Source organism: Drosophila montana, unplaced genomic scaffold (assembly GCF_035044405.1).
Source record: "Drosophila montana isolate Dmon_TW-CO22-7 unplaced genomic scaffold, ASM3504440v1 contig_2081_1, whole genome shotgun sequence".
Lineage (NCBI taxonomy): Eukaryota > Metazoa > Arthropoda > Insecta > Diptera > Drosophilidae > Drosophila > Drosophila montana.
This window is the reverse complement of record NW_026996991.1, coordinates 1,374,053-1,516,970: the sequence shown is the minus strand read 5'-3', so window position 1 is coordinate 1,516,970 and position 142,918 is coordinate 1,374,053. Positions and strand designations below refer to the sequence as shown.

Sequence of the window (142,918 nt, the reverse complement as noted above, 5' to 3'; positions counted from 1 at the left end):
CAAAGCACGCGACAGAAGCGAGCGAAGGGGATGCCAAGAGAATGGATGGAGGAATCCCCTACTAAAAAGATGCTGCAATCGAGAGACACGCACCCAAAGCCTATAAAAAATCCTATTAAAAAGACGCACACACATAAATACGAAAACACGGAAATACAAACAACCAACAGGCGGATCGATGGCGCGGCACAAGCGCATTAAAAAGGAGATTTACCTATATAAAAAGGTAGACAGCGGCAGCGGCAGATGAGATGAGACAGGAGCTGGCCAAAAATGATAGGGAAAGCAACGGCGGCGACAACAGGATGACAGCAGGAGCATAGCCTGCGTCTGCCTGGCACGAGAGCGTCGAGAGCTGAGAGCCGAGAGCTGAGGAGCTAAGGAAGCTGCATCTTTTTTTATAGGGAGCATAAAAAACCGAGGGTAGCTGCAGCACGCGACTAGGATCCCGGCTCCTTGAAACGGAGGCTGCGACTCATTTGCTTGCATACCTGGAGACTGCACTTTGAGCGCGCGCCGGGCTCGATTTTGTTTTTTGCTTTGGTTTGGTTTGGTTTTCCATATTTTTTTTTAAGACGCAGCTGCCACTGGATGAGGGGAGAGGCGTTGGTAGGCGACATTTTGAAGTGTTCATTAGTCGCACATTTACATATCCAAATTGTCAGCGTTCCGGGGGAGGGAGGGAGTGTACAGAGGGACACGACGCGTGTCTTGCGGCTTTTAATTGCTGTCAGTTTGTGGGGGCCCACATGGGAGTGGGGTTGGGGAATTAATGTGTTGCACACTTCGTTTGACATTCGAGTGGCTGCAACAGAGTCGTTTTCCCTCCCCCCCACACACACACACTCAATCGCAGCTCCCCTTGCGCTCTTGTTTTCATTGTCAACTTTTTTGTGTGTGTGCGCGCCTTTTGTTTGATTTGTCATTTGATCGCCAACACAGTTGGCGCGATTAAAAAATTAAGTTTCTATCCCCCACAGCAAGAAAATAGAAAAATAAGAAAAGTATCGGCATTGTTTTTCCTAGAGTTCGCTGACTTCTTGTCCAGGCTGCAGCCTGGCGGTTTGATGACTGCAACCACGTGCCAGTGGGAGTAGGGGCACATTTGGTGGTTGGAGGGGACGCAGTGGTGTTGATGTTGAGTAATGTTGGCATTTTGGGGCTGGGCTTTGCACACTAACTTGGTTGTTCGTAACTCAAAATGGTCTTGTTGCGACTAGAGATTGTCTTAAAGCCATATGCGTAACTAGATTGGATTGTGAGTCATTTTGGTAGGATTAATTTTGCTTTGTTATGTTGCCTTTACATTATTAAATATTTATATATCAAATATATGTCTGTGCCTTGGTCTTAGAGTTGCCTAAATGTCTGTAATTATCTGGCTTAACAAGATGTTGGCTCGTTCGAATCCTTTGCTTGTGTTTTAATGCCTTTAAAGCCGGGCCTCAAAAACAAAAATAATATTTTTAAGTTATGCTATAAGCTTTTAGCTATAGTCTAAAATTTATAATAATTATAAAAATGAAAAATTCTATTTATAATAAATAAAAAGCTTCCTTATGGGGTTGAACCATTTAACCATTCGACATATCCAAGTTTTGTATAATCAAGCCCAACCTAACCCAATAGTAATGCTCACGGGGAGTTCTCAACTACTTTTTTTCCTTACTTTCACTTTTACTATTCTTCCTTTTATTTTTGCCGTGGAAAAGCAACTCGTAACAACTTTTCAGTCGACTTCGATGACGAATTGTGCCAACACACGCTAGCAGAGCCCTCATCATATGGTATTCGAAATCGTAGTGGCATTCCTATGGCTTTATATGACAGGAGCCTCCGGTGGTAGGGGTAGGGGTAGCTACTGGGCCCATGGGGTGTTCGGTATTTTCTATAGTTTTTACACAAAAAGTCGATGCGAGCGCACGATGCGAGAGCGCGCTGAACACAAAAACACATTTTTAAAACATTTTTGTTGCCATTGTTGCGTCAGCGAGAGGTCCTTTGTGTATTATCCTTTGTGTCAGTTGGTCTCACTCTCTCTCTCTCTGTGTGAGTGTGTGTGTGTGTGCGGACGGGGCCAAAGGTTATCTAGGCGACACATAACGGCAAGAGGAAGCCACAGCCACAGCTGCCGCTCTGGCGTGTCCTGACTGGCGCGTTATATCCTTGAGCTAGGGCTCCAATAGGCTCATTTTCTTGCTAAAAAGGAAAACCTGCAGCGTAATCTGTTGGCCCCCCAAAATAAAAAAAAAGCAAAAATCATGCAATTTTTGTTTGTTCCGCTATGAAATTTGCCTGCCGCTGGCTCATTAAAACTGTCAGTTGGGTGCGTCCATCAAATGCGAGTCCTTAGCATCCTTTTTGCCCGAACGTTTCGCCCAATATTGCTGCTGTTCACTTTTGGCGGCATTTGTAGGTCACTCGCTGACCTACTACACTGGCCAGCTGGCCAGCTGTCCAGTGCCATTTCGGGGGTTGGCTGTCTCAAAGGATACGCTGGTCATGCGAATTGAAGGTAGCTGGGACTGACCGCACCGTTCTCCGTTGCGTGTCCTTTTCAGCAATGCGCTGGCAACATTATCGAGTCATCTAATTGCGCCTGCTGGTCAAGGGGTTGCTCTGGCTCTGTCCTATGTAAAAGGCTACATTATATATATACACATAGACTATATACACGTAATGGGCTTATGTAACAACCACCCGCTCATCAACTTCATCATCGTCATGATCATCATCATCATCATCATGGTTATCCTGCTGCCCTGCGTCATTGGGCCTAGCAGCACCCGCAAGTTCTCCAGCTCAAAAATTAACGCATTTTCATTTGGCAAATCACCGAAATTTTCAATGAAATGTATTTATTTTTTTGCTGCTTTGTGTCCTATTTTTTGCGCTCACAAATCCTTTCGCTGCGCGCGTGCCCAGTTATCCTGGCACAGCCTCAACCCTACAATCAGCCACGCACGAGCTGGCAGCCCCCTCCCCGCGCCCCTTTTGTGCGCCTGTCGTTGCCTTGTTGTTCTCTCTGTTTTTTTTTTTTGTATCAATTTGCAATTTTTTTTTACCCATTTTCAAGTTGATTCCCGCAACTCGTCCTTGTGCTGTTGGTGGTGCACGTTGATTAAGCCCCGTGCTTTAATGAAGGGGCGCGGTCGGGCGGCTCAGCTGTGATTTGAACTACTTTACCAAGCGTGACATGAAATGCGATTTTTTTTAAGGTTTTTTTTACGTTTTTCGTTGCGAATTTGTTGGATTTTTTAACGATTTTTTGTTTGCTGTTTTGGTTTCATCTGCCAAAGGATAAGCGAAAGGGTGCGCGTGTCCTTTATGTGTCACACTTGATTATTGGGCCACCCCTAACGTAACGAGTTTAAAGTGTGAAAGGTGTTCCAAACGGTTTTATAGTTTTTAATGGGGTTGTTTTTCACGAAAAACCAAATTGGATATCTTCAGCTGTGTTTTTGAGAATCAAAATTGTGTACCGAGACTTTTTATCGAAAACAGATTCTTATAATTGAGGCCATTTTGAAGAAGGTTTGTTGGATTAATTCTAAAACTAAAATTTTTATTTTACAAAAAGATTTGTTAAGAATTTTTTTTTGCATTTACATATTATATTACATATTACATACATACACAGACATAACCAGTTACCATTGAACTTAGCTAAATGCTATCACATCACATTTAGCAAAAGTTTCTATGCCCTTCTTTTATCCTATTCCATGAATGGGGAAGAACTGATTCGTAAATCTGAAGCTAAAGAATGAGTTTTTTTAATGAACATAACCTTAAAGAATTCTTTCTTTGAAACTAATTAATTTACATATTCTTTCAGTATCATGTTTTCTGTTTACTTATAGTTAGTTTTAGGTAATATGATTTTAATTGTATTTAATTGGTTAATATATAAACAAATAAATATTATACCTTCGCGCCAACATTAAGCACAGGAGTTCGATCTCTCAATTTCGATCAGTGTGCAGCCCAATTCTCCACTCAATTGCGTGGCTTTTCCTAGCCTTGTTTGGTGTGTGGAAAATTGTGCTTCAACTTGCGACCTGAAGATTTTATTTTTAATCGACTGCGGATATTATTTAAGCCGAGCAAAAGCCCCAAAGGGCCATTTGTCGGGGCTTTCTCTGTAGCGTCGACCATTAGGCTTAAGAAAAATTGTCAACGAGAGCCGACGGACAACAATGCGATGCGAGCCGAAGGATGCGCAGCGAGGCGAAATAAAATTAATTTCCAAGCGCGGAGAAAAAAATTAACAAAAATATAAGCAACAGCAACAGAAAGCAAAACACTTTTTCATTTACCCGGCCAAGGCGAAAGCCGTGCCCCCCATCTTGCCTCCCACTTGAGCAGTTTACTGGGCCGCCAACTGCTGGACTACCCCTAACCCGAGCGACCCTCAAAATCTGCGTGCTAGCCGGTTGCCCCCTTTGTGAAAAATTAGATTCATTTGTGCGCGCTTGCTTTATTATTTAAATTCTTGCGTTATTTTTCTAAATTTTCGTCCTGCGGCTCGTTGTCCTGCGCGCTGTTGTTGTTGCTCTACGAGTGCCGGAATTTTAATGGAAAATGCCGCCAAAGTAGAAAAAAATGTTTAAGCAAACAAAGACTTGAAACCGGGAGGCTGTTTAAGCTGCTTTCAACTCGAAGGACACACGCTGAAAGGATGTGCTGGACGCAGCCGCGTAAATTGAAAGCCACGGCGCCTGGCCGCGCCTGTCCGCTATCTGCCCGGCCGGTGTCGTTGACGTGGACGTGGGTTGGAAGGGGATTGGTGGGGGCACATGACATGAATGCCCGGCGGCTCATTTCAAGTGAAAAATGAGCAAAAAATGAAATGAAACAATGGATGAGCGAGTGGGAGCACAGGACAGATAGCCGACCGGACCGACACGTAGCAGATCCAGCGAGAATGAAAATCGTGGCCAATTTTAATTTTTCTTTCTCGCTGCTTACATTTCTAATGGGCATTTTTCGGTGGGTTAATGTGCTGTTAGGGTAAAAGTAAAAAACGAAAGAACGATAGCACGAAAGAAACCCCAGCCCGTGTCGGGCATGAAAATGGCATTACACTGCCTAGCATTTGCACGGCAGCTAAAAGTTTAGTTGCCCAGGCACCGCCCCACCCCGGGCAACTGATGAATAATGACAACGCGCAAAAAGTGAACTTTCATTCTGGCCGAGCATTCGGTGTGGGCGTACTTAAAAATGGGCAAATACGATGCCTTTGCTTACACTGTGTCCAAGATTTACATAGCAGATTAATGTTTCGTACGCTGGCTGTACCAGAGTGAGAGGACGGGATCAGAGGTGCTACTGAACTGATATGAGGCTTACAATGTCCAGACAGATCAGTTAAAGACCACAGCTGACAATTAAAACAGTTGAATTTGAGAAAATCCTATAAAAAATCATAATTACTTTGACTAAATATCGATTAAGTGCAATGTTAAGTTTCATAATCGATTATTTTAGAGAAATTTCGAATATGTTTCCCAAAGTAGGAGACACTTTTAATTGAACATTGTTTAACTTGCACTATCGATTATTATCGATAAATATCGAGCACATATCTGAAATTAGGAGAAACATCCAATACAATTTTCTTTAATTTACATTTTCGATTTTTATCGAAAAATATCGAGTATATATATCTGAAAGAAGAAGAAACTTTCAATACAATTTTCTTTAATTTACATTTTTGATGAATATCGAGTAGATATCTGACAGTAGAAGAAACTATCAATACAACTTTGTTTAAGTTCTATAATCAATTATTATCGATAAATATCGTGCACATATCTGAAAGTAAAAGAGACTTTCAATGCAATTTTGTTTAAGTTTCATTATCGATTATTACCGATAAATATCTGAAAGTAGTAGAAACTTTCGGTACAACTTTGTTTAAGTTTCATCATCGAGTATAATCGATTAATATCGAGCACATATCTAAAAATAGAATAAACATTCAATACAATTTAATTTAATTTACATGATCGGTTATTATCGATAAATATCGAACACATCTGAAAGTAGAACCTTTGAAAACAATTTTGTTTAATTTACATTATCGTCTATTATTGAATAATATCGAGTATATTCAAGTTTGAAAGTAGAAGAATATCGAGTATTTGAAAGTAGAAGAAACTTAATTAACTTTTACATTGACTTCATTTGTCCATTAGATAAAAAATGTTTACAAAATCAAAATTGATCGATAACATTTGCATTTGTTAGTCCCAACGTGGGCCTTCAAAATCTTAACAGTCCGCACACGCAGCTCATATTTGTCAAAGTTGGTGCTGCCATCCTTTACTCTGTCCTCCGACCCCTTGAACTTACCCGCTCTTCGCCTGGCGGCAGCTGCTAATGAAAAAGCTTTCGAGAGTATACGCACTCAAAAATTAAATTAAATAAAGGCTTTTGTGCGCAGGCAGCGAGGCGCACTTGACGCTCAGCCACGCCCGCGATTTCAGCCCAGCTGCCTGCCTACCCGTCTTAACCTACGAATTGTGCACGAGTTTTGGCAAAAGTTTGTTTTGCATTTGCCTTAGAAACAAAAAGAAGAAAACAAGGAAAGGGAAGCAGGACGCAGGAGGTCCTTATCGCGGCCTGCGTTGGCAGCTACAACAAAGCCAGTTGCCAAGGACAATAGAAAAGCGCGACAGGCAGGACAACTGGTCGCAAGTAGCTGCTGCCCCTCCCCCCCGCCTGCTCAATGGCTGGTGGCAAATATTTCTTTTTATTTTTGTGCATATTTCGCTTTTAATTTCCAAAGCGCAAATTACGCTCGTGTGCCTTAAATATTAAAAGAGGCTTCCAGGGAAAGCAAAAAAAAAAATACAGAAAGAAGAAGAGGGGCTGCTGCCGTTTGCTTTTGAGTTTTAGTTATCCTTTTGGCCATTTTGCATGGCCAATGACGTGCCAGGACATTATCTGGCGCTTCGTGTCCTTTCATTTTGGCGCGGCCATTATCGCACTGCCTTCTGCTCCTGCTTCTTCTTGTTTATTCAGCAGCATTCGCTTGGCTACGTTTTTAATTAGCCGCCATTTTCTAATACACTTGCAAAGGGTATGTTTCTTTTGGGATTCAATTTGAAGCTGCAAGAGAAAATATATTGGATGGGATTCTGCACCTATTTAGGCAAGTAAATCTGTCAAGTTTATTTCTTATTGGATTTAGTTTATTAGATAAACTTAACTATCAGATCTGTCCCAGCAAAGAGCCACAAGCATTTTAAACTCAAGCCCTGCCATAGGGTCGAGCTCAGTGTTCCCTACATAATGCCTCTAGTCTCTAGGAAACCTTAAGGTGTATCCGTCATCATAATGGATCAATCTTAGTCTATGTGAGTCCACGGCAGGCTGCCTAACCGAAAATATTCTTAAGAGTATTTAATATTCGCATATTGACTGTTCTTGCCTTTTTATTTTATCTATATCTATTGCGTATTTCAGTATACATTCTTTATATTGTATTGCGCTAGTGAGAATGATGATGGGAAATTTCGTTGGCGCAACTCGCCATTGTCCTGTCATTTGCATAGCAAATGTCGTTCGTCCTGCTGCTTGGTGCTGTCATCGTTTGTCTTAGTTTTTAATTATCACACGCCGCTGGCGCAGGAAATGCCAGCGATGAGAAATTTTCACATGAGTTCACTTGAGCGCAGCGTCTTCAAACAGGTGTGAGTGAGGACTCCAACTGGCCTGCTGTTGTTAACAGCTTTGCAACACTGGTGCGATATAACACATTTAACAGCACTTTTCGAAAAACCTCTTGAAACCACTTTCATTGCACCCATTATGAGCGCGTGTTTAACAAATTAGCCAGCAATTAGCGGTGTCATCAGCGGCCACAGCAACCCTTTGCACCCTTGCCGTGGACGGCTGCAACCCTTTCGCGTTCACCCCTTTTGCCTTGATGCGTTTAATAAGCCATTAAATGTTGCGCCGGCGCATAGCTAAAGGGTTTACGTCTGGGGGTAACCCTTTGTGAAGGGGTTGACTCTGTTCACTGACAACTTCATCAACACCAAAACAACTCGGAAAGTTAAGTGGCATGTCCACAAAAAGGGTTTAGTTACACTTTCGAGGGGTATTTCGCACGGGTTTGTTGTGACATTTTCTTTTGGGTAAGAGCCTATTGGCAATGGTTACGCCCACGCGGTCCATTATAATTCCAGCAAATTGCGCAACATATTACCTTGAAAAAAATGGAAAACACAATGAGTAAAGAAGAAGCAACAAGGAGCACATAAAGAACAACAATTTCCTGGAATCCTTTTGGACAGCCAGCACTTAAAAAAAAGAACGAAAACTGCAGCGAACAATGGAAAAACAGTCGAACAAAGGAGGCACAATACAGCAAATCCTTTAATTTGTTGTTATCCTTTTGAAGAAATGTGAGTCGTTAATGTCTTGCCCAGTCCCCTTGCAGGTCAGCTAAGGTTGCCGTTTTGTGCGCTCACCCTCGAAAGTACAGTCGCTGTCGCAGTCGCAGTCGCTCATCTAAATTTATGTAACTCTCACACCCAACTGACATTATCTCGCGGCTCTTCAGCTACTGAGCCTCATTTGGCTATATGGGAAAGGCGTTATCGTCGTCGTAAATTCCAATTTTGAGCAGGCTCGAGTTGGCTCCTACGAGCTCTTGCGGAAGTACGCAGGTGTGTGGCTTTATCGCGCGAACCAGATCTGAGTAGAGAATAAGGAAAACAAAACGCAGTCAGCCCCTGGCGCTTACTTAACCCTTGGGGTTTTGTTGCTGCTTGGTCAACTTTTCACATTTTAATTGGTTAATTGCCTGTTTCGATCGCGCTCACATATTTTGTTTAACTAGAAATGTTAATGAAGCAGTAGTCAAGGGTCCGATGCTAGATTGTAGAGCTACGTACGGTGCTTTGAAGTAGGTCAGTTTTGTATGTCACCCTGGCAGTATACTCAGCTAAAGATCTCGATTTCTTGTACTTGGTCTTAAGACATGCTCTGAACATTTAAAATTCCTAGGAGAGGGGTATTTTCTTTCATTCCTTTGCTTTTAAGAGTTTGTTCAAGAACGGATTCTTGAGTTTTCGCAGGTTTGGAGGTTCACAGTCTCTAAGCTGAAGAGCTGTTGGAACATTAAATTTTTTTTTTTTGTTAATTTATTAATTTAGAAAAGAGTTATTAGAGAGTAAAGAAATTTATACTAGCATATACAGTAATATGTAGATAGGATAAAGAGTTAGTGATGGGAAATCAGCGACCCGGTGGGGGGAATTTATAGCCTGTTCGGCAAGTTATGCCCCTACTAATAGCTGGGAATGGTCAGTGAGCGCCAGAAGGTATCCTGAAAGCACGATTTTATTAGGGGGAGAGAAAGTTTGGTGGATAAATCGTTATACAAACTATTGTAATTTTGGGATAGTTAACGAAAAGAGTTGGGCATAGCGTAATCTGTTGTGCACGTAGGTAGGAATAAGGGGCGATAATTTCTGGTGGGTTTGGACGGGGCAAAGAATTGAAGACGCCTTTCAAGCTTCCAATTTTTATACTTCCTTGGGGATTATATCCTTATCTATATTTTAAAAGGTTGAAAGGAAGAAATATATAAGTTTCTTGGACTCTGCACAAAGTTTACTGTTGGAAATTTAATTTAAAGTTATATTTAGTAAGAAGGGGGTTCAGTCTTCAATAGTAGAGTAAGGATTGGTAACGACTTTATTGTTACTTTCTTATTTATCCGCCATTTTATATGGGGTCTAAATCTTCAGCTCTAGTTTTCGTAAACGTTTTTTCCAGCCAACTCTTAAATCCATTATAGTTCAAGTATTTCTCCAACTGATTGCGGCAGCTCTGAAATGTGTTGTTGTCATCATCGCTGTGGGCGCAAATTGAAAAACCGAGGTATGCCCCCTAGTTCGTGCCACCAAGCCCCCCTGTCCCTTCTAGTGTCCTATTTTCAACTGACAACAACAAAGCAAATGGTAAAAGGGAAGCGGAAAAGGCGAAAAGTTTTTGCTTATTTTTCGTTTAGAAATCTATTTGGGCGGGTGGCAAAAAAAGCGGCCCGGGCTTATCCCACGAACCAAAATGGGCCTACGCCCAGGACATCCTGTGGGCTGCTCTGTGTCCTTTAACAGTAAACAAACACAGCAAAGCTGCAAATATTAAAAAAAAATAAAAAGGAAATGCTACGCAAAAGGTTCATCAATGTGCTCAAAGATTGGCAGCGAGAGGAGTTGGAGGCAGGATCTGCTCGGTAAAAAGCAGCCTAAAAATGAAAAATAAATAAAGCAACTTGAAAGTTGACAGGCAACCAGGCCAAAACGCCCACGTCCAGTCCTTGGAAAGAGTCCATTTGTCGTTGTTGTTGTTGTTGCTGTTGTCTGCTTTTGACAAACAAATCCTTGGGCTGCGAATCCTTCGTTGTGCGTGGTTACGCTCGCCAGGACAACAGCCCCATGGGCCGCCACTCGCGTCGTAGTTTCCGCCTAGTTCTCTCCCGCCTGTCCACTGGCCTAGAAAATTGAAATGTTTTGCTTAGATGGCGACGCCGTTGGCCAAAAAAGATGCAAAAGCAAAGGCAGATTTCATGAACACCACACACACTCGCGCACACACACACATACACGCCGAGGCACACACGTGCGTCCTGTAGGTGTTGCCCCCGCATGTCAAGCGGGCGTCGAAGGAGGCTCCGTGTGCATCGGGCAGAGGCAGAGGCAGCTGCCAGCGATTTTCTTCAGTGTAAACCAATTTTCGTATCAATAAAAGCGAATGTTTTTATTGTGCATCGGTTTTCTCAATTCAATTCAATTCAGCTCAGTTTTCCGTTTTCCCTTTTTCCTTTTCAAGGACGCGCCAAGACGAGCCAGCGGGGGCGTGTCAAAGGCCACTAATTGTGCCCCGCTGCAGACGAAAGCGAAAGCCGCTCTTACGGTCTAAGCCGGAAGAATGTAATGAGAGGCCGGGCACGGGCCGTCGTTGATGCGAGTGGGGGGCGGCAGTTTAAGATATGGGGCGTGACACGTGTGCTGCAAGATAGAATGAGTCCAAAAAGTATTTGTGAATGCATTTCATTAGAATGAGAGCAAAGAGAGGCAGCTAAGGAAAAATCCAAGAGTTCAAATATGTCGGTTTTTTGTACACGGATCTACAAGAATTTCATTTCAAATGTGATGCATATTTTGAAGTAAAAAGTTGTAAGTTAAGTTCAAAGATCTAATTCTAAATTATAAGGAGAGGGAGAGAGAGAGAGAGAGAGAGAGAAAGAGAAAGAGAAAGAGATATCAATACCAAATTTTCCCTTAGTTTACATTCTCTTCGAAGTTTTGAGATAATGAAGTCTGCTTGCTTTTCGTAACTTGAAGAATGTAGCCAAAGTTTTCGCTCCTTTCATTTCGAAGTACTTTGTAGAAAGATAATAGCCTGATTCTCCCTTTGCATAACCTTAAAGAAACTCCCTCAGGAGTTTGAGCCCGTGTCATATTAGTGGTAATTAAGAACTTATGATCGATTATGAACTTAGAAGTCGACGCACCTTGCTACCTGCCCGTGCCAACTGCAGCTGCTTCGATCTAAGCCGAACTAATCTTATCAAAAGGCACTCGTCAGTCATTCGCAACGTGCCCTCTGCGCGTTCAGTGGAGCCTTTACGAAATGCCGACGATCAATGGCAGGTGTAGGACCAAGACGAGCAATAACAACATTTCATTCCATTTGTTACAATTACCCAAAACATTTTGCGGCGCGCGCGCAAACTGGTAAAAATATTTTCCAGGAACTCGACTTTTGCCAACTGATAAGATAAATAGCAAAACGGGTCATCCACATGCCGTGCTCGACTGATGTCCATCTCCTGTCCATGTTACAGCTCAGTGCCTGTCGTGCATCACCCGCTGCGCAGAGCAGAGCAGAACCTGAGCTCAACCTGAGTTTTCGTGTCCTATCGAGCGGCTCAACAATTTGTTACAATTGTAATTTCTTGCAAACTGACCATTTGTGATGTGCGTTTGATTAATTGTGACCGAAAGAGTTTCGATCTTCGAGTAGTCTTTGCAGTTGTAGTTGCAGTTGTAGCTGCCCCCGGTTACCAGCGCTCCAGGGTGCTGCGCTTTGTTTGGGTGTGGCACATTTGTACCAAGACGTGGGCTTTGTTTTGAGCTCATCTAATTGAAATACAAAGCGAAATGATTAATGCAGAGCACTGACAACGGACAGATCAGCGGTGCGGAACTCAAAGGAGTTAGGCGGAATTGGTTAATGGTTGCCCCTACTTGTGTCTACAGAGATATATGTGATCAAAGTGGAGAGAAATATAGAAAAAGTTGGCTGGAAAACAGATACGATGTTTATACCACATTGTTACTTAGTCTACTGAATAAAATTAGCAACAGGACCTTTATAGTATATTATCAGAAAGTTAGGCAAGAAACTTTAATCTGACTAGCTAAGGCCCTTAATTTTAAATTGTTTTCACTTCGAATTGAGCCTAAAGGCAAAACAATTTTAACCAAACAGTTGCTTAGTTAACCAAGTCAACTTCGGAAGGATTCTTCAGTCTTTTCGACTGTCAAAAGTCAGTTGCAAGCAACCGTTCGGCTAAGGTTTAGTTTATCTTGTTTCTTACAATATTTCCCTCTGTCTTTTCCCCAACATGAAACTTATTATAGAGTCTGGTCTAGCCGGCTTTTCCAACGGCAATTCTCTGTCTGCGCATAATTCATCCATCAGTTAACCGAGATCTTATCATTTTCATCGATCTGTCAACAACTTACTTCACTTGCTGCTCTCTTCCTCTTTGATTTTTGTTCCTAAACCCCTTGATGCCCTCTCTAAGCTATGTGCCTCGAATCTTATTATAAAATGTCTGTTGGGCTAAAATTGAGATGCCTGCTTATCGGGCAATCGATAAAGGAAGCCAAAGGAAAAAAGAAAAGGGTACATGAGAAATGTCAACAATGGCGCCTAAAATGTTTGACAGCAAGTAGAAACCGTTAGCTGCTCGTCCTTATGCTATATCTGTCTTTGTCTGGCATTCAATGGGAAGTCTTGGCAATTTTACGTTTCAATGGAATTTCGATTATGGGCCTGAGCCAATTTACAAAAGCCACGATTGAGACATTTGTGACAGGACGCAGGACAAAACGGTTATTACCAATCCCGAACGCAATCCTTCGCATCCCATTTATACCCCACACGCACACACACATACACGTCTCATTCTCTGGGCGGTCAAGACGTCGCCATCAAGATGCAACGTCAGCGATAAGGGGTAAAGGGAAACTGGGGCAAGGGATAGACATACACATATATACATATATATATAACAAGGCGTTCTAACGAGTTGAGCTAACCACAAATAGTGGCACACGGTGGCACACATATAAAAATCATTGTTAACAAAGCGCTTTGGTGGCCATAAAAATAACTCGGCCAAACTGAACTCAAATCGAACCCCATGGTCCTTGTCCGCTTACTCCTTCTCTCCCTCTCTCTCTCCATATTCCTTTGTCGCAGCCACTTTCACCTGTTCGCACACACGCTGGACCTGGAATGCGCGTTCGATTTTTATCTTTGAACCTGCTGCTCCCGATTATAGCACATAAATTTGATAGGAAATTGTTCCAATTATTTCGACCTCGAGCTGTCCCTCTCTCTTTTTGTCTCTCTCTCTCGGTATATTGCTCACCTTTCTTTTATGGGCTTTGTGTGGTCGTGTCCCGCGTCTCGTTTAAGAGCAGATTAAAGAACCAAGCCGATCCCAGCTTGCAACGACCTTGTTATTAAAAAACTGAAATTATTGCGTCCCTTTGTGTGCTGTGTCTTATTTATGAAACAGGCTGCAGCTGAAAATGTCTATGTAAAATTTGAAATTATGATCGGGACACTTGAGTCAACGTATTAAAATTGCGTGAGTCTGCCTACAAGGGTACGAAGGTATACGAGTCAAATTGAGGTAATGTAACCACAAGAGCTGGTGGGCATTTAATTGCTCTAGAAAACTCCATTTTGTGGTTACCTAACGTTACTTTGAGTTCTAGTTATCCATTAAGGTTAAATTTAGTTAGGTTTTCTTTATAAGCATCTGAAAAGGAGCTGGAAATAGTTAAGAAATTAATCGTCACGAGTCTTATTAGACTTTTGGGGTCCTATCGCAAAAATAGATGAATTGAAAAAATTAAGAACATTCGGAGTTACATTAATGATTTATATTAATATGTTGTACACTAAAGGAACGTATATTTGCATTAATATAGAGGAAATAATGCCTTTGAAATTCAACTAAGTGGTTTGTGTGGCTGTAAAGCTGTTGCTTATCTATCTGCCAGTTAACAATGTATATTATATTAAAATTAATTTTCTATATAAAAGATATAATATATTTAAACCCTTATAAGCACTTCAACAGTCTGGAAAAAAGAACAATATACTATCTTATATTATTATTATACCCTTGCAGAGGGTATTCTAAATTTGTCTCGAAATGTGTTACGCATAGAAGAAGACATCTCCGACACCATAAAGTATATATATTCTTGAACAGTATCAACAGTCGAGTCGATATAACCATGCTCGTCTGTTCGTCTGTCTGTTTCTATGCGAACAAGTCTATCAGCTTTAAAGCTATCGTCATGAAACTTTGCAGAAGTCCCTCTTTCTGTTGCACGCAGTACATAGGTTGGAACCGATTGGATCGGATCACTGTAGCTGTAATAGGAACGATCGGAAAAGTAGGTTCTTGTATGAAAAAATTGTTGTTTATCAAGATATCTTGACCAAACTCGGCATTTAATAGTTTTAATATGCTTCCATATATTTGCAAAATAACTATCAACATCGGACCACTATATCGTATAGCTGCCATCGGAACGATCGGTCGAAATAAAGTTCTTGTATGGCAACATATTCTGTTTATCAAGATATATCTGCAAAACCGTAAGGCAAATGTCTGCAAGGGTATTAAATCTTCGGCGTACCAAAGATAACCTTACTTTCTCGTTTTATTCTTTAACATTGAAATACATTTTCTATTTAAAAGAAAATATATATGTATAAAAACTTATAAGTTTTATAACTGTTTGGAAGAAAATCTATACCAAGACCTCTTCTTTTATTTTCCTTTTTTCCCAATTTAAAAGTTCGTACTCCCAATACTTAATGCTGTAAACATGATTTAAAAAAACATACTATCTTATTTTCTATGAAAATATATTGACAGTTTCTTAGAGCGTGTGCCCCGCTCAAAAAAATGAATCACCCGCCCATAAGGCGGCCATTTTAAAGCCATTAAAGGCTTAACATGCGTTCGCAACGTGGCGCCACATTAAGGCGTATTTCTTGCCAGAGATTTTTACAGCCACAAAAGGCACCATACACACACACACATGCACATGACCATACCTTAATATATATATATATATATATATATATATGTATGCTTATATGCTTTTGGCTTTTATTTGGCACACATATGTCGCCAGCAGCTGAAATGCCAAAAATATTGTAGGAAAATTAAAATTTTTACAACTTTTGTTGTTCGTGTGGGTCGCAAAAAGTATTACGTGAAAATGACGTGTGGACTAAGCAAGGGGCGTGGGCGCGGGAGTGTGTGTGTATTGAGAGGGGGCACTGTACACCGACTGCAGACAAAAAGTATTAATTTTTGATAGTCGCTGCAGCCTGTTCGGTCCATTCAAAGGACTCGCAACCAACCACCCACGCATCCAGACATTAAACGCGAGAGTGCGGATCAGAGGCAGCAAGGGTTTGTGGCAGCAACAGCAGCAGCAGCGGCAGCAGAAGAACAAGAAAATAACTATAAAGTCATTTATTAAATTCGCTTTGCTGTGCGGCACGTCATGTGGCACGCACGAGGCGCCTGAATGTGTGGGTGTAGGGCGCGGGGGGCAGCTGGCGGCTGGTCAAAGCAAACAATTCGAATAAAACTTTCGCCATGTGAAAACTCAATTTACCCCTTATGTGGCTGTCAAACACATACATCACGAGGCTGTACGCCCCACTCGCGCAGCCCCCTTCCCGCGCCCGGCGCAGCATCTACAGTGCCTGCCATCAAGCATCAACATCAGCAAGAAGTAAACGTGGCTCGTCTCGTGCGCCATTTATAAAAGCCTTGATGTCTCATATTTCCGGTTATCCAACAACGCACACATAAATGCATACACACACACTTACACACACGCACATAATGGCCCCTTTATGTACACACATGCTGCGCCTATGGGACAGTACATAAGCCACATAAAACTTCAAGACGCAATAAAAAGGGTGAAAGCCAAAGCCTGTGTGTGTGTATGTGACAGCTTTTTATGTATATGTGGCACACACATGTGACAAAAGTCCCAGAGCGAACCCTTCGCAGAACTCGTTTATGTACATACATTATATGGTATATATATATATGTATATCTTCATATATATATTATAGCATAGCCCGTTTCTGAGGTCCGTTTACCCTTCGCATGTCTTATAAAAAGTTTTTATTTTTATATGTGAAACCCACCCCGCACAGGACATGTGTAGCGCGTGTCCTTGCTGTTTGCTTGAACTTGAACGGACACGAAGCAAACCGGTCTCGGTCTCGATTCTGGTCCTGGTCCTGCTCCTAGTGCTAGTCCTCCCTGTTCCTCCCCGGACCACATGTCGTCTCTGCCGCAGTGCGAGCGCAAAAAAAAAGGGAAAAAGCAACGAAAAAAAAGCAGAAAATCAAATGGGTTGGCAGCATAGGGTTGTTGGTTTTACTTGGGCCCATCATAAGGGTTACTCGCGGGCAAGGACGAGGGGGAGGCTGTTGCGAATGGCATGTCATCAAGCAAATTCAGTCGCCGCCATCCGCTGGCTGTGTGTTGCCAAAAACAAAACGACCTATCGATTTCTATTGCCAATGCTGAGATCCTTTTCGTATGTGTGTGCATGAGTGTGCTTGTCAGTGTGTGTGTGTATGTGAGTGTGCTTTAGTGTCCTGGCTACGATTTGCAGCTTGCTTTGATAAATTCGCGCCATGGGTTTTTGGCGCTTGTGTGTGCGAGGCGTTTGCCTAATATACAAAAATGTGGAGCGATCAGATTAAGATTCAAGATATTTTTAGAGAATTATTTAATGCTATAATTATATGTATTTTTATTACTAGAATCCATAGCAAAGATATTTAAATAGATTTATTTAATTTATTTAATCATTTAGCCCTATTTAATATGAGAAACAAAAATTTCTAAAACACCATCTTAAATTGTAGGCTGTTCTTTCTACTATTCTACATTCTAATTTGACTCATTTAGAAGATAAAGATTTTTTCTTAATGAAATACATGCAGCAGTGTAGGGTATTAAATATACAAAAGATATCTGCTTAGATGAGTTCTATATCTCAATCAATATACAGATTTATAAGTCACAAATTTGACCATAGTTAGGGTATCTACGTTGGCCACTGACTCAATAGCTTCTTAGTTTTCAGCAGACATCACAAGCTAGCCAAGTTTTTATCAAATTTTTAGCAAAGTTTAGCAGCTTTCGTAAAATAATTTTTCATCAATGCATATTTAAAAGTGGCTTGAAAAAAGCATCAATTTTATACGAAATATAAAACGTATTCCTACGGATATCGCAGCATTTAATAATTTTAAGTAAAATTTTAAATTGTAATATTAAACCTAAGCGAATTCTCATCCAACGTTGGCGAATGCCATTTGCTGTGTGGCCAGGCAATAAAATTAATTAAAATTCTCTTTGTGTAAATCAGCTGAAGCAAACATCCTTTACAAAGAGACAGTCGCAGTCGCAGGAGGAGTCCTTGGAGCAACTTGTAAACGTAATCTTAATGCCAAAGCAATGAAAACGAAACGTCATAAGGCTCCAGGACTCAGGACTCAGGACTCACAGCTCAAAACCCAAGGCTCAGGGCGTTGGGTGTCGGGTATCCGAGGAGCTGGGGTAGGGGTTGGGGTTGGGGTTGGGCTGATGGTTACGCATTGCGTGGACGCTCGTTGTCCGTCTTTAATTGCAAATTACGTTTTGAAAAATTACGCGGCAAAGGCAGTCGAAAGATTAGGCGCGGCAACTGCGGGCAGTCTTTGGTTGGAACTGGACGGAGGGCTGGGACCCCAATGCGTTGGGCTACGCCTAAGTAGAAAACAATTAGTGCGCTTTTGATCCTTTGTTTACCCCAACAACAACAACAGCAGCAGCAGCAGCAAGGACAACCACTTCAAGGATAAGGGGCCGCGTAGTTAGCACCCAGCCAACCGCGTTTCCTTCTTCCTTTTTTTGAAGAATTTTTTAATTTTCACTAACGCCAAATTCTGAGTCATGAGCGCGAAGCCCCACTTGTACTCTCTCTACCGCTTAAAGCTGGCCGTCGTCCTGGTGTCCTGGCCAAGTTCCTTGCATTTGCTTGTTTCTCATATCCGTTTCATAAAATGCCCGCAAGTGCCGACTCCACAACTCGTTGTTGTTGTTGTCGTGCGTAAATATTTCACAGGCGTTGTGCCGCTAGGTGGATGGGGGCGTGGCTAGCGACGCTCGACGTCGGCTTTCCAGGAAAACCATGTCAAAGTTCGCATTTGAAATAAAATTTCAATTAATTTTGTGCTCATTGCCTTGTCGCTCGCTCTCGCTCTTGCTTTGCCTCATCTCATTAGCCCTCGCTCTGTCTCTAGCTTTGCCGCTAAGTGGCAAATGGTCCAAGCTTATTCACGTTTACCCACAATTGATGTTCGCTTAAGAATCTGGAACGCATTTAAAAAAACCTGCAGGCTTCTCAGAGATTTTCCTATTCATGAGTATATTCCCGCTTGATCCCGGTGTTGAACCCGGAATTCCCAGCTTTGTTTTCAATTAACAGAACCTTAATGCGAACCGAAACAAGGTGAGGAAGCAAGGTTTGAACTTATGTTAAACCAGGTTCTTTCCTTAAACTGAAATTTCCTGTATTTTCTTTTTTAAGTTAAGTTTCCAACTTTAAAATATATAAACTTTGCGGAATTCCATTGTCAGCCGCAAGCAATCGAAATAACTTGATGGATTAATAATTTGTGCAAAAGCCAAACCCGTGCCCAGGCATCAAAATCCTCGGGATTCGAGTTAAGGGCAGGGCGCGTTTTAAGGGTTGTTTCGGGTTTTTTAACAACAAAAAAAGAGACAATAATTGTAAACAATAGATAAACCAGAACTTTATCATCAAATCAGCAACATCATCAATGAGGCTGAGGATGGGCATAAGAACCAGCAGGATGAGGGCCGAGCTGACAGAGGGAGCCGGGCAAACGCAAGAGCACTCAATCAGCGCAAGCCTTTGCTCAAAAGATAAAAATTTATGTGGCGGCAAAATATTTTGCGGCAACAAAGAGTTAAAGGGACTACGTCCCTATATATGTATAGGGGTTGCCTCCAGCCTCTATTTGCTGGCTTTTTATGTGTGCGTAGTACATATAATAATTATTACCTTGTGGCCACACTAAAAATATCAACAGGATGTCCTTCTCAAAAGGATAAAAGGCGGCAATAATAACAGCAAATTAATTTGCGCCTTCTCATGTGTTGTTGAGTGATTTTTTTATTGCAAATTTAGCAGCGGGCGACAAATTGTTTATGCTGCTTGATTTACTTGGAGAGGGGGCGGGTTCGGTTGGGGGAGCCTGCCGTGGGGCGTCCTAGAGTACACGCTGTGACATATCCTTAATGACTTTTTGATTAAAAACTATAGAGTTTCTGTTTGCCAGCTTTTTAGTGGCCATAATTGCGGCCCATTAATTAAGTTAATGGAAATTTTTATTTAGTGGCCGTTTAGTAACGCCAACTGGAAGCAAGGCGATTACTTTTAGGACCCACTGTTCATATGCGATATTTTGTGCTTATGAAATTTAATAGTTAATGCAGCCCTAAAAAGAACTGGGACACTTTCGCAATTAGGCAGCTTTTGACGGTAACGGAGGGTGGGGTGAAAAGTGCTAAATAAAAAATAAGCGGAAACTACATGAGAAAATTTTGGCTGGTTTAGTTATAAAGTGGTATAGAGGGTTGATAAAAACATGAAACACATTAAAATAGGAATTCCGTAAATTTTGGATTTAAATAAATACGACAATTTTGTTTAGTTTTGGTGAGTTCTTAATGTTCTCGTTTAATTACCACCAATCTAAAATGATAAATAAAATATTTCGATTTTAAGGGAGATGATTTTTATAGAAAATGAAAACATACAAATTTCAATTGATTCCTTTAGTAGATCGAGTCATTTGCATTCCCTTCCTACCCTATCCAAAGCCTTACAGGGTTTCTCTTTGAAATATATAACCATTTCCAACCCTTTTTTAACAATGCTATTTTTTTAACGCTTTTGCCCAAGCGTTGTCATTGGTTACTATTCTACTGGGTATATAAGTGAAACAGAAAGTTGCCCCTACTATACGTTTAACCCTTTGCAACCCCTTTTAACCCAACCAAAACAATGCAACCCTTTACACCACACTAGGGTTGCGCGGTTGCCCGTGGCTACAAAATGGCCGAACCAACGAAAAAAGCCAAAAAGCACATAATCACCATCATAATTATATGCATGCTAGGGGACTAACTAGAGCAGAAGCGTTTAACCCGGCATGTCAAGCTTTTGGCTTTTAATTAAACGCTGCTGTCAGCTGAGTGGGTTGCCACCCCATCTCAGACACGCACTTGCCTGCCGGGGCTATGAATAATGATTGCGCATTTAATGGGCTGGCATGGTAGGCACGGCAGGGTTGTCGAGCACACAAAAGAAACCTGTGCGTGCTTCGGCCGACGCGACAACCCAGCGCCAAAAAGGGGTTAATTGCCGCAGAACAGCTAACAAAACCAGCGGCAATAAAACCAAACAAATGCCAAAGACTTGGGAAGTTTGGACTTGGACACGCCTTTCAATTTAAATGCGACGATAAGGACACACTAGTGTGTGTGTACGTGTAAGTGCGTGAGTGTGTGTCTGCCTGTGTATATTTCCTGGCAGTGTAATTAACACAAAACGCGAAAGGACATTTAAGTAAATACAACGGCACACGCGAGGTCGTCAGAGGACAACCTCAGTGCTTCAGAGCGGGAACCAAAGTCAAAGAACGGGTGAATTTGAGACACCCAACAAAGAAATGGTGGATGGCCTGCTGACCAGTGGGTGGATGGATGTGCTGGTTCCCTAGGTGAAGGAGGAGAGGGGTGACAAATGAAACGGCTAAACAGTTGCGACACCAGAAACCCAACAACCAACCCTCGCCATGCAGAAACTCAAATTCGAAATTGGTTGAAAATAGACGAATTTTTGTATCCAATTTCGAAATGCGCAGACACGCTCGACTAAATTTACGCACACACAAAAACAAGAGACCCCTCAAGATGTGAGCTAACGATGAGCGTATACTCTATGCTATGCTCTATACTATTGATTGATTGACTGACTGACTGATACAGCACAGCATAAGCCGTTAAAGCTAGAAAGCTGAATTTTTCTTAGATGGTATATTTTGGGCTGTTAATGAACACCGATCCTTACTTTCGAACAATTCCCCATGCAAAGGTGGAAAATTGGTGGAAATAGTTGTATTTCTTTATTTGGTTGATTTAAACCCATTTTAAAAATTAAGAGTCGTTTTTTTATGAGATATGATTTGTTTTGTTTTTGTTAAGTTTGGATAAGTTTTAAGTTTAGACATTCTTAATCCAGAATTTCATATGCTCCACCTAAGAAAGAGTATCTCAAGTGTAATAAAAGCTGGTGGTTTGAGCTCTACGTACAGCTGGTAAATGTTCAACAACAAGCTTAAATTACATAAGACTAAGGAACAGAGTGTGAGAAAGAGAAGGTGATGGGGAAGGAGAGAGAGAGAAGGAGACAGGCAGTGGCGGGCCCTGCATTTAGGGTTAAGGTCCAAGCAACAACATTGTTGATGGCGACGCGTCGTTGACGAAGCGAACGACTTGGGAAATGGCGCAACCCTCGTTTAAACTAAATTCCTAATGTCATTTCGCTGGTTGTTGTTGTTGTAGTTGTTGTTGTTGTAACTGTTATTACTCTTAACGGTTTTGGTCAGGGTGTTCAGTGGAGAAGGGACACTGGCCAACGAGACATATGCGAGTTCCCTGGGGTTCAAGTGAAATTATTTTTATAAATTTTTAAAACAAATTCTGTGGCCATATAATTTATTTACTGCCGCCCTCTAGCAAAAAATAAAATAACGAAAAACCTTAAAAATTATAAGAAAAACCTAAGAAGAAGCAGTAAAAATTTCGCAAGGCAGCTGTAAATCATTTGCATGCAGATGGGCGCAGCTGGCCGCATTTCAATTATCCTTTTTGGCTCGGGTCGAGGCAGATCGAGCTGTAAAGGTTTAGGCCATAAGGAAATTGGGCTTAGATGCGGAGCACAAGCAATGCATATGAATGTCCAAGGATACACACGTATGCGGCACATATCCTGCCGCATATTTGCACAACAGAGTCCGCCTGGCTCAGGCAAAGGTCATTCGCTCAACGTCGACTTTTGTGCAGAAAATGTATAACAAAAAAAACAAAAAATAAGAAGCAGAGCACAATAAACATTTCTTATAGCCAAAATCCTTTACGTACGCAGCCTTTTTCAAAAGGGGGATTTAAGTCGAGCCAAGGACAGGCACAAGGACACGGTACGTGTGCGTCCGCACATTCTTGCATAAAATAACAATTTGCATTAAAATTTTAATACTTCTAATATTTTCTTACAATTTTTACATATTTTCCCTTTTTGCTTTTGCTTTTCCTCTTTTCATTTTTTGCTTCTGCACGCTTAAACATGAAAAGAATTTTAAATGGCCAGCAAAAAGGGACCAGCCAAAGGAGTTGCTTTATCCCTCAACTGAAATGTTACGAGCATCTTTTTCCGCTCTGGCTTTGTTTTGTCAAAAGTTTGGACATCATTTTCTTTTTTTTTTCGTTTTTCCTTTTTTTGTTCTTCCTGCTTACAAACTTTTCGTGCATTTCAAATGAGCCTGATGTCCTGCTGGCCACAAGGAACTGCGCATTGGCTACCTTCGAAAATCCTTTGGCAGCCATTTCGCATCAGGTGTTTTGGGCCTAAGTGCGTTCTCTCATTATGCTCCTTAGCTTAGCATTGGGGGTAATGCGAAATTCCTATCAAATCTGACATGAATATGGTAGAGGATTTTAAAGCACTTATTTTTGCAGAAAAAGTCTGTAAATTATTCGACTCGTTCTTAAGCCTCCAACTAGGGGTACTCAAGAGGTTACCTTGAAGAATAGTTCCTTGAGAGCATTTTCTGCCCATACTCATCATACTTGTTTTCAGGGTTCTAAGGAGTTAAAGTTTATTGAATATACTAATAATATCTGTTTTCATCTTTCGAAAATGTAGGCAGAGGCCCTTGAGAACAGAAAATTTACTTTTAGAAATGGTTTAGGACTTCCGTTGGGGGCAATTCCCAGCCGCTGGGCCCCTAATTGGAATGCTTTGTTTACATTGTGTTTGTAATTTGAATTAGCATTTTTTTTAAGGGGCCGCCGTGTCGGGCATAAAAGCAAAGTTTTCAGCTTGTACTTTAATTGAAATACACGAAAGACGCAACCCCACCGATCAGAACGTTGCCCTTCTCATCTCTTTAATGAGCCAGCTTTTTTGAGATAAGTAATAAAAAGCATTGCAGAGACTGGCGTCGACAATGAGAGGGGCTGTGCCCAGGGAGCAGCTGATGCGACTTATATCAGTGTCCTGTGCGTAACTAAGTAACCTGCTGTTGCTCAGCGGCCATTATCCTTTCGCCTTAACCAAGCAATAAACATGAAAGCAACTGCGGCAGCCGAATTAAATAGACAGGCGAGGCGAAGTGAGGAGAGGTGAGGAGAGGCGAGATGGCTAGCAGGAGGACCAAGGAGTAAATGCCAAATAGGAGCAGCGATAATCATCAAAAGGATATTGTTATGGCATTTCGATATTGTCTTGAGGATTATTAACGAAATTGCGTACACTTTGATTTAAGGGTTGGACAATGGCCGCTCGGCACGCCAACAATGGGCGACTGCTGCTGGGGAGGTCTTGGCTTGGTCTTGGCTCTAGCTGCTGTTTGGGGACATGCACACCAAAATGAAATCATCTCATAAACACACACACACGCACACACACACAAACACATACATGGAAGTTTTTACTACTTGTTGTAGTTGCTGCGTGAGGTTTTTGCTGTGTGATTTGATGACGTGGCGCGTCCCATTGACGACTCTTATTGGGATTCGAAGCCGAAGCCAACTCTCTGCTTGATGATGATGATGTGTTGCCATTTGCTTTGGTGTATCCTTAAGCTCAATCGCAAATCCTTTGCAGCGCGCGTATATTTCGAGGCTTTTGTCTTTGAGCTTCCTATTATCAGCTAGCCCAGCCAGGGACTTGATTGCTTTTCGCTCAACTCATGTGCTTCCTTTGCCACACTTTTTTCACCAACTGACGTTTTCCTTTTTCTTTTTTTCTTCCACATTTTATGACGCATTTAGAAAACGTGGCAACCCCTTAAGATCGTCATGCCACCGCCGGGCATTGCCCACATGCTCAGCAATTAGATGCGCTGCACTAAACATTAACCCGCTGCTTAGAAAGTGGTGGTTATCCTGGCAAGAAGCAGCAGCAGCAGGAGCAGAAATACGAAAATGAAAGTAAACATCACACTCATGACCTCGGCACGGGTCTGCTTTGCAGCATAATCGTTTCATCAAGCAAACCGTTTTGAGTCATCATCGATCGTCATAACTGAGCTGCTGCAGGCTCAACTCTGACCCTAGCATATACTTTCACCTTCACATCAAACACATGCTACATTTCGTTTATAATTTCTCTTAACGTGTGGTCCTTCGATTGCCGTGTGCCGCCTGTTAGTGCGCGATACGCCCCGCACTTGCTGGCAGCTCTCCATATGATAGAAAAACCCTTCGCCACTTTCTTTGGCAACAGCTGTGGATGACGCCCAACTTTCACTCTTACTTTTAATTAGTGAATTTCGCTGGAAACAAATCGAAAGTGTGTTTATGACTTACTAAATGAGCAGAGGAAACTGAAGCCAGAGAGAGGAAGGGATTGAGAAGGGATTTGTAGTAGCTAGCGTTAAATAATTCTTAATAATGGATCAATGCTAATTTGATCGGTGAAGAATAATCATGTATATATATTGTACAATGAGTTTTGGAAGTTAGGAAATCTCTCAAAGTATTAACTGCATTCTATATAGGGATATAGAAAGAGAACGCGATCTCTCTCACACATTGTCAAAGTCCGCACGGCAACATTTGCATTTGGGTCAAAGTCAGTTGTCAATGGAAGTGATTGCTTCTTTGGTTTACATCTCCTTAGATAAGGCTCCTTGTGACTGGGCGATCATTCGCTTAGAATTTTCCCAGAAACAATAGGACGCAAACATGAACTTAACACTGCTTCCCGGAAAACCCCTAAAAACAATTTGCACAAACCCCCCGCCCAGTCGCTCGGTCGTTCCAATTGCTTATCAAGGCAAGCGTCACCTGTGTTGGGCGCACACATAGACATCCTGTGATCCTAGGGCGAACAAAAGGGCCTGCTCCGACTTCGGCTCCACTGATTGAAGCTTATCTCTGATTGAACCGCGCAGCGCTTATCGCAAATTACACAAGCAGCGGAGAGCGAGGCGTCCTAAACAAATCATAATTTGGTTTTGGTTTTGGATTTTTTTATTTTATTTTATCAAGAGCTCTTGGGCAATTAGCGCAAACATCCTTTTTGTGCGCGCGTCTCTCGTTATCCTTGTGCAAATATTGACGCCTGCGCGTGTGCGCACTTGAGCCGCTAAACTGGGAATCCTTTCGCTGCACCGCCGCCGCCGACGCCGTCGTCTCTTTCATCTTCCGTTGCTGTTTGCTTGCGATTTGGGTCAGTCAATAGCCGCATTGTGGCTGCTCCGCTATGCTCGATCTCGCCATGCCGCAAATATTGACGCACTCGTAATTAGCGGTCGAAGCGTTCGTCTCAGCTCTGCTCCTGCGCCCCTCCCCCTGTCAGAGATCGCAGCTAGACGATTTGATGATCGCCTTTGGTCAGTTCGTGTGCCGTCTCGGCTAACCGCAGCCCGCATGTGAAAACTGCGGTACTTGTTGTTTACGTGTGAGAATTGTATGTTGAGGGACAGCGAGAGAGGGAGAGTTAGTGAGAGTTGTGTGAGATCTGAGCTAAAGCTGATGCTCGCATGATCTGTGAGAACCGAAGCGCATTTAATGATCGGAGCTTGACCTGCATCTTAATCGAGGTTCAAGCACTCTGCATTAAGATATCATAGCTAAGGGCTGGCTGTAATCATTCGTTCAGCTAATCACTTACACATACGTGAAGCTGTATCTTTGAGAGTCCCAAAATTCTTTCAATAAATAATTAAAGGCAAATTGAATTCTGAAGCAATACACAGCAGATTTTCATTTAACTAGAATCGTGCCGAAAACAGAAGCTTAATCTGAGTATAATATTATAGGCCGACCTTCATTGTTATTCCATCTACGTTTCACATTTCTTACTTTTCCCTTTTACCTATCCGATCTACCGTAGCACTCGCCTGCCCTCGAACGTATTTGGCATAACTCATGCATTATAGCTAAATCAATTCCAGGCGCGATCACTTTTCATATACAAAAACTTAATGAATTCCATCTGCGCTCACTTTCAATCACAGGCTCACTCCATCACGGAGTACTCATTGCACCTCGGTGACCTGATCAATTCCTCATGCGCAACACATTTAAGAGTCTGGCTGATCGCGTTGCACGATCATTGATCTTAACTAAGCCACTAAATCAGCTGCCTGTCAGAAGTGCTACCCCCAGGCTAAACACTCTTTTTAAATGATTAATTTGACACGTGAGCGACATGGCCAAACGCCAAGTAGAATCCAGAAACACTTGAGCTCTGCAGCACCCAACCCTGGGCGGTCCCCCACATCAACTCTTTCCAGCGCGGTGGGGGCGACACATTAGACACATTAAAATGCCACAAGGCAGCCGCAAGATAATTCAATTCGAACTCCATTCGAGGAGGAAGTCACGTGAGCCAAGTGGCAGGGCAGGGGGTAAAAGGGATATGTGAGCTCATTAGCAAGCCGCTTAGAGATCGCGACCCTCTGATGCTATCAAGATCAAAGGGTCGCCCTGGCACCCTTTGCTGTTGCTCTGCCCTTTTCTTCTTCGGTTTCCTTGTTTTTTAAAGACGCCTTTTGATAATCGTCTTGTTTGTTGCGGCGGCTGAGCTCTCCTAACCCTTAATTTAGTGATCATCTTACGTGCTGGCGCCCCTCTTGCTAACGATCTGTTGCCTGTTTATGACTCTTGCATCACATTCTCTCAACTCTCGATGTCTTCATTGTTGGCCTCCCTCCCCACAGAAAGGGTTGGAGTTCGCTTCAGGCACGCGTTGCCTCTCCCTAAAATCAGAGCATACGCAGCGTATGCTTCAGATTTGTGTTTATTTGTTTTCCTATGTTTCGGCTTATTTTGTTTTTGTTTTGTATTTTATTATTTGATACCCTGTTATCGGTGGGAAGGGGCATATGTTTGTAGCAGGCAGAACAAAGTATCTCAGATCTTTTGAAACAGCAGCAAGAGCCGAGTTAATATCGTTTTACATCTTTGGCTAAGCATTGCTCGAATATAACGAAAGCTTGATGGAAGATCAGGGAAAAGAAAAGGAAGCACAGTGTTGCACAGTTGTGAGTATATACAGGGCATCCATTAGTCGCTCAGTCCCGACTTGACCACTTTTACTTGTTTTTGCTTTTCGTTTTGTTTCCACTTAGTCGCGTTTGGCCATATGGCGCTCATCGCTTTTGGGAACCTGACGTGTGTCAGTCTCGGGGCCGCCCGGCCTGAAAAGTTTCGTGTTGATTTCTTTTGGGGTTAATTTGTTTTGCGACTCTATTAATTGGCTTTGGCTTTGGCCTGCTTGATCGCTTGGCTGCCTCACGTGGGCGTTCAATTCTATTTAAAAGTCTAAAATTTCAATGGAAAAACTAAAAACCAATTTGCTTGGCTACCTCTTGGACTGCCCCTGCCTCACATAAATAAGACTTCGGACTTCCTGTTCTCGAGTTTGGCCAATCAACTGGTGCCTTGTTTGATCGCACATTAATATCAATAGATACACCCCGGCCCCGCCGCCGATCCCAACCCTGGACGTTCGCATAGTGTTAACTAGTTGCATGTGTCGCTCGTTAGTTTCAATGGGCCATGGCATGTCTTGGGTTGAGGGTCTCTTAACTACACATATAACTATTACCCATATTACAAGGCCCTGGGAATGGATGTCGTGTACATGGGCTGTGAGCATTACAAATATATTATGTGTTCATTTAAAGAGTGCTGCGTTGAGAGTCTTGTAAAAAAAGATGAAGTATGCAGCGCGAATGAAAGTTAAGGAAAATTCAATAACTGATAGCTTAGAAAGTTTGATCAAAGTAGGTTTATTTTATAAGTAAGTTAGATTAAGACTTTTGACAATTTATAAATAACAATAAAGGAAACATGATATGAAACTTCATCTTCTTCGACTGAGTATTAAATATATATTTTCGAAATCCAGTTTCACCAGCGGAAAATGGTAAATTTTATGAAACTTCCTTCTATAATATGAATTTGAAAAGTAAATATAATATACAATATGGAATATTACTTGAATGAAATGGATACACAGTTTGGTCATTTGTATCCTTCTTCTTATAAAAACCTAGTCTTTTTTTGATTCTATTCAAATCAAAAGCTCTAGCTTGTACTAAGTTTATCATCCAGTACAAGCCGTTTATTAAGTCGCAACACTTGAAAATCAAGAACGATCATCGCACAAATACTCAAGTATTCTCCCGCACACACACTTTCTGCTCTTAACAATAGCAGTAAAGTTCTTCATTTTCAAGATAATCACAGCCCACATATCAACAGCCCAATCGAATAAAATATCATGTGCAATACCTTCTGCTGTCGCCACTTAAGAGCCCCACACAAAAGGCGCCAAATGCCGAAACGGTTGCAAATACCGGATGGTTGCCCAAAAATACGGCGTACACTCGCCAACATAAATGATTCTTTTGTGTGCGAATTGAAAAGTGTTTTTTTCTCGCTTCATGTTCTTGTTGTTTTTTTTTTTTTGAATATGCCACGATAAAAGCGACTGATACGAGGCAACGGATTATGCTTGAGATTTCGTTAAACATTTCCTGTCCAATTTGATGAGAAAGTGGTTCAATTCAAGCCGCCCGGCGGCATTGTTGTACCCACTTGAGGAGAATAGAGAAATAAACTTGGACACGCAAACGCGCCCCCTTTTTGATGTGCGCTCATCAGAAGCTGCGGATTCAATTAACGCCCCCGATTTGTTAGGGTTGCCAAAGCCGCATTTAATTATGGTATGTTGAGAATTTAAATAAATCGAGTATATATTGAGTTATGTGTGGGAATGTGCTTTACAACTTAATTACGCATAATTGGAATTTATGCTGGGAACTAGCTCGAGTAAAAAAAAATTCGAAAATTAAAATATAATTCATTTAATATTACAAAAATTGGCATTTAAGCCCATATTTATTACTGTGTCTGTGGATATATGTGAGTCCTTTTGGCTAAAATCATTTGCTTGTAAAGCTGCCAGAACGCAAGACTGTGAGCTGGCAGCTTGAGCGATTGTCCAAAAAGTTGGCCAGTCGTAGGCAAAGTTTGCCACGGATATTTGTGGACTCATTAATTACGTAGGAAGCAGGCCTCCACATTATTTGGGTGTTAATTTCAAACTTTCATCGATTGGCACACACACACTAATACACACACACATGCACATTCGTAAATCATTTGTGCCACAACTCCTTGTGTAATTGAAAACCAAAGGCAATAACAACAATGGCCAACTATATGGCCGCTATATGGGTTAGTGTATGTTGTATGTGCGTTGTCCTGCCAGCTAATGCTATTTGCGGCCGCAGGATATTAGTTATTAATGAACACGTTATGGGATTGGGTTTGGCATTGGGTTTACGATTGATGCCGGGCTTACATGAGTGTGTGCGTCTCCCCAGTTGCTCTCATCAATTTTTGCGCTATTAAGGGTTGCCAGCTCTTTCATCATAACAACTTTTGCATTTACTTTGGCACTTGACGACTCGTCCTGGCTCTTTAAATTTCCCTCAGTATGTTCGTACAGGATGAGACCCTGAAGATGATGTATCTGTTTTTCGTCTCGAAATGCATTTTCTTTACATATGTTTGTCTGTTATATAATTTGGCTTAGACATTTGCCAAGATTTCAATGGCGGTCATTCATCAAAATGCTGTCCCAAATTGAGCTGTAAAGCAGGGTGGGGGAGGGGTTAGAGCGGTGTGGGGCTTAAGTGTAAACATACATATGTGTATCTATAACTGCGTGTTGATTAGATTTCGGTGTTTTTTGTATGGTCAAATGTACATATTTATATATTTAAGTACTTTGTTTGTAGGCATTGACTAGATTTTGACAAGGTTTTTACTTGATTTTAGGACAAAAATTATAATTCCTACATTTTTCTTTAAGTGTAATGTAAATATATATTAATCACTATCATACATACCTTAATTTATTATTTATTCCTTATTGCTGTCCACACATTAATCTTACTCTTTAAATTGCTTCAAGTTTTCATAAACGTTTGTCAGTTCCCTTGGGTCTTAAAGAGTTGCGACGCCATTTCATGAATAATATCGATCAAACTCCGCCTACCACTTACTCACGCAAACACACTCACACACACACACACAAACTCAACAAAGCGCCACACACACAGATACGCACTCGCCCAAACGAGGGACAGCAAATGACAGGCGCTGTCAAAATAGAATTAATGCGCGGCCACTGAAAAGAGTTAAAGCGAAAGCGACGAATCGAAATGAAAGAGTTGCTCTCAATTATTCGCCGCACTCACTCTCGCGCGCCTCTCGCACACAGCAAATCGATAAAAATAAACTGCGCTCTCACCCCTTTTCGCTCGCACACAAATCCTTTCACTTTTCAAAGCACCCATAAAAAGCGAGTGAGTGTGTGCGAGAGCAGAAAAAAAAACTCACTCAATGCTTGCACATGTGTGTGAAGGGGTAGGCGAACAAAAGGCTTGCTTTCCCCTTTATGGACGCGCACGCAAAGAGCACGGCGAAGAGTAATGTGAGCAGAGCGAATTGAGTAGCCAGTTAAGAGAGCGGGTCCCCAATGGGAGACTGCTGGCTCGTGTGTGTGTGGGTGTCGTGTGAGGCGGCAAGTCAATGGCCGGCCGTATGTGTTGGGTGTCTATCCTTCTGTGTGTGTGTGTGCAGACGACAACGCAGACGGAGACGGCATTAAAAGGGTTAAAATTGCCGCCATGTGCGTTCGAAAGAGAGCGAAAGTGTTAAAGTGGAGCACATGCGTTCTCGCCATTGTTATGACTGCGTGTGTGTGAGTTTGTGAGTGGGCGGCCATATTTGTTGTAGTACTTGTGTGTGAGGCGCCAACTTAACGGTTTGTTGTGGTCGGCAAAGCTTTCAGCAAAATTGTGTTGTGTCTGAAAGGAGTAATAAATGGGTGAATGGGTGGAAACTATGCTGCATGGGATAGCTTAAGCTTTGTGTGTGTACGCCCCACTCCTCAGTTTACTTACTGTTTTATTTACGTGCTCTGTTTGCTAGTGGCCATTTGGCCAGACTGTTGTGTTGTCCTTTGCTGCGTCTCATTAAATTGATGAGCGTACATTTGAGGATTCCCCCTATTTTTTGTGTGTACAATGGGGCCGTAGAACGGGTTATGGCCAAATGACTCATAATGACAGCACATTGCATACAAAGGAGGATTCGCGCGAAGGATTAAATAGCAAACAGTTCTCACGGCATGCAATCTTGCGGGGGCAGCCACACAATTCCATGAAATAAAGAAGGATAAGCATAAGCCGAAAAGTTGACAAAGCCAAAAGGAAGTAAAAGGTTAACAACAACAAGACAGGAGACACAAATAAAATGTGAAGGTGTTGCCCATAGGGTTGACTGAGCCTGTCACGATGATTAGTTCAGAAAGGAGAAAAAAGAAAAATGGAAAGAATAAAAATAGAAAAAGGATACAAAGTCGCTGCACTTGCCAGCGAAAGGGTAGCTAAGGGTGATTCCTAAAGAACTGTGTCTAGGGGCAATGATTGAAATCGTAAGCGCAACAAATTGATCTATGAGAGGGCGAGCTGCCCAGGGCTACAGAGAGGGCAGCATTGATGCCAGCACAGCGATAAGATATTGTGTTAGGGTTAAGAGTTAAATGAGTGCGAAGACGAAGAAGAAACAGTAGAACAAACTACTTGTTTGGAGAAATAATAAATGATTTTTAAAATATATGTGTTTTCCAGCGAATTTTCTTCTATCTTTGTTTTATTTTATTATTTTTGCGAGACATTTCCGCAGCATTTATTTTGGGTATATGTGATATTGATTTCTTTAATAAAAACAAAAAAAATATATATTTATCTTTAAGGATGCAATCTGCTCTGTGTGGCAATACGATCGCAGTGTCCGGTTTTTTGTTTGCTCCAGCGAAACTAGGACACTAGGACACGTTGCTGCTGATGATGATGATGATTGCACAGGCGTATCCTGCATGTGTGTACGCGTTGCGGTTTCGATTTTCATTGTGAAAGTGAAAATGCAAACGGATGCACTTCACTTTGCTTTGAATTCGGGTTTGAGTTGTGTTTTCATCATCAATGAAAGCAACCTCAGCCACGTCCTCTATTTGCGGTCTGTGCGCATCTTTGTTTTGGCTCAAGTGGTTTCATATTCTCTCTACGCTCTCGTTATTTGCTCTTCGAATTTTGGTTCATGCAATTTTTGCGCATCTTTTGCGCTTTGTTGAACATTCTCACAGGTGTTTCTTTGGCTGCCCGGCACAGGTTTTGTTTGCTGTCCACTGGCACAGATTTCCTTTGACCAAATGAGGTAATTCCTGTGGGTCAGTTGATCAGACAGCGGCTCCTTGTGTCCATCGGTAAAATGTTCCCATGGCTGTAAACCAGCCAGAACTCTACTGATTTTCATGCTTAAGGACATTTTGGGCAATCATTTTTTGGCATTTTAATTTGTTTTCACTTTGATATAGGAAAATTGACGAATTAATTTAAATATTCTTCTTGAGTTCAACAAAAATTGAATTAATTTCCTAAGGAATATAATTCTGCTTATGGTTTGTTCCCTTGTTAGAGAACTTTTTATAAATAGTTTTAGAGTCCAACTCAATTATATTTGCGACATTGAGTAAAACGCGTTGATTGGAATAGATTGTTGGTCTTTAAAATAGCCAAACATATGATGTGCATTCCCACTTTTCAAGTATTTTTTCTTATTATAAATGAACTAAGTGAAAAGTTGTCGGCCTAATGCGAGTTGGCGTGACTGCATTTGGAATCCCCCAGTCCTGCTCGTATTCCAGCCATTTCCAGCTGCCAGGCACGCACTCAAGGTCAAGCAAAGGTGAAAAATGTGCAGCGCAGATGAAGACGTTGCGTTGGGAGCTCACAGTCAAGACTCTCTCTCTCCCCTCTAGCTCAACCGGGGAAAAATATCATCATTTATTTAAAATTCTCCAAGTGGCGCGCATATGCGACGGGCCCCACCCCTCCCCTAGCACTCACTCTCACTCTGTCTGCCGCTGCCCCTGCCACTTGCTGTTGCACAGACAATTGCTGCAGTTGTTGCAGCGTTGCAAAGGAAATGAGACATTTGCTGGGGTTTTGTTAAAAAATATTTGAACTTTTTAACATTTGAAATGCAGCAGGCGGCGACCGACCGAGCGACTGAGTGAGGCACGCTTCCCGGATCGCAGATCGAGGGGGAAGTCAACCAATTGCAACGCCTAAGCGAACAAAATGAATGAATTGCTGACAAAAATAGCGCCCTTCGTGCGGCCCAAGACATTTATATTATTTACTTAGTTCACGTTTTACAGAGGGCGACCGCCAGGTGCCAGTTGGAGATACTCGAAACATCCAATCAGCTGAGCTAACTGAAAACAGTTCTGGTTGAGATCTCATTCTATGATAAATATTGGGATATCTCTAAAAACTTTTTTCGTGCAAGTTCTAGCTTGCCTTGAACTTTTATATCTTTTAAAATAAACTTTGTGAGGTTTGAATGGAAAGGGACATCTCCGTTTCCATTAAGTATATATATTTGTGATCAGCATTAACAACCAAGTCTTGAAAGAAACTTGGCCTAAATTCGAATCGAACGTATCTGATCACTATATCAAATATCTGCCGTATGAACTTATAGTTATTTTGATGAAGCTTGACTACAATTTTGCTCTTAATATTTGGGAAGAATCCTATTAAAATAGGGCTACTGTATTATCATATATCATTTATCAAATAAGTTTATTCCATACTTGACTTTAATTTTTCACAAATCAATATGCATCTCTAAGCTTACATGAACTTTACAAGATTTTAAGAAGTCAACGCAGAAAATATCTATAAAACTGCGAGCGATACGAAACAAGGAAACCCACTTAGATTATAGTATCCTTTTCGGAATGCGTCGCATAACTGAAACTGAAACTGGGCGTCGCTAAAACATAAACCTAAAACAATAGCAAAATTCCAAATGATGCTAGAAGAGAACTAAGACTCGTATGTGATGGCCTGTGGGTCACTTAATGTCGCGTTTAACGTCCGCAAGGATGCGTAAAGCGTTCAGCATAAAAAAGTAGTTCAGCGAGGTGGACGAAGAAGAAGAAGAATCCGGCGACTAATTTGCGGCAAAGTGTCGAATGTGTGGCCATAAAAGCGCCACGCCAGGATATATTATGGCCGGGCAGTATGGACAAGGACAACACTTACGAGTATTGCGCGTGTAAGCGAAAAAAATCGTTGCTTCGAATGTCTGCAGTTGATTGCATTTGTGTCCTTTTTACGATTCGATGACACTTAGCGCCTAATATCCTTTTTAGGGCCAGGCCTAGTGGACGATTTTATTTGCTTAGTCTAAGCATTTCCGCAACTACTTCGACTTGTGCATAATTTAAGGCTCGATCTACTGCCCCCCACTCGCTCTCCTCCAATTGTTTGTTGTGAGCCAAGCGATTTATCAAATGAAAATAAAGAAAACCCGTCGCAGTTGACACTTGTCAGCTGCATGTCAATCCTTTGCAGGTTGCGCACAGGATGCGTGTTGTAATGTGAGAGATTGTGAGTGCGCGCAAGTGAAAGTGTTTGCTTTCCCACACACACACACACACACATGAGCACACAGGTAAAAGGATGCAACATGCCACAGTACGGCAACACTTACCACAGTTTGGGAATGCGTCATGGGAAAGTGAGTGCGCATCCTTGCTGTGTGAGGGTTGCCTGTGTGGTGGCCGCATAAAGGATTTTCATTACGCTGCAAAAAAAGGAGTCTTGCAATATGTCATATTAACAAATATTACCCGGCTTTGCCCGAGCAAAACATTGATGTAGATCTTTAAAAGTGAATAAGTCGCTGATCGGAAATCATCAAAAGTCTTATCTATAACATATTTTTCAAAACCTCGTCTGATAATTCATTACCTGTAGTAAATGCTTTGAGATGCTTTCCGCTTCGTAAATCTTCTTCTTCGTACTGTGCATTGATCATCAGTCAGTCAATCAGCTGGTCAATCAAAATATAGATAGCTGCCACGTCTAAAATGAAGCTTCGCCTTGCTCAAGTTCGATCTTCAGTCACTCAGCTCAAACAACAATTAGCTGATGCTGCTGGAATAGTATCTCACAGATACAAAAAAAGTATCTGCTAATTAATCTTAGCTGTTCGCTTGATCTACTGCACGAATTAGGCGCAGTGGGCGTGGCATTTGTAAAAGTGCTGAGCTGGTCAAGCGTAGATTATGCAAGTTCCTCGAGAGCCTGTACAACATGTGGGAGCAGAGATCCTTAAAGATCGCCCGCTGCGCGCTGCATTTCATAGAAAACTCATGAAATGCTCGTTACGAGGGCAGCAAAAAATAAGGAAAAAAAACAATGGTCAGCAAAAGGAACAAAAGGGATCACGCAGCTGAGCTGAGTGAGGCTCTGATCATTAATAATGTGAAACATGTTGCGAAATTTTAGAGCACTCTTTAAACCTTTTTTGCGTACACTGCGGACAATATGGCCAACAGACAAAAGCAATCGAGGGCGGCCTTAAAGAACATCCCGATGCGCTAGACAAAGGATTCCGAATTTTCTTTCTAGTAGATTTTTGGCCAGTCCAGTGTCCGGCACAAAATGGCTTCGTATTACTTGCCGTTGCGGTTGCGAGTTCAGGGATGCGGCAACATTGCTGCTGCTGCAGTGGCAGCAGCTGCCAGCGATTGAGTTGCCACATTGCCAATGTCAACTGGGCTGCGTTTCCTTGAGAGCATCAAACAATGGAGCCACTGTCAACCACTAAACTGGCAGGTTGACGGCAGCTTATCTGCATCTCTCATGTGAGAAGTTCGTCCGGGTGTGTGGGAATCCTTGGAGTTGTGCCATCTGATACTTTGCCTACTCTGAACGCTAGATTGAACAGGTCCGATCGCTGTTCATTTGTTGTCTTTTGTGGGGCGCTAAAATGTCAAATGATTCTTGTCTTGATTGAGCTGCTGACTGAGTCGCTGATCAGTATCGAGGATCAGGTGCGTCTGTCTCTGTCCGATCGTTCCACAGTAGCTGAAACTCTTGGCATCTTGTGTTACAGTTCGCCAATTATCTGCATCTGAATTGTCTTAATTGCTAGCTAAATTCCTAGTAATCCAGTTTTTCATTCACTCCATTTTTTTGGGAGCTGCTTCTCACGTAGCTCAAGTAATTTGCGCTTAATCAATCTGCTCCGAAAGGGCGTCTAATGAAAGAAAGGATCTTTCGACTTGGAAATTGAGAAGTTAAACAAGTTACAAAGTGCAGCCGGAGTGCAGAAAGATAGCCATTAGGTGGATTTGAATGTAATTGAGATTTATAAAATATATGCGCTTAGGTGGGAGGAATCTGAAATCTAGTATATGACAAACTGATGGAAGGCACGGGAAGATTATAAAGTGTAGATTGTTTGAAGAAGCACGATTTATTTAGGATTAAAGATAAATAACTAATTGAATTAAACTAATATCGATTTGATTTATATTTTGAAAGGCCTCCTCATGTTAGTTGGTCGGAGAAGTTGCTGGTTCGAATCCCGTTTGTATATGATATGCTACAGATAGGAAAGAAACTATGGGTACCTATTTATACAAGTCAGAGTTCCTTAACTTTAATAATGTATATTATAAAATAAAAATAAACCCTATTTCTCTATACACCCTTTATAATGAGTAAACAATCCATTAAGATAATGCAAAAAGTATTAAGAACTCGAACCCGAACCACGTCAACAGCAATCGGCACAGAAGCCACATTACAAATACTAAGTGAATTACAATCGTGCAAATAAATTTCGTTGAGTCCGACGGGTCATTCGGCAAACAGAGCCCGAGAGACACAACCTGTGATAACCCCGGGGAATATGTCTGAGCGTCGGTGAAAGCAAATGCATTTCCGGCCCTGTTTACTCAATTGCAACTCATGACTCTCGCCGATAAGTTGAAAAGAAATTTGTTTGGGGGGGCGGCAAATGCATTTTGAGATAATTCCTGGCTTGAGCAAAATATAGAATAGAAATTAAAATGTTGCTGAACTTGGCCTCTTTGTGTGTGGGTGCCGAGAAAGGCAATGATGATGATGATGACGAGGTCTATGACGATTATTGGGTTGTCTTATCATGCAAAGTGGCTTTGGTCATTTGGTCAGGTCAAATATTTTCGTATTAGTTGTCTAAATTTACTCTGTGGCGCCAAGTGGGTGCTTTGAACCCGCCTGGGAAGGTGAACAGCTTGGGGTACTGGGTTTATTTGCCTCTACTATGCCACAGAGGGCGCTTTAGAGCCCTTCAAGTGTTTGGCTTGAGCTCATTAGAGCCAGCTCATTGTCGAGTTTCCGGCGATAATCCCTTCTTCTTTTTTTTTTGCTACCCGGAACAAATCTCCGCATAGCCGACCCAAATCATGAGGCGTATAATGCGCTCTCACAGCCGAGTTCCAGTATCCAAAAACCCACGCATAAGATGTGCAATCTTGCGCAAAAGGATAACAAACAAATAACCATATGGACGCACTGAAGGACTGACCTGCTGACCGACTTGGGCATGAGTAGTGAGAAATAAGGAAACCCTCAGTTGAATCAAGCATGCAAAATGCGTGTCCAGCCCCTGCTCGTTGGCGTGGCCCAACAACAAGTTCAATCGCCAGAAAGAAACAAGCCTGCACTAAATGAGAGTGATCGACTAGGAGACACCCTGTAAGAAGTTAAATATAACAGACTTTGGGCAAGCGATAGTTACACTTGAGATCTATTAAATATAAATCCCTGAATAACTTTTGTGTTTAAAGTCTAATCATTATCCAATATTCAGAGCTTATATATGGCATGCTATTAAGGGTATACCACAAATATGAAGTAATAATATCCTTTCCTTGGGATAGTGCCCAAAAAGGAGACTTAATTCACCTTTGTGTTAGGCAACATATATATTATGAGCTCTGAAAGGTCGTCTTACGCATGTTGCCTCAATTTTCAAAATTAATATATACGCTCTTATAATCATTTTCAATGGTTACAGGGTATATAAAACTCATATGGCTCGCTGAATTTCAGTTTTATACATTTTTAAAGCAATTAACTGTTGTTGGGTGTTGTTGGTATGTGTGTGCGTGTGTGTGTTGGGTGCGTTGGCATCCTTAATGCGTAACCTGACACTTGGGTAACTAGGCGCACACATAAATCAGCGTCTAGCTGGGCACCTCAAATGCTTGATAAAAGTGAAACCATTTCCGGTATCAGCGTGTAGTCCTGCGACTTTCGCTTTTTATTCTCTTTAAATGAAAATACGCTTCGATTTTCTATAATTTCCACATCAAACTGTGGAACAATGGCGAATCGGACGACGCCCCTCGATCACAAATTCAAATTTCACTTCCGTCTTGCAGGTCGCGCCGCAATTGCAAACGTTTCTGTTTCTCTCTCGATTCGAATTCAATGGAATAAATCCCAGGTAACGATCGGTTATCGTATTGCAAATCGATAGCGAGGGGGGTCGCGGGGCGTGGCCAAAGAGGCGTATTTGCGGCTTGATTTTTCGTGGTTTGTCCGAGTTAAGTGAAAGTATTTTGTGAAGTCGAGACCCGCATAAGTCAACCACCTCAGCGGCCACTGCAACTGCAACTGCAACTACAACAACAGCTAACTGCCACATCCGGCGTGACATTTTCTTTAACTATGCCCCCCGACCACCGCTGCTTCCCCTGCCCCTCTAAAGAGTGGCCACTTAAACAGTCGCCGACTCGTAACTCGGCTGTGATGATGCCGCACTTTCGGCTCAGTCGCAGCTCTAATCAAACATAACTAAATATTTCCGCATATTGTTAATCAATTTTTATGCGACTAGCCACGACTGCCCCTTTGTCCCTGCCCCTGCCCCTACCCCTAGCTGCCCATCTAAGTGGCCTCTAATTTATGCCACATGGAGGCGTAACAATTGCGAGCCCAAACAAATGTCCAATGGCGAGCCTCGTATTCAAATGAAATATTTGAATTATTTGTCCATTGTTTAGGCAAATTTTCTATTGGTGTCTGTTTGCTAATTGTTTTTTTTTTCCCCCCGATTCGTTGGAATTTTATATTCCTTTTTTGTTGTGGGTTGTCATGGTCATGAGACGCGGGCGTCGTGCAAAGGGGTCGGGCTGGAGCAGCAGAGTTGCTGTTCCGGGTGATGCGGGCGACAAACATTGTAAAAACATTCCAAATGACATTAAAGAGCTATTAAATAATTATTAAGCAGACCTGTGAAATATTCCCAGCATCTGAATGGTATTCAGGGTATTTTATTTAGCTGGGGATCCCTGCGAACTCTTAGTAGAATAATATAGAAAGATATCCCACGGCCAGAATATAATTTAGTAGGCATTCAACAGGTATTTAATGTACTCATAGAGTTCTCTTCAGTAACACTAGATAAGGTTTTATATCGGTAAGCGCATAAAGTATATATATTCTTAATCAGTACGAATAGGCGACCGTAATATTTGTTTCGGATTATTTTCTCTCTATGTTTGGTTCCCTCTGGTTAAATTTTAGACTAGGTTGTACCTTCTCCTACTTGACATCTACTCCGTCTCTTTAATAGTCAGTTTATTCGGTTGAAATTACCCTTAAAATATGTTAAGTATTTCAAGTGTTCACTTTTAGCTAAAAAACTAAGTCAAGCGGCATATTTAACATGCTGTGAAGCAGTAGAAGGAAGTAGTTGGGCACAGTTCAGCGAGGATATTGCACAATGGGTGAAACAAAAGGATGCCGAAGTCGCCTACTGCTCGGGCAACGCCTGGCCAACTGTGTAAACAAAAGTGCAGCAAAAACAAAGCGCAGACGGGCTGCAAGGACAACGGGGACACAGGACGACAAGTGGCGTCGCAGGAAAAGGAAACTAAAAACCCAATTTTAGAACGTATATTTGTGTGTCTGTCTGTAACCCAAGTAAATGTATTCCATTTTATGGAGCAGCAGATTGGAGTGGTTCGTGGTGGTGGTGCGGGCATAACCACATGCGGAAATGTCTTGACTTCCTGTCAAAGCTGGTGTCAAGGCAACACGCAGAAGCCAGCAGCCAGCAGCCAGCAGCCGAGATTTGTGCCAATTTTAAACTCCCAAACAAAGAATTTAGCACTGGATTTGTGCTCGGAACAGGTCACGTCGCACTTGGCCAATAGTTTGAGCCTGGTTACTAAGCAGCATGGACCACTGTGCACACACGTTCGCAGCAGTTGCCGGGCGACAAATTGAGTTGTCACCTTGCGGCATTAACATAAAAAATCGATTCGGCGTCAATTCTTACGTGATATTATAACAAATTAACAGACACGCATCCAAGCATGATTATCCCTTTTTTTTATTTGACTGGAACAGCAGCATGAGCAGGAGCTGGCGTTTGATGCCCGGCCGCCGCCTGCGGCTTCTTTTGACTTGGGGCTTGCATAATTTGAGTGACAAGTTGCCAGTTTTGGGCATCAATATTTGAATGGAGAGCAGTTGCCCTTAGATGTGCCGTAATCCTGCCGGCAGCTTCAACTGCACGCAGCTCAATTCATATCCTTTCTGGCGGCTAAACTGTGCACAATTTGCCAGCCTATTCATGGCAAAGCGAACGTGTGTGCATTTGTAGTTTTGATGGAGTGTGCTAAAAGAGTTGGAACTCTTAGAAAGTAAACTAGAGAAACTCTCTAAAATATAGGACTTCAGATAATATCAAAATATTTGTTGCCCACGCATCAGAAAGATTTTGACTTAATCGACAAAAAGTAAATATATTTCAATACATTTTAGAGTACCTATATTTTTGTACTAGCGGTTATTGCCCGGCCTTGCCCGTGTCACGTTTTGTGCTTAAAATTTTAGATATTACTTTTCCTCTAGGTACACGCCCGTGGAAAATTGAAATCTATCCATGCCATCTTGATCTCCACTTCTATTTAAAATATGTTTAAAGTACATCGAATAAAGAACTAAATGTTGGAATCAGAGGCTTCCGCCCTTATTAGTCTTGTGGGAAGAATCTTGAGACCGAATATAAAACTTGCGTTTATTTTTATATTTATACCTTTGACCCGTTTTTTCTATCCAATAGCTGTGAACTTTGCGACGGCGTGTCAATAAAAATGAGTTTGAAACCGATAACCAAAAAGTTAAGTTAAGTTTTTTCGCCAGATTTCCACAGTTGCGGGAATCATTAAGTTTTTTTGTAGAGCTTTGCAAATAAATTTAATGCAAATCGGACGAAACTTAAAAATTATCCCAAACAATCCTTGATTCGCATTTCTATCGAGGGAGCTTGGATTCTGCAAAAAGCGAAAAACACGTCTAAAATGATTTTTACATAGATCCTTGGAAATGAATTTGAGCGCGAAACGTCACCCACCAAAATCTTATGAGCCCCCCTTTTTTTCAATAAGTGTGAAACACCCCTCTAATTAATTTAAGCAAAGATCTTTAAAAATGAGTTTGAGGCCGATTGGATGGTAAACAAAAAAGTTTCATACAAACGATTCGAGATTTTTCCAGACTTGTGGGTGGAATTTCCCGAAACCCCGTCTTAACGTGCACTTTAATCACATAAGGTAACTACAATAAAAATTTCAGCTTCCTAGCTCTTACGGTATGGCGTGCGTTGATCTCGAATCAGTCAGTCAATAAGTCAGTCAGTCAGTCAGGACAAACAGTTTAATATATAGAGATAGCAATATCTAAAATATTGCTTATAATCATATTATTTTAGTATGAGACTTGACACGTATGCGCTTATATATGTTATGGTCCACAAATTATGTTCAGGATAAGGTCAAACATCTGCCACAACGCGTTGAGTTGGGGGAGGAAAAAGAGAAGAAGTAAAAAACCAATGGCTGTTGCTCCTCTGAATGCGCCTTTCATTAGGCCAAGTTGAATAACTAGAACGTCGTCGCATGACGAGAATATTTGACAAAGTGTCACAGGACCTTACAGAAATAAAAAATAAAATAGGAAACACAAAATGTGAAATTTTTGGTAGAAAACTCTACAAAAGTTTTCAAGGCATTGAAAATTCTTCAACTGCAGTTTTGTGTCTTTTGCACAAGAACAAGAAATAATCTGCAGCTAGGGCTACTGAAGTGGAGGTCGGAATTATGATTAATGAATCCCGGCAGCATGAGCAGAAGCAGCGGCAGCGGCAGCAAAGTTGGCCAACTGGCTGAGTGTTCTGGCCAAGTGGCAGGCCGAATTTTTAATGGTCTCGCCGCGCCAAACAAAGCCAAAGGCCATTGACAAAAAATAACAGAAGAAAAAATGCTGAAAAACTGGCGACTTTTATACAATTTTTTGTTGAAGTAGCTGCTGCCTACGCAAACCATAAATCATGCACTTTGATTAAAGGACACACACACGCAGGACATCAACTGTGGCTGCTGTAGGTGCTGGCCAGGGGATTTGATTAATTGTTGGCCCAAAGGATTGGCCGTTAAAAATTGCAATTCGGCGCGCCTGTTGACAAGTTATCCCTGCGAATTGCTAGCTGTGTGGCCGCCAGCCCTGCCCAATCCAGCCGCGCCTCTCGCCCTCGTTATCCTGCTGTCAATTGTAGCACAGCTGTCAACGGCCAATCAATGCAATTTACAGCTTCATTTTTGCAAATTTACACCAGGCAAATTGACATGGACGAGCCGGCCTTGTTGACAGCCAGGCCAGCAACAACACCAACTGCTAAACAGGATATGTTGCTCGCCGTGTCCTTCAACGTTTGACTTGAAAAGCTGCTCATGCGTGTGCAATGCGATACTTTTTTAGCATTTTTTTAAACGCCCGGCTTGGGCTTGGGGGTTTTTTCTAGGACTTCGCCGTCGTCCGTCTAATTGCCAAACAATTGCGCCTGATTATCCTGTCAGGCGTCAAGTATTTGTGCGGTTTCCCGCTTTGTTTAATTGGATTGCCTTCGGCCGTGGACATGTGAGTGACATCACGTCATCGCAAAGCCATCAACGCACCTTTCCACAATCGTCAAATGTTCTTGTTTTTTTTGGCGCGGCAAAAAACCAACAACTACAACGAAAATCGCACGCAAATCGCGCCTGGCCATGAACGACCATGACTGCGACCTTATCAGCCCCATTTCCAGTTCTAGCGCCAGGTTGTGCCACGGCTACGGATCTAACAAAAAAATACATTTGAACATAATGCTCAATATTATAATCAAATTGTGCGCTAAACAATAAACAAACTTTCGGCCTGAGATTGCCTGCATTCTATGGAACCATCATGCTGATTAACCCATTTGGTGTTATGCGAAACCGAATACAACCCAATCACATAATTATGTTAATCTGTTTCTTGTTGGTGTTAAAAGTTAATGTACACTTCGCATTTTTATGGACTTGTTGTGCAGCCCAACATGAAAGATAATGAATCTATTCTAAATATATATATTTATTTTGCTGCGGTTGTATTTTAGTCGCCTGTTGTTTTGGTAGGTCAAAGTTTTAGAATTTGTTAAAAAAAAAACATTTAATAGAATGCTGTTAATTGCATAGAACGCTTGAAATAATAGAAAAAACACGTGAAAGATATGAGAGAAGAATTCTACATATGTTTAGAAAAATCAAACGGGAAGATCAATTATATGTATCAAAGATCAAGTTAAAGTCCTTAAATGTCACAGTTATCCTTAAGATTTATTTCTTAAATAACAACTTTATTTATAATCAAATTATAAAAAGTATATAGTCATAGATAAAGGACAAATTTAAATGTAAATCAGACATTTTTCTTTCAAAATATATTCACAATCAAGCTATCAATTCTTGCAAGCCAGAACTGAGTGCCAATCAATAATATTTTATATCCCGCACAACATTATTATACACGGACCCAAAATTTGGGTTAATTTTTGCTTTTCTTTAGTTGTTTCCAAGTGTCTGCTGATAATACCCGCCCGTATGCTACCCCAAGCCTCCCTCATGCCCATTGCCATTTCCGCAGCATGCAGTCACGTCGCTCGCGCCATTCGTCGTACTCTTTGACACCGAAAGGAGATTTTTTTGTGCAAATATTGCCGAATAAGCTAAAGAATTGTTGATAAGAAACTCGTTGACTAAATGCGGCCCGGGTGCATTGCTCGACCCGCTGATAAGCGCCAGAAAATCCTTGATCTTGAGCTGCGTTTCTAGCGTTTTGCGTTCTCAACTGGCAGCCGCTTAAAAATCAAGGAGGGGCCACAGCCCAATGTCTATGTCAGATGCAAGAAATAGCAACAAGGCAGCTGATAAGAGTCCCACCTCTAAAAAAAAGTTTCCTCGCACTGCCGGCGGGCCGCGAATTGATAAGCGCAGCGTGATGCGACGCGCGCGGCAGCCAGACGAAGGCCGCTTCTCGCTGCCTAATTACACAATGGGGACGCATTTGCATCTGCCGGCTGATAAGGTTACGCGAGGGGCAGCTGAGTGGGTGTGTCCTGGGCACGCGTTGGAGTTGGCCCAAAAGCCGCTTAAGTAGCGGCAAAAACTACGGCAACAGCTGCCCGAGCTGACAGCCAGGCTGCCACCAAGTGGCACACAAATCTCACAAATTACGAAGGCCGCTTAGACTTGACTGCAGCCCCCGCATCACACACACACACAAACTGAGGCACGGGATCAAATCCGCATAGTGTCCAAAAAGAAGGAATCGTAACATCTTCACAATAAAGCAGCTCAGATCTCGGCTCAAACAAACGATCCCGGCCCAAAATTGAATGGCAGCTAAGCCTCTCGTTATGTAAGCGTACAGGAAGTTGGACAAATTGCATAAAACCCAAAAAACTATACAAAAGAGTCCAAGGGCCAAGGGGCCAGTAGCCAACTGCATTGTTATTGCCAAAAAAAATATAAAAATAAATAAAGATATTGATTGAACGGCCAAAGAAAAAACAGTTAAGGAAACAGATGAATGGCCAGAACGGAAGTGCATGCAATGAGCAGCAACAGGGCTTGGTTGGATGCTCTGCGTATAAGGTGTAGCCATAGGATGCCACTGGAGTCCCTTTAAGGACTTGCAGAAAATCTACTAAAACCTTAAACATCAATGGATGCTCAGCTAACTTCAATTGAGTCTCATACTAAGACTTAATTTATATACATTTAAATATAACTACAGCTTAGTCTAAATATAGCAAAAAAATTACAATATGCATTGCCCTTTAAGGAATGATTTGAAATACCTTTCTTGAACCAAACTTGTTATAGTTTCTCTCTCTTTATATTTCTAAAGGTAAATTTAAGGCACAGATCAACTCTCCGAACTCCTCTGGAGGCATGCCTGAGCTCAAATTTATATATAGTAGGTTATTGGGTAACTTAGCTATACTATAATGACTATGAATCTTAGCTTAGGTCTTTTCACATATCCTGAAATTTTAGAATGTAATATTTATTAATACATATCTGCAAATAGGGTAATTTTATTGAAAGGAAAATTTATATGACTCGTAACTATATTCCCGTGTATTAGGTGTTGAAATTCTATACACAATAGTTGCTTTAAACACGCTCTTTCTCTCCCTCTCACTCTCTATAAGGCTTAAAGCATAAGTCAACTTCCCGAACTCCTCTAGAATTCCTAAGCACAAATGTATATAGGTTATGGAGAAACTTAACTATACTATAATGTATATGAATATGAATATTCTTAGCTAAGGTCTTTTTATATGTTCTGAGATTTTCGAATTTAATATTCATTAATACATATTTGCAATATATTATTAAGGAAAATTTAAATGATTTGTAATTTCCTTTATTAATATTTTAGTCTCTCTCTCTCTCTCTCTCTCTCTATCACTATCAAATTTCATATCTGCAATTAGAGTAATATTATTTAAAGAAAATGTAGATGATTCGTAACTCTGGGTCCATGTATCTTGTACTTAGGTATTTTGCGACAATATTCTAACTTAAATTCCTTTATTAATATTGCACTCTCTCTCTCTCACACACTCGTTCTCTTTCAGAGTTGAAATCACAGATATTTTGTATATGTGTGTATTATAATACGAATTTCTCTTGAGCAAACTCATTTTCAAAAGCAACATTTGCACTTGAAGACATTTCGCTTTTTCAAAACTGTATCCTAGGACAAATCTCAAATTCCTTCCCTTTTTCCGGCCCACAATTTTCCCAAGTCCAAAACCCATTCTGATCGTATCCCAGCCACACGCGCACTTCCTAGTGGGACAAAGGTAAAGCCAGAGATCAAATCAAAATCCGCGGAACTTGCGCTGGATCTGTGGCTGCTTATTGCGCCACAAATCTGTAGATCCTGTATATCCTGGCGCTAATCGCAGCAGTCGGGTCGATCGCACGCTAATCGCACGCCTTAAGTTAACTGTAATCCAATGCATGATCCACTCGCAAGCGATTCGATTCGGATACCTGCGCGAGTGTTGGTCAACGCCAACTGTTTTTACTTAATCCCGGGCTTTATCTTTTTGCATGCCGGATTATAATAAAAATTTGAATATTGCGACAATTATTTTTTTTATTTTACCTCTTTACTCCGCGAAGCAGCTGACTCCCGGATTAGTAGAGACGACTGCGCAGAGGGAACAGAGAAAAAACACGTTGCGCCTACCTCGGAGGGCGGATTAAATTTTTTCAACAAAATAAGTCAGTCTTAAGCACGGCGATTAGAGCTTGATCCTCCGGGGACATGGGCGTAATATTGATGGATTTTCCTCTAAATCCGTCAGCTAATCTCCGGCTTAGCGTGCGACGCGATTTTTTTCGCGACTGCCAGTTTTGTTGTGTTTCTTTTTTTTTCGCAAGAAGGCAACTCGCTCTGACTGACTGACCGACCGGCGAGGATCATAATTATGGAATTCCTAAACAAGAGAGAGAGAGACGAGGACGAGCATGTAGTACACGAGCGTGTGCTACCTGTAAGCGTGGGTTACCTCTTTGCCAGGTCGAGCGCTGTCCAGTTGCCAGGTAGCGCTCGGCCCTTGGCCAGCCTTGAGGTCAGCGTTTGGCAATTAAGAAGTCAATTTTCGGCCAAAAAAAAATACAAAAAGACAGCGATCGTTGGCAAAAGCAATGCAAAAAATGTGCTAAAGCTGAACTAAATCCGGATTAAGAATGACAACGCCGGCCAATGGGCCAGGTTTTGCGTCATAAAGTGGAAGATGGGACGTTGTATTTTTTGTTGCCCTCACCCACTCTCACTCCCTCGCTCTTTTTCTCTCTCTCTTGCCCTTCTCTGTGCATTTGCATGATCATAAAATCGAATTCGCCGCAGCGCTTGCTCGAGGATTCTCTCTTTAGTTTTTTCTAACCTTTTTTATTTGTGTCCTTGACTGTTTTTAATGTGCGCGGTTTGACTTTTTTGCCCAGTTTTTTACGGTTGTCGTTTGTTCCTTCCGTTTTTTAGCCGAGTTTTAGTTTCGTTTTTTATGATGCTACCTGGATTTACAATTGCGCTTTTTACTGGGCCAGTTATATTTTTTTGTTCGTTAAAGAGTCAAGTGAGGTTAGTGAACTATAAGAAAACTGAATGACTAGGGATTGGCTCGATATGTAGAGGGAATTGTGTGCTTGTGTGTGTGCGCACAGCTGTTTAGACGCAATAGCTAATAGTTAGCACAAATATTTCCCTAGAATTTTCATAGTCTAAGAAGCCCAAACACTTGGCGTATGTTTGTAATTAGAATTAGCCGAGGACCAACCCACCAAAAATTTAGAAATGCTGAACGAAGGACGCTGCACGTTTGCTGCCTAGCCGGATTAGTCGCTTAATCCTTGGCCCGAGCGTTGCGTTGGGTGTTCTATTTACATGCATTAGGTGCTGCCGCTGGCCTCTTACAATGCTTTTGTAACACGGCCAAACAATTATCGCAAAATATTTTTAGGCCAATTTTAATGAGTTATAGAGACGTGAACTGTTTACCCGGAATATGAAATGGCACAAAAATATACATGCCAGACGATCATAAAAAGCGGCAAAAGCAGCATTTTGCATTCCCGGAAAGTTGCTTCAGTTCTGGAGCTCTCTCTGCTCTAGAAGTTCCCGTTTTCTCTACTCGCTACTCAAAATAAAAGAGCCTAACTATGGCTTTCCTTTTGTAAAATACATATCAAATGAAAAGATTTTTCCTTTCTGAAATTCAATAGTTTTTTTCTGAAGAACACAACTTGAACCTAAAAATAAAAACCAAAAGTTAATTTCTAAAAAAAAAGTTAAATGTCTAAAATCTAATAATCAGGCAAATTATTTAAAGCCTGCTTTTAATTTATTTTGTATTTCCGCGTTTTCCGAGTGTAGCTACACATGTATGTCTTGAGTCTAACGCTAATCCGGCCTGCTTAGCGGTTGCCTAATCTTAATCCCAATAGGAACTTGTGCGTCCAGGCTCAAGCTAATCCTCAGACGCTGCTTCCGCGCTTGCTGACGTCACACGCTGGCTTAATTAAATCACATGGATTAGCTTGAGCCGAGCCCACGACCGCGTGCTCGAAGATTCATTCAAGCTCGCGCTCGACTTGCCGCCTAACCCCTTGCCAAGATGCTGTCTGTGTGTCGTGCGCCTGGCTTGTGCCTGCACCCAAGCCTCTTTCTGCTCGCCCCTCGACAGCGCAATCAATTTGATATCAAACGGGCGGCGCCGCAGCCTGTTGAACTGTGCGCCCTAAGGAAAAAACTGAGCTCCGATCGTTTTTAAAGGGATGCTGCGGCTGTCAGCGCCAGTTCAGCGGGATCAGAGAGCTTGTTTACACATATGCAAGAGGCAAGAGCGACTGCCACGCCCCGATAGTTTTAAATTACATATCTCTCTCTTTATCTTGGAGAGGCACATTTCCTGGAAATGCTTGTGCCGGAGCTCAGCTTTGCTCAGCTTAGCTGAAGTCCTTGTAATTTCCTTCACATGCGGGCCGCAAATTCAAGTCCTGGCCTTAAGCCGCGCATCATTAGAGCTGAATGCGAAAGGGTAGCTGGTTTTTCGGCGCATTAAAAAGCGGATTTGAATAAATGCCAAGTTCCGCAACTCTAAAATAATATAAAACTCAAGATTGCGTGGCTTAGCCTCGGCTAGTCTTCATTCAGAGAGGAAGACGCGTGCTCAGCCCGGTCCAGCGCTAAGCTCCAGGATTAGGGCAGTCCCTAATCAGCCTGCTTTGCATGGCAGTTCATTAAGCGCCGTCACTGCTCTCTCTCTCTCTCTCGCTCTGCTTGCCTGGCCACATAGCTCATCAATAGCAATTCGATTTGTCATGTTTATTGTCATCATGAACATTATCAGCACATTATCGATTGCTCGATTGACTATAAATCAGCAAACCCTCTCGGCTCGATCGAGTGTTACAAATAGCTAAAAAATTTGTGGGCAACACACGCACACGCGCACAGATCGCATAGCACTCAGGGCGCGCACCCTGGTCTACCCCTAACCCTATGCCTAACCCTAGCCCATGGCTTTCACTTTCGCTCTTCCCCTGACGCTCGCCTCGAGCGAAATATTTGTAAAAAATTTGTCGTTTTTTTGGGTTGAAAAATTGCTGAATTTTTTGTTTGGTTTCTGGCTTTATGTGCATTGTTTGTTAGCGGTAGGGTTATGGTTACATCAGCTAATGCTGGCAACAGCTGTAATACGAGACTGGACACATGCCATGGCTATAGAAAACTTATAGTTGGGCGCATAAAACTAGTGCAGCTGCAGGCAAAGAGTTGTCAATATGCTGGTTGAAAGGGTAGAAAATCGCTGCAGTTGGCTTGAAGAAAGCGAAAGTTTTTATACAATTTTGATTGATCAAAATATATGTAGGCTCATGCTAGAGGTATTTCGAGAAATGAACGTAATCTTAATATGTATTTTAGAAGCATTAAAGAAGGAACTGATTATATGCTCAAGCATAATTTGTATCTCCTAAAGTCAATGAGCTTTCATTTTGATTGATACTGATTTCTAATACTTTTCAACGGCTTGCATATGGTTTATTTACATTGCTATGTAAAATTAAGCTTTAGGAAGTCTTAAAAAGCTGAACACAATGTTGGCTCTATATATATATAATAATGAGGTTACATTTAATCAATCAATCAATCAATGTGCTTTAATTTTTATTGATAATGTTTTCTAATACTATTAAACTTCTTCCATTCTCATTTCTATGTTACATTAAGCTTTTACATTAGAAAATCTTAAAAACTGATCAAAATGTTGGTTTAATATATATATGAGTGAGTTTACATTCATTCAATCAATCAATGTGCTGTAACTTTTTTTACAATATATATATATATATATTTTGGTTTTCAAAATGGTCTAGAATAATCTTTTGCTCAATCAACATGCAAATAGGCATATTCGATAAGTTTCTTCAGTGATGAACTGAATATTATTTTAAGCTATCAACAATTCAAAGTACAATTTGTGCGTAGGCTGGCTTATAAATAGTATTCAATGTCGTGTGCTACGCACTAATTACAGCAATTAAAGTTGTCTTAGGTTAGTACCAAAATTTTGATAGCACTACGCACTATTTAACGCGCCAGTGCCCCACATTTGATAGACTATAGATGTCATGTAGCACGTGCGTGTAGACCATCTCTCTCTCGCCCTGAACTGTTGCTCTTAACTTTCTCTTGACAACCGGCAAAGCGCTGATAATGGGTTGCCAAGTCTGACATTGTGTTATCAGCAAAGACCGGATCTTAATGAAGAGACAGCACTAAGTAGCTGAGCCAACAGCTGTTATCAACACACGATTATACTGACTAATCCAAAATAGTTTCGCTTAGCTGAAAACCAGCAGAAAGGGTATCCAAATATCTTTATCAAGAGCCAAGTCGAGCTACTCGCCAAAGCCTCGCTGCTGTTGTTTTTAATGTTTTCTGCGTATTTTGGTTTCCCGGCAAAAATCATATCTGTTTGACTAATCCGTCGGGAATTGTTTTAGTTTTGCCGTTTTACGTAACATTATGCAGAGCAAATGTCTCGATGTAGACGGACAATGGTCCGTTTTTGCCATTGTAGTTTTCACTTTCGAAAATTACAAAATTTCCACGGTAGTTCAATGTTGACCGAAATTAACATCCCGTCGCGTTACGGTCGCGTCCTTGGCCTACCTAACGGCATGTCCTCATCTAACTATATGTATTTATGCATGTTTTCAGCTGAACTTGCGCATGTCCTGGCCATAAAAATCTACATAAAACCATTTAAAAGTCAATCCACAAAAGTCAGCAGCGCGACGACCAAAGAAGAAAATCTTTGAAACTGTTTTTTAGCAAGGGTTTTTGTGCAAGTTTTTTGCTTGTTTGTCATTTTTTGTAGTTCTGTTACCTGTTTTTAGTTTTTATTTTAGCTGTTGCTCTTTTTTATGATTTGGTTTTTTAGACGTGTGCCGGCAATTAGTTGGCCATTAAGCGTGGCTCATTCAGGAACTTGACTCAACTCAACAGGCTGCTTAAAAAACTCACTCACTCGTTTGCCCCTTCGCTTAACTTTCACTTGGGCTTCGCCCCCTTTTGAGTGGCGTTCGTTTCGTTTTGTTTACTTCCTGTTTACTCTTACGGCGCACGCTCCCAGCCAACCCCGATCCGACCGGTCCCTGGCCCTAACCCCACACTCCGCCTTTACTGCTGGTGACTTTTGGCGTTCGCTCTCGCTCGCTCGCGCGCTCGCTCAGGCGCTCTTTATCATCCCCCTTTGCGCACTTTGAGCACTTATTTTTTTTTGTTTTCCTTTATGTTCAAAGGGGAAGTCTCTGACATGAGTTAATTGCTGCAGTTTGAGTGCTTTTTTCGTATACCCTAACCCAAATGTTTTGAACTTTAACTTAAAATGGTTGAACAAGTGTTTATTTTTTTTTGCAATTGCCTTTTTTTATGAAGGCTCTAAAAAACGGAAGTGCGCGCTAGTTTTTTTAAAGGATCACATAGGTAGCAAAGTTTTTTGAGCTGCTTGTAAAAAACGCCTCGGTCATAAAGCCATAAAAGTTTTTACGCCCGCCGCAAAAGGTTTTTGTTATTTTTTAAGACATTTGGTTAAAAGTCAACTTTTGTCGGTTTTAAAAAGAAATTAGTTTCGTTCTAGAATTGAGATTTGCACGGAATAGCAGCTGTAGCCCACTCATTCTCACTCGCCCTCTCTCTCCCTCTCTCTCTCTCTCTCTCTCCCTTTCACATTAATTTGCATATATGCAGCATCAGAAATTGTTTAGGTAAAACAACAACAAGGAGCGCGAAGCAAAAATAAAAAAAAAAGAGCTAAGGTATTTTTGAGCTGTGCTCAGTTTTTTTTTACAACCTCACACACACACACATACTCGCATGCTCGTAAAGGAGAGCACGTTACCTGCTTTGATCGGCAGCGCGTTTCGGGTTTCGTTGTTCGTTTCGTTCTGTGTCGTGCTTCCTCCCTTTGGCTGGCTATCAATGTGCGTGAGCGAGCGAGTGAGTTGCTGCTGAGTGAGTGAACGATTGAGTGCGTGCGTGTATGCCAGTGTGTGAGTGCGAGTGTGTGTATGCCATGCAGAGAGGGTGAGCGTGCGAGCGTACTTATAGTAAGCGCACGCGGCGAATTCGTATCATTCGTGATTTGGCTCTGACAGTGAGAGGAGCACAGTTTTTGATGCCAAACAAACACACTCGCTCGCACACAGACACTCACACACGCACGCACTCCCGCTCGTACACACTCACGAGGCAAATTTGTTGCTTCTAAAGGATTTCCACAGCGCAAAGGATACTCTCTACTCAGCTCAATATAAAAACGTGTTGCAGTCAGTCGCTTCATATCATTTCTCAGCGACAACTCGTCACAGTCACAACTCAAAAACTTAGTTAAAAAATATATATAGAAAGAAAATTTGTTGTGTCTTAACGATAAAAAAGAAACGCGAGAACCAACAACAAACCAAATACCTCAACAAAATAGAAAAAAAAATCAAAGTTAATAATTTACATAAGAATAAGAAATTATAATTGCAACTACCTCATTTTGTATACCGTGAACTTTTGTAAACTGTGCAAAAACTACCTCAAAGTACAAAACACACACACACACAATCCCAACCAAAAAGTGCGCGAAACTATATAAAGTTAAAAAGTTTATAAATAAAACGCAGCTCAAATGAAAATTTGTGTTCAGAACTGAAGAAAAACAATTGAAGTGAAATTGTAAGCAAAACGCTTGCAATTTAATTTGCAAGGACAACAAACACACAACACACACACACATAACAAACACAGTTATGGCTATATCAATGCTGCAGGACGCGCAGACACGAAGTAAGTAAAATATTACAACTAAGTGTGCAAATTAATAAAAGTATAGAAACAGTTTAGGCAAGCTCTCAAAAGGAATAGTTTTATATTAATATAAACAGAATACTATAATATAGGGAATATTATTAGAAGCTCAATTCAAAAACTCTTAATAATTTCTCAAATTTTTTGCTAATGCTTGCTTAGCTAAACTTTATACTTTCTTAGAAATATACAGCTTTTTTGTATGCATTTAAATAAAGGGATAGAAACACAGTTAATAAAATCTTCAAAATTAAGAACAATTTTAAAATGTCTTACTTAAACATATTTTACAAATATTTAAAAACAAGAATCGTCCTAAAAAGTTGTTTGCGTGCTTTTAAATGGTATGCAACATTTAGGAATCTTCATTTTTATCACATTATCTTAAACCAAGATTGGCAGAGTCTGAAATAATTTTGAAACAAAAGTTTCTTAAAATTTGTCTTAAGATAAGACTTAATTATCCAGAAAATGCAGACAAATTGTGGTTACATTTTGCGAAATTCAAGCTTGCATTTGGAAAGCACTCGCTGTATTCTTAGTTCTGAATGTTTCCTGCATAACATGTTTTTTCATAACATATTAAAGCTCGCATTAAAGCACTGCGGCTCACACGCACACACGCACACACACATGATTAAGCACGCACAGCAATAACGACGTCTCAATGTGCTTGAGTTAACATTAGGCGCCATTTTGCCAAATGCTCAACACACACACACTCACGCATACACATGCAATTAAGTTTTGTTTACAAGTTTTTTTTTCGCCGGCATTTAACTCGTTTCACGCCCACCAAAACAAACGCCAGAAAGAGTGCGAAGAGAGAGAGAGAGAGAGAGAGAGCGAGAGCACGCGTAAAAGAGAGTGGCTGCCACCACACACAGACAAAAGCTCACACATATGTTACACATGTGACGCTCTTAAACGCGCGCGCTCTTACTCTCTTTGTAAAGGTTCAAACTCCCCGCTTCCCGCCCCTACAACTATGCCAATCACACGTGCTGCTTTGAACCTTGAACAAAAAGTTAAAAAGTTGTGTGTGCTTCTCGTGCTTGCCCCCGCCGCGGGCAGCTGACCAAACTGTTACTGACAGCTCAGCGGGTGAGGTTGAGAGGTTGGAGAAAATAATAGAAAATAGAAAATTAGGAAATTTTGCTCTACTTTATATTTTGATTATTCGCCTTGCTAACTAGCCACACTTTTTGTTGCTTGCTTTTTTCTTTAGGCCTGGCCGCTGCCTTGGCTGGCATCAAGCGCGAGGACATGGTTGTGGATCGCTCCATGTCGCTGTCGCCGCCCATGTCCGCCAATACCTCGGCCAGCAGTCCGGTGGCCTCAAACAATGGCCTCAACTCGCACTCGCTGTACCCGTCGATGGGTCTGCAACAGGCTGCGGCCGCTTCCGCCTTTGGCATGCTGTCGCCCACACAGCTGATGGCTGCCAATCGCCAGGCGGCTGCCTTTATGGCCCAGCTGCCCATGAGCACGCTGGCCAACACTCTATTTCCACACAATCCAGCGGCGCTGTTTGGCGCCTGGGCGGCACAGCATCAGCAGCAGCAACAGCATCAACAGCAGCATCAGCAGCAGCTGCCTTTGGCCGGCACCCATTTGCACTCTCCGCCCGCCAGCCCGCACTCGCCGCTGGCCAACAGCGGCAAGCATCCGCTCAGCTCGCCGAACAGCACGCCGCAGCAGCATCATCATCTGGGCTTGGGTCTGGGTGAGCCCGTCAAGAAGGCGCGCAAATTGTCGGTCAAAAAGGAATTCCAAACGGAGATTACCATGAGCGTTAGCGATTTGTATCACACGCCCGGCGGGCCCATTTCACCGCCCAGCAGCGGCAGCTCGCCAAACTCCTCTGCCCATGAGGCCACATCGGGTGTGACAGCAGCAGCTGCTTCAGCCGCCACTGCCGCTCCCGCCAAGGATCCGTCACGCGACAAGAGCTTCACGTGCAAGATCTGCTCGCGCAGCTTTGGCTACAAGCATGTCCTCCAAAACCATGAGCGCACCCACACCGGCGAGAAGCCGTTCGAGTGCCCCGAGTGCCACAAGCGCTTCACCCGTGACCATCATCTGAAGACGCACATGCGCCTGCATACGGGCGAGAAGCCCTATCACTGCTCCCACTGCGATCGCCAGTTTGTGCAGGTGGCCAATCTGCGGCGTCATCTGCGCGTCCATACCGGCGAGCGGCCCTACACCTGTGAGATTTGCGAAGGCAAGTTCAGCGATTCGAATCAGCTGAAGTCCCATATGCTGGTGCACAATGGCGAGAAGCCGTTCGAGTGCGAGCGCTGCCACATGAAGTTCCGTCGGCGCCATCATCTGATGAATCACAAATGTGGCATTCAGTCGCCACCGACGCCCGCTCTCTCGCCGGCCATGAGCGGCGATTATCCTATGGCTGCAGCGGCTGTGGCAGCGGCTGCCGCTTTGGAATGCTCCACCAACAAATTTGCGGCCATGTGCGCCAGCTACGGCGGCTCCGAAGAGTCCGTGGACCTGGCTAAGAGCAGCCTGGATGAGGAGGCACCGCTCGATCTGTCCGAGGATGGCGCCAGCTCTGTGGATGGCCACTGCAGCGGCAGCAATGCGCGCCGCAAGGCGCAGGACATACGCCGCGTATTCCGGCTGCCACCGCCACAGATCGTGCACGTGGCCAGCGACATGCCCGAACAGACCGAGCCCGAGGATCTGAGCATGCACTCGCCGCGCTCCGCCGAATCGCAAGAACAGCACGAGGACATCGATCTCGATGAGCTGGACGATGCAGCTGCTCTCTACCTGCGACAGCAGCAGCTCCAGCACCATTAAAGTAGGAAACTCGCTCTCTATGGATAATGGAAGAATTTGTATATATGGTTCAGAGTGCCGGCGATCATCAGATGAGGCTGGCTAAGAGTTTACGTACAGGAATTTATGTCAAGTACAAGTAGCTTGCAAAACAAAACAAAACAAAAAAAAAACCAACCAAACTATGAAAAATTTAAATAATTTTTAGTCATTTAGCAAATAACAAACGCAGATTGCACATAAATCAAAAAGCTCCAAAAAATTGTACAAAAAACACGTTAAGCTAAGACAAATGTTAGGCCATAAGAAAACTCTCACCCAAAAACAAAAACAAAAAAACGTAACCCAGCTAATGTTGTGCCATTCTCAAAGCCTAGTTTTAGTTATATTTAGTTTAAAAATAGTCCTCGGTTGTTGTCCAGTAATTGTATATAGCCAGCGTTTGCAGCTGCCAATTGTAAATTATACAGCGCTCTCCTCCACTTCCCAAAAAAAAAAAAACCCTTAAAAACCAAACAAAAACAAATCAAAAAAACACATTTTAGTTATTGTTTAGTCTAATTTGTACGCATCTTTTGATTATTCTCAAAGAAAACGCCAATCAACACAAAAATCAAAACTAACTTTAAGTTATTAACAAGAAGAAAGAGTATAAAACAAATAATAATAAATTCTTTATACGTAATGCCAATTGTTTTGTTTGCCATAAATTATAAATTTAATTATTTTATTTAAACTAGCCAGTACGTTTTATTGCATGAATCTCGTTTTATTGAAAGCATTTATTATCATATATGTCAACATGATTCTTACTATTAGTAATTTTTTTAGTCTTCTATTTAAATTGTATTTAATGAAGCCCCGCCAAATGTTGCCGCGTGCTGTGAGGGGCATGTTGCGAAAATAAAATTGATAAAAGTCAGCGAAAAATATTTTTTGTTCTTTTTATTTCACTTTTAAGTTTAATAATCAAAATTGCCTTTCAGTTCTTTGGAAAATATTTCAAATTATTGACATTTCTTTAACATTTGTTTAAAGTTATCCGTTTAAAAATATTATTAAACTATACATTTTTCACTTTATTTTGAGTTGCAAAATCTTCAAAAAAATTCTTCCAAAAATATTCTTTTGCATATTTTTCATATAATATTTACACATTTATTTGCCTGTATTATCCACCCACTTCCATTTCCACTTCCACTGATATTATATATATAACATATAGCTCAAAAAAATAAAATATATATATATATATATATAGTCTAAAACTAGATTGTTAAGTCGTGAACCAAGTAAACAGGAAGAACTACTATAACCGAATACCTCCAATACCTCTATGTAAAAAACGATTTGTTGTGATTGTCATTAAGCAACTCACACACAAAGCTGAACACACTCACACACACACACACAAATGCAGAGTTCATAAATAGCATACTCACATATAGAGCGATATATATATACTAACAATAACTACAATTTGGGCAATCGTACAATTCAACTGAATTTATATACAAAAACAAAAACCAAAAAACAAAGTGGAGCTATGTAAACCGATAAACAATATCGAAAGTTATATATATATATAGCAATTTTTATGCATATTTTTTATGATCTAAGCATAACGAACGATTTTCCAAGCATTTAGTATACATATTAACCTAGACCTAAGTGTACATATACTAGTAGCCTAAGCTGTACATATTTACTCAAAGAACAACTTACACTACAGCATAATTTTAGTGCAATCTTTGGTTTCGATTTAATTTAAATAACAAAAAAAAAAAAAAAACCAAATGCAACAAAATATTGTGTAATTTTCTTTGTTCATTCAAGTGTATGGTATACAAGTTCCTCAAGATTAAATAATTACAAAATAAAAAACCGAAATAGTTGAACGCATCTCGAGGCCCGCAAACTTCGGCCTTTGAGAATCTGCGCATTGTACACACACATACTCACACATGTTTCATATGAATTATGTATATGTATATTTAAATATATTACAAAGAATATCTTAATCTAAGTGTATAAATATCGTCTAAATTATAAATCTATATGCACGTAAAGTCAATTTAACTGTAAATACTAATGTGTACTCTATATTATTACGCTCAATATTTAATGTGCAATATATAGTCCAAAAGTTCTGCACTTAAAAACTAACCTTAAAAAAGAAAAGTAACAAAAAAAAAGCAACTAGCAAAATTCATAACTAATAATTCTTAATTATTATATGACTTATATAAACATTATTATATGTAATTATAATCTAACTTAGGCATGCCCTGCTTTGCATATTTGATTTTCTAGTTTATTGTTGTTGTCTTTTCAAGCATTTTAAATATTATATAAATATTATATAACAAAAAAAGCAACATAAAAAAAATGATTCATTAATTTTTAATGCTAAACCAAAAATGAAAACCTCAATGTACGAGTATTTATTATGTTTATGGCGAATTGTGTGAATACAAAAGCGAAATATATATTACAATATTGTGTTAAAGCCGCAACGTTTTTAATCAATATATGTAGGCACCCAGCCCGCCCACCTACCCCACCGAAATTAGCCCCACCCCCGCATCCCTCACCGCCCATCAAGAACCAAGCGACAACGGGCGACATTATATAAATTTTTAATTTATGCAAACGAAGCCCTTTCGCATTATTTTACATTTGCCACGAGACGCCCCACTAATGTTGTCGCCGCAATGGCACATGCCATACACCCCCGGCCCACTCACCCCTTGGGCCAAGCGCCAACCCCAAACTTCGCCGTTTTGAATTTTTGCGCCGCGCGGCAGCTGAGCGCAAAACGTGAAAATATACATATACATATATATATATACAAATAAAAAACCGCGCCGCGCGCGCAGCCAGAAAATGTCACAGTGTTTTCCCATTTAATCTTCAGCGAGCAAACAACAACAACAGCGGCAGTCCACCCCCACGAAGGCCCCATCCAGTCCCCATCCTTTCAGCCAGCAACGCGACGCCTCCTTTCTTTGTGCCCCTTTCAACGGCAGGCGGCAGCAGCAGCAGCAGCCGAAAAAGGCTTCGTTCTATGTACAAAATGGCAGCATGTAATACATAAAAAGTCGTCTTACATAGCACGAGGCATTCTCGTTCTGCTCCTGCTCCAGCTCGAGCTCCTGCTCCTGGTCCTGTTGCTCCCACTCTTCTGCATTGGGGGTAGTCCTGTGCTGCTTATTAGCATTTCAGCCTTTCTTCGCTGAGCGGCAGCGTTGCCTTTCGAGTAAATGATTTAGACTTGGGTAGCCAGAATTTTTTGCCAAATGAGTTTACGAGTGTTTGGCTGTCAGGATTTGAATACCCTCTAAAAGTAACTATAAAGGGGTGTATTAACTATTTATAATACATTTTTATATTTTTATTTTAATTTTTAATAAACCTTCTCTTGTCTTATTGCCGTCCTTATACAATACTCTATGAGAGTGTTCTCTGTAAAATTAACAATAAAGGGGTATATTACATATTTATAATAAATCTTAATATCTTTATTTAATTGGGTAAGAATTTTCATAGGTCTTGTCTTGCCGTCGTCCTTTTATAAATGTCTATTTATAGGGTATCTCGCATTCGTGTACACCTAAGCACATATCTCGTTTTACTTCAAATTACCCCATATATCGGAATTTTGGAGTTAAGATATCTAAAGGAGATTTAAGGGGCATAAAAAATTAGCAGGGTGTCCAAGTCAATGATGTATATACCCTGTAAAAAGTTTCTTTAAGATATGTGAGATTAATTAAGCAAGAGCTTAACAATTTTAGAATTAAGGCACATATATAGGAGTATATATATGTATATATAGATTTTTTGAATTTTTCAAAGCAGATATTCTTTAGGAAAAGGGTATATTCTAGTCGCACCCATTAGCTGCTGTTGCAGCCCCATAAGAAAGAATGTGTAAAGGCAGTTGAAATAAATTTTAAAGGCTTCTTCTTCTTCGTTTTTACAACCAACCGCCGAGCGCTGCTCATTATTCAAATTGAAAAATTATGATTTGCGCCCAGGACTTGAAGTCCGAAGTTCGCGTCCAGCGAAACAAGCGATTCTAATAAGCTGCCTCAAGTGCAATAGACTCTAGAGTGGAGTGGGCAGTGTGGCAGAGGGGGGAGGCAGGAAAGGGAAATGGGCATGGCCTTGGCAGTAGGGCAGCTGATGCCGCATTGGCTGCCGCTTTCATTATCCTGCGGCCATTCGCCTCAATTAAATGGGTAAAATTATGAGCCTTATTAATATGGCTAGAGTCGTCCTTTTACGGTGGGGTTCACTTTAGTAAGGTTGGGCCTGTGTAGGCGTAGAATTTTGGGTAGATTTACTTAGCTTAGTTGATATTGAGTACTTGCAGTTGGTGGCGTTTTCAGAAGCTCAGCAAAAATTAAAAAAAAATGGGAAATTATGTTTAAAGTAAGCTTAAATAAAGTTCAATTCCAAATTGGAGTATTAGATAGAATAAATATTATTAGTTTTTAAAGTTACATGAAAATATCTTTAAAATATAAAATTCATGTTTAACAGAGGCTTCTAATATAATATAATTATTAAGTTGGCTTTTACGTTAGTTTCTTTGCTCTTGCATTAAATTTCAATACTTTTTTTTATCTATATTTATAACGTGATGCATGCGTATGCATTAATATTTCTTCAAATGTCTTTTAGATTTTCTTGTGTTTTTCTTTTTGTTTTATTTAATTATTATACAGTTATGTCTAACATAATAAAAATATTAAAAAAAATAGGTTGTTATGGAAACCGATCTGAGAGACCGATTGTATGAGACCTGCGCAATCTCCCCATTCGGACTCCTCCAATTCTATGTCTCTTTAAAAGACGCATAACGAAGGGCTTTTAGCATCAACCCACTGAGTAACTATTGCCACGGGATCTATTTATATTTTTTCATTCTATATCTTAAATAAGTTCCTCACAAATTCTCAAACCTATTAAAAATCCTTACGTTCGTCTCCGCATAACCTTTTAATAGAGTTCAAGCATTGTGAAATTTGTAACAAAAATAGTGAAGCGCTGAGGGGCGTATAGGGCATCAATCAAATGCACACACACAAAACTAATTGCAACAGGATCAGTGCAGAGCAAACAAAGGGTTATCGCCAAAGGAGAGAAGAAAGAGAGAAGAAGCAGAGTAGACGGCAAATGCCGCATGAATGAACACAAACTGAAGCCAATTGATGTGGCTGTTGTTTGATCCTTAGCCTGGTCCCTTAGCCCCCCTCTGATGCGCAAAGGCATGCAAATTTTTGGCAAATACACATGCACACACACACACACATACTACACACACACGCACACACACTGCTACCACAATTAACCGTGGGTAGGTAGTGGCAGCTCTTGAGCTGTAAGCGATGCCCGTTCTCAATTACCAAAAGGCATTGCGAATTTTCTTGGCCACACAGCAGGCCGCACATAGAGAGAAAGTGGCTGAACTGTCAAGGACATATTTGCACACAGCGTGTGTTGCAAATATATATATGTGTGTGTGTGTGTGTGTGTGTATATTTTAAGGAAAAGTTTCGCCTTGAGGCAAACGCAAATTGCAATCTAGCAAAAACAAATGCTCATTACAATTTCACATTTAACATTGCGAGCATTTCTTCACTCCTTTACGCGGCTGCTCGTAATTTTTATCAAGTCAACCCTATAGAGCAGGGTAAAATAAAAAAAACAACCCTCTCGTTGCGCAGCTAGCGTCAGCAGCGACGCCAGCTGCGACGCAGGCAGCGATAACGAGAAACTCATTTGCATACGAAGTGCTTTCGCTTTCTCTGCTTTAAACCATTTTTTTTCTTTTTCTTTTCTGCTGTTCTTGTCGAATGGCGTCGCCGCCGCAGCACCTGCGTCTGCGTGCGAGCGAGCCGGCAATATGTCTGTTGCCAGCCCGCTCTGGCCCTTGGCTTTAGTCAAAGAGTTTAATGCTGGCTGAGCACAGTCGCGCAGTCGACGCCGCCTGCTCAGCTCAGCTCAGCTCATCTCATCTCAGCTTCCGCGCTGCTCATTATCAAGCAAGCAGCGTAAAACTCATTGAGACGTTTGCAGCCCCCACTGGCAGCAGAGCCCCAGCCTGCTCCCCTTTGCCGCTCACCCAGCAGCTTTTAGCTTTGGCTTTGACTCATTTTCCTTTTTTATTTGTTTTTCTCAAGTTGCACGAAAATCAACGTAAAAGCGAAATGAAGAAAATTTTGTTTTTAAAAAAATTACAAACAACCCCTTTGGCTTTTCTAAAGGCGACGCCAGAGCAAGAAGAAAAAGCACCAGCAGCAGCAGCTAAAAGCTGAAGGAGCTGCAAAGGGCAGTTGAGTGGGGGCCAACGCCAACGCGAAAGCAAAAGAAATGAGCGTATATTATTCATGGTATTAATGTCGCAAGCACAAGGCGGCTGCAAGGGATGGGGCAGGTTGAGGGGTGGGGGTTGTTGCGCGGTTGGAGCCAAGCATTTGTCGAAAGAAGGGGGGACACCGCACGCTTCACTGTAGCCGAGCACTCAATGCACAGACTTTAAGTTTTCAACAATTTTTAAGTGCAAGTGTTTCAGGTTGATGAACCAGTTGAGCGGGCAGGCAGAGGGGGTTGTGTACCAGCCCATATCAGATGTCTCCAAACGTATATTTCTGCTTAACAGCTTATGTATGTATGCAAAAGGCTTCTTCAACAGAAATTTTAATGCGTCTTTTGTGCTTTGGCAACGGTGATTAATTCAAGATCTTTTACATATAGCAGCTTATTCGGAGAGTTATTTTTATTGTGTTATGACATACATGAAATTCCACTGAAAAGCAACTCTTAAGCAATAGGCATATTTGATTAATGTTTTAATAGGAAATCATTATATAATTAATTGAATATTATACGTATTTATTATACAGGAAAAACTTTGGATTTAAAGTCCTTTAATTAACAAATCTGATTAGTCATACCCATAAAATGCCTTAGCCAGCTGCAGTGCTTTTTCTTCAATCAGCCCTATCTTCTATGAAAAATCATTCTTAAATAACTCGCCAGTTTTTGGCCTGTGCGTTATTATATGTTTTATTCTTGAGAATCATACAACAAATACTCTATAAATTTCCCTTTTTTGAGAATCGGATAGAAGTCAAATTAGTTAAATAATCCTTATGGGTACATGTTATTTGGTGTGTGTAACTTTGCGATATATAATTAAGTTTAGTCTATGACGATTTTAGGAAATAAGAGGAATACATAGTGTATTTCCTGCTAGACACCTCCTTTAACTAATTTTCTAAAAATTCCCTTTCATCCCTTCAAAAATTTCCCTTAGTTGAGAATCAGGTAGAAAGCCAATAGGTTATGTAGCTCTGCGATATGTGTTCAAATCGAATCGATATATTTCGATATCAGGAAATATCAAGAAAAATATACTGTATTTCCCGCATAACACTTCCTTAAAATAATTGTATAGCATATGTGACCACGCTCTACCATTAGTCTTTGCTGACCTATGGAAAAATTCCACACCTTTAGCCATTTTCCCACGCTCTGCCCCACTTGCACCACCCAAACCAAAACCACATTCAACCCACATAAACTACACATATCACATATCAATTTACATAATAGCCAGAAAGGGCATAACTCTATCCACCCACAAGCAGAAGAGCAACAACACTGGCAATTCTATGATAAAAACGTTGATGATTACGCGTACATTAGACAAGTGCCATACACACGCACACTCCCCTCTTACCGCTTAGCCGTTCCCCCTCGTGCTTTGCCTTTTATTTGCCACAAAAATTCGACAATTTTGTACAAATTTACATGCATAAACCGCGACATGGGCGGCGGAAGCGGCAATTGCCCGACAATAAATGGCAAATACAATACCATGTAGGAGCTGTTCGGCTGTAATTAGTCGACTACCAACTACCCTGTAATAACTCTGAACGAGCAAACGAGTAAATGTAACTCAATAATATAAAAGGATTAGGAAACTAAAGGATAAAGGACATAAAAATCAATTTAGTATTACCTACAAACCTCGCAAAGCTCTTAATTATATTTAATAGACGACCCTCATGATGTTGACTAACAGCTTTACTGTTCGATGATCAACGCCCTCCCAAACTGTTAAAGTTAGTATCCCAAATTTTTGGAATTTTAATCAAGAAATTTGAAGGCTTTTTAACCTTTTATTTTTCATCAGATTTGCTTCAAAGATATATGCTAAATTTCATTGGTGACCTGTTTCAGACAATCTACTTCTCTGTGCGGAAAAGATGGTTCAAAATAGTATATAGTATAATTCTATTTCTATTTGGATGAAAAAGAATTGTTTAATTTGCAGCTTATATATGAAGAAACCAATTTTGCCCCTACAAAGCCGGGTAATAACTACTAGTAACATTTAAGCATTCAAGTATTTGAGCATAACCCGATTATATTTATGAAGGTATGTCGTCCGTTTTTGTTTACATGAATTTAAACTCAACAACCACACCTGCCCATTAAAAGTATTTATATTTCCAGGGTATACAAACGAAAACTACGCACGCGATTTGCGTGGATATTGCGGGCGGTCCCGTGGGTCGTTGTTATGTAGGACATATGAGTCGCATACACCGACCCTTTTTCCCCCTTTTTTTGCGTGCGTTTGCCACGAAATTTGTTTAGCGAAAATCAAGTGAAAAGCTAGCGAATAAAAAAAAACCGAAAAACATTTGAAAATCATATGCATAAGGGGTGGCGTTTGTGTGTGTGTGAGTGCGTGCGTGCGTGTGCGTGTTGACATTTTGAGCGAGAAGGAAAAGTGAGCTATCAACAAGCTATCATTCACTACACATATGCAAAGTGTGTGTGTGTGTGATAAGGGCTTTCTCTCATAAATGTGTGTGTGTGGCAAACTGTTGATGCGATTTAAGCGATTTGTTGTGGGTTTTCCTTGACACAGCTTTTCTTTTTGCTTGTTTATATTTGGTTTGGCGGGTTTTATGCAAAAAAAAATGTAGCATACTTTTGGGCATATGTTGCCAAGTGTGTGTGTGTGAGGGGTGTGTGTGCTGTCTAACAGTTGGCAGAGGTCAGTGTTATGCCTGGCTAAAGTGGGCGTTACCAGCAGCTGCCCTGCTACTGCTGCCCGGGGCTGTTGATTCAATTATAACCCATATACAGATATATATATGAGTCTAAAAGGATTTGCCAGAATATATGCTGGAACCAGGGACATTATTAAATAATGCAGGACTTGCTTTTATTTGGGCCTGAAGCGGCTCTAATGTGTTCTATAATTCGCTTAGGCAACTGGACAGGGCGGCGCCAGCAGACGGGAGCCTGAGCGCGTGTGTGGCTGAGCCTTTTACTTGATAGCCTTTGAACTAATTTGCGGCCTTGTGTGACTGTGTGTGTGTATGTGTGATGTTGTGTCAAAAGCCTAATGCAATTTCACAGGCACATCAAAGTCGCCTGGCCAGGACAGGTCATAGAGGAGCCAAAGGACTAAGCATCAAGAAGTGGGCTGCGCCCACAAAATATGCAAAGCGCAATTTATAAGGGCAATGAAAATTTTTTAATTACCTCTCATATCCGGCAAGTGGCCAGAACCGGAGACGGCGACGACGATGTCGTCCAGCCAGAAACAGAACAGGAACCCCAGTCATATCCTTTTAATCAGCAGCTCCTTTTGCATACAAAACAAGGAAAACATTAATTAAAATGCAGACAAAACGCAGCTGAAGCTGCGGCAGGAGTTGGCCAAGCAGCGAATAAGCGAATTAACAGCGGCCAGGACTTTGCATAAATGAAAGGATAATCAGCGGAGGATAACAATAACAACAACAAAATGGCGCGCAATTAACATGAAAATGATTCTGTTTGACACCAAACGCAGCCAACTCACGAACAAAAAGGCCAAATGCCAGCCAGTTGGTGCCCAAAGGAGGGTTAAATTAGCAGGCCAGCCAGGGGGCGGCGGGGGTGGCGGGGGGGGGGGCAAAAGTTTGTTTTAAGGACAGCAAAGAGGACAATGCAGCGCATAATGTAATATTGCCCATTAAGCGCGGCCATTAATGAAAGGACGGACGCACTTCGTCTGCGCCTGCGCCTGCTCTCGAGTATCCTGCGCCCCCCCTCGGGCGCTTCCATGGCGAGTAATTAAGTTTATGCGAAGTACAAAATTTAATTTCGTTTGCCACCCTTTCTGCTGGACCAGCCCCTTGTGGACCAGCCCTTGATGGAGGGGGTGGGGGGCGGTGGGTCAGTTGGCTTTCATTTTGTGAGCGCGCTTTTTTTTTGTTTTTAATGCCTTTTGAAGTATTCGCCGTTCTGTATGGAGCTTCGCGCTGTAAGCATCTTAACGGCATCATTTGGCGCCGGTTCGCCCAGGTGGCCACGCACTGCTTCCTCTTCTTCTGCTTTTCTTAATGTACAATTTACTTTGTTTTTTCCATAAAGATGGTATTATAAGTATATATATTTTTAGAGAGGTGGGCGTTTACTTTGCAACTGCGTAGCCTGTTTATAATTTTTAATTGGTGTTTGAAGTGTTCTTTGCGGGGCGAAGACTCTGTTACTAAAGTGCCGCATGAAGTGGGTCGAGAGCGCTTTGAAGCGCCAGGTCAGGCTTTTATAAGACAAATAGGCGAAATGCCTTCACAAAATACATAATAGTATTTGAAACTGTTTTTAGCTACCGGAAGTATGCCCTGAATAAAAGCCACCACCTAGCAGGAAGTTTACGAGAATAGCTTCTTTAAATACCTTTTAATGTCTGAGACATATAGATATTTCAAGTTTTCACTGCCCGCTTAAACAGATCCTGAGCGTGTTGCCTTCATAGCTACCCCTATATAATCTTTAATTATTTTATAACTATGTTACAATCAATACTTTTATACATACATTGTTTTTCTGCTTATAATTAATCCCTGAACCCATTGAAAATGGGTTAAAAGCGTGCAATGGGTTAGTGCAAATGTATGTAAAAAGCAGAAGAAAGCATATATATTCTAGGTCAGCATCAATAGCCGAGTCGATCTAGGCTGTATGTCTGTCCGTCTCTCTGTCCGCCCGGCTGTCCGTAAGATCTACAGAATTGAAATTTTGAAAGTAGGTCCTCCTAGTGCCCGCGCAGTACGAGGTCCGACAATTGATAACTTAGCTAGTTTCCGAACAACCGATAAAAATCGATTACCGATATGCTGTTTTTTGAGCAAATCCCTAAGGTCTTATAAGCTAGACCCAAGAAATTTGACATGTAGCTCCCAGAAAAGTATATACAAATCACCAAGAAGGTTCAGGGTAGTCGGTAAGTTTATAATAAGATCCCGAGTTGTGTTCCGTGTATAGCTTCCCATTTGTAATCCTACTACTTAAGTACCATCAATTCTTTATTATTCAACTTCAGTAGCTTGAGATTTTCCCAGAATATATACTTCTCTCCCAGCTGAGCGCAATGTGTAGCATATTGCAAATCATAAATCAATAATTTCCAATAAAGCCAAAGGATTTCCATCCACATCATCAACAACCGACAACAACTCAGCAACCGGAGAACATCAAGCGTCGCATATTTTTCAAATTAAAAACCGAGCTGCGCGCAAAAAAAAAAGTGTAGAAGAGGAAGAAAAGAAAAACATTCGAGCTGCGCCCGCGCTGCATAATCAGCTTCAGTTGCTGTCGCAGTCGCTGCCTCTGTCGACGTCGACGTCGCCGACGCTGCCACGCTTTCAGCCTCGCGATGCGCATAAATTAAGTTAACCCCTCACAGGAACAAAAAAAACGCGCGTCTGCCTCATTTTTTTCTGTTCATCTATTTTTTTTTTTTGTTACCGTTATGTATTTTGTGATTAACTTTCGTTTTGCATGCAACGCTGCGTGCTTCTTCTTCTTGTTTTTTTTTTCATCCATTCCAACCCATCTATCTCAACCCTTTGGCTGCTGTGGGCTGCCTGCCTGCATGTCTGGGCATAAGGACTCTTTTTTTTTTTGTTCGGCTGTTCCTCAACTTTTGCGTATTTGTGCGATTTTTTTCGTTGCCAAGTTTTATGAATTTTGAGTTTTTTAAGCGGATATTATGGGTAGTTTTCTAGCACAGACTTATAAACAGGGTGACCGGGAAAAGAGTTGCAACAGCACCTGGATTAAGTAAGATTAGAGAAACACGCTGCAAAAAATAGAAGTGCAGATTCTTGAACATTTCCTTATATTAGAAGTATTTTTCAATTATTTAAACATTTAATTTCTCACTGATATTTTCTGCTTTGCGAATGACCTCATTTTTTAATTAATATACAACCAAATATCTTCTTTCTTTTTGTTTATAATATTTAACATTTTTTTTCTTTTCTAACATCTTGAATTTCTTTATTTTCAGCGCCAAATGCTTCACAGGAAAGTTGATTAGTTACAGATACCATATCCCTTTATTATTCCTAATTTAAGCTCCTCTCACTTGATATGCACTTAATGAAACACCCTGTAAAGCGCCTGCATCAGTTTTTCAACTCTTTTTTTTCTGGCTCAACCAAATCAACCCAAATTATTCTGCACGAGCACATGCTAAAGTACCCACGTTTTTTTCTCTCCGATATTTTTGATTCCTTTGCCCGCTGCGCGGCCCTGAAAAGTTTTTAACCCTTGCAAAGCTAAAAAAAAAATTACATGAATATTCACTTGTCAAATACAAATACAAAAAAAAAACTGTACTCACAAAAAAAGGAGCATTTGTGTTTTATGGCTGTGGACGGCAGCCGGAATCGGTCGTCTGGGGTATGTTTCGAACTTGATTTTCGAAATGCCTACAAAATGCAAATTAAAAGTGCGTCGAGTGAAAAAAAAAAGTTGTGAAAAACCCTTTCAAAAAAAGGGTTGCCCACAGCCGCAGGACTCTAGCCGTTGTCTGGGTAACACGGAACCAGAAAAAAACGATGCCGAGGGGTGCGCGTTTGTCGTGTGTCCTGCCAGGCACAGTCTCACTTTTTTTTGAATATTTAATTTTTTTCTGCCGTATGCAAAGCAGAATTAAAAAAAAAAGAAATTACACCCCATAGACAGGATCTGTGTTTAGCCAGGGATTTCTGTTGAAAAGGGTTTTGGTTTCTCTATTGACTTGCCAGAAGAGTTTTCTAGTTTTTCCCATTTTCCATTTGCATGCGACAATAATCCCTGTTTAGGGGCCGCACACGGCGCAAGATCGTGAGGCATGCAATTTGCGCAAAGGATGCGTCTGGCACACGTCCTGGCTGCGGCGGCCTGTGCAATGGATTTTGGCCAAAGACATGAGATATGCGTCTTTGTTGTTCGCCCGGCGGCGGCGGAAATTAGTTTTCCCTACCATTCAGTCAGCTCAGCTCTCCTCTGCTCTCATCTCTCTCTCGCTCATTGGGCGTCTCATTTACGCCTATTAACATTTTTGACAGCTGCCGCTGCGCCAAAGGTGAGCCGCTGGCTCAAAGGCTTGCCATGCTTTGGCTCCTTTTTCTGCGCCTGACAGCTGCCCAATGGCCTCGCTGACATGTCCTGCGGCGCTTTTCATTTTTTTTGCAAAAAAAGCTCACCCGCCGACCCGCCCTGTGCCCCCGCCAAATGCCTTGAGCAAACATTAGGCTCTGGTCCAGCTGCCGGCGCAGACACATGCCCAAACAGAGCAGCATCAGCAGCAGGAGGCACAGGACATTGCAGTTTACACAGGTCCACGGGCTGCCCCCGCAACCAAACAGCTTTGAATTTGTTTTTGCGCAAAAAATCAGGTTACTTCCGCACCAAACACACACAACACACACACACAGACAGACAGGACACACACGCATGTGAGGCAAATATTGATAGAGCCACACACGTGCACAGCAGGTAGACAAAGCCAGAACACAACAGAATCGAACAGAGACTATTATGTATTGTAGAATAGAGATTAGAAGATACCCTGGCATGGGCAAGAACTTTAAGAAAATTATAATATTTTCGGATGATACCCTGTAAAAAGCTTTAAGAAAATAAAACATTTTCAAAGTTATACTTTCTCGGAGCTGTAATTATTTATATCACACTATATAATTATAGATATAGTGTGATATACGACCTGATTTGCCTGAGTTATGATCAAGATAAATCAAGTTTTAAAGATCCTGTATCTATTAAAATATTTTAACTCATCTTATCTGCATTGCCTCAATAATATTTTGTAGGTCACACTCTGAATTTTTCCAGGTGTTAACCGAAACTCTCTCTCTCTCTCTCTCTCTCTCTGCAATATACCCCATTTATGCGCCTGCTATAGAGTATATAAAAACCTATAGCCTACTTCTATGGGCAGCTTAGAGCTGGCAATCACTGAAGCAGACGTGGCTTATCTGCAATTACACGCGACCAGATCTCCAATAGAAAGAGTTGTCTGTTGCAAACAGATACAAACGGGGTTTATCAAGCCGAAACGATCGGTGAAAACAATAAGTCTTGAAGAATGGCAGGCACTCGACAGGCAGACAAAATGTCCTGACAACTATTCGGAGACATTCAAAAATGCGCAGACACGTCTTTCGCTTATATCCCAGGTCCATCTCTCGGCATTCTAAAGTGTCCATCCTTGAATATAATTTCTGTTTCTCTATTTCTTTTTTTGTTACGCCGTTGTCCTGGCTCATTTGCGTAGCAAATTTGCTTGCACAGGATTCCTAATGAAGGGTCCTTCGTGTTTGCTGACTTTTGGTCAAATTTTTTGCATTTTTTTGGGTTTTGAGAAACTTTTTGCCGCTTTCCTCTAATTTGATTTGCGTTTTTTTGGACGCGTGGCGACCCTGTAATTGACGGTGACTTTTCATTAGGCAACCGGGCAAGGATGCAAAAGGATGTGCAGTAAAAAAAATATCTAAGAGCTACCCTTAAATTAAAAAGTCGTTGAAAAAAGCTGCGTGTGTCTCAAGTTTTTTTCTCCTTTTTTTTGTCTATCCTTTGTGGCCAGGGGCGGGCGACGGAAGCGCGCATCAGACCCATTTTTGTTGTTCCTTGTCCTGGTGCTCATTGCCAGCGGCCTATTTGAGACTTAAGAGGAAGAAAAAAAGGAAAAAAATCGATGAAGTAATTTCTATTTAAGCAGCTGGCGAAACGGTTGAGAAGCATGAAACAGCTTCAAATTAGCCAAGAGCAAGAGTTTGGCTTAAGCCAAAAATAAAAAAGGGAAAACATTTCAACTATTTTAGCTATTTAAAATTTTTAATTAAAACTAAAAGCAAAGCGCTCGCAACTGGAAAACTTTAGCCAGAAGTGGTTGACCTAATACCCAAAATCAAAAAGAAAAAGGGAATGTTTTTTGTTAGCCCAAACCCTGGGCAAGCAACTTGACTTCAATTAAAACTCGTTGAGCGGCGTCGCGCGGCAAAAAAAAAGGTATCGCTTTTGGCATAGAAAAAAACTGTCACCCCCCCACAGAAAAGCCGTACTCAGACTCAGCTGTTGACATAGACACCGCGCAACCCTAACGCGGCACTTTTTTGCTTTTTTTTTGTTGCTTTGCTTTACTCTTAAATATAAAATTACACTATCAACATTAAGTTTAATACCCGCAAGTGTGCGGGGGTGTGGGGAAACTTTCTAAAAAACGTTTTAAGTGCCGTACACACACACACACACTGAAAGTGGCCAGGGTTGTCGTGCTGCCAGCAGACAAAAAGAAAAGAAAAAATGTGCCACCCTGCGAGAAAAGCAGCCGCGAAAATTTCTCTAGCTATTAAAAAATGTAAAAGCGAAAACAAGGAAAATCGCGCGTGCAAAGCAAAAGTAGAAAATTTGAATAGCGTCGACTGCGACGCGGCAGTCAGAAATAATGTGGAAAATTTTTGTTGTTGTTGTGCCCTTCTGTGGGCAGCCCCCTTGGCGCAACCAGCGCTCGCCGCCCCCCACCGCCCCTTCAAGCCGAATCGCAGCCTCATTTGCAAAGGGTGAATGAAATTAAGAGAAATGAGCGGAGCGAATGAGAAAGAGAGACCGCGACTGGGATATCACCGCGGCAAAGGATAACGTCAAGCGATTCGCGTCCTCTGATGAATTAGGCGTGGGTGGGGGTTGGGGGTGGTGGTAATGCCACCCTGGGTAACATTTTTTTCTCTCCTTTTTTCAGACAGTCACACACACACTCGCACACTCGCACACACACACGTTTACATGCCAGTTCAATTTCCTCATCAAACATGCTTTTAATTTTAAGAGCGCACGTCGAGGACATGCAACGCATTCCCCCCTCGACACCACTAGGCCGCAGCGCCCCACTCCCTCTCCTCGACTGTGTGGGTTGTACACTCCTCGCTGCCTTGCCTCTCGCCTAAGACAGCAGTCAGGCAACGTATAGAGGACGACGCCAAAAGCTCATATCAGAAGCCCTTTCGTCTGCTTTCTCTCATTTGCCTCCCCCAGCCCCCCGCTTCGTAGCGCTGCCCTTTGGAACCCGCGGCTGCGGAAGGGGTTGGAGTTCGTTAGCTGATGATGCTGCCGACTGTTGATCGATATTTTTAATTTTATTTTTTCGCAATTTTCCCATTTATTTTGCTCATCTTCTCCTACTTTCTCATGTGCTGCGTTTCCTTAGCTTTGGCTTTTGGCATTTTCTCCCCCTCTCCCTCTCCGTCTCCATCTCTCTCTTTCTCTCTCATTTGGCGCTTTGATTTTCCTGGCAAGGATGTTGACGCTGATGTGGCTGAGCAACTCTTGGCTCTGACACTTGCCTCTATATATGGCATGTTGCCTTTTGTTCATTTGCATTTGCCTCGTTTTCATTATGAGCCCATCGTCGTCGTCCCCCATCCCTACTCCGCTCCCTGCCCTGCAAACATACTCTCTATAGGATATATGCTGTGCCCGTGTCCCAACCCACTTTGAGCCTTTTGTTATTAAGTTTGCAATTTGGCGCTGCGAGCGTTGTTGGTATCGAGTCTGCGCTTCCTGTCTGTCTGTGCCTTTGCCTTGGCCTCATATCCTTGGCAACTCTTTTGATGTGCGCCAGCAAATGCTGTGCTAATGAGTGAAACGAGCTGTATTAAGGTACAGTTAAGCCAAAAGATGTGAGCTAAGGCTTTCGAAAATGCATTACATATATTGAATCGAAACGATTTGGAGCAGTAAATCAGAGTTTTTACTATAATTCGTGAACTTGGGTGGTTTTTTTTGTAACTATGTCCAATATATATTTAATATATATATTAAGTAGTACATCCACCCATAAGATGATATTTGAATCTCGTCCACTATAGCCTTCGGCTAAGACATTACTACATCCTTACATGAGCCAGGGATTCGATCCAGCAACCTCCGCCTGGGGGATTTAAAACAGCAACCGCCGCCTCGTGATTAACAACTTCTATGTAGTGCTCGTGAAAATCTAGTCTACAGCACGAGGCAATCGATTTACATTAATTCAGGGTAAATCCAGGTTCGAGCTACAAACAAAGGTTTTGTAAGACGATTTCTTCATATATATAAAACATATTTGGTATTTAATTATGTAATATAGTTTTCGCTAATATGCACGCTCAAAAAGATATGCCTAAAAGGTTTTGCTTTCAGCTTTTTTGTTGCCGGAATTTAAGTTCTTTAGGCCTAAGTGCTTGCAAGGACAGCAAAAAGCTTTCAATGTAGTCGACAAAAACTACCAAAACAATTACCTCAATTATGACGTATAATAAAAACTTAAAAGCCGCTACATAAAAGCTAACAGAGAAAAAGTGGGCAGAAAATAAAATCAACATGTTTTTGTTTTTGTTTTACAACGCGCGGACATTTCGCGGGAAATCAACGTAAAAAATAAAATAACAACAGCTTGTGCAGGGGAGCCCGGCAGCCCTTGGGCTCTAGGCCATAGGTGCGTTGACATATGTCTCCCTCCAATCCCAAATCCAGCCCCCTGCACCGCAACGCAGCGAATAAAAATGTCATAAAATTTGAAAAGCGCGAGACAGACAAGCGCTGAGAAAAGCCAGAGCACAACCGGAGACAGTCGCAGCGACAGCCAAAGGACATGTGACAACATGTGCCTGGGCAATTCCTTGCAATTCCTGCAGACATATCGCGAGGGTGGCCAACACCCAGCACCCAGTTCAGAGCTCAAACTCAATCTTAATGCTACCTTCTAATGCAATTAGATGAGTGGCAGCCTCTGCCACAGCCGAGGCGGAGGCCACGTAATTCCTCCACACAAATTTGTTAATGTGTTTCCCTGATATGCCGAGGCTCGTGAACAAGCAAATGCATATGAATATTTTATAGTTCATAATATTGGAGCTTGTTATTTTTTTGTTTATCTGTCATTTTGTTGAATTAACAAACGAAATATTAACAAATGAAATTATTGCTTATTTATAAAGGCAAACAAATTGTAAGATGTGCTTATTACCTAATGCTATTTAGAAAAGAAATGGAACGGAACGAAATAGTGAACAATTATAGATCAGACTTTATTTAAGAGCTCTAAAGATCCCCAAGATCTGATGTAATTTTCCCGAGTTATCTTCGTTAAGTGGGGGTATATAAAACAAATTGTTTTAAAGTTTCAAATGTGAATATCTCGAGTAATTCAAATCCTATTATCAAGATTTATATCTTTCTGGACTCGTAAAAAGTAGGATAAATTTTAATAAATATTTTACTCAAAATGATGAAAGGATAACCTGATAAATCTTATCAAAAAGAGTTAGATTCTGAGTGACTGCCACGAATTGAAAAAGTTATATATATCCAAAATCTAAATTCATTTGTCTGAACTATAATCCAATTTAAGATTGCAGACCAGAGTTGCCACCCACAATTTAGAAAGCACTTTCGCAAACTTTCAGCTCAACCGTGCAGGTATATTTCAATTGCATTTTAGATTCAAAAGTAGATAATATATGTGACCATTCACCCTCTCGCTAAAATTGGCCTTAAACATATTCCACGCACATGAATTTTAAGTCCATATGCTCTGGGGTTGTCGCCACTTATCAATCATTGAACTGAAATCTGAAGCTAAAATCAGGCACTTGGCAATCGGCAAATAAACATCTCACTCACAACACACAGGCGCAGCGAGCAAATTGATAAGCAAAGGTCTTTTTCTTGCCGAGCCCGAGGGCTGTCCACACACACTCACACACACACACGCACACGCACACACATGTGACCCTTTGACAGGAGAAAGGAGTAGCTCATCCTGGCAAAACATGACATTTATTACGCTCTATTAGCGGCGAGAGCCAAGTGAGAGGAGGCAGGATATGCTATGGGCAGGATAATGGGTAGTCAATTCGGCGCGTGGTTTTTATGCGTTTTTTACACACATGAATAACAGCATGTGTGTGTGCGTGTGTGCATGTGTGTGCTGTGCAGGCGTGCGAATCCTTTCACCGAGGGTGCCGCGGGAATACGATTTGTAATGCGACGGGTGCGAGGTTTTTATATGCTAATACAACCCACACGCTGCTTGTGTGTGTGTGTGCCTGGTAAACCAGCACTAAATGTTGACGCGTGCTGCTGCGGTCGACTCTCACACACATGTGTGTAGTGTGGTAGGGGTCGGCGGGTTGGAGCCTTTTGCCCGCAGGGGCAGCTGCTGTTTGTTTTGCGAGTCGCTGAAAGGTTAAACGCCGCCGCCAGGCACATAATTTTGTCAAGTGCTGTCAGGACATGTCTCGCAGAAGCCCCCGTCTACCCACACACACCCACGCACACACACATGTGTGTGTGCTTTACGTGCTGTTCGCACTGCTTAATGGGAAATTAACAACTTAATTAATTCCATTGCCATTTATCTTCGACGGCACAAAACAAAAACTTCAACCACGAAAAATCAACAAATTCCATTGGTCAAACTTTTGGCTCCACACAACGTCCCCCAACCATTCCTCCCTGCTCCAACTACCACAAGCCCTCACAACGCCCCAGAAGTGTGCAGAAATGAGTTTTATTTATGCGCGTGTAGCGAAGACAAACAAGCGGCCCATGTGCCTGGCCTAGAGCAGGGCAGAAGCTGGCTTAAAGCATAAGATTTAGCTCTGTGTGCTGGGGCATAGACAAATGTATTTAAAATCTTCAATTTTGGCAATTCTTTTATTCGTATTAAATACACAAAAAAACTAATATCCTTAAGCTTCTCGATTTTCTAAGAACTTTGGAGCTCTCAGGAACTTAACTCCTTAAGAAAAATACCTGTATAAAGCGCCTAGATTCGATTTGATAGTCATTAGCTGTTCCTGTACTTCACCCTGAAAACCTATTCAAGATGTTACTGAATTAATTCCTGATTTATGCGAAGTTTCACACAGTTCCACTAAACGCACGAAGATCTATGTGAGCTTCCGCCCAAGTCGAGCTAAATGTTTTCAAACACTTGGAGCTTAATCATGTGGAATTGCACGTGGAAATAATATATAATAAATATAATTTAAATACTTTTCCCAGTTTTTTAGCAATTAGTTAGTTAGATAATTATAAGCGCCAGCTCTAGCTAAAATTTTAACCCACTTAAGAAATATTTCTGTATACTCCTACAGCCCATTTTCAAGTATTTCCCTTGTTTGTGAAGCGCCCAGCAAACGTCCGGGAAAATACTGTTCCGCAGACCAGTTGTTCAGCCCGAGTCCCAGCTGACCCCCTCCCCCTCAAAGCACAGATCTTGCTTTTGATTTTTGCCCCTCAAGAAATCCCCCAGCCCTGACAGGCAAAAACGCCATTAAAACCTTACAAATTGTAACTTATACCCGAAAGATGAGTGGCCAAGCGTTTGAGGGCGGGGGGAGCTGGCTGGCTGGTAAGGGTGGCAACTGAGGTTTGGGTCGAAGGTGGGGTGAGAGAAAAACCTTTTGTTTTTATCATTTTCCAATGCGCCTGCTGCTCGACTGTGGCGCCGGCTACGGCTCTGGCCTTGTCGCAGCTTGGTGCTCTATGCCAGGAGCTTCACCTCCTTCACGATGGCCGCTGCTCCCATTGGTGTTGCTATTGTTGTTTTTGTTGTTGTTGTTGTTGTTGTGGCACTGCTACTTTCGGCCTACGTGCTCTTTGCTTAATTTTAAACACCCCTCATTTGCATAAATGAATTATTTTTTCAACCCCAAACAACAAAAAATAAAACAACAACAACAACGAGAGCGAAGAAAATTAAGATTGGAAAACGGAAAAAAGCAAAAAAAGCATAAGAGCGGAGGCGTAAGAGGAAGCTAAGAAAATGAGAAACGAAATAAAAGGCGAGGCCCGAGACAAGAAAATTGCTTGGCAAGCGCAAAATTTCAAGTGCAAAGAACAAGAGAGAGAGAGACACAACAAGAAGGAGAGAGAGCGAGAGAGAAGCAGAACAGAATGGCACTTAAAAACGAGCTTAATGGGCAGCTAAAATGAAGGGGCAGCGGCGGGGGTCGGGGAGCGGCGACCACGTCAAGAGTTCTCACAGAGAACATAAAATGCCAACAAATATTCAATAAATTATTTTTCATACTTTTTCTTTTTTGCAGAGCCAACAATTAAAATTGACAGTAAAAATTGTGAGGCAAGGGACAAACACAAAGCCAAACTCATTGAAACGCACCTGGCACCCCTCGCCCCCGTTGGCCCTGCCCCTGCCCCTGCACTTTAACCTTGGCCCTGGCATGAAATGACACAATTTCAGTTTCAGTTTTTGGCGAATTTCTCTATACAAATTTTTGTCCTTCTCTATTTTGGCTGAAAGGCAACACCAACACCAACAAAAAAGCAACTGCAACTGCAACTGTTGCCGTTTGTTGACCTGCGTCTCGCTGCAGAATTCTCTCTCTTCTCCAGTCTATACTTCTCGTTTTCTCTGTTTGTGTTTTTTTCTGTTTACTTAACAGCCAAATGTCAAGCGGGCGTGGGTTTTAGTTTTCCCATCCGTTCTATTGTCTGGCCATCCCGTGCTCAAGAGTTAACACCATTTTCCAGGGGCGGTTCGCAAAGAAAACACAATAAAATAAATATATTTAAGATTCCGCTAGGTTTTTTAATGCCCCAAATGAGCGTAAAATATTAGGCAAGATTGTCTCTGTGCCAGGACACATGAGCTGAGCTGGGGTATATCTGTCTACCTGACCCCAGAATGCGCCTCTAATCAATCACATTGACAAACGCATTGCGCATCTAACTGCATTCTTAAGGCAGAGTATTTCAATTGCATTGTCCACGCTCATTAGTTTTGTGCATTCTCCCAAATCCAACAAATACTTCTTTGAATACTCGGAAATTGATTGTCTACTGGAATATTGCTAAGATAGAGAAGAACTGGTGCTTCAAGCCAAGTAAATGTAAGCCAGAAGTATGTTTAGTTAGTCGAAGCGATCTTTAAATGTGGCTGCAAAGAGGTTTCCTCTAAGCATAATTATCTGAATAAGTATCTCACCTGCCGCTCAGCTGCAAAGTGTGTCTTTCATCAGATCAAACAGCAATTGCATGCAACTGCAAGGCGCCCCCTCTCTCTCTACTCTCCCCCTCACTGTCTCTCATTTTGCATAATGAAATAAATCTTAAGGCTCGTCTTTGTTATCCTAGCACTTCATTTGCCAGGCCAGGACACTTGGTGGCAATCAGGCGTGAGGCAGAGACAGCGGCAGCGGCAGCGGCAGCGGCATTGCGTCAACTGCCAGCTTAGAACTGCAATAACAGTAGGGGCAGGGGCAGGTGTGCCACAATTTGGCATGCAACATGGCTCGCAATTTGAGGCACGTTTAGATTTACAGTTCGATAGAAGGCACGCGGCGGCTGTGCTTTGTTTGGCTAACGGTGCAGCAGAAGACGCAGCCTTATGCAATTAGAGACGAGCAGCGATTGAGTGGAAGTGATTAATCCCAGGCAGGTAGGGCTAAGATCAGCAAAACAGCAGCACTCATATACCCAAGAGAAAGAGAGCGAGAAAGCGTGAGAGGGGGAGAGAGGGAATTGGAGCAACTTTTGAGCCAAGTGCGCGCTTTGGCCAAGTCAAGTCAAAAGCCAGGACAAGTGGCAGCAGCGAAAAACTTGCTAAGTCCTTTCGACAGCTGCCGCTGCTTACACGAGTGCCAGCCGGAGGAGGGGTAGGGGGAGCAGCAGCAGCACCAGTGGGCAACTTCTTAGAAAAAAGTTCATTAAAATTATGCCCTTTTCTAATTTTGAAACGCCTGGCCGTGGGTGGGTGGACCATGGGGCCCTGTGGAAAGTTTTTGTACCGTTGATAGGGCACTTGTTTTGCTTCCTCGTTTTGCTTTTGACAATAATCACTGGACTGTTAATTTGTTTGCCGCATATTTTCTTCTTTTTGTTGCCGCTGCTGCTGCTTCTTTACATTTCTACAGTTTGTTGTTGCTGCTGTTGTGCCTTCCAGTTGAAGAAACTTTGGCGCATTTGAGGCAAATCAAATGAAATCAAAGTTTTCACCCAAACACAACACAAACAAAAACTCCTGCAAGTTATTCAAGGCTGTTGCCAATATACGCGGCGTGGGCGGTCTCAAGCGCCATGCTGTGGGTGTGGCATATACCACTGCTTCCCAGCCAAGTGCCCAGCTCACCCTGCCTCGGCCAGCGAAAGGGTTAACTCCGCTGCTCAGCCGTCTGCCCATTGGTCGAGCTGCTCTTGTCCACTTCCGGGCAAGGGTTGCGGGACATGGGTCGTCAAAGGGTTAAAACAATGGCAGATCAACCCTACCTACCTCTCTGCCCACCCATCCCTTTATTGCCCGACTGCCTGCATATGCAATTAGTTTTTATGCTCAGCCATCGCTGCGGCATTTGTTGCCCCTGCCACTTACCCCACCTCCAGCTGCTGCTCTGCACGGTGCTGCCTTATTTATAGCCAAAAGCTCAAACGTGCCAAGCAACAAGAAGAAGAACAAGGGGAACAACCCCATCTGCAGGGCAGCAGCCGTCGCTGCGCCGTAAAATATGCAAATTTTTTTCATTACTCTTTTTAAATACACACACTACCAAAAGGTGTCAACACTTTGTTATCCCGTTTGTTGAGGCTTTAGATATAGATATAGATATAGATATAGATATAGATATAGATATAGATATAGATATAGATATAGATATAGATATAGATATAGATATAGATATAGATATAGATATAGATATAGATATAGATATAGATATAGATATAGATATAGATATAGATATAGATATAGATATAGATATAGATATAGATATAGATATAGATATAGATATAGATATAGATATAGATATAGATATAGATATAGATATAGATAGAGATAGAGATATAGATATAGATATAGATATAGATATAGATATAGATATAGATATATATATAGATATATATATATATATATATACATATACATAGATTAGAAAATCGACTCTAAATTTCAGATAGGGTATTCAGTATTCGTTCCCTACGTGAATTGCTGTTGTCACTTGATTTTATTTCAGTTTTGTTTCGCTGTATAACGGTAAAAGTCACAGGGTTGCCAGCTTGCCGGCGGTAATGAGCCCACCTCTAAAATGCGTGCGTTCCCCCATCTTCATCCCCTGCCGCACCCGTACCCGTACCCGCACCCGCACCCGTTGTTGCCATATTGAGCCCCATCACTTAATTTATAACAAATGCTGCGTCTCCTGCTGCTGCTGCTGCTGCTTCTTCTTCTCCGTTTTCTTGTACTGTTAAAAGTTGCGCGACGCTTTTCTTTCAAGGGTTGGCGCAAATAATTTATGGCACCCGTGTGTAGCAGTGTGTGTGTGTGTGTGTGTTTATGTTTGTGTGTGTGCCGCGTTCCGCCTACGTCTGAGCTGAGGCTTTAACTCGCGCTTGGATTCTCATCTCGCATCAGCTTAATGAGAAAACGGCCACGAAATTTGCGTCCTTGCCGCGGCTTCAGCTTCAGCTTCAGATACAGCCAAAGCGACAGCTGAAGCTACGGCATCGTCATCAGCATCGCGCTCATCCTCGTCATTTGCCTTCGGTGTGTCCTTTCATGTTCCATGTGCGTGTCGCCTTCGGTCCTTGTTCTCATTTGCGCTTGTGTGCTCATTGCAATAATTTAAATTTCATTAGAATTGGGGCACAGGAAACGGTGAAAGGGGGCAAAACCGGCTGGATTGTAGCAGCTTTATTTTCTTTGGGGGGAGGGCGCTCCCAACCACCCCTTTCAAGGTCTGTCAGAATATTGAAAGTACTTATATTAACTGCAATTTGCAATCCTACAACAAAATTTTATTTTATTTATGAACAACATTTTCTTTCTGTTTGGGTTAAGCTTTCTTAAATATTGTATTTACCATGTACAATTTTTGTCTATTAACGAATAACTACATTTGAATATCGTGATTCAATATGTAAAATATTCAGTTCAGTTTGGAGCAACAATAATTTTTTTGCGTAGATACTTTTGCACTGAAGTGAATTTCCATGCGCCGTTGCCCACCGATGCGCACACACACCAACACACACACACATACACGTTGAGCAATTAAAATTTTCCATTTCATTCAACTGCAAACGGAAAAGCTATCGAACAAAGTTTCAGCTGTTTCTTCATTTCGTTGTTGTTTTTCTTCTCTTTCTTTTTTGCTTTTCTTGCACAGATTTGTTTTTTTGAAGTTTGGTCGAGCGCCAAAGTTTGTGGTAAGCAGCAAGCTACCCCAACCCCTAGCTAGGCTCCAGCCCCCTGCCCAGACCAGCTGTCAACCCTCATTGGGGCCGCTCATTTACACCGAATTAAGTTTATCATAAACATGGCAACCGGGCCTCCCCACTCGATGATGCCCCGCCCACAGCTAGGCCACGTCTAAAAATAAGCTGCCAAAGAGGAAGAAAAATTAAAGCGCCTGTCACTTGCAATTATTTGGCCGCCAGGCAGCATTGCCTCACTTCCTGCTTACCAGCCCCCAACCCAGAACCCAAAACTCAAACCACATTAACCAAATCCAACCGAACCGTTGAGTTGTCTAAGAAAAAAATAAAATAAAAGAAACCTCAACGATTTCTGCCTTTGGCCGCCATCAATTATTAATTGCGTGCAATTGTAGTTCGAACCTCGGTATTAATTAATGAGTTGGCCCCCAACTGACGTCAACAGCACTCGATTTCTGCCAGTCTATGTATCGATATAAAAGACAATCCCAAGCTGTCAGCTAAATCGTAATGTAAAGTAAATATGCAGAAACCCGTTCGAGGTTAATTGAAGGCAATGCGTCGAGCATTTGCATATGAAAGCAGAGTTTCTGAGGCACGCGTCCACATTGCCCAGGATAACACATCCTTTATTTGTTGCATTTGCATAGTGAAAATTTATGGCTGGAAAAAAATGACACCACACATTTTTTTCTGCAGCTGCACTTTATGCTAATGAACAACAGAAAAAAAAACAGGGTTTTAAAGGGTTGATAAAAAAAATCTACCACTTCTGCAATAGAATATCGAATAACCAGGAATTCAAATGATTTACAGCTTCACGGAATATCTATCAAATTAAACGCGTGCTTTGGACATGAAAGCTTTTCTAATTCAGGGTATCTCAAAGTCGATTACTTCTTAGTCTGGATGCCTAGATAACGAAGCTCCTTTCTGGGACGGACATCTACTTAAGGCACCCAAGCCTTTAAATTCTACTCTATATGCTTGTTTTTTATTAAGTCTAAAGTATTATGCTAAATTGTTTAAATGTCGGAATATATTAGAAGGTTAGAATTAAACACTTTTTGCCAACTTGTCTAGATCACAATAAATTACAAATTAAAATCTAATAAATATCTGAATATATTGAAAGACTACCATTTAAATTGTTCATAAATAAATCAAATAAAGTAAATAAAAATATCGTGGAAATCATACAGACATTAGACAGACGAGCAGGCGGACATGGCTATAACGACTGGGCTGTTGATGTTGCTCTAGAATATATTTACTCTATGGGGTCGAAAATGTCTCTTATGCGTTACACATTTCTGCACAAAATTATAGTACTTTCTTCAAGGGTACAAAAAGGTTCAGGCTAAATCAGTTCCAATCAGCAACAGCTTATGTTAACTTTTCACACGCATTATTCAATCAAAAACCACTTGAATTATAAGAGAAAAAAACCTTACTATCGAAAATTATCCTTTATTAAATTGAATATTCGTCTTGAAGAGCGTCTCGTTTTTTTTTAATGGTGTCCCCAAAGGCAACAACTGGACCAGAAAATTTGCATATGAAATGATTACCAAAAAACTGACAAAAACAGGCCGAACGGCCCAAGCTGACCAAACCAGGTGTGCGCACTTCACACACACACGCAATACCCTCTTATTTAAGGGGGTGGGCATATTTGTACCTTTTTCTATTATTTGTGTGGATCTAACCCCAATAACTTTTCAACAACACCCACATTGTTGGCGTAGCCCATAATTTAATGTTGAAATGACTTTAACATTTGCTTGGATTTTAAAGAAAGATTCTAACAACTGTTCCTCATAGGATTTTGCACTCGCAGGTGCACACGAAACCCGAGTTTGGATAGAGATCCAATCCTGTGGGCGTGGCCAGGCGTTCCTCAAAGGAGGCAAACTGGCGCTTGTGATGCACAAACTCCAGACTGACCTTATCATTGAAACGACGCCGCGGCTTATCTCCAAACGGTTTGTAGCGTTGGAAAAGCTCCCTCATTATCTCATTGGGATATTTGAGATAGTTTCTGGGAATGGGGTAGGGTGTGGGTTCATCGTTGCGCCTGATCTCCGGCTCGTCTTGCATAACCGATACCTTGGCATTGTCGTTCTCCCAAATGCCCTTCTGGATCTGGCCGGTGTGCATGTGATAGAAGACGCCCTCGCCGTTCTTGTAGCCACGTGCAAAATGTCCCTCATAGCGATTGCCATTAGCTGTGGGAATCAGATTGCTGCTTGTCTAGATCAGGGCTTCGAAGAACTATCTGCCTTACCATAGAAGAGCACGCCCAGGCCATGCTTAAAGTCTGTCTCCCATTCGCCCACATAGATGCTGCCATCGCCGTACCATTGTATGCCCATGCCATGGCGACGATTCCGCAGCCAACGACCGAAGTAAACACATCCATCCGGATAGAACTGTTTGCCCTCGCCGCACTTCATGTCGTCGTACCACTGACCCGCGTAGATCACTTGCAGATCTGTGCCGCGCTTGCGTATCATGGAGCCGCAACCCTGTCGCTTCCCCTCCGACCAGCGGCCATTGTAGATGAGCTGTCCGTCCGGTTGTTTCTTCATCGAAAAGTAGCTGGCCGTGCGCTCTGGAGTCGTCTTCACGCCCCAGCCATGATGCTTGTTCTGCCGCCAGTAGCCCGTATAGGTGCCTCCGGCGGGATAGACGAACTTGGCGCGACAGCCGTTGCTGTAGACTGGCTTATTGGGGCAGAAGAAACGACGCACACAGGTGCCCATTATCACAAATGTTTATATATCAATACTCTATAATATTCCAATACTTGAAGGCCAAAATAAGGTAGAATTTTCTGGCGAATCGCAGTTTGGTTTGGTTTGTATAAAATAACAGCAAGTGTTGTACAACGACTGGTATTTTGAAAATATTCTAAATTGAAATGTTTTTTGAATCTAACTTAGCCTATTTGTCTGTAATTTTTTGTGAAAAGGTTTTTGTAAACGGATTATATGGTATCTACAAGTCGCATATGCACGTGATTCATCTTTCTTTATTTATGGTAAAATGTAAATTAAAAACTGCTAGTATTAAAAGTATAAACTAAAAGCGTGGTATACGAAATAACATACTTTATTTATACTTACCACAATCCCGAGACATATTTACACTGGTGGCTCAATATATTGAGCATGGTACTCGTTTTTAGCATTATTTAATGCATTGCGATTTATTTGAAGCTTTGTTTTTTATTTATTTGTTAGTTATTTGGTAACTCAACACATGCAGCACATAAATGTTTAATTTTAATTGTCTCCACACGCATTTATAAATTATTAAAATATCAATTTTGGTCCTCAGTTTTTGGCTTTTATATTTGTAATTTCTATGAGAGCGAATCATATAATTTTTGTTCGTTATCTACTTTGTTCCATCGGCGCAACCTTAGAACTTTAAGCCGACAGCGCTTACTTGTTCGTTAATGGCCGCAAATACCTGTGCACCGGCAACCCCAGGACAGTGCCTTGATGGCCGCTTGCCACGCCTCGGCACGGCTTCGGCCTCGGCAGCAACCCCAAGTCGCCCACGCTGCTGTCTACATAATGATAAAAGAAAGGACATTAGCGGACCGCGGCGCTTCTTCACATTTGTGGAGCGCCTTTCAAGTGAAAAGCAAAGAATTAAAAAAAATTAACAACAACAAAGCAAACGCGAAAAACGTTGCCCCCTTAAAAAAAGGAAGCGCTTGCCAGATGGGGGGACGGCACAAAAGAAACCCAAAAAAGAAAAAAATTAGAGTAAAAGCAAAATGTGCCACGCGAAAGATTTGAAATTTTGGTCCGCCCATTTATCAAGTTGCTTTTATTTTGGTGCGCGGGCGTAGTTAAAAATTAATAAATGAAATTAATGTCGGCTCGGGCGACACTGCACGGGCGACCAGAACTTGGCCAAAATGGCAGTTGCCAAGGGTTTCCTTTGACTCGACAGCAACTGGACGTAGGTCGAGAGCAACTGCTGCTGCTTCTGCTGTTGCTGCTGCTGCTCCTGTGTTTACATCAAAAACATTTTCATTTGAAATATTCAGCGCCTAAAAGTCGATAATGCTTTTTGCCCCGACAGCTGCGTCCCATGAATTTAATTAGCGCTGCCCAACACTTTTTTCTGCCGCTGCTGCTGCTTCTTCTTCTTGCTTCGCTCTGGGCCCAGCCTCATCTACGGCTAACACAATTAACTGCCCAACGCGAGAATAAAAACTTTGCAGCTGGCAAAATCTTTGTAAATTCATCTTTGTCGCTGCCGGTGATTAATCACAAGACGCGAAGCTGGCCACGTGTTTGTCCCTATGCCCATTGAACAGGTGTAAAACCAAGCAGGGCTGTGTGTGTGAGTGTGTATGTGTGTGTGTGTTTGTCCGCCCTTAAAGTGTCCCCCTGGTGTTGTATAGTCGCAAACTTTGCGCTTAATATGCAAAACTGTTCAAGCTTTGCGGTGGATTAAAAAGTTTGCCAGGCTTCTTCAGCCAGCACAAGCAAATGGAGTAAGACATTAAGCGCTCTTAGCCAAATTAGCGCTCGGGTAAGAGGCAACTGTACCCACAGTCAGAGCCAATTTCAGGTGCCTAACAGTCAAAATTGGCGCTCGGGTAAAATTCAACGTTGCCCACAGTCAGAGCCGAAATTAGGTGCCGGGGAGTCCATATCGTACTCTCCATCCCAAGAACTTTGATCTATTAGCGAGTGCTTTCAACTATTAAATGCTTGCATTATCGCTCAGCCAACGCTTCAAGAGATTTGGATTTTCCGAAAACTTCTCTGATTAGTTTTTACAAAGCTCTTTAAACAGTTGTACATAGCTGGTTTCCATCAATTTTCTACGCTTGCGGGTGGATAATTACAGCGTGGCATGTTCAATAAAAATAACAATAACTTTATTTGCTTAGAAATAAATTCCAAAACAAACAACACACTCAACCTAACTGCCGAGATTCAATCTGGGATCAATGATGCCTCCACCAGGCGTAAGTTCGCCAAAAATGCCGCCCCCTGGATTGTTTGTGGGCTGTTTAGGCCAGGGATTACGACTATTGCTCCTAGGCGGCAGCTGATCCAAAATGCCGCCTGCCGGATTACGCGAGGAGAAAGACGTCTCGAATATGGACGGACCGGGCGCAGCGCCTGAACTACCGGCCGGATTGGGAAAATGTATGGGATTGATGACGGTGCGTCCAGGCGGAAACATTTCATCAAAAGTCGCCGTTGCCAAAATCTCATTCGCCACATCCAGAAACTTCTTGGACAGACCACGCTCCAGGCCCGGCACAATCTCGTTCAGATACAGCTCCTGGTTGTCATTGATTAGTGTGTTGCCCACCTCGCCAAGTATGCGATCCCCATTAAAGAGATTGTCCAGCTGCAGCTTGAAATCTTTGAACTGTATTCTCATCGTCATCTTTGTGAATTTGACGTACTCGAGACCGTTTCTCAGATAGCGCGTGCCGCGCATCTTTACTGCCGCCTTGGCATTATCTGTGGAAGTTTGGGTTTCGAAGTTCAATTAAGGTTTTATATAGGGTATTTAGGGAATTACGCACCGCAGTAGCCACGCATATTGCCCTTGCCCTGAATGTCCAGCAGCAGCAGGTTGAGGCGCATAAAGTATTTGCCCTTAAAGTCGATGCGTGGCAGCGTTATCCACAGATCATACAAGATGTCCTGGGGCTTGGCGCTGAAATCGTTCTATAGAGCAGTGCTTGTCAAACTTTGGGTTCAGTGACACTCACATAATGCGATCGATGATAAAATTGCTACCACCTGTGGCCTCAAGGTCCGTAAACGTGGCCTGAAACTGGCTGCTACGTCCCAGTTCAATGTTGTCCAGCTGCAGCGGCTCCAAAGGAGGTGTGTAATAGCCATCACCCAGATTGCCATGCACCAGAAGAGGCCGCAAATTATAGACGGCATTTATGATGCAGCGCTCCAGCTGAGGATCATCTCGAGCACAGGGTCTTATGCTAGAAGCTATAATAGGGAGGACTTTAAAGCCTTATGGAGGATATTGTAATGGAAGGAGACAGATGTGACCCCATGATGTATATATATTCTTGAACAGGATCAAAATCGAAGTCTATAGTCTCTCAGTTTAAAGCATAAGTCAGCCTTTCTGCAACAGGCACTACACATTTTAGAGCCAGCCGTTTGACATGGCTTTCATGTCGGTCTTAATTAAGATTTACTATTTAGATTCATATATCTAGACAAAGCACCATATCACATAGGAGTTCCTTCTTGTTTTTCGAATATGTACAAAATATGTCCAATTGTGACCTTGATCATAGAACGTGCCACCTTCACAAGCAACATTTGCTGCATTTGCAATTCTACGGAGCGGCCGGTACTATATATCTATATGTACTTTATATGTGTGGATTAGTTGTTGAACCTTCGGCTTCACGACGAGCATAATTAATATGCGCAACAGCTGCAATCGACGAGTTGTTGTTATTGCAATTATTGTCGAAATAGTTGCTTTGATTTGGCTCAGTTCATTGGCCCTTTTGCTGGAAGGCTAGGTCTAATAGTATGGCTAAAAGACGAAGGCTGTCTGGCTTAGTCAACAATAGCTTCCGTAATAATAAAGCAAAAGTGATATGAGAGCCACAACCTTATATAGATTTATCCCCGTCGTAAAACTCTTGCCAGTTATTGACATTTTTTGTACTTGAACAATGTACGAAATTCTTGATTTTTTCTCTGAGTGTATGAACGCAATTTGTTCGATGCTATTAAAGAAATAGGCTTTAAACTTGAAGAATATATAAACGTATACGAAGTGTAATGATATTTGGGTAGCACAAAAAGAGCACAGAAAGTCCTGAAAACCTATACCTCCTAATATTGTTAGCCCAGAAATGTATTGAGGAGTAGAAGTATTTGGAGCCTAGGTTGACTAATAGATTTAAAGATCGAACTAAAAATATTCTTGCTAAGGCAATATTCCAATCTAAGTATTCCAACTGCGTAGCCTTCTCACAGCTGACTGATTGATTGATTGGTGACTGATGAATCACTGATGTTCGACCTTCAGCTGGTGTGATTTTCCCTAACGTATTTTCCCAATATGCAATATACTCACGCAACCTGGCGTCGCTCCAGTGGCACAATGCCAACATATGCAGCAGTAGCAGCAACAATTTGGAGCTGCGATCAGCAAACATCTTGAGATGCATTCAACCCAGCTACTCGCGCGAATTAAGCTGAAGGACCGAGATATATAGATTGTAGCTAAAGCCAGCCGATCTGCGATCCAGTGAAACCGAAAGTGAACCGTTGCCGTTGCGCTCGAGCGATCGACTAAAGATTCGTCAAGTCGCGAGCTCGTCTTTTGATTGAATTAAAACGCAGCGTCGTGAACTAAGCGCTTGGAACAGCGCGTTCCGACGCGACAAAGCCGAAAGCACGCGTAGATACATTTGTATCTTTGTATCTATTGGAAATTTAACGCACTGGCCCGGGCTCTTGGCCCTGGGACACGTGAGTGCGGCTTGCATGTAAAGTAAAATTTATGTAGTTTTAAGTGAATTAAAAACAATGCTCAAATCGCGCCTGTAATGTTTAATAATAAATGCAAGCAAATCAACTGAGGAAATTTGAATAATAAATTTAGGCACCCCCATCCAATGTGGTCAGGGGGGGAGGGGGTATGTGGAGAGGTGAGCAGCGTGAAGGCAATTGAAAACCAAACACTTGGCCTGGCGCTAAACTTGTTAACAATTCACGAAAATGTCACCAAACTAGAGAGAGAACAATACGAATATCACACGGCGCCAAAGAAAAACAAAATATTTATGTTTTTCCAATGTAAATTTCAACTTTTGCTAACGAAGCAAACAGAGCAACACGAGCGGCTGAGGGGGCAGATGACGTCACTTGGGGACGTAAAAAAAGAACTCGCGTGTTGAGAAATTGTGAAACATTATTATAATAATCCCAAAACAATCTGTACACAAGTATAGTCAAAAAAATATTTTTCTAATAAAAACCGTAAAAAACCCACATAAAAAAGTGAATTTATTTCCCCTCCTGTTCTATCTATTCAAATATCCAAACCAAAGTTAAATGATTCAAAATGAAACTAAATAAACTACGGCTAAATTCTTTATTGTCCCAAACCAGTGAATGGAAATGCACTCGAAAACTTGCCCACTTTTAAATATCAAATTGATTCATATAGAGTTAAGAGTTGCATCCATTCATGCCCAAATCGAACGATAGAACAAAGCGAGTCAATTGATTTCCACAACTTTTTTCGATGACAAAAGGCAACATATTCCTGCTCAGATGGATGAGTAAAGGGCCTGCAGGAAGCTAACCGTGTGCATACAAAAAATGGAGAAACAATTGCTGCAACCACAAATAGTCACAATGCCAACCCCCTCGCGCTTCTTAAAGCGCGCTGACCCTTGACACCCAATGCACGCTCGAGCTGCGGCCACAGCACAAGAGGGTAGGGGGGCACTCCGAAACATTCCAACAGCAAATTTCCACAACTTAATCCAACAAGTAGTTCAAATACAGGCCCTTTAATATATCCGTTAAGTTACTATGTTAGATTTGAGTTTGATACGAGGCCAAGCTCAAAAGTTACCTGACCATAAAACCTGCCACGCATTTAAATGATGGCCAAAAAGAGAGGGGGCAGTCGAAAAAAAAAGGAAAACAGTTGGCAGGCCATCACGAGCAGCAGTTGCAACCCCCAAAACCCCCATCCCCTGCCAGTGCAAGTTTTCTTTTATTTATGCCGTTTTTAAGAAGATAGAAACACATCAAATTTTGGTAACAAATTACATTTGATGCATGTAATAAAAATCTCGCACAGCTGCAGAGAAACACGTTGATACATACATATACATATATACACAGAATGAAAAAAATAGGCGTTCACACCGCATTTTGGCCTAATTAAGTTTTCAAGTGCAATAAAATGATGGCTCGACCCGTAGATGTGCTGTTCCTCTATTGCGTGCGGGCATCAAATTTGCGCGAAAGTACATAAAAACACAAGTTAAAAACTTAAATGGATATTTGCGAGTCGTCGCTGATGATGTGGCACAGAAGGAGGCACACGTGCTGCCCACATCCCCATAGAAAAGGCATCCTTCAATGCTCGCTCTTATTTCTTGCTGGAACGTCCACGCCTACGTTTCGGCTGTGACTCCTCTGCCGCCGCATCGCTGGTGAGAACGCGTCGTCTTCGTTGGTTTTTCTGAGCGGTTTCTCGTTGCTTTTTAGGCGGCTCCGGCTCCTGCTCCGGCTCATGTTCATCATCATCATTATCATCTTCTTCGGTCTCCTGTTGCTGCTCAGGCTCCTGCTCTTCCTCATCTTCATCCGGCACTTCCAAATTGCTATCGGACACCTCAATCTGGCTGCTGTGCGAATAGGTGCGCTCAATGACAGCCCTCAGGTCACCTGATTGTATATTAAAATCGCGCACAGCGCCAAAGTGCAGATAATCCGACAGCCGATCGTAAGTTTTGAACTTCTTGGACAGCAATATAATATGCTTGTTGAAATTCTCGATGGCCAATATGACTTTGGGTATGAGACGCGTCTCACGCAGCACCTTGGCGCGTTCCGCCTGCGGTTTGCGCTTTACGGCCGGCTGCTGTGCCTGCTCGTCCAGAATATTGTACTCCACATAGGAAATTAGCTGATAGATGTTCGCGGGCAGCGGCTTGCCCACATTGCGCAGCAGCTGCTCGAATCTGGGAGGGAGTTTATAGAAGTTAGTAAATCGAAAGATCATCCGCATAGCCACAACTCACTTGCTGCTTTTGACGGAACTGCTGCCCAAATAGTGTCTAGCCAGATTTTTGAGGCACGTATAATGTTGTATTAGCAGCTTCATTAGCCCATCCATGTGATTGCCCAGCGGTACGCACACATTTGTAATTTCCAGCAGTGTGCGTGTTATGAGTATTAACTGAGCGCAAATGGAACCCTCCAATGTGTCCAAATTGCCACGCCAATAGACGCGATCGGTCTCGGGCACAATGTTGCATTTATAATTTAAATTGTTTGCCTTGATGACAAAGTATTCCACATCTTCCAGCTGTTTCTGCACCGCCGCATACAAATACTGCAGGCAGGTGGCAGTTGTACTCATATCAAGCGACTTTAGGCCCAAATCCGACTGCTCCGAGACGTTGTCATCATTTTGCCAGCCGAGCACTTTGCCTAGCTGCCTGGCCACTGCATCAAAGAACGGACCGGAATGCGTCTTCTGGCGCTGTGTGAATAGCATGCGATGCAATAAACCCATTTCTGGGTTGTGCAGCTCGTATGTCTGACAAAAGTCGAGCAGCCAAGTGTATGAATCAATTGCCGCTCGCTCTCCATAGTCAATGTGGTCATAGAATAGCTCCAGCGCCTCCAGCAAATAAACGGGCAGTTTAGCGCCGTTTTTGTCAGTACTGAGTGGCTGCGTGTTGGCACCATTTGTGGCATCCTCTTTCATATACTGCACCAGCACTTCCTGCAGCACATAGGTAACTTCCTTGCTTTTGTTAATGACGGCCATGTCTGCGAGGAGTTGGAAAAAATCTATTTTATATCACGTAAATTATCTTAAGCATATTTTGCTTACCGAAACCCTTAACAAACTCCTTGAAACGCCTGACATATGTCTCGTGCGCCGTGCGAGTGCACTGCATAAAACACTTGGCCGCCAGCACGGCACTCTCCAAATCGAAATCCTGCCACAGTTCGGGCAGACGTTGTATGCAGCGCTCATATATTACCTTCGAAATGTCAGTCAGCAGCTTCAGGGTACGCTTGCTATAGGAGAGCTGCTTATAGTCCGGCTCCTCGCGTATGGCCTGCACTTTCTGGGCCGCAATTTCCAGCACATAACGCACCAGCGGCTCATGACTGCGCAAAGGTGCGGTGTTTGCCGCACTGGCAAAGGGCACATGGTCGCTAAATTGAAAAGAGAATACAAATTATTTATGGTGATCAGTTCTACATATATATATGTGACACCCACTCATGTAGCGTGTGGAGCAGCCTTTCGATTATTGCTAGATCCCAAATATTCTCCGGCTGCGTGCACATTTTCTTTATTTTGACCGTGTTCACACTAATGTTAACAGTCACGTTGCTGTCGTTGGTCGTTGGCTGCTTCGCATTTTTCTGTGCTTTTTTCGAGGTGTCTGCCAATGCACCAAGATCCTTAAGCAGCTTCTGATGCTGTTTAAACAGCGGCAGCACCTGTCGCAAGGCATCATTGCCGGGCTTCGAGCTGAGCAGCGAATGCGAGATAAGTCCCTCGATGAGATTTAGCTGCTGCTGAATACGTGCACACTTCAAATGTGTAGCTGGTGGTGCCTTAAAAGGAGCAGGGAAAGTCAATGCAATTCTTAAGCTGGGATTATAGCTACTCACGGTGTCTTCCAGAGGCAGCCGTTTGGTCACCAAACGTTGCGTGCAGACTGTCAGCAGTCGCTGCAGCTCACGCACATCGCAGCCATAAGGCGCACGTTCAAAAATAGCCAAACAATGGGAAATAAACTGAACCAAGCAGCCCAGATTATCCTTTAGCTCCAGCTGATCATCCTTAACACTGACAAGACGTTCATAATTTATAGCAAAATTTGTGTCCAAATCATCAGCCGCCTGATCCCCAGCTGCCGGCGTATCGAAAAAACCACGAAAATGAAAGTCAACGAACTGCAGGACATGAGGCACCAGCTTGGCGTTCAGTTCAACAGCACGTTGAAGATCTGTGAAAGAGCAGAATCAGGCTTAATTGGATGTCCTAAACTATGCAATGTTCCCACTCACTCTCGTACAGCGTACGTCGTATGCCCAGTTGCTGTTCAAAGCAGCTGCGCAATATGCCAATAATTTCCAAGGTGAGCATATCAAAATTGCGCTGCGGATTGCTGCGGGTGGCAAAGGAGCTCTGCGTCATCATCGAGTAGCCAGAAATGCTGTGCTGTGTGCAGAAGCTGGTCGCATTCTGTGATTGTCGCGCCGAGTTGCTGTTGTTCAGCTGCTTGAGGATCATGCAATAACCGAAAATGGCCATGCGCCGTGTGCGATAGTCTCTAAGGAAGTAAACGAAATGAATACAAAGATTTCACAATAATTCGAAATCACCCACTTGGTCATGGCTTTGCGCAGCACATCAATCAGGGCATCGCGCACGCGATTGGAGAGCTTGAGCAGCGGCAAAATAAAGTTCATCATGCGCATGGATTGTTCGCCCGGCAGCTAAAGTCAAAACAAAAGCTTAGGAAGTGGTCAAAGAACATATAAGTTGCCTAACTTGCCCACAGAAAATCCTCCATGACAGTCGTAATAGTCTCTAGGCACTCCGAGACGGTGTACGTATCCGCTACGCTCAGCATGGTTAGGCATTCTGTTGCGGATCAAAAGTTAATTTAAGATTGTGTTATAATTGTCACCAGTTACACACCCGAGAACTGATTCTGCTCCTGATCCACGACCATCCACTCGGCAATGCGCTTGATAATGCCCTGGCCAAACATGAAGCGGCGGCGCACAAACTTGGTCAGAAATGTAATTGCCAGCGTATTCAGCTTAGGTGCGTTATGTGCTTTCAGCAGCGTAAAGGCCAAATTCACCAGACCGGGAGTGACCACATCCTTGCCATCCTTATTCTGATCGATGAGCACAGTGAAAACCTGTACCAAATCTACATGTTTGCGCTGCAGCGTGTCACGACACCAGACTGAGTATTCAGCCAGCGTTTGTTCCTCCTCGTTGTTCTTGATGACAGTGCGCAGAAAAGGCAACAGAATGCAGCTGGACAGGCGCGCAGATTCCGGATCACGATTAACAGCTGTCATTGAGATGATGGCGCTGAGCATAAAGGGCGTCAATATGACATCTGGCATGTGGAGGAAGTTCTGCAAGTTGCGTAATAATTGAGCTTGAAAATACATGGAAAGACTTCAAGCTTACCCTAAGCATAATAGCAACATGCTGCTCGCTGAGCAGGTACATGGTACAGTAGTTTAAATGATGCAGCACAGTCTCCTCCGCCTCGCGCAGTTCCTTGTCAGAGTAGGCATCTAAAAAAGCAAAGACTAAACATGACGGCAAATGAGAAAAAATTCAATATGCGCACCTATGCTATCAAGATCTGTGGAATTGCTGCACATGTCCGAGAACAGGCGCTTGTAGTAGTTTCTATGAAAGTACTTTTCCAGCGCCAGCAGCGGAATGATCAGCTGTGCAGCGCTTGTGCACATGGAGAAGAGCTGGAAACACAACGCCGGCAGCTCAATGGGCGACAAATCCTGGAGAGCGCCGGCAAACTTATTCAACACTGTGAAACGCTCGCCATTGCTCAACTTCAGCATGCTGATAACCAAGAGATTAGGTAAAGAAAGTTAACTCCAGACGCAGGCGACCAACCCACCTGAACAAGTCCGCGATGGGCGTCAGAATTGCAATGGGCCAGCGCATAGCGCTCAGGTTACGCACAGTGGTGTCTCTGAACTCGGGGCCTGTCATGGCGATGCCGTTGATAATGAGACGCGGCTTGACCGCCAGCACGAGCAACGTCTCCGGCAGCAAATCCTTCCAGGCCACGCACTTGGCATCGCCCGCACGCATGTCATCCATGCAGTGCTCAACTATCCAATTCAACTGGTCGGGCGTGTAGGTGCCCAAATCCTGGCAAATGCGCGTTATCAAATCGATGGTCAGCTTGTAACCCATCTCCACTTTGCGCAGTCCGTCCAGAAAGCAACGCACACAGGCGAAACGCTTCTCCTGCGTCTCAAGGCTGTTGCCATCGCAGGCGAGCAACAGGTAGTTCCAGAAATTAATAAAATCCTTTCGGGTCAGCTTGGCACCGATAGTTGCAGTCAGCTGTTTATTAAAAGCAATTAAATCAACTCAAATTAGTTGCGTTTCAGAATTCAAAATTAAAGACGCCAACTTACATCCTTTATGCTAGTTTTCCTTATCAGCTCTCGTAGCTCCTCTATTTGGTTTCTCTCACCCAGTTTACACACACGTACGTCCAATGCGGCGCTCATGCTGCTTGCTGAGGTCCAATAGTTTATAAAATTAGCGTAAAATTTGATTTTAATTTAAATTAAAAAATTGCTGCGCCACATTTGGCGCTGTTTTTCAGCTAGCGATGGAATTTATGTCAGCTAGTGATGAAACTTGGCAGTAATTTAGCAACAGTTGACTATCGAACAGCATGGGAAATTTATCGATAAGAATTCTTGCTCATGCTTCTATTAAGGTTACGCTAAAAATTCTTATCAGTATTCAGTATTAGATTGATCATATGAAGCCTGCAAGTTGGCTTTCTAATAAGAAAACTCATTTTTGGCTTCATATATTTATATTTGGGTTTAAGCGCATCCATTTTATTTACAATTATCAAAGCAAGCTTTGAATGAACTTAAAAAATTATTTATACTGACTTAATATCTAGTTTTTTTTTTATTTTCAACTAATTACATTATTGAGACATATAGCTAACTATTTTAGTCGGTAGTTTCCATCTTGAGCACAAACTTCTCCATTATGGCATTGAGACGCTTGCGTTCTTTCAGCTGCTGTTGCATTAGGTCAGATATTTGAGTGCCCATTGCCAGCATAGCCTCGGTATTAGCTTCCGTGCGCTGGGCATTTAATCTCGCCTGCCTGTTCAGTTCCCGCAGCTCTTTGGCTATGTCCATGAGCACCGTGCACCCATTGAGATTGTGATCGTGTTCTAGTTTTCGTTTTTTGGCTGTGGAATGTTGTTGCATTTGCTGCTCCACTTTGACTCGGGCGTCGCGCACGCTGATCGACTCGGCGGATGTAACATCGACGTCGTCATCCTCCTGCTCCACATCATCTTCTAAAGTGTACAAACTGAATTAGCTAATCGCTTGGGCAAGCACAAAGACATACCATTATCAGAGACCTCCTCGTCCTGGTCTGGTTTGATGTCCTGCAGGCGCATGCTTGCACTCGTTTCATTACGAACTTTTGACTTTGGCTGCGATTCGACTATGATGTCTGCCATCTCATATAGGTCGGTGATTGTCGCCACGGCATCTTCCAGGGGAGTGAGCGTGTCTTGGTATAACGAACTCTTCCCAGCGCCATTTGGCTCCAGCCGATTGTTGGCTATCTTCTTGCGTATGCAACTCTTCCAGTCTTTCCATACCTACAATTGTTACTCTTTATGATTGCTGGACAAATTTAACTGACATTTAACTTACCCGCTTCCATTCACCGGCTTCTTTAACTGGCGGTCCCACACTGTTTAGCTCCTTGCTTAATCTCAGCCAGGCGGCCTCACTGGCCAACTTATCGCCTTTATAGTAGTTCTTCGCTATTATGGGATGTCTTTCCATAAATGCCACGAAAATGGCATCTTGTTGTGCTGTCCTGTGCTTGCCCCTGCAATTGAAACACACTTTAATAACTTTTTAAGTAATAAAATGTATTTTATTTACATTCTGCTATATTGATTATTTTTTTCTTGTACTGTCAAATGGTATTTGATTTGGCCGTGTTTCGATAATGCACAATATCGATATATTTTATTAAAATGTGGAGCAGTTGCAGGCGACCCTGGTATTTGTGCGCGCGTCATTTTGAAATTACTCGAAACAGAGGCCCTCTGTCGGTTGGTGTATCGATAGGTATTTTTAACAATATCTAGGCTATTGAATCGAAAACTTGTTCATCTTATCGCTCGCCCCTAATCAAATTTTGAACGTTTTACAATTTGATAAGAAAGAAAAACCACATTATTAGCTAAATGCTGGGCTTGCCACAAAATTTCAATAACAACTCTCCATATTTATAGTATGTAGTAAAATTGTAGAGTTCGGCAGATATCCAAAAGTTGATTTCGATTTGCACAACGTTCGCTGCGTCGTGTATTATTCATCCAAATCCAAAAGTCTCATATCTTATCAGTGATATTGGTATTGGGGGAGAACTGATAAGCGGTTTGCTATGTTGCTGTTCGGCAAACAGGTGAGGCACCTGTGTGCCCAAAAGCCGAGCAATCAGTACGAATAGTTTAGCAGGTGGAACAAGGTAAAGCGGAAAACGCACTTCTTCGGTTGTGAAAATAATATAACACATACATATATAAAAGCAAATAATTAGAGATAAACTATGGCCACTTAGTGTCTAAAATATTGTGCAAAATGATGAAAATACTTTAAAAAAGAATATATATCTTAACATATATGTATAAGAGCTTCAAAGAAAGTCTACAAAAAAGTCTACAACGAACTGTAAACGCCCCAATTATAAAAATAGTTTAAATCAACGGTGCTTAAACAATTAAAAATTGTTATCTTATCACACTAAAATCGCAGTTGAGTGTAGTGAGAGAAATACATAGCTAACTATATGTGTTTATAAATGCCAACCATTATCTGGACTTGGGCAATAGGCGGCGGCATTACATGGCCCGAAACTGACTCACGCGCTTGTAACGGTATTCGTGGCGATAGTATTGCCATATAGTTAACTAACTAACGGTATTCGTTGCGACTTGTGTCCATGTGCCAATCTGCCCGCATTAGGAACGAATTCTTTTGTGAAACTGATAAAAATTGATAACCGATATATATATATATATATGTATATATAAATGTTTATATACGGCATATCAAGGCGTTTTGACTCATGCGCTTACAGCGCATTTTTCTTGGCCTTTTATTATATTAATTTTATTTTCCAATTGATAAGTTCATGAGTGTGCAGGGCAGACATGACATCAGCTTCCGTGTACATAAGAGGGGTATTAGTGTTATGTGAAAGTTGGTTCTCAATAAGCCAGAAAGTTGACAAAGAGTCGTAAAGTTCGCGACAGACAGGAAGTGACACATCCGTGAGAGATGTAAGACCTACTTAAGAAAGAAAAGTGTCAATGATTTCGTGCATGGTTCAAACCTAGGTCTAACCCTTGGGTAGACTTTCCAAGCAACGAAGTGGTAAACATTGAAACTAATTATAGATGTGAAAGAACTGTTTTACCCTTTCAACAGTTATCTTGGTCTATTATCTTGGGTGTCATGAGCTTCCTCACCTGTCTCTCACAGATTCTATCTGCTATCGCTTCTACTCTCAGCTGTTTCCACCTGACCCAACAAAGTGCGGCATATCAAAAATGAATTTAATGAATTTGCTTAGTTGAAAATTTATCAGATTTGATCAATACTCTTGCGCCTATCTACACTTACCTAGACATCTGAAAGCCCAACCTGTTGACTGTCTAAATGTTTGCATAGCGATAAGGATAAGAGAGTTTACACATGAGCGTAAATCAAACACGAGTAATTGTTCGCGGGCCCGATAAGAGCAGCCTGTACGCAGTGGATACAATGGGCGAGGTCTTATCATTGGGCCGTTAGAGCGCTAACAAGCGTAGGCCATGCGGACGCTGACTCAACAGCGGTTGGGGCATTTTTTCTTTTTAATTTTGGGCCATGGCCAGTTCGATAAGTCGTTTTGTAAGTAAGTTGGACACTTATTTGGTAACTAAGTGAGAGGGGGGAGGGGTTAGGGGGGGAACACTAACCTGCCTAAACGTGCTCTAATTGTCGGAGTTATGTACCCTACTTTCAGCTTCCATTATACGAACCGAGATATAAACGAACTAAAAAGGAGCCACGGCATGCAGCTTGCACAATTGAAGGCAGCCGCTGTCTGCCTTTGCCTTTGCCTGGGCCTGATCCTGGCGATTGGCTCAGTGCAGGCGCAGGAGAATGCACAACTGCAGATACCGCCCTCGCTGATCGAGTGCTATAATACGTCCTATTTCATGAATCGGGACAACCGCCTGCCCTCCAACATGGACACACTGATCTCGCTGATTGAGAAGGTCGAGCAGAGCTATGTGGCGACCGGCTACCAGGTGGACATCAGGACAGTGTCGGTTGCTTTGCTGCATCGTTTCCGGCAGGATGGCATTAAGCGTGCGCCGGGCGTTAATGCCGTGAATGGCGTAATACCCTACAGTCCCACGGGCTTTCAGTTTCCCAAGCTGCGCATTCTGCTCTCCAGCCTGTTGCCCGGCAATGCGAACAACTTCCCGAACAGCTCGCTGACCAGCACGGAGCGCTGTTCCCTGCACTTCATGCTCTCCAGCACCTTTGACACCCGGCAGCGTGGCGACGAGAACACAGTGTGTGGCCAGCTCTCTCAATATCGCGCCCAGCGCTTGCCCCGCGCGCTCAAGAAGGACGACGCCAGCAACTTTATTGGGGATGCGGAGTGGCTGGACAGCAGGCCGAAGCGGGCACGTTCCGGCTCCAACTATGTGCAGCTGGGCGAGCTGGACTACGACACCGACTGGGCGTATGGCGGCAGCGAGGGCACCAGCCAGTGTCCCGTGGAAGATGGCGTTGTGCGCACGCCCTGGGGCACTGTCTCGGCGGGCACCTTGATTGCGGGCGTCGCGACGGGACTGCAACAGCAGACTGTGGCGGTGAACACGCTGCTGCAACTGGCTACCCAGCGACGTGGTCGCACCCAGTCCCAGACGGCGGCGTACTCCATAGACAATCGCTGGGCAGCTACGCTGGCGGGTGACCTGGCCGAGGTGACGCTCGTCCAGGTGCCGGTTTCCACTAACAATGCCGCCACAGTCGGCGCCACCGGCGGCTGGAATGACACGGTGCTGCCCCATTGGTATTTCCTGTCGCAGCGCACCAATCTGGAGGCAACCGATGCGGAGATTCGCGGCGGTCTGGACGGTCTGATCATAGCCAAGAACGTGGCCAACTGGCGCACACAGGCCTCCGGCCTGAAGCTGTCCCAGCTGCTGCGCATGTACTACTCCACGACGGGAGTGCTTGGCTCTGGCATTCAGGCCTGCAGTCGTCAGCAGCAGTTCACCAACGTAGCCCCTTCGGCGGAGATGCAGGCACAGACCAGCGCATTCGCCCAGGTCCTTGACAGGGGTATGCAACTGCGGGTTACGCTCCAGCCAGCGGCAATTGCGGAATTTGCCAACACTGCGTCCCTCTCGCTGGTCACCTATGTGCGTAAGTAGCATATTTTTATTTATATCGTGGAACCACTTGGGCATAAGCTAGGCTTTGTCATGTCATACGATCAACTACTTAATGTCTCCATATATATATCAGGCTTTCAAGAAGACTTGGCCACGTGTCGTGTTTTTTGTTTCGTGACACGAGCACGCACGATAAATGAGAACAATTATTTATAATTTTGAAAAAGTGTTACCCAAAAGTAAATTTGCTGGTTCGAACCCGGGCTGTCTTAGCCTGGAGTAGCCTGTGCTATATATAAAGTAAGGCTCGTGTTCGTGTCGTGTTAAGCAAGGCCCGACACGCGCCCATCTCTACATTCCAGTTCTCTAGTTGTTTTCGCTGTGGCATTGTCGCGCTCTCACACGCACAACCTGCACTCTCTTTTCTCTTCTTGCTTACTCCTTTTACAGCGCAATCCTTGAACGACGTCTCCTGCACGGCCAGCAGCAATCAGGATTTGTCGGACATTATTACACCCATGACCAATTTGTACATATTTTTGGACACTTCCTGGCAGTACAGCTCCATTGTGGACTACGTTGCGTGAGTTGGAGTCGTGTCTACCTGCTAAACCCCCGCTCATGCTTCTCTCCCACTACAGCTACATTCTGCAGCAGCTGAATATTCATCCCTATGCCAGTTCCGTGACGATGCTCTCCGCTTTGGATGGTTCGATTATTGTAAATACCACGAATTACGTCACCGACGTCTATCAGCAATGGAACGTGACCACACAGGCGAATGGTGAGTTCTTTGTACAATTTATCGTGAGGATACAATTTAGCATTGACGTAATCCTTACTTTTTTCGCACAGTACCCCAAGGCTTCAATCTTCCCGCTGTTCTGCGCACGATTCAAAACATAACCCAAAATCTTTTGAACGGCGAGCAGACCAATTCCAGCGTCGGTGGTCACTCTCTGGTGGCCTTGATTATTCCCAATCAGGCGACCGTGAATGATGGCGACTCCAACTATGCCACAACGGAGCTGCAGTACATCTACGAGCAGATTCCCGATCTGCGCTTTGTCTACTATGGCGGCGGCAACATTCAGCGCTTCGCGAACTTTGTGCGCGACTCCTCGCGGGATCTGTTCTCGCTAATGACGGGCAGCACCGTGGCCACATCGGCGGGACCTGTGGCCAGGCGCATTGTGAAGAGTAAGTGCATCCCTCAAGCCTCACACTCGATTTGATACTCAGCTCGCGACAATCCGCTTCTTGCAGTACCCCGACGCATCATCAATCCGCGCTGCGGCTCGGCTTGGTACACGACCAGCTGGGGCACCGACCAGATGTACCAGTATGCCCGGCCGGGCACGGTCAACTTCTATCGCGTTGCCTCCAACTACTTCTTTGGCGCCGGTAGCAATCGCGTGGTGACCATTCAGTCGCAGAACGGAGGCAGCTTCACCATCTGCTCCTCGCGCAGCTACGAGTGGCCGCAGCAGAACTCCACCAGCTCCAGCACGGGCACCGCAGTGGACCAGAGCTGTGTGCAGATCAGTGGCAATAGCTACTCCTACGATCTGTCCAATGCCTGCAATGGCTACTACACCATCACACAGTGCCCGCCGCTCTACCTGTCCGTCCAGCCGGGCACCACCAACACCACATCCTGCACACAGGACGCCTGCCAGACGCCCGATCAATGGCGCTACATCGTTTCGTCCGTCAACATGGGCTGCTACAGCGGCGTCTCCGGCCTGGCGGCCAGTCTGTTCACCATTTTGCTGGCGCTGCTGCTGCAGCAGTCGTTGCAGTAGCGCGGCAGTCGCAGTCCAGTAAAAAAGAGTTCAAATTAATCACATCCTGTATGTATGCCCCACCCTAGCTTCCTTCCAAATATTTGTCGTCTTAAATTATTATTATAATTTTTTTATTTAAGTTGTAAGTTCCAGTGAAAAAGTCGCAAATAAAGTCCCCACTAGAACTAACCAGCATCTTTTTATTTGTGCTTAGACTCTTCCCAAGTGGTTCCTCATAGGCTAACTATCCGATCCTATTTCCATTTTCATATATCCCTTTCATTTACTCTCCCTTGCAGCTATCATGGACTACTTTCAGCGCGTTCAGTCGTCGGATATATCCAATATGACAACCATAAAGACAAATGTCTTTGTGTTCGTGGACACCAATTGGCCATACGATTGGATAGTCGACTATGTGGCGTAAGTGAACATGAATCTATAACTAATCCATCTGATTGACCCACCAAGTGACTGACTGACTGACAAAGGTATTCAGAATTGTTTAGAACTGAGCTTACTTTTGCGTCTAACAGGGCTTTCAGAATTCCACCCGTATAGGTGGAAAAGAGGTGGATAAAGGTTGAGTAAAACATTTTAGTGTTTCGTTTATGTCAAAGAACTTTCTGTAAACTCACTGACGTTTTTCACAGTCCTCGCTAAATCGAAGGAAAAGTTTGTCAAAGTCTGTATAGATTTTGGTCTAAAAGGGCATCGATGTCAGAAGGACATCAAAAAATTCGTCTCTAAGAGGAAAATTGAATGTTAATTATCTATCCTTCGATTTCTCTGCAGCTATGTCTTACAGAGCTTGAACATTCATCCATATGCGAGCACCGTAACACTTTTTGCTGCCTCGGATGCTTCAGTCATAGTGAATACAACCAACTATATAGTTAATGTATATCAGGAATGGAACTTTACATCGCATTATTGGCGTAAGCATAACATTCTATAATTAGTTCGACAGCATAACCTAATTGTATGTGCGTAGATCCAGCCGGTTTTAATTTACCCGCTATATTAAACACGCTCAGCACTCGGGTGGAGGAGCTGCTGGCGGCGGAACAAGCTACGGACAATCTGGGCGGCCGCTCGCTGGTGGCTCTGCTGGTGCCCAGTCCCACATCCTATGTGGATGAGAACGACTACGATTACTGTGTGCGCTATATGGAGCGCTTACGTTACAGTCTGCCCCACCTGAACTTCATTTACTATGGCGGCGGCGCTTTGGTTCGGTTTCACGACTTTGTGCGGGAGCCCAGCAGGGATTTGCTTTTGTTAAACATTGAGAAGCCGCCTGAGGCGTGTGGAGATCCAGTCATCAGGCGCATACGTCAGGGTGAGTATTTTTAAGACTCTATTGAGACTTTTGAGTTTATTGTCTGATACAGTTCCGCGTCGCATCTGGAATCCGCGTTGCTCTTCCAATGGGGCTATCAGCGAGTATGGCCTGAACTCGCTGGAGCAGTTCGGTCGTCTGGGCAGCATCAATTTCTATCGTCTCGACGCGCTCTATATGCCAGCCAGGCAGAGCATGCGCTATCTGAAGATTGCGCCCATCAGTCAGATCACTTTCACGGTCTGCTTCTCGCGCTGCATCGAGTTGCCCTTTCGCAATGTTAGCCACCCGCTGCGCCAGGACGAGAGCTGTGAGTCTACGGCGTTGGGTTCGTACAGTTTCGATTTGACGGATGCTTGTGTTGGCTATGACTATGAGCCCTGTCCCCCGCTCTTCTTCTCGGTGCAGGCGCAAGGCTTTGGCGATGTGTCATGTAACCAGGCCGCTTGCCAGACTCCGGACGAGGCGCAATACTTAATTAGTTTAAATAATCTTGGCTGCAATGGAGCTTTCTCTATCCAATTAGCGGCTGGCTTATTTTTATTGACTGCTCTTTGTAGTATTTTAAGTTGATGCATCTGAAAAAGTACAAATATTTAGGCATCTATAAAACACGCTTGTACTCTGTATTCTCTTTTACTATAAATAATTATTTTAAATTCAAATTTTAATTTTACGCCATTTAAGTGTCTCTGCTAAGCAATTGTATGATTTTACCCCTTAAATATCCGATAGGAGGCTGTCACCAGATCCCCACGAAATTTCCGCCAATAGAGTTAGGGATATTTGTAGTACTGCGGAATTTGTAGCACTGCGGAATTTTCACTCACGAGCAGTAGGAAGACAACAACCAAGGCTGCAAAGATATCCCTGGGGCTAATTTTAAGTGCATGCTAATCAAGTGAAAAAATACGCACTAGGATATTGCCAAGAAATTCCGTTCGGAAAATTAAACATAGGATTTTTTTGTAGTACGCTTAAACAACCATGGCGGGCGCTGAGGAGATCAACAGCGAAGTACCGTTAGCCTTAAAACAAATTTCCCTTTTTGTCGCTGCTGCCAAGCTCAGTTGTTGTGTAAGCGACGGCGGGCAAGATGACAATTCGTGTGTTCGGTCTAATTAATTGTATATTCTTTTAATTTTTGCGTTTGTATGTATGTATGTACATATGCAATTACATTCATACGCTTGCAAATATGTACGCATAATATGGGCATAATTTAAAAAAGCCATTCCGGCTCTCAGCTCATAATCATAATTTTGGGATTCAATTTTTGGCGGTATGACGCCTCAAGGCTGGCGGCACAGACAAATCGAGTTAGGTCAGAGCAAAAACATACTTAAAACTAGTAGCGCCATCTGTACCCTAAATTATGTTTAAGATTATACAATAACCATAATTAGCAAATCACATTTAGTTCCATTTTATCTACCTTTTTCATCTAGCAATGCTGCACCACGGTTCAAAGCAGGGAGATTAGGCACTGCCAAGCAAGCTGTAGCCAGACTTGTGGCGCCACCTATCGCACAAATTAAGCTCCACGCATTTAGTTTATTGCTATTTATTGGTGTTGGGAAATATGCGAAGCTTGAAAGTAAGAACAGGCGCAGCGCCACCTGTAGCCCGTTTAGTGTAAAACGAATAAAAGGTGGCGCTAACAGAAGCAAGTGTGGGCATCTATTTTTGTTAATCAACTCAATATTAACTTGTTATACACATGAAAGTATGGGGTGAGAACTAGCTCTAATAGTACAGTTTACAATAAAGACATTTGGCAACAATAAAGGTGGCATAAAGTGCCATCTATGTGTGCTGAACACTGTTAAAAAGTGGCCGTTGTGTTTTAATCTTTGCTGTTACTTTCGCTCAAATATTATGGGATAATGTTAATTACTAAAAAAAAAAAGATATATAATGTAGTTCCTATAATTTCTATAACTAGGTTCAAGTATGATTTTAATAATTAAATTGGCTTTTAATATGCAGTCCTTGCGTTAATTAGGAGAATTATGCACTTGAACAGCAGAATGTTGCAATATTTAATTTAATTTACGTCGAAGACAATAAAGCAGTATGCCAGCAACGCGTTGCCAGGCCAGCGCCCAGAGAGTTGGCTGACTGGGGCACGGGTTGTGGCAGCCACAAGTCTAACCGCGAATCGCAAGGATCCAAATGATGCTCAGCCGCATGTTGACTTAACGTCCTGTCAACAAAAATGTCGTGTCCTGTCGGCGCAGATTTCGCAATTCCTTTTTTTTCTCACACTTTATGCATGAATTAATATGTAATGCAAAAGGTGCCGGGACAATAACAGCATCAACAAGAGTTGGGGAAGAAAAGCGAAATGGAAAGGAGAGATAGAAAAAAAGTTGCAACTCACTTTAATTTAGCAAATGTCAAAATATGCCAGCCAAAGGATGCCAGGCATAACATCCTGTAGGAGTCTAGCTCTGTCTCTTGTAACAAATTTTTAATAATCTAAAAATCTTTCAAACACAACTACCTACTCCTAACACCCTAAAACGCGAACGCCCAAAAAAATGTATGGCAACAAACAAAAATTCATCAATTTCGTTTTGGGCGCAAAGATTTCACATTTGCCTAGCCAAATACAGAGCTGACAACCCCCGAAGTAGGCAGCGCCACATTTGCTGCTTTCGGATTTTATTTTTGAGTCCTGTTGCTCTGGCATCAAACCAAATTTAAGCACAAAAGTGCTTTTGTTCAGCGTGACTAGAGTTGGTTAGCATTTTGCTAGTGATAGGGGGTTATTCTGTAATCAGATGCGATTCGGCTTAAAGTCGGCGGGCGAAGATTTTCTATGTGTACAAGGTGGAAATCTGCTGGCTAAGATTTAATTTACACCTCTTCTCTCTGAAATCTTGTATAAATGCACAACTCGGTTTCAATTTAGGCCCAGTGCTGGCGTGTCTCCCTGGGCGGTTGTATGGTGTGCAATGCACCAAAAGGATGCACCCATTCGCTGTAGGCTGCCATCTGAAACAATATGAAGGAGCTGCTCAAGGTGAGCAGATAGTAGAAAAGCGACATGCGAAACTCGTTGGCACTCATCGAGACGTGAAAAAGTGTACCGAAAAAGATAATCAAAAAGAAGTTAAAACATGTCTCCGATTTGGCGGTGCCCATTATCTGTAAAACAAAGCAAAAGCAAAGCCCATTTAAATACCCTTGCACAAATGCTGGGCATGAGTTAAACTCACAAAGGTGTTTTTCGCGTAGCAATTGTGCAGGACGAGCAGCGGCAGAGTTGTGTACACGGTGTGGGTAATCAGGCTCATGACCGCGCCGTAGGCCGCATCGTTCAATTTGTGAGCCATGAGATGATGCAGAAATACGGTGGCGCAGAGCATTTCGCCGCTGCTGAAGAACATGAGACAGATCAGATCCGACATGCCGTGAAAGCGCATGCTCAAATATTGCCAGGCCAGATTGTTAATCTCCCCGATCAGGCAGTGCATGGAAACGGAGCACACGACCATGCCCACTATGGAATAGATGCACAACGCGGCATGGCTGGGCTCCCGCAACGAATGGGATGAGATGTAGACCATAAACGCCATTATCCAGCTTATCATGAACACTCCGAACCAGGCCTTCGGATCGGGCTTCAAGTTTATAAATAGAATGGGAAATACCAGAACACTGACGCAACTCACGGGCTTGCACCAGCCATACATCGGGCGATTCTTGTTTATAACGGGTACTATATTGGCCAGAATAAAGTACAGCGGCGTCTGTTAAATAGTTCTGGGTTAAATAATTAGGCTCAGCAAGCTGTAGCGCTCGACTCACAAAGCATATAACTATTATCTTGTGGCGCTCCTTCATATTCGCATAGCCGTTTACAGTGCTCCACCAGACCTGGAATTTGTTGAGATCATTGCGCAAAGGTGCCTTGCCAACTTCTTCTTCCATTTCACTGGCTGGACTTGAGATGTCTCTTGAAACGTTGGACTCTTCGCTAATTGGTTTTTTTAAATTGCGGCGCCGTTTGTGGTAGGACAAGAGAATAGACAGGAGCAGAACGAGGTTAAACACAAACAGAAATGTCCACGCGTTTGGAGTCAGCAAATGCGCATTATCGTAGGCCAAATCGAAGGCACCAAATAGATCGTACTTGAGACGCACAATTATAAACAAATAGACATAGCCTATTAAAATGAAAGACATATTGCCCCACCAGAGCACACTGCGCACATGATATCCATTAATGCAGAGCATCATTATGCCGAGCAGAAAATAACGTAGAATATCGCCAACTGACTTGGTGAACACCAGGCTGGCCACATTGACGGTGTTATAGGGACAGCTGAGCCAGAAGTTCAGATAGTTGGGTATAAAAAGGCAACTGCCAAAGTAGACAAAACTATATGTGTACGAAGATATGGGCAGCATCTCCATCAAGGCCATATAGTTGGGCAGACAGCTGGAAAGGGGTATCAATTAGTCAGTCAATCATCAATTGACAATACTCACAAGTATTTGATAATCATGTAGAGCACGAAGTACAGCATCACGAAGATCAAAGCTACCAAAAAGACATAGCAACTATCCCAATTCAGGTTCAGGGTGCAAAACAGCAGCTTCAGGTAGTCCATATAGTAGACAAAATAGGTGCAGCTCGGATTGTGGCTAACGAATTCACACATCTCGCTGCTGTTGGGCTGCAGAGCTTCCGGATAGAAACATTCGTCCTGATTTCACATTGTAGTAAAACCTTGGCAGATATATTCATATACATGGCTGCGGCTGTCTACTCACCTTATTCCATATTCTGAGAAAGGATATGTGGCGCCGCACGCGTCGCAGTGTTTCATCGCCATTTATAGGGTCTTTACTGGGCACAAACTCGAACATGTTATGAGTTGCTTTTAGATGCAAAAATATAAATTGGTGAGTATTTATTTGAATTCATGTATGACTGAGTTTGAACTGAATTTGATTCCATTGTAAGGTAGATATGTAAATAATTCTATGGGTACAAACCCTTTAATAGAAAATAAAAATTAATTATTCCCTGGCTTTCTTTACCCATACTTTCTTGATCCCAAATGTTTTAAATATAGCACATAATAACTGTTGGTACTAGACTATTCTGTTGAGGGTCTGCATGCTACACTAAAGGCGTCGATCGAATAGTTCTGTAGGGTAGGTCCATTTATGCCTCCTTCTTATTCGCCTCCTGAGCAGGTTCCTTGCTTGGTGGTACTTATCATTGGAACCTTAAGGTCTTTTGCGATGTCCCGTGGTCTTGGCCTGCATGATGCGAAGTTTGTTTAGGTGAGTTTTTGCAGCCATACCGTAAACCTGGAGCCCATATCGCCACGCAGGAGCAAAGATTACCTTCTAGATAAGGACCTTGTTTCCGAGCGAGAGTTTGTTGTTGGGGCTTAGCAGCCAGCTCAAACGCCTGATTTTCCTATTTATGCTGTTGGTTACCTCGGTGACATATTTCTTAAACGGAAGTCGTCCGTCGAGAGTGACCTAAATATTTATGGCCACGCACCTGCTCTAAGAGCTCACAATTGAGAAAAGTCGGCGGCAGGAATCTTTGCACAGGAAAGTATATAATTTAAGAATTCCTCGTACTGACTTCCAGCTTGATTCAAGTACTATTTTCTTAGTAGTGAAACTGAGGTTAAAGATTCTTTCTCTACATCTGACTGCCAGGATACGCAGTATTAAAGGCTTATTCTTTGTCTCAATTTTAAAACTTTATAAATGCTGAATCTCTGTTCAAACGAACCTTTCTCATGGTGTGCACACATCCTATCTTTAAAGCTTACTTTTTACGAAGTGCAGCCGAGAACAACAATTTTACAGTTTACGTGTTCTTAATTAGCAACAAGCATGAAAAAGTGTATAAATTCAGTAAATAAATGAGTGAAAACTAAAACTCGCCAAATAAAATGTGCGCTGAAATAAAAAGCGCGCAAAACGAAAGAAAAAATGCTACAAAAAATTAGCGAGAAAACAAAAACAAAGCTAAGCTATACAACAAAAAAGAAAAGTTTTATAATTTTATTTTCATTCTTATTATAAAATATAATTTTTAACAGAGATTTTTGTTTGGCTCTCAAGTATCATCGCACTTTTTTTTCGCCCATTTGCATTTACGCTTTTTTTTCGCACTGGCCAGAACTCATTGAAATTGGGTAAGAAGGGGTATGTTGAACTTGTGGAAAAGTATGTAACACATTTTATGTTCTTGGTCATGCAAAGCAAAGGGGAAAAGGTTTAGACATGTCCAATAGTCTGTCTGGTTGTATGAAGAAATCGATCTGTTGAATGCTTCATTATCTCGATAATTTCAGTTTTGTTTTTAACCGATAAATACCGACTTCTAGTCTCAGATTTACATGAACTATGGTACTTACGACCATTTGTATACCGTACACAAGGCCTGTAGCATTTCTTTAAGAATGCAATTTCCAGCATGTCAAGGCAGCACAGGGTATACCTTAGTCTGTCACTCTTAATTGAAGAAACTTTTTGTTGCTTTCCACTTGTTTGTTTTGTGGTTTTTTTCTACCTGTTCGCCAGGTTTTCTGTAACGCTTGCGTCTCAGTGATTACTCTACGAGGTCTGCCGAAATTATGCTTCAACTTTTTTTTTGCCAGCTCGTTGGCTTTAGCGACTTTAAGCGCTGCGCGTAGAGGGGGACAGACCAAAAGATCCCTTCACGGATTTCAACATTATTGCAAACCGGTTGCCCATTGCCCATTGTCCACTTAACCCGCCGCTAAACATGTGTCACAACACGGCGAACAATCGACTTCCGTTCGCTGACCACCAACCGCGGTGTTGGGCAATCAAATGACCACTTCAATGGCTTTATTCTTCGTCCTGCATCCTGATTAGTGTAAACCCATTAGCCCAGGTTGATCAATTTGTAAATGAGCCTTGTCCAATTTAACGCAACATTAATACTGACCTTAGGTCATTTGCCCAACCGGCTCGGCTCGACGCGTGTGCCTAGGACCTCGGTTCCCGAACGGCCAACCGGTTTCTTTCCCCTAGAGGGAACATACATATGCTTGTGTCCTCGCTCGCTTCTCAACACAATTGCCGTTTGATCCTGCACGGAATGCAACCACCAAGCAGGACACGCGCCTGCACTCAGGCCATTTGCCATTTGTCCTGCCCCTGGACAGGGGTCAGCGGTGTTGCCAATTGGTTGCATGACATTTTCATTTACTTTTCATGTTCATGTTTATACATTTCCATTTGTATATACATATGTATGCTTGTGGTTCTGCTTGCCCTTTGTTGTTCTCACAGTAGGGGCAAATGCAGCGCTTGGCGTGTGCAGGACCCGAGGGCATTCAGTTCTATTCAGGGTGCTGTCTGAATGCACTTGGAAGAGCAACAGCGTGAGGCGCTTGTGGATTGAGATACAATTCGTATTTTTGAAGAGAGGCAAATGCGGTTTCAAAATCCATTAAAATATTTAAAATTTTTATTAAATTTCGTCGGAATATTTAAAAAATATTAAGTACGAGCTTAGGCGATGGGGATGAACCCAGTGTTTAAAGTAGTATAATAAAATAGATAATTATAAAGAAGATTTTAAGCTAAGCTATAAAAAGAAATTTTAATTCAGAGATAGTTTAAACTTTTAAAGAATTGAGCGATAAAGAAGCTGTCAATTTGACTTTTAAATTTGAAGAATGGATCATGCAAAATCTATGTTACTAAAGGATTTATATCGGAAATAAGAATAAACCTGATTAAAAGAATACATTAAATAAAAGTTAAACATAAAGAAGCATATACTTATCATGTCTTTAGTCATGTCTACATCTCAAGGCTTAACTTGACTGATTTCCACATCTGGCTCACATGAATTTCCCTCTCAAGGCAGTTTTTCGGCTTCAGTTAATCGTCGGTTGCAAAGTCTTGCGGCAACATTGCAAGCACTTACTTAAGCAGCCAACTTTTCACATGCAGGGGATTGGGAGAAGTAGAAAGGGGAAGCGGAGGGGGGGGGGCGTATGTTCGTATTGTATTTGCATGATGTGTCTTGTAACTGACGCGTTAACAACACAACTCCCAGACACACACACCCGCACAGCTCACACGCTGCCCCCTGTCTGGAGTTTACACAATTTCTTTTTTATTTTGTTGGCTCAACAGATTTCAGACCAAAGAGAAAAAAAAACGCCTCCGCCAGCCCGCCTGCTGCTCCTCTTGCTCGTATCTTGTGTCTGTGCGCTCGTAAAGGCGCAGCGCCAAAAAGTATGCAATGGGTTTTTAATCGAGCGCAACATTTATTGCCACATTACGTATACGTAATACGAACTTTACTTGAACGGAAAAGTTTACCGTTCACCGTTGAGAGTTTGGTGAGCTGAGCCGTGTGTTTACCTTACGTTATGGCAACTTTTTTTTTCATTTGGGAAAGCTGCAAAAATTGCTCAGAGTTATTTTTCTTGCGATTAACTTATTTCCGTGTGCAAATTTTAAGCAGCCGATTGCACTGAGCTGTTTTTCCGGGAGCTATAAATAGACTCATTGATGGTTTAATGCGGGCTAATAAAATCGGTGAGAAGTGAAGCTAACTTATGGGAATCTAAAAAAATATATATAGGGTATCTATAGAGTATCTACGAAGCCTGCTAACAAGTTGGCTATACTCTTTGTTATCGAGGTACTAATTCTTGAAAGGCCCTTTGTATGCTAGAGTATCATGTATCTGTTCGCCACAATATTCGATGCATCAAGACTGAATTGAATCTGTACAGAAACAATTCTAGTTGTTTGCCCTTCCTGGCTTAAATTGGGATCCTCGTGTGCGGTTACCGTCATACTCCAATAGACTACTGATTATTATTCTTCCTTCCTTAATTAATCGTAGAACCATGATTGGTGTAATATTTATTCACACGCTAATAACGGGCTTAATCGACTCCTCTGGGTTGATAACTCAATTAAACTTCTATATCCCTACTAGACTAACACGTATTTATACGCCCTTATTGCTTCAATTTTGTTCAACTAACTATGCCTGTGTCTGAGATGATTATAACAAGCATTACAGAGTATTCTGCTCGGAGTCTTTTCTTCCTCGTATAGTCTGAGCATATGGTCGTAGCTTGTATTCGATTTGTACTTCGCGACTCGTGTCGTACGTTACACAACTGCGCCCACGTTCGTTGGGGAGGTGGGATGCAGTACAATGCATCAGGATTCGAGCGAAAAAAAATGAGATTGTGATCGCATTTTATTTTACAGCAAGTATCTAATAAATGTTGGAACATCTTCCAAACCAAAAGCTGGCAAAGCTTTGAATACACGAGCATATTAAAGTATAACAAACTTTTTTAAAAGAATATTTAATGTAATTAATTCATTATTTATGCAATCAACTTCTATGTGAACATTGTCAATGATTTTTGTTGTTTCTTTAAAAAAAAGTCAGCAAAGTTAGAAAATTTCTTCCCTATTTCAGCCTTTTTGTTTTATTCTCCAAGCATACTCTTCATATATTTTTTATATTAAATTATCTTATTCATAGTTTATGCTTTTGTTTGGCTATTCTTGTGAGTTTTCTATGTGGAATGTATCATATTACCCGGCTGCCCACTTGGCTGCCAGCCTTTAAGCAAACAAACTTAATCAAATCTGTTGAGCAACCGCAGCCCAACTCAACTCAACTGAACTCATGTCGACTCCAGCTCAATCCTTGTCTGTCGTCTGAGAAATGTCGCCTAGAGAAACAAGACATGAATTCGTGCATGCATCTTGGCCAACATCTTGCTGCACATGCTCCACTAGGCAAGCGGGTGACCACAAGGACCCTCAACCACCTGCCACCCTGCATCCGGCCCCAACCTGTGGCAAGTTATGCGTGGCATGCAGTCAAAAATAGTGTCTAAGAAAATATTATTGCTGACTGTGCGTCGAGAGCGGCTGATGAAATGCTTAAATAATACGCAGGGCTGGCATTTGGGACTGAGCCGCATATCAGTTGCCTGACAGTCAGTCAGGACATGTATGTGCGTGTGTGTGTGAGTGTGGGTGTGTTTGTGTTGGTTGAGCTGGGGGCACGACCGCAAATCAAACTCGTTGTGAAAGTTTTTGGGGCTGCCAGTGTTGGCAACATGTGATAAGTTTATTGTCTTGCCGCATGACGCACACACTCACACCACGTCCAAGCAGGGCTCGATGCTAAAAAGGACACGCTACGAAAGTATCGCATTTCATAACAGAAATATGCTTTCTTGGTCTATAAATTAAGTTGTCTCGCCCACAAATATTAATTGCCTAATTAGCATATGCGTCTGACATGACCAGGACACACACACAACAGGCAACAGGACCCTTTTATCAACAAGTCAAACCTAGGATATATAAGAAACATTGCACAATAGCCAGCGACATGGCAGTTGGGGGCATAATTCAGGTTTTTCTTCCAAGGCAAATGCTTAATATCCTTCGGGTCTTGGGCAAAAGCTCACATGTTGTCAAAGGACACGTGACTTTGTTTGGCTTGTGAAAACACCTAGAAATTCAGAAATACACGCATCATTCATAAAAACAGACATAAAATGGATGAGTTATGTGACTGGGTTTGTTAAAGATACAGTTAATTTGTTGTCGAAGAGCTAAAGAGTTAAAGTTCCTCAGATACAGCTCTTTCTTGAGATTATAGAGAATATATAAATTATATATAGATTATGTATAGAGTATCATCTATAGCTAGTGAATGTCCTGGCTCCTCAAATTTTGAAGTGTTTATAGGCAAAAATATGTTATATTTTATTTCATTTCCATATCTTCAAATATATCTTTATGCATGATTTAAAAATTGTAAACCTGTCCAAATAAATGTACATTTTTGTTTTGCTTTCTTTCTTCAGCACCAAGTTTGATATGCTCGTATCTCGCCAGCATATTCTTTGCGTCCTGTTTGTCCCTGTTATATGCTTCGTTTTGTTCTAATTAAAAAATACACATGCTGCTCAAAAGCACAGAGAAATTCGCTGTCGTAATTGAGGGTTGTTATACGAATGTATATTTTCAACCTTAATTGTTGTTGTTCTTGCCTTTGTTCTTTATGTGGATTTTTTTTGCTGGGGCTTTATTCTTGCCAGCTGAAGTTCCTTTTTCGATGCTGAAAATGTAGGTTATCGATTTTTGTTTGGTTGTTTCTTAAATTTATGTTTAATAAGTGGGTGAATTGCGGCGAGCACTTTCCGCAGCTGGCTGCTGTGTGTAAATAATATTTCTGCTCGAAACATATTTAAATCAATTATCTAGCAGTCTCTAGATGCCACAATTATCAGCTCATAATGAGGCTGTTAATTTTATATGCAAAAAACACTCCGAAATGCGCCAGAGGCAAATAAAAAGCACATTTTTTTTTGCATTTTTGGTGCTCAGCTCATGTGGCAAAAACTTTGGCGACTTTCTCATGCCCAAAGTAAAAAAAATAGAAAAAAATACTCTGAAGAGGCAGCCAAAAACTTTTGTAAACATGTTGCAGAAATATTTTCCTGCTACGTATGAGGCGCGCACTTGGCTAGCAGCTGCGCCCAGGATTATGCGGGATGTATTTGAGTATTTTATGGCTGCAAGTGCACTTATAACAATTTCATTAACTGCAAACGAAGCACAAGAGGTTCGCCCATCTGGCCCTCCGCCACACACACTAAAATGTGAAGTGCGCGTTTTAATTGCAGAGGAAAGTCCATTGGAGCAGCGGCTGAGCCGGAGGAAACCGCAAGATAACAATCCATTAACTTTTTGCCACTCAACTTGAGCAAAACTACGAAGACGGGCTCCAGCTCGAGCCAGCGTCCCCTCCTCACCACATAGAGTCGAGGCACCTAAGGCAGTTGCTTTGCATATTAAAAGGGAACCTTTTCTATTTTTATTTTTTTTGTTCTGCCCAGCAGCTGCTGTGGCTCTTCATCAACCGTCAACAGCAGCAACAATTACAACAACAAACCGTGAAAATTATAAAGGATAAGCAAGGATACGAGCACACGCACACCCACACAAACCCACACCCACACGGACATAGACTTCACATTCATATTCAGTTTTTGCTTGTTTTTAACGCTCGAGGCAAAACAAGTTTTTCCGCGTTTTGAGTTCTTATTTTCTTTATTTGCTACCAACTTTTTGGGGTTCTAGGAAGACTAGAATGGGGTAGTCAACGGGTCGCTTAATCGCAAGTCAGTGTTAGTTAAGACTCTACATTCAAGGGAATCTTAGCGGAAGCATAAAAGGACCACGTCCAAAGTCCAAGTTGTTCTAACTTTATCAAAAGTGAACCGATTGCCATTGTTTTTTTTGTTAATATATTAAACTATTTATCGTTTATCTAACCGAAATACATGCTACTAATTTTTGTTTAACCCTAAGCTCCTATTAGAAATATCCGTGTAGTCGTAAATCATGAGCTACTCGGCTCAGCTTCTATCACTCTGCCAGAGATGCTCCTCAGAACAAAATCAACCCCTTTAACCCTTTTTTGGGTTTATGGGCAAACAGCTGGCATATGTGTTTGCGCCAAGGATAATGTTGTGAGCCGAATTTAAAGGATCGGTGAGCATGAAAATTTAAATATTTGATGATTGTGAAAGCAACGTGATCCTCCAGCAGGATAAGCAGAGCTGCAGGCAGCATATGCAAATGCCTACGAGTCCCTAAAACACGACCGGATGCTGTGTGCGTGCCTTGAAATAGAAATTGAATTGGAGAGGAAAACCCCTTTGAAAAGGTTCTCATTTCGTTATGTTTGATAAAGCGATAAGGCTGCAATAAAACATTCGACACAGACACACACACACACACACACACACACACACACATGTTCTTGACCACAGGAGATTAGTACGTGTGCTTGCTTATGTGTGTAGGTCTAAGAAACCCTTTGGAAACACTTTGCATTGGGGCGTGATTAATGAAGTGTTGACCAAATCAAAATTAATGCCAAACTTCGTGCCGAGGCGATAAGAAAACTGACCAAAGTCTCGCCCCAACTTGGCAGCATGTGTAGAAAAGCAATACCAAGCGGGCGATTGGGGCGAAGGGGGCGGGGCGGCCAACATGTGCTAAGTGGCATGTGGTCAAAATGGGACTCGGAATCGTACTCAGACTTGCGAGTCCTTGGTCAAGAATAGTTTCAATTTACGCCTTATGAGCAAACATTCATCACGTTACGTTTTTGGGACGGTCCGAAATGTGAAATGTCAAAAATATACACACCCCCTCCCCCCAGACTCCCACACTACCGAACTCCCAGTACCGGCCACATAGAGCTGTGCAGCTGTTAGTGCAACCCTTTTTCAGGCCAAAATGGGTTAACTGTCCGCTGCTGGAGTGTCCGGTTTTGGAATAATTAATCACAGGCTCACATGCGATTTGTAAAGTTAATTGCCGTGGCGAAAGCGCACGTCGAGTAGGGTTCCTTCTTCTGTGTCCAATTGTTGGCTGTTTAGAGGGGTGCGGGTTGTGCGGGCGTGCGACTCTGTGGGGTCTGTGCTTAAGTGCTCTCTGCATGTCTTCAATTACTGACAGTTTAGCACATATTCCAAAATTGCCTGGCCAGGTCAAACTCTTACGTGTTGTTAGCTGCTGTTACCTGCGCATTTAATATTCATGCTCCAACCCTGTCCCAGTCCCAGCCCTGGCAGTGTACACAACTATCTGCAGCATCCTTGACTTGACTGCAATGTTTGTCGACACTTTGTGCCTCTCCCCGCCCCCTCGCCTGTGCCTGGGCAGTCAGTTATCCTTATGCTTCACTGGGTAGTGCATCCTTTGAAGTGTTTCACTTGCAAAAATGTCATAAAAAATTCATGCCAGCCACCGCAGTGAGGTGCTTAACTGTAAGAACAAACACAGACAGCACAGGTAATAATAATAGCATTCGAGTCGCTTGGCTATAACATGCAAAATGCTACATGGAAGGCGATAAAAGTTGATGTGGCCAATCAATATTATTATTATTAATGTTGAATAAATTCCAAATCAAAATAATCACATTCCCATAAAACTAGTGCAGCACGCATTTTGCCAGCTTTTATTAAGCATAACTTAACTTAGTATTGCAATATGACGCTCAACTTTTTATTATTTTTCAAACATTTGTAGCCACAATTCTTTGCAAAACCATTCTTTGAAATTAAGTCCATTTAAATTATGTAAAATACAAGGCCCAAAAGTCAGACAAAACATAAATCAAATTTCAATTTCGCAAACCTTGCCCAACACTGCTTTAAAGTCAACAAAGTTCACAGGACATTTATTGATTTTATTATTTTGTGCGAAACTTTGTCAACTATTTCAAATGGTTGGGCGCAACAAAACAGAAGAACAGGAAGTCAGGCCCCGAAGGCATGACATTCAGAACATGTGTGGGAATTAGTTTTCCACTTTTAATTTGATTTTGAAAATAGTTTTGGCTCGACTTGACGGTCAAGAGGTTACGCTTGGGTTGGGCTGGGTGTGGCGAGACCCAAGGGATGCTGAATGTGATATGACTTGTGATTTTATGCTGCGATAATCTATTTAGGAGTTTAAGACTGAAACTAAACAATTCTTGAATTTGGAATTGTGTATTTTCTTTGTCCAAATTTACGATCAACTATGAAAAGAACACCCCTCTAATCACACCCTCGACTAAGTGCAGTTCATATATCACACTCTTCACATAAAAAACCAATGGGTATATTGTTATTTAATGTAGAACAATTACGCACAATATAAGTATAATTGGAATAATTACTAAATTTCGCTCGTTAAACTTGAACTTTTATGGGCAGCAGCTCGGCTCTTGACCAGCACGCAAACTGGACCCATGCAGGCATAAATAATAAAAGAAAAGAACAAATGAATAAAATACACACAAATAAAAAATGAAATTTCACACGAATATTCATAAATTAATCAAAAATATTGTTTACCAACTGTCCAGCAGGGGGTCGGGGTGGCGGGGGCAGGCGTCAGTTGAACTCTCCGCCCACACGCGACAATTGACCCTTTTGTTAATTAAATTTCAAACAATGAAAGGACATTACGTGCACGTCCCCTGGCTGTGTATGTGTGTGTGTGTGTGACGCTCATGATATGCAAACAAGCTAACAAAATTGAGAATGAAACTGTTTGCCCAGCTAATAGGGAAAGTAACGCTCGTCCATGTAGATATATCGGTTCAGATAGTGTCAAGGTAAATTTGAGCACAGTACAACAACAGCTACCGAAATTGCCCATAAATTTTGTGCACTATTTTGGGTCGAGAAAAGTAAAAGGGTTGACGTTGACAGGCGACGATACAGCCCCTTCTCCTTCCCCGTCCGCCCATATATAGCGGCCGTATGTCCTGCATATGATGTTTATCTAGTGGCGTCTATTAGTCCACATAAATTATTAACGCGCTTTCCCGATGTGCATGTAGTTTATTAGCACTTGAGAAAGACTTGGTTCGCTTTTCAGCAGAGCTGTGTGCGTGTCTTGTGTCCTTGTGCTATGTGTCCTTTCGGTGTCCTTTGCATGTTTGGGCCATTGGAAAATTACCCATACTCTTGCTTTTTGTGTTTGTTTGTCTTTATTTGTATTAATTTACATACGACACGCATTCTCGCACTTTGGTCGCATCCGCAAAAGGATACCACAAAATAGTCTGGACTTTATGATATATGCGTGTGCCCACCACCCCACCATGATAAGCGACTTTCAATTAGCAGTCCGACTAGCTAATACTCATGTAACTAATGGAGCTAATGGCACTTTAATTTAAATATTGAACTAGAAATTATTGTGAGGCTTAGTTCGGGCCAATTATTATTCATAAAATTTAAAACGTAACAAAGCTTTCTCCTAGTTTCTGAAGCCATGAACCAGAGCGTGAGGTCGCCCGTTTAAGTTTAGCAATAGCTGAAATTCATTCTTGTATAATAATTTATTATTCATTTAGCCCAGGCGACGCAGGGGTAGCAGGGGCTTCTAGCAGTAAATACATTGAAAATTAACATAGATAAGAATTTCATATAAAGTATATTAAACAACTCCAAAAAACTTGTCCCCCCAAGTCAATAAAAGTCGCACTGAGGTATGAAATAATATTATCAGATAATTTCTTTGGCCCAAAATGGCATCAGCGCATTTGTGTGGGCGCTTTAATGTGGGCAGAAGAGAAGCCCAAATCAAATCAACGGCCAAAAGGAACGGAAAATAAAAAGCACGGACGCTGGCGGCCCACATTAACGAGGAAGGACATTGACCAAGTAACGAAGCAAAAGAAGGAGCTCTCGAGCTCTGGAGCTCTGGACATTTGTAGAAGCGCCGCGCTAGTCAATAATTCAGCTTATCACCGGCGGATATTAGAATGGAAAACCCAAAGGACAACACATCCGGCGCCGCAAGCGCGCATCAATAAAAACACATTTGAATGACAACCGCTCCGTTGCCCGTTCCCCGTTCACCGTCCCCCTGCCTGTTCAGTGACAACCTATTGAGAAGGTGTTCATGTTTATCAAAGGCAAATGCAAGGCATGTGATGGTCGAAGGGGGGAAGTGTCCACTTTGGCAGCATCTCAAGCAACACTTTTCAAGTGAAAACCTCGCGCACTTCAAGTCAAAACTTTGCTGTAATCCCCCAACACCCCGCCGCCAGCTTGGCAGTATTCCCCGCTCCGTCGGTTTGTCTACGCTTTGAACTTTGAATTTGACTTTGGGCCGCGGTGAATCGCATCTTGCTTGCAGTTTGTCAACCCTCCAACGCTTTTGGACTTTATTCGAAATTGTAAAACCGTAAAAAAAGCAAAACAAACTCACCCAAACCTATCAACTGCCCGCCTCAGAGTATTTACTTGCGTTCAGTTCGATCTGTATTTGAGTTATTTTTTCGGTTGTCCTGCGCCGTGAAGCATCCTTTAAAGTGCCGCTGTGCTGCTTGTAAATATTGTCCCAGCGCAAACTTTCAATGCTGACAACGGCAAAGACTGGGAAATATTGAATTTAAAGTTCTTTTTTGTTAAGCTAAATTTAAAGATGTGCAGGTACCTTAAACTAAAGAAAATATGTGAAATATGTTAGAAATCTACTTTAAAAAAATAAGCAAGCTTTCGGCTCATTGTTTTTTTTCAGTAAAATTAAACTGCAAAATTGATTTGCAGACTTGTTGTCTATTTTGATAGTATGATAGATTGTATTTAACCCCCTTGTAACATATTTAATAACCTTTTGGGTTTCGAAAACATATTTTTACAGCTCTTTAAATTTGAATCATGAGTCAGCGTTTACTAATTTACATCAGCGTCTAGCTTACGACACAACTTGACTGGACTTTATAGCCGAGTTTTTTATACCTTGTGCCACACGAGTCTTTAAAGATGACGCACTCAACGGGATATTGCATGGAGTAAACACGAAATGCATATTTAAAAATATTAAAAAAAATGCTAAAATTTTCTTGTTTAATGGCTGCGCTGTACAAATTGCTGGCAATAATACGAGTAACCCTCCACCCACGCCCCTTAACCAAGGCAAATGCTGTCTGTGTATCAGCGCGAATCAGTCAAAGGTCGTTAATTTTTAAAATGAGCATATAAATTTCTGAACAATCAAATAAAGCGCAACAGCTATATATTCGCTTACCCTCTCACAGGGGACAGCGCATAAAAAATGAACAGCAAATGGCGTAAAGTGTTCAAAATTGCCCATTTGTGAAAAATAATAAAATATTTGGCAAAGTGTTGAAGATGGCGTCTATTTTCTTTTTTGGCAATCGAAACTTCCCCCCTGCAGCCAACCCTTCCAGCCTCACATGCACTGGCCACCCTCTGGCAAGGGCAACTTCTGTTGGCAAGAAAAAAACTCATATGCATATATCCCCAATGCACAACAAATTCGCTACAAAGCTCTGGCAGAGTTTTCGACAGGGGTTGACTAGCATTTTTGTATTCGCATCTGGAAATGCGTTATGTTATCAATTTTTGGATGTCGTGTGCGCCATTTTCATTCACGTTCCATAAATTTCATGTCGAGTATTTATAAATCAAATCTAGCATCTGGGGTACCCCTACTCCAGGACACCCGTTATATATATTTTATGTTTGCTTTGCTGAAATCCTGTTTATTTCCGCTTCCGTTTTACAAGTATTCTCCATTAATAATGCGCAATATCTCTTGTTTTTGCATAACATGCCAAAAGTATTGAAAATTAAGAATTATTACTGATTTTAAGCCAATAACTCAACGTTGTTTTCGAGCAGGCGCTCGAGAGGAAGATCTAGTACAAATTTTGCAAACAAATTATTAAGTTGTATTGAAAATGTACCTTAAACATTGCGTTGAACGTTGAAAGTTGAAATATAAAAGGTATAAATAATTTATTCTGCATTTTAGGCCAAAGGCTTGAATTTTCCACATTCGGATTAAATCTTTAAAGTTTGATACTGAAATTGCGGCATTTATTTGTATGAAAAATGATACTATACTTATAATAAAAGAAACCTGGGTTCCAAAGAAATAATACTCATATTCTCTGTCACGTGTAATCCACAATGACCTCAAAATCTCATCCGTCACCGAAGAAGTGAAACAAATAAACCTGAAGCACGCAGCACCTTGCAATAAACCTTCTTGACAACAACCTGCACAACCGACGCCTTAAATGACACCACCCACTCGTGCTGCCTTTCAGGCCGCCAAAAGAGTGGTGCGACCGTTTAAAATACCAGTGCCAATACACACAAAAACCACATGCAAATATCTACACCACATAATTTACTTATTACATATATATAAAACAAGTAAGAGGTTCTACTCGGGAGCTCCCGAATAGGGGATACCCTGAACCCTCTTCTTCCAACACCAAATGCTGCTCCCGCTACGCGCTCGTTTGATTTAGTAGTAATAAAGAAAAATAAAAATAAAAAAAAAAAATTGTTCCCTTGGCAGGGTTCGAACTCGCAACTAACCGAATCACTTACCGCTGCCTCTACTCAAGGGCCACACCAATAATTGAGCTTTAATAAGAAAAAATCCAAAACAATACAATCGCAATTGCAATGCTGTTGATAGAATTCAAAGCAAATACCCATGAATGTGTGTGTGTGTACATGTATACAGAAATTCTTGGAATTTGCGCAGCAGCTATGCTGCTAACACGTGCGCACATAACTTTTGTGTTTCTTAACCGATCTTAATGAAATTTTCGACAGTACATCTTATTGTAGAATAGAATAAAGAATATTTGTGTATTCTCAAAAATTTAATTGCACATAAATTGCGGCTTAAATTGATGGGCAATACAAGTTGGATAATTAACTTGATTTAAAGCTTTGAGGTGGTAGCGGAGAGGTGGCAATAGGTATAAAATGACAGATACTTGATATATATATACTATTCTAGGAGCTACATGTCAAGTTTGGTGACTCTAGCTCATATTATTTGCCGAAATTGCTAAAAAAAAACTGGATTTCAATATCGATTTTTACCGATTACTTGGAAACGGGGCAAGTTATCGAATATCGGAAACAAACTCGATCTGCGCGGGGACTAGGAGGACCTACAGCTTTCAAGACTCCAGCTCTTATAGGTTCTGAGATCCTTGCGTTCATACATACGGACGGACGGACAGACAGACAGACGGACATAGCTAGATCGACTCGGCTATTGATGTTGATCAAGAATATATATACTTTACGGGGTCGGAGATGCTTCCTTCTGCCTGTTACATACATTTGCACAAATACAATATACCCTGTTTACCCATTTTTAATGGGTTCAGAGTACAAATAGAAACAAAAAATATATATATATTTTATTTTCTGTCGAGATCATCTGTTTCCCACGTAACATTTTCAACAAATTGACGCAGTTAATTATGTAAAATTTTAACACCATGCCGAACTACTGAACCTCCGATCTTTACTTACGATTCGTCATAAAATCAGCTGTGCGCTCTGCTATAAAAATTGCAGTTGCCCGTGTGGATAGACAGTTGCCAGAGCTTCGTAGTGGCGTTATCATAGCTTGATTGTTAGTTCCATGATAAAGAGCTCAAACTGAGCGTTTCCCTGCTTCTCATGTCATTGGCTGCGGCTTTTGCCAGTTCTTTACCCATTTTCCGTAACGACATGCTTTTGCCCATCATTCTTATAAGCATGCTTCTCAGTCCAGATCATGTGGATATGGCTTTGGCAAATGCTATAGGTCAAGTCGGCACATCGGCATTGGAAGCTCAAGAGAGTTCCGAATCGGTGCCTACGAACCTTGATGAATTCGCTGAACATTTGTCGTCATGAACATTCAAGTACAGAAAATTCGGTTAACGACGAGGTCTCAGAGACAGAATTAATAAGGAATGTTCATTTTGCTGTCAATCAATTTGCCGGCGCGACTAACCTTTTGTTGGGCCTGGGATGTGATGCGATTGCACTGTCAAACACAGAATTTGCAGAATCTGTGCGGAATCTGGTCCTCGACAACATTGGCATTTGGGTTGATACATTGAACATAAGTTTGAGTGCTTATGAAGGTAACAAAGGACGTGACGATGAGCCGAAGACATAGATGCTGAGCTAAGATCTCAATGCAATAATCCTGAATTCTAACCTAAACTTGACTTGGAGGTCATAAAAGAACATTGAAAAACGACGGTACCTTCGAGAAATAATTGAGAAAAATATCTCTGACTGTGTAAACATTTTTATAAATAAATAGACGATTCGGACTCTTATACAAAATGTAACTTCTTTTTCCTTTAGATTAAAAATGAATGATAATATACATGCTTAAATAACTATAAAAGTATATAATATATAATAGTAATAATAATATATAATGACTTTTTAAAATATGTTAAAGGAGTTTATATAATAGAGAGAAATATGGTGGATCTTGTTGAACATAAATATATTCAGGATGAAACTATATGAATTTATTTTCTAAGGATCCACATGAAATTCCTTAAATTCTTCTAGTTATATACTGTGTTTGTCATAACGATCCCCAGTGTGCAAAGGTTCGGTTGAATATACATAAAAAAGTTCCATTTATCTTAAAATCTCGTGCAACACACAAGAAAACAAGTTTTAATAGAAGTTGAAGTCAGTTGGGAATCGCTCTCACCTTATGCTGAACTTTTAGCTTTGCATTTGCATTAATATTATATTTATTTGTAGACTTAGTTTTGCTATATAAACTGCAGTTGTCTCTATTGCGCGACAGTTTTCCACGAATTTTCTAAGTTTAAGGTATAGACTCTGTCATGTCACGGCTGGTTGTAAGTTCGATTCTTTTAAATATTCCGATACGAATCTCTGAGCCTTTTCACATTTAACAGATACTCTTTCTGACGCTGTCTTTGTTGTGTGGCAGCTCTGAAGCGGATCTGAGCGAATTCTGGGCTGAGGCCGAACAATCTTTGCATACTTTTCGATCATTTGCGGCGATACCCATAAAATTATTTAATTCATTTCTGGGTACTTCCTCCGATAAGAAAGATCCTACAAATATATCGGGTAAACGGGTCACCGCTGAGGTGGGAGATGGCAGCGATCTGATTACGATTATAAAGAGTCCCCAATCGCCTCTGGGCGTTTCACATGTCCGAAGACCATATCCGCCATATGCTGGCGAGGATTCGCTAGTCTTTTTCCAAAATCAAAGGCCACAAGCACGCGTAGGCTTCGCCCCAGACAACAGAGACAAACTGCCTTCTGGAGTGAAGCAAGCACAAATACCAGGCGGTATGTCTCCGGAGAGAAATAACAACGGCCTACAAGTCGGAGTACCTGATGGACTACAAGGCAATCCGAATGGCGGCTTAAATGGTGCAAACAATGAACAACGAACTGGTGGTTCAGTTGGCGAATTGGCTAACGCATTGGATGGCGGTTTGGCTAACGGATTCACTGGCGGATTGGCTAACGGGTTGCCTGCACCTCAGGTTGGGTGGCCAATGGGTTAGCGTCAATATTGACAGACTGATAAATGGACTGCGGAGGAACTTAGCTAATCTGATTAAAAATGTGAAAAACTGAACAATGTTCGAATTATATTCATTAAAAAAGATGAATTATAATATGATTTCAAAACAATAAACTTTTAAGACAACAATTATATTTGACTTGCTGAATTTGGGAATCGGGATATTTATTATAGAAATGTAAAAAGAAGATTATTCGATTATTTAATGTGATGCAGTCTAGGCATTCAATAATACACGTTTCTGGAATTAAAGTTATTTCTAATAACTTAAGGGTTAAGGTAAGGAGAGCAAAAGGCACAAAAGGCACAAAAGGCCTTTCATTGGCTAACGACAGCTAAATCTAGTCTATATTTTGGGAAGTGCTTCAGAAGCTTGATAGTTGAAGGTAGACCAAGTAATTAAAGGGACTGAACAAAGAATCCCATAACTTACTTTATGGCTGTTAGAATGTCTAAGTCAAAGACACTCTATAAATTGTATCCATAATACTAATAGCTATAAGGGATTAAAAAAGGAAATATCACTTCGGTAATCCAAGTACTTATCAAGAAATGGTATATAGAATATTTGGATAGTGTATATACATTTTCCACATATTCTCAGATCTCATTAGCTGCGGTGTCATAGCTCGCACACGTGCAATGCCAGACTGTAAGGTTTAACCCCATAACGAATTGTGACCTTATTATAATTAAAAATATACCTTTTTACCTGGGATATTTAAATAAAATTTGCATATGTCTAATCCGAATTCTAATTTGAGAACACTGTGAACACAAAATCGGGTGCTTTATATAGAGCCGTTTTTCTAGCCAAAAGCATCAGTTGCAAACGGTACTTGTTCTGTCTACAAGCTTCAGTTGTTAAAGAAACTCTTAAAAATGACTCGACTATTGGTAAGTCAATTAGTAGTACAGTAAATATAATATTATATTATATATATAAAATTTGATTACCGACAGATCCTTATCCTGTCGCTGGTTGTGCTTATGGGCACTGCTCACGGCAATCATCAATTCTGGTTGAAGCTCTTTGGTCTAGCTCCACAGCCGAGCCCAACGCCCGCTACCAATTGCCAGGGTTACCCCTATCCGTGCAACGATCCTCTGTGGGTAGGAGCCTAGGCTGGATCAACTATGTCTCCGGCACGTTGCCTTCTTGGCCAACCAACTGGTGTTGAGGTCAACAAAATGGATCGGTTTGGTTACAGTCTATATATATGTCCAGTTTCGGTCTATTCATGATTTTCAAATATAAATATTAGTCAATGCAGTTGAAAAATCGGCTTATTCTCTTGTTGGGCATATTATCATTCGAAGAAAGGATATACTAAATGCATCTATGCTTTGCATATGAAAAGCATTTCTGCTTTCAAGCTCTAAAAAATAACATATCTCAACTTTTTTTAATAGTAAATTTATGCAAAGTTCTAAGTTGCTAAAAGCCACAGAAATTGGGCAGAATGGCGTCAGTTGTGCCAAATGGGCTAGGGGTTAGGCTCTACGAGATTTGCAATGTTAGCCAACAAAATTGCTCCCCATTGACCACCGCGGACATCCCGCTGAATCCCCCCACGCTGAACCGCATTGATAAAACCCATAATATTCATTATGAGCTCTGCGAATGGCCAACAACAATGCGTCTTTACTGAGAGAAAGGCTTTACTTGCCAGCCTGAATACCTAATGATGGCTTGAGCCCCTTTTCCAACTCCATATCCCCCGTTTCCTTTCCGACCACCCCTACCCGCTGCTGCTGCTGTTGCTGCTCCTGATAAGATGACACAAAATGTAAAAATTGACACATAAAATTTAAGTTGCCTGCCGGTCGCCATTTTACTTTGCCACAAACCGCCAACACGCGCCATCCTCACGCACATCCTTTCGTCCTGCAGCTCCCCACTCCCACCCCCACACTCTTTACTCACACTTTCTCTTTCTGTCTTCTTCCAGCAGCTTTGTTCACCCACTTCGTTAGCTATGTAAATGGCTTTGTTTGTTTTCCATTGTTGTCCTCTTTGCCAAGTATTGCCGCTCTAAAAGATAATTCTGCTGACAAGCTGGCAACGCTGTTATCGCACACACACACACATACACATTCGTGTGCGGCTCACGCATGTTGGGCGCTGCTCGCGTAGGCACAGATTTTTAACCCTTTTGGCCGAAACGCCACCCCAAATGGAAAGACTTCGCTGTTTCTTATTTACCTTCTGTATATATATATACACACACACACTTACACAGAGGGGAAATTTTCACGCACATCACGCATGAAAGTCGCGTTTACGTCCTGTATATAAGTCCTCATTCCATTTGCGTGTGCTCTTATATATACGTATCTAACTGTGTGTGTTTGTGTGCTTGTGCGTATCCTTTCGCTTTTCGCCGCGTTTCCTTCAGCTGTTTGTCTCTTAAGATTTCTCGTCACAGATATCTTATGAAAAATTGTTGAAATTTTTTGTTTCGAACAAACAAATTGCGCGTCATCTGGCGCGAACGAAACACTCATCCAGGACCATGCAGGACCCGAAATTCCTGGCCAGTTCGATAAGTTTAATTAATGCCTCAGTTATTTGTTATGCTCAGCATTTGGGTCTATGTTAATAATATGCGCTAATGATATCAATAAATTTGTTGGAAATTTTTATAAATAGTCTAGTATAGCAAAGGGGAATGTGGTATAAAATGATTCCTAATTAATTAGTTGTTGTGCTGTCTTCAAAAGTATTTGCTATATTAACTATTTGAAACATAGAAAAACTGAACGATATGCATAAAATCTGTTCAAATAGTTTAAAAAATTATTTATGAATTGTTTTTTATTATATTCGCGAAATTTCTCAAATGTTCTCAGTTACTTACACAGTAATACCCAAGCATAATTTCTTAAATATAGATTCTTATTCTACAAACTCTCACCCAGTAATTAATGAAAAATTTTCGTTTGTTCACCCACGTCTGGAATTCGGACTACCGATTGCCCAGTCCCATAGTTCCCCTAAGCGTAATGTAGAAATTTAAAAGAAATTATACCCCAAGGACAATGTCTCTGTCTATTCTCTGTAATGCCTGCTGCTGTTTTGCTCCTGCTCCAGCTTCTGCTAGGAGAAATTTTCTTGTATTTTTCTATATTCCGTTTTGATTAACATTCGTCGCCGGCGTCGGCGTCTCCAGCGACGACCATGTTTTTAATTACTTTTGGGGGTAGTTTCCAAACTTCCTTTCGCTTGCCAGACATGGCCCAAAGAAAAAGAAAGCTCAACTAACATAACTTTAAGCAATGAAATTCACTTGAATTGGTATATATGCACCATTTTTTTTCCATCATATGTTTGCTATATAATTCTATATGCTGGCACACCTATGACCATTTGACCACACCCTGGCTACCCCGAGGCTTCGCTGGGTCTTTTTCAATTACAACTTTGCCATCTATTTGGGTTGTGTTATCGAGAGAGATATAATAACAAAATCCTGTTGATGTGTGTTAGTGTGTGTGTGTGTGAGTTTGTGTGAGTGTGTGTGTGTTGTGTATGCCCTGGGGCTCACTTTGGCACGGATCTAACCACTTGACAATGATACTTCAATTTCGATTTTTTTTTTAATACCCTGTACACGTTGGATAGAAGGATATACATATGTTACAGTAGTTGAGAATATGGGTGCATTATAGGCATTATAATGCCTTAATACCCTGATTAAGAAGTCGAGAAAATGTATTTCAAATTATCTATAGATCCGCGAACCGATAGATCCGCTTACATCTTTTTGAGCTAAATTTATATGAGGGCTAGAACAATAAAAGTTTGCATATTATTAAAATGTCTATATATATTACCTATTTACTTATTCTATACTTGATGCTATCATTAGTCAATGAAAGCTTCATAGCAATCGGATAATGCATCCAGAATTAATTTAAGATTAGGGTTTGAATAATGTGTGAAAGAGAGAGCGCATCCCTTGGCTAACTCGTATAGAAACAAATATATATGTATAGTACTCGTTGCCTGGTAGAGGGCATTTTCTAGTCGGGCACTATCTATTCGACCACTATTGAATTTTTTTGTTGACTGACCACACGAAACCGGAAATAACATAATTGACCTCAGGGAACAGAAAAAAAAGGTATCATTGCAAATCGCATCAAGTGACCGGAGCAGAGCGGACCTTAAGTGATTTGTATCTGCATCTGTTGCGCTGGGCAACTCGGGCAACGAGGGTCGGGTCGGAACTAGCCGCTGGTCAGTAGCAGCCCCTACTCTCCCCTTTCCTGTACTCAACTCCCTTGTTTGTGTTTGTTTGCCTTTCTGTCTGTCTGTCCCTTCGGTTGGTCAGTTGGGTCAGTTGGTCGACTCGTGTCGCGTGTGTTGTGTGTGTGTAAACAAATCAATTACGGACGCTAAATGCATTTTATTTGTGCGCACTCGAAATTTGAATTTTAAATTAGTCGCCCGTCGGGCTTTTTATGGTCAGCTTTGTTCACACCTCATGTCGTATACACATAGCTGGTCTTCATGTCCGAAGGGGTCAATGTGTTTAATGGCAACTTAAGTGGCCTTTAAATAGCTTAATGGCCAATGACCAATGCGATGCCTAACAACATAATTGACGCCTTTGTGCGATATACGGCAAATCGATGGGGAAGTTAGAATAGAGATGGGATAATAAAGGATATAGGAAGTTGTTGTGAATGGGATTTATGGGTTTTGAACTATCCGAAATTCGAAACTCATTGGGTATATATTGATAAAGGCAAAAGGATCATAATTCAAGATTGAGAGTAAATTTAATGTTTAAGCTGTAGTAAAATCCTCATGTTAAATACTTGACTTTTGGCTAAAAACTATGCCACTTAACTTAAAACTCTAGCTAATTATAAAGCTACTTAGCATTGTATTTCTATTTCCATTGTTCTCTCAAGCTTTTTAAACATCTTTCACACCGCATTCAAATGCTGTGGCCCACAAGAGTTAAACATGCATTGCACATGCACAATCCCGTTTGCATATCCTTTTACATTTGCATGACCCCTGCCCATGCCCCTGGCCAACGAACACAGCACTTGCACTTGAATGCAGTCTCAATTTGAGGGCTCAAGTGCGAAATAATACTTTGCCAGCGGCTCGTGGGCTCTCGTCCTGTGCCTGCTCCTGTGTGGATTGCATCCTCGTCGGGCGCCTGGCAAATGCCCTAAATAGTCCTTTATTACAGTCAACTGCGAGTCAAACGAAGTGCAGCAGCCGCAGCTCGACGTGATTCTGCATATGCCAAAAAGGACACGCTCCCCTTCTCCATATGACTGCAATTGCACATGCAGTGCAACCCGGTTGCATTATCCTTTAGAATTTGAATGCGCTTTGTGTTTTATTTTGCACTTGAATGCGCGCCACGACAGGGGCAGGGGCAGACGCAACAGGATGCGGATGCGCTGGCTGCACAAGCTAAAGCTAGCGAGTACGCAGGAGGAGGCGAGCGGAAGACTCGTTCGCCTTTGAACATCACACGTCGCACCTTTTGCAGTTTTCACACTTGGCAGAGGCGCATCAGGTGGCCACTTGGTTTGGGGGCTTTGCTTTCGAGTGATTAGGCGCCCAAGTGCCGCAGGATAAAAGGACAAGCCACAAAGCGTTTCAGATGCTTTAATAAATTAACAATGCGGGCTTTATGATAATAAATAGCAGGGTGTAGGGGGTAGGATAGGGGTAGCTATGAAGGATGAGGATAAGGTGGAGTTTGGGATAATAAATATTAAGGTGGAGAAAAGGATATGGGAAACGGTAAATATAAATAGGGAATGGCATACAGGATGTTAGATGTAGGTTTAGGGTAGGGATTGGGGAATAAGGAGCAGGAAGGATTGTGTGATAATAAATAGAAGAAGACAAATTGAAAGGCGTTGCGGATAGGTAGTAGATAGTATGTTATAGAATGGCGATAAGCTAGCAGGGAATAGAGATTGTTTGCTCTCATGGCAGATCAACCAAATAACTTTTCGGCAAAGCCGCGCACAACATTCTCGTCATAGTCCTCGATCTCGTCGTCTGCATCATCTATGTCCACATCATTCGGCCTCACCGGGTAACCCTGCTCGGGGGGAACGATCTTAACGCCATGGTCACCAAACAACAGGCAGTCAAAGTTGCTAAAAAGAGAAAAATGCAAATGTAATTGAATGAAGATTTAGATTCTTTAGCGCTAGCCTACCGTTCGAAAAGCTCAAAGCCCTGGAACTCGCCGGACATGTACATGCATACATGCATATTACGTCCGACAAACCATATATCATGGAACTGAATGCAGGCGCGGGCAAAATTGAAGCGCGGCGGCCTGAAGCAGAAGGGTGGCGGATTCTGGCCGGATACCTTGCGGCGGAACCAAATGTTATTGTTGACGCGCATGCGCAGCTCAAAAGAGAACTCATCGGGCCGATAGGCGACCTCTGTGCAGCTGTTCATGCCAACCACGGCGAGAAAGCCTACAACGTAACATTATTAAGCAATTGAACATATAGAAAGTCGAAAGTCGAAAGGCGACAACATACCTGCACAACATTTGCATAGACCCGTGTCGCAATTACAGGGTATACGGCTAACCAGAGTGTTGAGTGTTAAGTTTGTGAGACCCAATTGTCTCGACTCCTCCTCGTGGGCCAGCTGATTAAGCCGATGCGTCAGAATGCCCAACTGCAGGGCGGCATCGTAGGCCAAGTCCTCAGCAGGTGGCTGCAGCGGCACTGTGGGTGTATTGTGAATAATATTCAGGGATTATGAGTGGATGAGTGAATGTGCGTGAAGGGGTCTATGTGATGAGCCATGAGCATATATGTACAGTGAATTCAATTTAGCTGATGAGAAATATAAATATACAACTATGTACAACTAGCATGTAACATATTACGCGGCTACACCCGGCCAACAGTCTTATATACATAAATGGCAAACAAGTACAATTTACAAGTAGAGGCAACTCGGCAATCATTAAATATCATCTGTTCGCCGAGCCCTTGTTCCCAATTTAGCAAACTTCTAAAACATATTTGACCAAAAGTAGCTCAAGTTCTCTGCAACAACATACAAGATGCTGCGCAGAAACAACATTTTCAAAAATAAACACGAAAAAATAAATGTAAATATATTTTTGGCTTAATCATCTTGGGCGAACTTCCGCATATTAAACAGTTCCGCTTCAAAGCCACTGACGTAGCCGGCAATAGTTAGTCCAAACAATATTCGGCGTCTAACAGTTTCAACTATTAACCTTGACTGGCACCTGAGCGGATCCGATGAGACTATTTGCGACTATTTTTGATGTCAATGAGAGCCAGCAAGCGGCCGCAGTCACAGTGGAGCGTATCGAAACGAAGCGCTGTCTTCGTGGTCAAGATCATGGGCAAGAGAGTCGGAGAGACTGCGAGAGAGATTGTTACAAACAAAAAAAAACTGGTAACGCTTATATGCACGCTCTCCGGATGCTTCCGCGCTCTACCCAATATTTTTAACAAATCTATTGGGCTGCGACTCAAGAATGCTCCACAGATCATGTGAAAATTGTGTCTTTAAAGCGAGCAATGTGCTAATTAGTTGAAACCACCAAAATATAAATAACAACCTTCAAGTACGTCGAGAACGTGTACGGGCGATTAATATTGGTCTGTGAACGTCCCCTATATGGTTAATGTTCGGCATTCGCTTTTGTTTTTATCGGGCCTTACGACCAGTAAATGCAGTTACTTGTCTATTGGCATTGGTTAGACGTCACGTCGCATACTGTAACTTGTTATGGCCCTTTGAGTTCCACTTGTTTGTATATTGTATAATATTTAATTGGCGCCGTGCGGTTTTATATGCTGTTTGGCATTCAAAGCTCCGATCTTTGATTGGATTTAATGAAAATTGAAATAATAGAATTGCCGGTTTTATATTTTTGGTCAGGGTAATGTGAATACAACAAGGTTAGATAAGTTAGAAAATTAATTTCGTAATATATCTAAACAATTCTATAGGCGGGGCTTGGAGAGTTTAATGCAGGATTAATTTAAAGACTATTCCTTCTAAAGCGACTTCTTCATCAAAATAAACATTTGTGATTATACACTAACACTTAAAAAATATAAAGTAAACTATAAAATAAAACACCATCACATATCAAGTATATTTTACATGTTTTATTACTCAATTATATCAGAGTGCCTCACATAATTTATCACATAGGTACGCCAGCAGGTACGTGTAAATTAAAACTAACTATACTATTCCCAATTAGCCGATCACATTTGAATAGCAGTCTTATTTACAGCTAAAGTTACGATATATACACATTTATAAACTATATACATGATATTTACAAATTCGTTAGGTTTTTCTGCACTGGACGTAAGTTTTATGTGAGCCAGACATGAACAAAGCGATAAAAAATGGGCATTGCAAATGGATTGATAAAGTTAACAACCAGATAATAGAAATACGACATAAAATAGGAGTTCTTTGTACTACCGGTATCCGATTTCGAGACGGCCAAGAGAGAAGCGACGCACAACAGGTAGAAGAACAGGCGCGAATGAGAACTGGCCGCTGGCATATTCAAGCTTTTCGTTGAGGAACTCTTGAAGGTTGTTTCGGCTGTTGTTATTGTTGTTGTTGTTTTTTGTCTTGATTATGCACGCTTTGTTTGTATTTCGAGTTGTTTGTTCAGTTTTTAGGCAAATATAGTACATAAAACTCCACTTTTTGCACGCAACTTTCGCTTTCACAATACAAAATTCACCAAGCCAAGCCCCAAAGAGTCTCTCGGTGCGTGTAGCCCAGTTTAATTCACTTTTAGTTTCTATATAGCTGAAAACTCTCGCACATGCTTCAGTTGCGTCTAACTCGGCTCTGGTTCACACTTGAGGCGGCTACAGCTCCAGCTCCGTACGTGCTAATGGCTAAAATACAACTGGCCAAGAAAACGGTAGCGCATGCGCATGCTAAGTGCCAGCAGCGGACCAAAGCCACAGTCAAAGTCAACGACAGACCCCCGCGGGTATCCAGGGGGGCTGCCTCTTTGGATTGACAGTTTTATGTACGTCTGAATTGGTTTTAGCCGTTTTTTTTCTTCTTTTTTTCTTAAGCGCGCGCTCTCAAAACCAGTATTGTTTTGTTTTTGTTTTTTGTTTTGGGATATCTTTTAAGTTGAGCGCCCCTCGTTTTGGGTCTCGATCTCTGTTATAATTTCTCTCGCGAGTTGTCGTCGGCCCGTTGGACTCTCACTTTTCACTCCGTTTGTTGAAGTTTTATAAAATATTTTTAATTAACTTGTCACCTTAAATGGGCTTGCACCTTGCGGCATCTTCAGAGTGGCAGCCCCCACCCTCCTGGCTCCCTCCATTCATTCATCATGAGTCGCATCAATTGTGCTTTTGTTTCTATGGCAGCTTATACCGTTTCGAGTTTTTTCCGTTTTACAGTTAAACAATTTGTTTATTTGCTTTGGAATTCTATTTGTAGTTTTAATATTTTTGTTGTTGTTGGTAATTTTGCATTAATTTCAACTGGTTCTACGGCTCTATAAATTGCTGAACTCTGTGCGTTGAAAGTTGTTTTAGATACCGGTGAAATTCAAGTGAGATTTTGTTGTTTGTGTCTTTACTTAAGCACAGGCCCCAGAGTGAGAAATGGGATATCTCTGTACACAAAACTGTTTGTCCTGACCTACTGACTGACTCTAGATCGACGCACAAACGTATGCGAAAAGAGCTGCAGGGCGACGGTTCAATTCCAGAAGCATCTTTTAATATTTATAAATAAAGAAAATAAAAATCAATAATAATTAAGCTGAACACTTTCTTAAATTATTGAATATAATTCTATGAAACAGCTTACAATTATTATACTTAAAATATTAAAACTTTTGCTGCAATGAGACCAATTTCTATGCCTCAGGTGCTAGTGGGAAACCTGATTTGTTCTCTGTTCTACATTCATTAAAACTGTCCAGTCATTGACTGAGTGTGTAAATATTGATTGGATTTATTTGCGCATTCAAAACAGGTTTTGTGAATGATTCGCCAAATGCAAAGCATTAATTAAGTTTGTTCTCTTTGGCAACAAAGATCGCAGTATCTTGTTTATATGTCAACAAGCCCATCAATCTCTATATATAAAACTGTTTGTCCTGACTGACTGACTGACTGACTGACTGACTGACTGACTGACTGACTGACTGACTGATTGGTGATCAACGCACAGCCCAAACCGTAAGAGCTAGGAAGCTGAAATTTTCACTGTAGTTACCTTATGTGATGTAGGTGCACGTTAAGACGGGGTTTCGGGAAATTCCACTCGCAAGTGTGGAAAAATCGCGAAAAACGTTTGTATGTAACTTTTTTGTTTACCATCCCATCGGCCCCAAACTTATTTTCAAAGATCTTCGTTCAAATTCATTTGAGGGGTGTTTCACACTTTTCGAAAAATCCGTTCCTCCTTGGTGGAAATGGAGGTCAAAGATTTGGTGGGTGACGTATCGCGCTCAAATTCATTTCCAGTGATCTATATGAAAAATCATTTGAGACGTGTTTCTCACTTTTCGCAGAATTCAAACTTCTTCGGGAGAAATGCGATTTAAAGATTTTTTGGGCGGCGTTTTAAGTTGTGTCCGATTTGCTTCAAACTTATTTTTAAAGCTCTTCATAAGAACTTAATAAGTACGTATTTCAGCGATTTGGAAAATTCCACTCGCAAGTGTGGAAAAATCGCGAAAAACGTTTGTATGTAACTTTTTTGTTTACCATCCCATCGGCCCCAAACTTATTTTCAAAGATCTTTGTTCAAATTCATTTGAGGGGTGTTTCACACTTTTCGAAAAATCCGTTCCTCCTTGGTGGAAATGGAGGTCAAAGATTTGGTGGGTGACGTTTCGCGCTCAAATTCATTTCCAGTGATCTATATGAAAAATCATTTGAGACGTGTTTCTCACTTTTCGCAGAATTCAAACTTCTTCGGGGGGAATGCGATTTAAAGATTTTTTGGGCGAAGTCTTAAGTTGTGTCCGATTTGCTTTAAACTTATTTTCAAAGCTCTCAATAAGAACTTAATGAATACGTATTTCGACGATTTGGAAAATGCCACCCGCAACAGTGGTATATTGGCGGAAAACGGTTGTATGAAAGTTTTTTGTTTACCATCCGATCGGTCCCAAACTCATTTTCAAAGATCTATATTCAAAATCATTTGAGGGGTGTTTCACACTTTTTGAAAAATCCATCCCTCCTTGGTGCAAATGGGGTTCGAAGATTTTGTGGATGACGTTTAGTGTTCAAATTTATTTCCAAAGATCTATAAGAAAAATCATTAGAGACGTGTTTCATATTTCTCGCAAAATCTAAACTCCTTCGGTGGAAAATGCATTTTTAAGATTTTTTTGGTGAATTTTAAGAGTTTTCCGATATGCATAAAAGTTGTTTGATTCCCGTCCGATCAGTTTCAAAATCATTTTCAAAGCTTTTATGATTTTATAACATATGTGCCACGGGCAAGGCCGGGTTATACCCGCTAGTATATAACATAACATTTACCAGGATGTCGGTATTGCCAGCAACTGAGATACCCAGTGAAAAAAAATTAAAAAAAAATAAAGATAAATGATTAGATTATATCAGATTATGTTAGGGAATATAAAATTTGTATAAATATTTTTTGCATATGAATCAAGATTAAAGGTATTCGATATGTGGGACTTAATATTGATTTATATAGCTTTCTGAAAACAATTTCTAAAAAACTTACAGATTTTCCTATTTATTATTTACCAAAAATTAATCCCCATGCATGGAAATGGTTGAGTCCGATTAAGAGGCCGATAAATATAAATCGTATTGTATTTATCTGCAGCGCTGTGACCTCAAGTCGTATTAATATTGACCCAACGCGGAATAACAGTATACAACAGTTATGCATAAATTATTATTGTATATATGGAGTAGCTAAATGTTGTTAATTATGCAATATTTGATGGGTTTCTATAGTTTTATATTTATTTTTTTATTTTGCATTGATTTATCGATTTGTTGACATTGACTTTGTGAGGCGTTTGCCAACAGAATATTAAATGCGTTTATTTATTTATGTGTCTTTGAGATTTGCCACAAGCGGAAATGCATATATGTATATATATATATAGCACAGAAATCGAAAAATATCCAATGGATAACTAAATAAAACCGATTGCCAGTAAACGGATCGAACGACCAACTGACCAACTTGAAGTATGAGGTTCGAACTCCGCCTGCGCCACACGATTGTGTGGCAAGCGCCATCTATTGGCCGCTTAACGAGCTGTTGTGGCTTTTTTTGTTGTTGTTGTTGTTGCTGTGGCATATGATTATCCATTTGTTGCTGTTGTTGTTTTTTCCTAAGCTTCGATTGATTTGTGATGCCAAGCTGCTGACCAACTGACCCCCCTCCCTCTCTCTCTATCTATCTCTCTCTCTCTTTCTAAGCGCCCAATATCAGCTTCGAACATGACATTAGAAATTATTTTGGGGCTGCTGCTGGTTGTTGCTTGTTGTTGCTGCTGTTGTTGTTGCGAAAAACTTGCACGTAAATCATGTGAAATCAATTTCTCTTGCACAATTTTCCACTTTTGGCAAATATGACGAAAAACCAAAGCCCAGAGACCAGAGACCAGGGACCAGAGTGAAAAGTCGTGAGTAAACATTTGGTTAGACCGATCCTCGACAGGCTCTGAGCAGTGTTGTTGTTGTTGTCAGTTGTTGGTAGCATCTTGCGGTCTAATAATAGCATGTTAACTCATAACATGCTATCAATCACTCCAAAATTTGTATCTGCGGTGGGTTCGAGCCTCAAACTCCTCTTTGTGTGGAGGCTGCTGACCATTATTCGCATGTGAAAATTGGAAAATTGTTTAAGCAAGTTGTAGCTGTTGTTGATGCAGTTTCTGCTGCTGGTCAGCTTAGATGGAGTTATTGTTGCATGCATGCTCCAAAAATAATCAGCATGTGTGTGTGTGTTTGCACGCGCCTGTGATTTGGGATTCGAGCATGATTTGTGGGCTTTTCATGGCGCCAGCTGTCTGAGTGTATCAAATTTTCTATAATTATTATGCATGTGAGGCAGATCAATGATCGTACGCTTAGAAAGTTTGGCAATTACTCAGGATCAGCTTGGTTAGCCACAGCTGTACATGGACTTGTATTTTTAATATGCAACATAACTAAATAGGTTGTTTTAATTTTTAATTATCTTTTAACTGACTGTAATGTCAATAGAATGTTAAGCAGCTGTTGGTAAAGAGCTTTAACATTAACATTTCTCTTGCTGTAAGGCATTTTGGTAATACCATTTTTATAAAAGATTGCTATTACTAACAAGTCTGCTTCCTCTCACTGTTAACCAGTTAATGATGAATATAATATAAAAATATTAAATTAAACGTTTTATTTAATTAACATAAGCTCTCGACTAACTAACAATCAGATTCTGTAACTGTTAACTGTTTTATGCTTCTCCTTTAAGCTGCTCATTAAATTCATTTGAAGGCTTTAAATTTCACTGCACCATCCCAAATAACGCTCTTGATTTTCTAGGTGCCAGCATAGGACTCCTTCCCTGCCCCTGCTGCTCTTCCCACACCTCCTGGCGTGTACTCAGCTTTCAGCCAGACCGAAACAAAGCAAATCGAAAAAGTATTAATTCAAAGCAGCCTTTTTTCTTGCCGGCATACAGCTCTTTACTTTTGGGGAAATGCATTTTGTGTTTTATTCTATTTTCATGCACTTGGCATCGCGTTGTCTTTGCCTTTTTCCGTGCTTGAGGATTTTCTTTTGCCTCGCCTTTTTATGTGCCTTTAAGTATGCAACGAGTAGACTATAGAAAATTTTTATACAATTTTGTTGTTCATTTGTTTTTCGTAGCCCGCCTCAAATGAAATGCCAAATGTAAAACGTGAAATGTGAAATGTAAAATACAAAATGAAAAGAAAACATAAATCTTTTTGTCTGCCAACATTTTTAGAGACGGCTGGCGTTAAGAGGGGCGGCTGCCAGCATTGTGAGTGGATTTTTCTTTAGTTTTTTTTCTTCATGATATTTTTCCACACACCTCACGTACGGTGCATGCCCTTCCCCCCTCGCTCTTGTGCAGGTGGTAATGCAAGATGCCAGTTGCCCTGTCCCGTGTTCGGGGAATTTCAGTGCATAGAGGATACTTTTTGGTTGCTTTTTATGGAGCAGGTTTACCATATTTATTTTTTTTGGCATTGCTTTGTTGTGTTAATTAAGCAAAAATGTTGTTATTACAAACGTAAGAACTGAACAGAGAGCCTCTCCACTGGGATATACTACAAACGAGTTGAGTTTTGTTGGCACATTATTTTCTGCAGTTCCCATGCTTGAGTCTGAATATACCAGGCTTGATGTTATGTTAACAGTCAGAGCTACCAAATTTTAAATATATTTAAATCGCAATTAGTTTTAAGTTTTTATACTATGAATATATAATTAAAAGAACTTTTATTAAAGTATTTTATAAAATTTCTTAACTAATTTTTAAGCGACTTTCTCTTACGATCTCAGAGAATTATCTGTCCTGGATTTTATCCTTCACATCTTGCTGCGCCCAGCATAGCTGCCTTCAAAAGCTCTCAGTATCAAACGTTTGTGTGTTATAATTAACCCTTCATGCAACAGCAACATGCCTCAAGAGTGCATCCAACCCAAAAAGCCGGGCACTCCAGCCCATAAACCCAAAAAAAAAATTGCTTCAGAAAGAATTAGTTTCTTCTATTTTCTTTTTTGGGCTATGCCGAAAAACAAATGAAAGAATTGCAAAATGCAACATGCCACATGCCACATATTCTCCAAGGACGCTTGACTTTCCGTGCGCCTTGCTTTTGGAGCTTGGCGAGCGTGGTGGAAAGGCGGAACAGGGGCGAGTCTTGCGGGTCTTGAGCTGGCCCTCTTTTTGGCTGTGTTGACAGCTTTCTTGTTGCACTTTTCTAAGGGGTTTTGGGTGGAGGTTGGGTAGAGTGCGCTGGGGTTAGATGGGATCAGGGGCAGCCTGGCAACTGTCATGGCCTTTTTTTATGCCGCTGCCAATTAATTAAGCAAAATAAAAGCCAACAACGTTAGCTGCCAAAGCATTGCTTCATTAGCAGCAGCAGCAGGGCGAGGGGCTGAGCTAGAGTGAGAGAGGAAGGTAGGCAGCGGGCGTTTGGCTGCTGCTCGTCTAATTCAATTTGGCTGCATGCAATTTGTTGCCTTGAAATGCTGAGCTTTAATACGCAATTAGTGCAATTCAATCAGCGCTGCTCTTGGGGGCAGATGAGCTGAAACGCAACACGCGCGAGCCCTCAACCCCCGACCCGCCAGCCCGCCAACCCAAAGCGCCTTTTACCACCTGCGGCTCGCGGTGATTACGTGCAACATGAGCATAAAAATTGCTTACGCTTCATAGGCAAATGCCTAGACAAGAACCAGAGCCAGAGCCAGACAACGACTCCGATTCCGACTCCGACTTGGACCAGGAAGCGCACTTGCCCCATGGGCTGTGGTGTCGTTTATGGAAATGTGCGCGTTTGGGGCCATGTAGCGCGTATTGTGGCATTGTCGGCGCCTTGCAACTTGTTTATGACACATGATGCAGCTGATGGAAATTGCCGTTCAAACGTTGCCAGCTTCGACTCCTTGCGTCTAGCAGGCGCTTAATTTAGATTAAACGACTTACTGCTTACAATTTATTGGCATAAAGTTTAATTGAACAACAACAACAACAACAGCAGCAGTAATCGAAGAGGTAGTGTGGGGGATTTCGCGGGGGCAAAGGATGGCCAAAACAAATACACAGTTGTAGGTGGTCGTTGCCCCAATGCCTTGGCATATGCGCAGGTTGCTTCGTGGCCGTTGATCACGACTCTATTAACAGAGTGTGCCCTGCTCCTGGCCCTGATCTATAGAGAGAGAGAGAGAGAGGGACAGAGAGGAAGAGAGAGCGACTGTCCCTTGCCCCGCTCCATTGGTCAATTATTGAACCTCGTCGCGACATTGACGAGTGTCCGGCGCATTGCGAAATCATTTGCCAGTTTTTTTGTATTATTTTTTTTATTTTGAATCTTTGTGGCGCCGACTCTTAGAGCCGGGGCAACTTGTACCAATATCAGCAGCTGACATGTTCAGATTATTGCCTACATGTGGACCAGCCCACACGATCCGAGATTGTTTATGTAGCTGCCCTGGCACCACCTGTTGCGCCGCATGTCCGGGGTCATGTCCACACCGGGCGCCTTGTTGCTGCTGCGCCTCAATGATTGCCGCTTAATATGAATACATTTTTCACTACCAAGTATTAGCTGGTACCAGTTTACAGACTATTTGCTTCGTATTGCTGTCTTGTTGCTGCTCTTGTTGTTCTTGTGTTCGCCCCGCCTTGCATTTGTTGTTGGCAGCACTTAATCCGGTCTAATTGTTATGGTTGTGGATATGGTGCCCAGC

General features: G+C 41.9%; 9 protein-coding genes across 13 annotated transcripts; 3 read left to right on the top strand and 6 right to left on the bottom strand.

The window, feature by feature from the left end:
• Positions 1 to 53,495: 53,495 nt before the first annotated feature.
• On the top strand, positions 53,496 to 57,225 carry Kr (Kruppel). The gene is made up of 2 exons (XM_064679926.1): positions 53,496 to 53,920; positions 55,170 to 57,225. Exons 1-2 carry the CDS (start codon positions 53,884 to 53,886, stop codon positions 56,762 to 56,764), a joined length of 1,632 nt encoding a protein of 543 aa, XP_064535996.1. The 5' UTR covers positions 53,496 to 53,883; the 3' UTR covers positions 56,765 to 57,225.
• Positions 57,226 to 84,063: 26,838 nt separating this feature from the next.
• Positions 84,064 to 85,262, bottom strand: LOC135426636 (MORN repeat-containing protein 3). Its single transcript, XM_064679863.1, has 2 exons — positions 84,615 to 85,262; positions 84,064 to 84,555 (listed from the first exon to the last, which is right to left on the bottom strand). The coding sequence occupies exons 1-2, from the start codon at positions 85,090 to 85,092 to the stop codon at positions 84,146 to 84,148; spliced, it is 888 nt and encodes a 295-aa protein (XP_064535933.1). The 5' UTR covers positions 85,093 to 85,262; the 3' UTR covers positions 84,064 to 84,145.
• Positions 85,263 to 87,214: 1,952 nt separating this feature from the next.
• Positions 87,215 to 89,646, bottom strand: Jhbp10 (Juvenile hormone binding protein 10). The gene is made up of 4 exons (XM_064679899.1): positions 89,441 to 89,646; positions 88,089 to 88,326; positions 87,900 to 88,033; positions 87,215 to 87,834 (listed from the first exon to the last, which is right to left on the bottom strand). The coding sequence occupies exons 1-4, from the start codon at positions 89,532 to 89,534 to the stop codon at positions 87,281 to 87,283; spliced, it is 1,020 nt and encodes a 339-aa protein (XP_064535969.1). The 5' UTR covers positions 89,535 to 89,646; the 3' UTR covers positions 87,215 to 87,280.
• Positions 89,647 to 91,135: 1,489 nt separating this feature from the next.
• On the bottom strand, positions 91,136 to 96,487 carry FANCI (Fanconi anemia complementation group I). The gene is made up of 13 exons (XM_064679870.1): positions 96,285 to 96,487; positions 95,756 to 96,210; positions 95,462 to 95,697; positions 95,296 to 95,405; positions 94,787 to 95,240; positions 94,641 to 94,729; positions 94,472 to 94,581; positions 94,150 to 94,415; positions 93,751 to 94,088; positions 93,353 to 93,693; positions 92,954 to 93,285; positions 92,133 to 92,889; positions 91,136 to 92,072 (listed from the first exon to the last, which is right to left on the bottom strand). The coding sequence occupies exons 1-13, from the start codon at positions 96,378 to 96,380 to the stop codon at positions 91,478 to 91,480; spliced, it is 4,179 nt and encodes a 1,392-aa protein (XP_064535940.1). The 5' UTR covers positions 96,381 to 96,487; the 3' UTR covers positions 91,136 to 91,477.
• A 225-nt stretch (positions 96,488 to 96,712) lies between these two features.
• Positions 96,713 to 97,903, bottom strand: LOC135426604 (uncharacterized). Of its 2 annotated transcripts, none has more exons than XM_064679786.1 (4): positions 97,806 to 97,903; positions 97,569 to 97,749; positions 97,255 to 97,513; positions 96,713 to 97,198 (listed from the first exon to the last, which is right to left on the bottom strand). In XM_064679786.1, coding segments are annotated over exons 1-4 (798 nt in total). In that variant the 5' UTR covers positions 97,808 to 97,903; the 3' UTR covers positions 96,713 to 96,842. The 2 variants fall into 2 exon arrangements, with proteins under 2 accessions (XP_064535856.1, XP_064535855.1); XM_064679785.1 differs by having other exon boundaries at positions 96,724 to 97,201; positions 97,806 to 97,902.
• Positions 97,904 to 98,312: 409 nt separating this feature from the next.
• On the top strand, positions 98,313 to 105,129 carry LOC135426602 (uncharacterized). Of its 2 annotated transcripts, XM_064679784.1 has the most exons (6): positions 98,313 to 98,397; positions 99,940 to 101,360; positions 101,780 to 101,912; positions 101,971 to 102,113; positions 102,185 to 102,529; positions 102,596 to 103,305. In XM_064679784.1, the coding sequence occupies exons 2-6, from the start codon at positions 99,989 to 99,991 to the stop codon at positions 103,132 to 103,134; spliced, it is 2,532 nt and encodes an 843-aa protein (XP_064535854.1). In that variant the 5' UTR covers positions 98,313 to 98,397; positions 99,940 to 99,988; the 3' UTR covers positions 103,135 to 103,305. The 2 variants fall into 2 exon arrangements, with proteins under 2 accessions (XP_064535854.1, XP_064535853.1); XM_064679783.1 differs by lacking the exons at positions 98,313 to 98,397; positions 101,780 to 101,912; positions 101,971 to 102,113; positions 102,185 to 102,529; positions 102,596 to 103,305 and adding exons at positions 103,416 to 103,539; positions 103,912 to 104,054; positions 104,111 to 104,458; positions 104,511 to 105,129.
• Positions 105,130 to 106,825: 1,696 nt separating this feature from the next.
• Positions 106,826 to 109,424, bottom strand: LOC135426757 (uncharacterized). Of its 3 annotated transcripts, none has more exons than XM_064680038.1 (6): positions 109,244 to 109,424; positions 108,959 to 109,176; positions 108,275 to 108,908; positions 108,139 to 108,216; positions 107,683 to 108,087; positions 106,826 to 107,611 (listed from the first exon to the last, which is right to left on the bottom strand). In XM_064680038.1, the coding sequence occupies exons 1-6, from the start codon at positions 109,337 to 109,339 to the stop codon at positions 107,372 to 107,374; spliced, it is 1,671 nt and encodes a 556-aa protein (XP_064536108.1). In that variant the 5' UTR covers positions 109,340 to 109,424; the 3' UTR covers positions 106,826 to 107,371. The 3 variants fall into 3 exon arrangements, with proteins under 3 accessions (XP_064536108.1, XP_064536109.1, XP_064536107.1); XM_064680039.1 differs by having other exon boundaries at positions 107,683 to 108,075; XM_064680037.1 differs by having other exon boundaries at positions 107,683 to 108,216.
• Positions 109,425 to 125,600: 16,176 nt separating this feature from the next.
• Positions 125,601 to 126,562, top strand: LOC135426654 (uncharacterized). The gene is made up of 2 exons (XM_064679880.1): positions 125,601 to 125,726; positions 125,787 to 126,562. The coding sequence occupies exons 1-2, from the start codon at positions 125,712 to 125,714 to the stop codon at positions 126,411 to 126,413; spliced, it is 642 nt and encodes a 213-aa protein (XP_064535950.1). The 5' UTR covers positions 125,601 to 125,711; the 3' UTR covers positions 126,414 to 126,562.
• Positions 126,563 to 131,899: 5,337 nt separating this feature from the next.
• LOC135426653 (uncharacterized) lies at positions 131,900 to 136,132 on the bottom strand. The gene is given in 4 exon segments (XM_064679879.1): positions 131,900 to 132,577; positions 132,640 to 132,910; positions 132,977 to 133,168; positions 134,808 to 136,132. Coding segments are annotated over 4 exon segments (834 nt in total). The 5' UTR covers positions 135,013 to 136,132; the 3' UTR covers positions 131,900 to 132,411.
• Positions 136,133 to 142,918: the final 6,786 nt, after the last annotated feature.

Bases quoted from the DNA above. Each gene is read 5' to 3' on its own strand.
- LOC135426757 (XM_064680037.1), bottom strand. From the start codon at position 109,339: ATGTTCGAGTTTGTGCCCAGTAAAGACCCTATAAATGGCGATGAAACA. The intron at 108,909-108,958 runs GTGAGTATTGTC...ACCCCTTTCCAG, and splicing joins TACATGATTATCAAATACTT to CTGTCTGCCCAACTATATGG. The intron at 108,217-108,274 runs GTGAGTCGAGCG...ACTATTTAACAG, and splicing joins AGATAATAGTTATATGCTTT to ACGCCGCTGTACTTTATTCT.
- LOC135426602 (XM_064679784.1), top strand. From the start codon at position 99,989: ATGCAGCTTGCACAATTGAAGGCAGCCGCTGTCTGCCTTTGCCTTTGC. The intron at 101,361-101,779 runs GTAAGTAGCATA...CTCCTTTTACAG, and splicing joins CTCGCTGGTCACCTATGTGC to CGCAATCCTTGAACGACGTC. The intron at 102,114-102,184 runs GTGAGTTCTTTG...TTTTTCGCACAG, and splicing joins CGTGACCACACAGGCGAATG to TACCCCAAGGCTTCAATCTT.
- Kr (XM_064679926.1), top strand. From the start codon at position 53,884: ATGGCTATATCAATGCTGCAGGACGCGCAGACACGAA. The intron at 53,921-55,169 runs GTAAGTAAAATA...TTTTTTCTTTAG, and splicing joins GCAGGACGCGCAGACACGAA to GCCTGGCCGCTGCCTTGGCT.
- FANCI (XM_064679870.1), bottom strand. From the start codon at position 96,380: ATGAGCGCCGCATTGGACGTACGTGTGTGTAAACTGGGTGAGAGAAAC. The intron at 95,406-95,461 runs GTGCGCATATTG...TTGCTTTTTTAG, and splicing joins CACAGATCTTGATAGCATAG to ATGCCTACTCTGACAAGGAA. The intron at 94,582-94,640 runs GCAAGTTAGGCA...TTTTGACTTTAG, and splicing joins TCATGGAGGATTTTCTGTGG to CTGCCGGGCGAACAATCCAT.
- LOC135426604 (XM_064679785.1), bottom strand. The intron at 97,514-97,568 runs GTAAGTTAAATG...TAACAATTGTAG, and splicing joins AAGCCGGTGAATGGAAGCGG to GTATGGAAAGACTGGAAGAG. The intron at 97,202-97,254 runs GTATGTCTTTGT...TGTACACTTTAG, and splicing joins CGAGGAGGTCTCTGATAATG to AAGATGATGTGGAGCAGGAG.
- LOC135426636 (XM_064679863.1), bottom strand. From the start codon at position 85,092: ATGGGCACCTGTGTGCGTCGTTTCTTCTGCCCCAATAAGCCAGTCTAC. The intron at 84,556-84,614 runs GTAAGGCAGATA...TGATTCCCACAG, and splicing joins CCTGGGCGTGCTCTTCTATG to CTAATGGCAATCGCTATGAG.
- Jhbp10 (XM_064679899.1), bottom strand. From the start codon at position 89,534: ATGCATCTCAAGATGTTTGCTGATCGCAGCTCCAAATTGTTGCTGCTA. The intron at 88,327-89,440 runs GTGAGTATATTG...TCCCTATTATAG, and splicing joins CTGGAGCGACGCCAGGTTGC to CTTCTAGCATAAGACCCTGT. The intron at 87,835-87,899 runs GTGCGTAATTCC...AAACTTCCACAG, and splicing joins CAATATGCGTGGCTACTGCG to ATAATGCCAAGGCGGCAGTA.